Source organism: Staurois parvus, unplaced genomic scaffold, assembly GCF_062004578.1.
Source record: "Staurois parvus isolate SC_StPar_1 unplaced genomic scaffold, SC_StPar_1.0 ptg000612l, whole genome shotgun sequence".
NCBI classification, from domain to species: Eukaryota; Metazoa; Chordata; class Amphibia; order Anura; family Ranidae; genus Staurois; species Staurois parvus.
This window is the reverse complement of record NW_028318408.1, coordinates 193,077-337,255: the sequence shown is the minus strand read 5'-3', so window position 1 is coordinate 337,255 and position 144,179 is coordinate 193,077. Positions and strand designations below refer to the sequence as shown.

General features: G+C 46.8%; 1 protein-coding gene and 2 pseudogenes across 1 annotated transcript; 2 read left to right on the top strand and 1 right to left on the bottom strand.

Annotated features, from left to right (window-relative positions):
- Positions 1-11,134: 11,134 nt before the first annotated feature.
- On the bottom strand, positions 11,135-11,665 carry LOC149449559 (epidermal differentiation-specific protein-like). The gene has a single exon (XM_089693061.1). The coding sequence runs from the start codon at positions 11,663-11,665 to the stop codon at positions 11,135-11,137; it is 531 nt and encodes a 176-aa protein (XP_089549187.1).
- A 15,835-nt stretch (positions 11,666-27,500) lies between these two features.
- On the top strand, positions 27,501-126,004 carry LOC149449557 (cytosolic phospholipase A2 gamma-like; annotated as a pseudogene).
- On the top strand, positions 76,145-76,261 carry LOC149449558 (U2 spliceosomal RNA; annotated as a pseudogene).
- Positions 126,005-144,179: the final 18,175 nt, after the last annotated feature.

The following is a 144,179-nucleotide window of genomic DNA, read 5'->3' as shown; positions in this document are numbered from 1 at the left end:
GTAATCTGCCATGGGCCCCTGTACCGCCTCCTCATGCTGCTGCCAGGTCCACAGTGTGTCATGGGTCCCTGTACGGCCTCCCATTGCTGCTGTCTCCATCGCCACACTCTGCCATGTGCCACTTTCAGGTCTCCTCACACTGCTGGTGGGTTCCATTTTCTCATAGGGTGCTGGCAGATTACGGGCCTCCCATTGCTGCTGCCAGGCCCGTAATCTGCCATGGGCCCCTGTACCGCCTCCTCATGCTGCTGCCAGGTCCACAGTGTGTCATGGGTCCCTGCACGGCCTCCCATTACTGCTGTCTCCATCGCCACACTCTGCCATGTGCCACTTTCAGGTCTCCTCACACTGCTGGTGGGTTCCATTTTGTCATAGGGTGCTGGCAGATTACGGGCCTCCCATTGCTGCTGCCAGGCCCGTAATCTGCCATGGGCCCCTGTACCGCCTCCTCATGCTGCTGCCAGGTCCACAGTATGTCATGGGTCCCTGTACGGCCTCCCATTGCTGCTGTCTCCATTGCCACACTCTGCCATGTGCCACTTTCAGGTCTCCTCACACTGCTGGTGGGTTCCATTTTGTCATAGGGTGCTGTATGGCCTCCCATTGCTGCTGCCAGGCCCGTAATCTGCCATGGGCCCCTGTACCGTCTCCTCATGCTGCTGCCAGGTCCACAGTGTGTCATGGGTACCTGTACGGTCTCCCATTGCTGCTGTCTCCATCGCCACACTCTGCCATGTGCCACTTTCAGGTCTCCTCACACTGCTGGTGGGTTCCATTTTGTCATAGGGTGCTGTATGGCCTCCCATTGCTGCTGCCAGGCCCGTAATCTGCCATGGGCCCCCGTACCGACTCCTCATGCTGCTGCCAGGCCCGTAATCTGTCATGGGCCCCTGTACCGCCTCCTCATGCTGCTGCCAGGTCCACAGTGTGTCATGGGTACCTGTACGGCCTCCCATTGCTGCTGTCTCCATCGCCACACTCTGCCATGTGCCACTTTCAGGTCTCCTCACACTGCTGGTGGGTTCCATTTTGTCATAGGTTGCTGTATGGCCTCCCATTGCTGCTGCCAGGCCCGTAATCTGCCATGGGCTCCCGTACCGACTCCTCATGCTGCTTCCAGGCCCGTAATCTGTCATGGGCCCCTGTACTGCCTCCTCATGCTGCTGCCAGGTCCACAGTGTGTCATGGGTCCCTGTACGGCCTCCCATTGCTACTGTCTCCATCGCCACACTCTGCCATGTGCCACTTTCAGGTCTCCTCACACTGCTGGTGGGTTCCATTTTGTCATAGGGTGCTGTATGGCCTCCCATTGCTGCTGCCAGGCCCGTAATCTGCCATGGGCCCCCGTACCGACTCCTCATGCTGCTGCCAGGCCCGTAATCTGTCATGGGCCCCTGTACCGCCTCCTCATGCCGCTGCCAGGTCCACAGTGTGTCATGGGTCCCTGTACGGCCTCCCATTGCTACTGTCTCCATCGCCACACTCTGCCATGTGCCACTTTCAGGTCTCCTCACACTGCTGGTGGGTTCCATTTTGTCATAGGGTGCTGTATGGCCTCCCATTGCTGCTGACAGGCCCGTAATCTGCCATGGGCCCCCGTACCGACTCCTCATGCTGCTGCCAGGCCCGTAATCTGTCATGGGCCCCTGTACCGCCTCCTCAAGCTGCTGCCAGGTCCACAGTGTGTCATGGGTCCCTGTACGGCCTCCCATTGCTGCTGTCTCCATCGCCACACTCTGCCATGTGCCACTTTCAGGTCTCCTCACACTGCTGGTGGGTTCCATTTTCTCATAGGGTGCTGTATGGCCTCCCATTGCTGCTGCCAGGCCCGTAATCTGCCATGGGCCCCTGTACCGCCTCCTCATGCTGCTGCCAGGTCCACAGTGTGTCATGGGTCCCTGTACGGCCTCCCATTGCTGCTGTCTCCATCGCCACACTCTGCCATGTGCCACTTTCAGGTCTCCTCACACTGCTGGTGGGTTCCATTTTGTCATAGGGTGCTGGCAGATTACGGGCTTCCCATTGCTGCTGCCAGGACCGTAATCTGCCATGGGCCCCTGTACCGCCTCCTCATGCTGCTGCCAGGTCCACAGTGTGTCATGGGTCCCTGTACGGCCTCCCATTGCTGCTGTCTCCATCGCCACACTCTGCCATGTGCCACTTTCAGGTCTCCTCACACTGCTGGTGGGTTCCATTTTTTCATAGGGTGCTGGCAGATTACGGGCCTCCCATTGCTGCTGCCAGGCCCCTAATCTGCCATGGGCCCCTGTACCGCCTCCTCATGCTGCTGCCAGGTCCACAGTGTGTCATGGGTCTCTGTACGGCCTCCCATTGCTGCTGTCTCCATCGCCAAACTCTGCCATGTGCCACTTTCAGGTCTCCTCACACTGCTGGTGGGTTCCATTTTCTCATAGGGTGCTGTATGGCCTCCCATTGCTGCTGCCAGGCCCGTAATCTGCCATGGGCCCCTGTACCGCCTCCTCATGCTGCTGCCAGGTCCACAGTGTGTCATGGGTACCTGTACGGCCTCCCATTGCTGCTGTCTCCATCGCCACACTCTGCCATGTGCCACTTTCAGGTCTCCTCACACTGCTGGTGGGTTCCATTTTGTCATAGGGTGCTGTATGGCCTCCCATTGCTGCTGCCAGGCCCGTAATCTGCCATGGGCCCCCGTACCGACTCCTCATGCTGCTGCCAGGCCCGTAATCTGTCATGGGCCCCTGTACCGCCTCCTCATTCTGCTGCCAGGTCCAGAGTGTCTCATGGGTCCCTGTACGGCCTCCCATTGCTGCTGTCTCCATCGCCACACTCTGCCATGTGCCACTTTCAGGTCTCCTCACACTGCTGGTGGGTTCCATTTTGTCATAGGGTGCTGTATGGCCTCCCATTGCTGCTGCTAGGCCCGTAATCTGCCATGGGCCCCCGTACCGACTCCTCATGCTGCTGCCAGGCCCGTAATCTGTCATGGGCCCCTGTACCGCCTCCTCATTCTGCTGCCAGGTCCAGAGTGTCTCATGGGTCCCTGTACGGCCTCCCATTGCTGCTGTCTCCATCGCCACACTCTGCCATGTGCCACTTTCAGGTCTCCTCACACTGCTGGTGGGTTCCATTTTGTCATAGGGTGCTGTATGGCCTCCCATTGCTGCTGCCAGGCCCGTAATCTGCCATGGGCCCCTGTACCGCCTCCTCATGCTGCTGCCAGGTCCACAGTATGTCATGGGTCCCTGTACGGCCTCCCATTGCTGCTGTCTCCATCGCCACACTCTGCCATGTGCCACTTTGAGGTCTCCTCACACTGCTGGTGGGTTCCATTTTGTCATAGGTGCTGTATGGCCTCCCATTGCTGCTGCCAGGCCCGTAATCTGCCATGGGCCCCCGTACCGACTCCTCATGCTGCTTCCAGGCCCGTAATCTGTCATGGGCCCCTGTACTGCCTCCTCATGCTGCTGCCAGGTCCACAGTGTGTCATGGGTCCCTGTACGGCCTCCCATTGCTACTGTCTCCATAGCCACACTCTGCCATGTGCCACTTTCAAGTCTCCTCACACTGCTGGTGGGTTCCATTTTGTCATAGGGTGCTGTATGGCCTCCCATTGCTGCTGCCAGGCCCGTAATCTGCCAAGGGCCCCCGTACCGACTCCTCATGCTGCTGCCAGGCCCGTAATCTGTCATGGGCCCCTGTACCGCCTCCTCATGCTGCTGCCAGGTCCAGAGTGTCTCATGGGTCCCTGTACGGCCTCCCATTGCTGCTGTCTCCATCGCCACACTCTGCCATGTGCCACTTTCAGGTCTCCTCACAATGCTGGTGGGTTCCATTTTGTCATAGGGTGCTGTATGGCCTCCCATTGCTGCTGCCTCCACCGCCACACTGTGGCTCCACACTCTGGTTTTGGCCCCGTGACTGCCCAAATGAGTGAAGTGTGCGGTGATTCTAAGATCGACGGCACTCATCTGCATGTCATACTGACTGACAGTATTATTTCTCTTCCCCAGCAGACTCCAAGGGCATTTAAATTAAAGGTACAGTGTTCTGCACTAATATAAAGGCTCTCTGAAGCCTAGAAACACCCTTTTATAAGTTAAATTCGCAGCGAATATATTCGACTCGAATCGATTTTTTCCACGAATTCGCCGAATCAGCCAAATCGAATTTTTGAATAATTTGCTCATCTCTAGTGACTAACGTCTCCATGCGGTCCTCAAGATGAGTGCAGCGAGTATGAAACATCTGGACTGCTTGGGTTAGAGTTGCCAGATGCTGGCAGATATCCTCCAGGGAGGCCGGGCCTCTTCCTGACTATGTCATGGCCGCAAGGTACTGTTACGGATCCGCCAGGTGGTGCCTCTGCCTCTGGCAATCCAACCAGTGGCAGAGGGAACCTCTGGGGATGAGTGTACACCAGCAGAGAGCCAGATGTGAGGAGGCCGGCAGGACCAGGCAGGATAAACCGGCGGTTGTCACCGTGGGGAATGGCGAGGTACAGAAACGGCAGGCAGAGAGTGGTGAGGTCACACGCAGGGTCAGTATCGAAGTCAGTCCGCAGAATGGTCAAACTAGCCGGGGGTTGGGATAGGAGAAGGCAGCGTAGTCAGGGGCAATCCGGGTCAGAGCTGGAGCAGGCAGAAGGTCAAACAATCCGGGTCTGTAATCACAGGGCACAGGAAACTTCAGGTAAAAGGTCAGACCTTGCGGCAATTTGTGACAGTGCAGGGCATCTTTAAATATCGCGCCCTGCACTGTCATTGGCCGCCCAGGACGCGCCCATGGCTCCAACTGCGCATGCGCGGCATCCTGTCAGCCGTGGCCCGCCTGGTGCTTGTGTCCCGGCGTGAGCCGCCACTAGTGCGCGTGCGCCGGGGACGGAGCCGCGGCGGTCCCTGACACCCATGGACCAGGGGTGGACTGACAACTCATGGTGCCCCCGGGCAATAGGGGATCATGGGGCCCCTGTGTCCTTGCCCAAACTCACAAAAGCCTATGAAAAAGGTACCAGGGGCATCTCATGGGGCCCCCTACTGACCCCGGGCCCTCGGGCAGTGCCCGAGTTTCCAAATGGTCAGTCCGCCCCTGCCATGGACCATGGAAGATTAAGCAGAAAGAAAGATCTCCATAGCGCAATATGTTATTTTATTAAATATAAAGGCCAGATAAATAGCTCACATGCTCCTAGTAGTCTACAAGCGGTTCCCCCATATCCTATGGGTGTAATAGGAAATCACGATGGCGAAATAGATAAGTTGTGTGCACATGTATTATCATTTTTAGCCACTTGGGGGCAGACTGGTTTTATCTGATTTGGTTTACACATATAATATTATTAAGCACAAGTCACTTTGTTTTTTTGTTATATATATTTGTATAAAATGATTTGTTTTTTTGTGTAGTACCCTTATAGCAGAGCGCTTCATCCAGTATTGAATATTATTTTTCTGCGTCCTACGGTATAGGGTATAGATGATAGCAGCGAGCTAGATTTAGGCATTCTGTGGAGCGCAGGAGGATATTTATACTGTACATTGTTAGTTGCACTAGATACAGGTTTGAAACTTAAATATTGACATTTGCATTTCCACTTTGTGGTGTTTTTTGGAAAAATGTGGCTCTGTCAGCAAATTTCACATTTGTCATTTTAAAAAATATGGTGCTGCTTGTAAATTTTAGGCATTCTGTCAGTATTTTTTACTTCAGCAGGTTGGCAACACTGGTTGTGGTGAAGAAACGTGGCATGGTTTTGCACATGTGAATACCGCCTCAGTGTTCCAGATATGCATTAGCTTTTCTGACACTACATGAAGGAATATTTGGGTGTCCGCTTGGTTTCTGTACAATCAGGACTGTTTGGGTAAGCCCCCCCCCCCCGGTTGTGGCACCAATTGTATCATTTGAGTGCTCTCCGCCTCCTAACTTAGACATATACAGTTGCAAGAAAAAGTATGTGAACCCCTTGGGATTACGTGGAGTTTTGCATGAATTGGGCATAAAATGTGCTCTGAACGTCATCTAAGTCACAACAATAGAAGAACACAGTCTGCTGAACATAATACTACACAAACATTAGATGTTGCCATGGTTTAATTGCACATAACATGTAAACATTCACAGTGCAGGGAGGAAAAAGTATGTGAGACCCTAGCTTAATGACTTCTCCCAGAGCTAATTGGAGCCAGGAGTGAGTCAACTTTGACTCCAATCAGTGTGATGATATTGGAAGTGTTGCTGACAGCTGTCCTGCCCTTAAAAAACACACACCTGTTTTGGGTTTACTGGTTTCAAGAAGCACTGTCTGATGTGAATAATGCCTCGCAGAAAAGAGCTCTCAGAAGACCTACGATCAAGAATTGTTGACTTGCATGAAGCTGAAAAGGGTTACAAAAGTATCTCCAAAAGCCTTGATGTTCATGTGTCCACGGTAAGACAGACTGTCTACAAATGGAGAAAGTTTAGCACTGTTGCTACTCTCCCTAGGCGTGGTTGTCCTGTAAAAATGACTGCAAGAGCACAGCACAGAATGCTGCATGAGGTAAAGAAGAATCCCAGAGTGTCAGCTAAAGACCTACAGAAATCTCTGGCACATGCTAACATTTTTGTTGACACATCTACAATAAGGAAAACATTAAACAAGAATGGAGTACATGGGAGGACACCACAGAGGAAGCCATTGCTGTACAAAAAGAATATTGCAGCACGTTTGAAGTTTGCAAAAGAGCACCTGGATGTTCCACAGCACTACTGGCAGAATATACTGTGGACAGATGAAACCAAGATTGAGTTGTTTGGGAAGAACACACAACACTATGTGTGGAGAAAAAAAGGCCCAGCACACCAACATCAAAACCTCATCCCCACTGTGAAACATGGCGGAGGGAGCATCATGGTTTGGGGCTGCTTTGCTGCCTCAGGGCTGGACGGATTGTTGTCATTGATGGGAAAATGAATTCCAGAGTTTATCAAGACATTTTGCAGGAAAACGTACGACCATCTGTCCGCCAACTGAAGCTCCGCAGAGGATGGGTGATGCAACAGGACAATGACCCAAAGCATACAAGTAATTCAACAAAACAATGTCTGCAACAGCACAGAATACGCCTTCTGGAGTGGCCCAGTCAGAGTCCTGACCTCAACCCGATTGAAATGCTGTGGCATGACCTTAAGAGAGCGATTCACACCAGACATCCCAAGAATATTGCTACACTGAAACAGTTTTGTGAAGAGGAGTGGTCCAAAATGACTCCAGATCGTTGTGCAGGTCTGATCTGCAACTACAGGAAATGTTTGGTTGAGGTTATTGCTGCCAAAGGAGGGTCAACCAGTTATTAAGTCCAAAGGTTCACATACTTTTTCCTCCCTGCACTGTGAATGTTTACATGTTATGTGCAATTAAACCATGGCAACATCTAATGTTTGTGTAGTATTATGTTCAGCAGACTGTGTTCTTCTATTGTTGTGACTTAGATGACGTTCAGAGCACATTTTATGCCCAGTTCATGCAAAACTCCACGGAATCCCAAGGGGTTCACATACTTTTTCTTGCAACTGTATTTATTGATGTGTGTGTGCGGACTGTGCAACAATGTAACCTGATTGGCACTCATACATCAGGAATACAGATAAAAATGAAGGGTATTATACCTGTCACACCAATGATGTGATATTCTTCCTTAAATGCCCGTGTGGATTGGATACAATGCAACAGAGAGAACCACATGAAAAGTAAAATATCATTTTGAAAGACACAAATACTCTACTAGGGAGAGGTTTGTGTAATTACCCATTGATGACATTTTGTGAAGCATGCACATTCCTTTTTGCAATTAAAATGTATGGAAAATGACCGTGTACCTAAAAATAGCACAGGAGACCATAGAGAACTGACAATAAAGAATTACAGGGGGTTTTTTTGTTTTAATTGAGCACTTGAACACTTTACGACCTCCTAGTTTAAATTCTGATTTTGATTTACATTTGATTCTCTGTTTAGAGTATATGAGGGACCTATTATTGATACCATTTGGTTGAAACATCTACTTTTTTTTTATTTTTTCTTTGGCATAAATAGTATTTGGCTGGCCTGAACGATCGGTTATTTAGATCGAGGATACATTCTTCCTCCACTGTCCAGAGAAGAGGTTTTCTAAGATTTGTGTGTTTTGTATAATTATGTATTTGCTAATTGATACAAAGTCTTCACTTCCTGTGTACATATATATCATTTAACCAGTTGCCCTCCACCCTATAGCAGAAGTACTGCTATAGGGCGGCAGGGCTGAGCACATTCATGTATATATACGTGATTTTGTATTTGTGGGTAGGGTGCGTGCACACGCATGCACACTATCCACACCGCTATTGGCTGATGGGGATGTCAATCAACAGGTCTGGGCTTGGACTCGGTGATCATCGGTAGGGCTGTGAGGGGAGAGACCTGTGTGTAAACTACACAGGTGTCTCTACTGTCAGCAAGGACATGCTGCTTTGTATTTCTCTGCACAGCATTTCTCCCGAGTAACACGGCACACAGGTAACCCTTTGATCGCTCTAGATGTTAACCCCTTCAAGCCCGTTGTCATTAATACAGTGTCAGGGCTTTTCATTAGCACCGATCACTGTATTGGTGTCACTGGGGATGTCAGTGACACCAAGTCAGTCCCCCCCCCCCAGTGTCAGAATGTTCGCCGCAGTCCCGCTATAAGTCGCTGATCACCGCCATTACTAGTATAAAAAAAATACAAATCCCAGTATCTATACCGCCATTTGTTGACGCTATAACTTTCACGTAAATTAATATAAAGTAATATAAAAATGAATACATAATTACTGGGGATTTTTTTTAGCAAAGACATGGAGCAGAATACATTTTGGCCTAAATTTATGAAAAAATCAGATTTAAATTTTTTTTTTTATCGGACATGTTTTATAGCAAAAACTCAAAAAGTGTTTTTTTTTTTTTCAAAATTGTCGGTCTTGTTGTTTATAGCACAAAAAATAAAAAAATGCACAGGCGATCAAATACCATCCAAAGAAAGCTCTATTTGTGGGGGAAAAAAGGGCATACATTTCAACGGGTGCAGTGTTGCACGACCACGCAATTGTCAGTTAAAGTAACGCAGCGCTGTATCACAAAAAAATGGGCTGGTCAGGAAAGGGGGGAAATCTTCTGGAGGGCGAGTGGTTAACATGTTACTTTTTTCATGCAGTGCTTCTTACCTGAAGAACAGAAGACTTTCCGGGAAAGCTTCTATTTACTGAAATAATGTCACCTGATCTTCTGACATAAATTCACAGAGTGCTGCAATCATGGACTTTGCTTTAATGAATATATATATCATGAAATGAATAGAATGACTGACTTTGCAAAAAATGAAAAGCCATGTGCACTACAGAAATGAATGAGTGTATGTGAGTGTGCATTTGTCCTTCTGTGTGTGTCCACCCCCCCCCCCCCGCCCCGGGGGTTCTTCTTAGCCCAGTATATCTCATACACAGACACACAGATCACTGCTATACAAAGCCATTTATTTCTAGAGAGAGAAAAGCAGAACAAAGATTTTCATGTTACAGGAGAGGATCTGACATCTGATCTGATCAATAGGAAGATTATTGATGAACCTCCAACTAATCAATGTCACTTTCCTGGGATCAGATGAATGGAATTCCAGAATGTGGACAATGGATCCATTCCAGAGATCCAATGACTGAAATCCATTCATCCTACAGAACAGATTTACTGACCAACCTTCCAGGAATTCTGTGTGTGGAATGTCCATATCACGGATTGTTCCCGGGAAAGAAGTCATTATTGATGGGACAGAAGAAGATCCACATCCTCTATACCAGTCATCCTCCATTTCTAATAAACATCACCTATTCCCCAATGGAAACATTTGTATCTGTACAGAGATCTGATCTCTGTGTGTATGGAGTGAGCGCAGTGTCTGGATGAGGACACAGAGAAGGAAACATTGTGAGATCATCAGAAACACTGCGACACCCACCTAGACTCCTCATTTACTTGGTTATATAAAAGTAACATTGCAACAACAGAATTGTTAAGGAAAGACAATTTCTTTACCTTCAAACATGTTATTTGTTACATCAATTCAATAAAAAGAAATGTGAGCTGTATAAAAAGTCTTACGAATTTAGAAGCTTTAGAAAGGTAACCTTGTCTTAGTCTATATTTGATCCTGGGTTGGGTTCTCATCAGGTCCGGTTGGCAGAATTACAACACATGATGAAGTGAAATGTATAGCAAATTTAGTTCAACAGAGATCTTTCCAGGCTGATCTCTTCTTCCTGACAGTTTATTAAGAAAATGTATTTCATGGAACTTAGATGGAATCATTTTGGGTTCTCTCACCCATAGAGGACAATGATTTAGTCACTGGAAGTCTGCATCAGATCAGAGTTAGTGTTATGGGTGGAGTTCTTCATCAGATCGGAATTATTGTTATGGGTGATCTTCATCAGATCAGAATTGGTGTTACAGGTGGAGATCTTCATCAGATCAGAATTGGTGTTTTATTGGGTGGAGGTCTTCATCACATCAGGATTGCTGTTCCCTGGAAGTCTCCATCAGATCAGAGTTGGTGTTACGGGTGGAGATCTTCATCAAATCAAAATTGGTGTTTTATGGGTGGAGGCCTTCATCACATCAGGATTGCTGTTCTCTGGAAGTCTCCATCAGATCAGAGTTGGTGCTACGGGTGGAGGTCTTCATCAAATTAGAATTGGTGTTTTATGGGTAGAGGTCTTCATCAAATTAGAATTGGTGTTTTATGGGTGGAGATCTTCATCACATCAGGATTGCTGTTCTCTGGAAGTCTCCATCAGATCAGAGTTGGTGTTCTCTGGAGATCTTCATCAGATCAGAATTGGTGTTTTATAAGTGGAGGTCTTCATCACATCAGGATTGGTGTTCTCTGGGGGTCTCCATCAGATCAGAGTTGGTGTTCTCTGGAGATCTTCATCAGATCAGGATTGGTGTTACAGGAATTAGGGCTCTCTGTAACAGGCAGGCCATCAGAAATCAGCAGAATAGAAGGCGATGCAGAGAGAAGCACACTGCTCAGCATTTCATGGTAAGGTGGTGGAGAGAGGGACAGTCCACCACATTTCACTTGGGAGCCTCTTGAGCCTAATATGTCTCATAAGGCTGCACAGGCTTTAGGGAGTTTACTCTATTATTCCAGCCAAAATCACAATAATTTTCCATTTCATCTCCTGCCAGAGCGACCATCTGTTCACCTGTGTAATAATCCCCAGTATACAGGATCCAGGCCCCACTGACCTCTTTGTGTGAGGAAGCCATGTTATCAAATCCATAGGGCTTTAGAGAATCTGTAGGCCTCTCCAGGGTTACGGATCTCCCATCATATTTGACGTGCTCAAACAGCGTAATCTTGGGATTATACAGACCGCCCTTCACACATCTCACAGAGCTGATTTTATTCTCAAATGCTGGGATGGAGACGTAGTGGCCTGCTTTGAAGCATTTAAAGTCCCCTTTATAACCGGTTTCGCTGAAAACAAACCATGGGTCTCCATGGACTTTGAGAGATTGGGCTCTCTTCAGGAATCCAACAGATCTCAGATCATCATTGTCTTGCTGTATACACACAGAGGCTCCCTTGAGATCTGGGAACTGGAACAGCTCAATAGTGTTCATCTTCCAATTCTTTGTGAAGGTCCAGTGATAGGTATAGAAATCTCTCTGCAAGTTGGTTTGAGTTTTCTTCTTGGCTGATGGGGCATTTATACAGAATCCTCAGTGTTGAAAGCAGGTGGAAATGTTTTATGGAGAGTTTCCAGTTTCTTCAGAATGTCTGTTGGCTCAGTGTCATAAATCTTTATATCTGTGTTGTTCAAATAGTTGTTTCAAAGTCAGCGATTCGGATTATATTCCTTGCTTCCTGCTTCCATCTTACTGAGTGTCAATAGGTTGTAAGATGTTTGTCTTTCTGCACAATACACAATGTAATCTTTCCTAAGAAAATGGAATTTGTGTTGTTTTCTTTGTCACATTTCTTCGTAAGTAAAGTCTGATCTCCGGTTTAGCTGGAATCCACCTCACCTCAGTGTGCTATAAATTATTAATATTGATCAATCACTTCATAAATGGTCACACACTGGATGAGGCCACTTTTGGGATCAAAAATGAGTTTGGTATTTAGGATGAAAAATCTACATTTTTGGTGCTACCAAGCTTTGATGGCCTACTTTGGGGATAGCACGGCCAAGGCTGTTGATAGAAATCACGGGGCTCCATACAGCCAACCTGACAGGCCCCCCCCCCCGACAAAAAAAACACAGTTTACTATGCTTCAGATATGAATGAGCACAATGAGTGATTTGTACCGATCACTCCTTGTGTTAATTCAGGAAGGGAATGGTAAATGTGACATATTTGCCAGAGCTTTCCCCTACTCTCCATCCTGAATGATTCTATTATGTGATTGGAGCTGCCAGTGGGAAGGAGAGGAGGGAAGCGGACAGCACTGGGGAACACAGGGGGAAACATATGGTTCAAAGGGAGGGTGATGGGCGCGGCAGGGGGCAATTACTGGAACTGATCCTCTATATGGTTCTCTCTGCAGCAGCTGAAAGTCAGCTGGAGGGAGAGGAGAAGAAGACAGCTTTCAGCTGCTGGACAGAGAGCCATATAGGGGATCAGTTCTAGTAATTTCCCCCTGCTGTGTCAATCACCCTCCCTGCCCACATCAAATTCACCCAGCTGCCTGGGCCCCTCCTTCTGGCCTGGGCCCTGTACAGGAGGCCTGGTGGTACCCCCTTATACATGGCCCTGAACACGGCCCTCCCTGCTATGCTTGTATTTCCAAATGCCTGCCAATGGCTACTCTCTGCTGTCTGCTGCAGAGTACCCCTATTCTTGGACAACCTTCTCCCTCTTCCACCACATCAATACTAAACAAAATTTGCCTCCAGCACATAACTATCCTGCTTTACCTTGTTGTCTAATCAATGGGGATGTTTATCTCAATGTGTAATATTTGTTTTTATTGTTCATGTGGGGACTGCCCCTATTTATGAAGTGTATAAAAACCTGTATTTCTGTTTAATAAACAGATCCAGTTTACACTTAAGCTAGTGTCACCTAATTCTTGGGTGCAATGCCCAGCTATCACACCTTGGTCTTGTGTCCCAGCGGTGAGGAATCAGTTCTCTGACGGAAGCACTCAGGTGGGGTGCCAGGAGGTCCGTCACAACCCCCCCTCTTAAAGATGGCACATCCCCGTGCCCATGGGTGCCCATAACAGGGAAGATGGCTTGCATAAACCTCACATACTGTAGATTAAACCGCAGAGAAAACAATTCTTCTCTAAGCAGTAAACATAAACACTCGCTAGCTGCTTGGGTTCTCGGCAGGAGTTTGCTTTCACGCAAAAATCAGCATTAAGGCATAACTCCAGACCTAGAAAGGAGCCACCATGAGCACAGTTAACCCTCTATAATCCATGGCTAACTGACTGACGGCTACACTAAGTGCTACAAACATTTACTACAGTTGGAGAACACCAACCCCCAGGCGTCCAGCATTTAGGGACCGTAGTGCCTGCACCGGCACCCCCCAAACCAGCAATGCTTGTTACCTTCAGTGGCGTCGCTATGTGGGTGCGGGACTCACCTGGATGACACCCACCAGAGGGGTGACACCCAGGGCCCACGCCAGCATATGGCAGCAGGACACCAGGCTGGGGGGGGGGAAATCCCTGCCTGTTCCCTGACGCTGTGCCCTCTTCCCTACCGGGCCCAGCGTGACACATGGACGGAGGGGTCTCAATCTTCCTGTCCAGCATGTGGAGAGGACACAGGTGGATTCCTTCTGATGGGATGTGTGCTGAGGTGGGGGAGCCATGTAACTCCTGGACACATTGGTGAGGGCTGTGTGTGGGGGAGGGGGTCTGGCACGTAGGTTGAGCAGTCGGCTTCTCTGGATCAGATGGGGAGGCAGAAAAGTTTGCGGTGATGGAGGGAAGATGGCACAGGGCAGGAACTGAACTCCTCAGGACTCTACAGGGGTAGATGGCAGTGGGGACACTGCTCCTTATTGTGCCACGTGGACTGTGCAAGGGGCCAGGAGAGGACTCCTAGAGGAAGGATTGTCTGCAAGACTCCGGGGTAAGAGCCACTGCTCTACTTAAATTTACCCCCTTATAACCACCAAGGCTGGGGGGAGGTGGGTAAGTTTCACTGTACGACCACAAATGCAGATGGGGGTTGGTGGGTTAAAATTTCACTGCCTCGACTCGTAATGCGAGATGGGGGATGAGGGTATACTTTCACTGCCACTCCCAACCCCATCATTGGTGGTCAGTGGGAGTGGAATGTAACCCCCATCACTCACCCAGTAGGCATTGGTGGTCATACCAGTGAAATATACCATTATTCCTCCTACGGCATTTGTGGTCATAACGCAAAAGTTAACCCACCTCCCCCTGCATTGGTGGTCATGGGGAGATACATTTCACTTCCGCTGACCACCAAAGTGGGGCTTGGGGTTAATAGTACTGACACCTATGTTGAGGGTTTTTACATTTTTACATCCACTGACACCAATTCAGGGTTTTAATATTGCGTCAATTGACACCAATGCAGGGGTTTATTATTGTGTCCAGTGACACCAGTGCAGTTCTTTCCCCTTAACTGGCCCAGGGTGTGTAGGACTCACTCAGTCCTTTTCCTATGAGCTGTTGGGTTGGCAGCTGCTTCTGCTGGGCCTGCTCCTTTCCTGTTGCACAGGTAGCCCTTGCTCTGCTGGCCAATAAGGTCTGAACGTTCCTCCTCTCCAGCACCACTGCCTGGAGGTGAGCCCTTTCATAATTGGGCCCCCTCCCAGGCTCCTGCATCTCAGTCTTCTCTGTCACTCACCCACCTGAACTCTCCTGCTGCTAAGCAGGCTCTAGGACATTTAAAGTCTGCCCTAGCCCCATGCCAAGTTTCCTGCTTAGGGATTGGCCAAGGCCCCCCAAGTGTACAGGCCTGCTCCTCCTCAACCCTGCCCACTCCAAGATTCTCAAGCAGGGTGAGGTGTCAAGGAGCTGACATACAGAGCCTCTCAGCCCTGACATAGCTCTCTGACTCAGCCCAGGCTGCTACTCAGCCTTTCTGTCTGAAAAACCTGAGCTAGCTCCCCCTAGCTACCTAGGAGGGTGCTACATGTATGTATGCACAGGCCCCTCCTACATAGCATTTAGTGATTGGTCATTCCAGCTGGAAGAAAAGACTACGTGGATAAGTGGTAAAGCCACCCAAAATGAGCAGGGCCTATGATGTACTGAACAAAGATACTACCTCTCTACAAACTTACACTAAATTGCCCATTGGGCCTCCGGCCCTGACATGAACTTTAATGGCCTCCTAGTCTTAGTTCATAGGATTCAATATTGAGTTGGCCCCGCCCTTTGCAGCTATAACAGCTTCAACTCTTCTGGGAAGGCCGTCCACAAGGTTTAGGAGGGTGTCTATGGGAAGGTTGGACCATTCTTTCAGAAGCACATTTGTAAGGTCAGGCATTGATGTCGAACGAGAAGGTCTGGCTCGCAGTCTCCGCTCTAATTCATCCTGAAGGTGTTCTTTTGGGTTGATGTGCAGGACAGTCAAGTTCCTCCACCCCAAAACTGGCTCCTCCATGACTTTATGGACCTTGCTTTGTGCACTGGTGCACAATCATGTTGGAACAGGAAGGGGCCATCTCCAAACTCTTCCCACACAAAATGTGTTGGTATGCTGACGCCTTAAGAGATCCCTTCACTGGAACTAGGGGGCCAAGCCCAACCCCTGAAAAACAGCCCCACACCATAATTCCCCCACCACCAAACTTTACACTTGGTACAATGCAGTTAGGCAAGTACCATTCTCCTGGCAACCTCCAAACCCAGACACATCCTTCAGATTGCCAGATAGAGAAGCATAATTGGTCACTCCACAGAACACGTCTCCACTGCTCTAGAGTCCAGTGGCGGCATGCTTTACACCACAGCATCCCATGCTTTGCATTGCACTTGATGATGTAAGGCTTGGATGCAGCTGCTCGGCCATGGAAACCCATTCCATGAAGCTCTCTACGCACTGTTGTTGGGCTCATCTGAAGGCCACACCAAGTTTGGAGGTCTTTAGCTATTGACTGTGCAGACAGTTGGCGACTTCTGCACACTGTTCGTTCTGTCATTTTATGTGGCCTGCCACTTGGTGGCTGAGTGGCTGTTGTTCCCAGTGGCTTCCACTTTGTTATAATCCCACTAACAGTTGAGCGTGGAATATTTAGTAGCCAGGAAATGTCACAGATGGACTTATTGCCCAGGTGGCCACCTATCCCGGGACCACGCTTGGAGTCACTGAGCTCCTGAGAGCGACCCATTCTTTCACCAATGTTTGTAGAAGCAGATGGCATGCCTAGGGGCTTGATTGTATACACCTGTGGCCATGGAGGGGATTGGAACACCTGAATCCAATTATTTGGAGGGCGGGGACAATACTTTTGGCAAGATAGTGTGTATATATGGCTCAAAAAAATGAAAGGAAGAATTTGAAAACCCATCAGATCCCATTGGGGAGAAATCTCCTGCTGGATATCTATACTGACATGGACTGGGTAATGTGTTAGAAACGTAAGGACAGGGGCATCACTAGGGTTGGTGTCACCCGGTGCGGTAACACTTGGTGACACCCCCTCCAACCATCCATGCAGAATGTATCAGATCTGCGGATTGAGCATAATGGATCAGAGTCTGATCCATTATGCTCCCCAATCCGCAGATCCAATTCATCCTGTGGGGATCGTTGGCATGCAACCTTTACGGGGTGACACCGGACCCACTCCACGAAAAGGTAAGTTGTAAAGAAAGCCGACAATCCCCGCAGGATGGATCGTTGGCTTGCTTTACAACTTACCTGTTCATGGAACGGGTCCGGAGTCACCCCGTCAGGTCGGTGTCACCCGATGCGGACTGCACCCCCGCACCTGCCTTGGGATGCCACTGCATAACGATGCCTCATTGTTTGAAGGAAATGAAAATGATCAACCTACAGAGGACTGACTTCAAAGAAACCCCAAAAATCAAAGTGAAGAAATGATGCAGCAGACGAGTCCATCTAGCTGAAATGTCATTGCAGCAACTCAGAATGGTCCTCTGTAGTTTTCATGGCCCCCACGTGCGTGTATGCATGCCTGACAATGTCGGGGGAGGCTCCTAATGAGACCACGGATGGTGTCATGGGGGATTTCCTCCCAGATCAGGACCAGGGCATCACTGAGCTCCTGGACAGTCTGAGGTGCAACCTTGCAGCATTGGATGGACCACAACATGACATCCCAGAGGTGTTCTATTGGATTTAGGTCAGGTGAGCATGGGGGCCATTCAATGGTATCAATTCCTTCATCCTCCAGGAACTGCCTGCATACTCTCCCCACATGAGGTCGGGTATTGTCGTGCACCAGGAGGAAACCAGGTCCCACTGCACCAGCGTAGGTTCTGACAAGGGGTCCAAGGATTTCATCCCCATACCTAATGGTAGTCAGGGTGCCATTGTCTAGCCTGTAGAGGTCTTTGTGTCCCTCCATGCATATGCCTCCCCAGACCATCACTGACCCACCACCAAATCGGTCATGCTGAACCATGTTACAGGCAGGAGAATGTTCTCCACGGCTTCTCCAGACCCTTTCACTTCTGTCACACGTGCTCAGGGTGATCCTCCTCTCATCTGTGAAAAGCACAGGGCGCCAGTGGTGGACCTGCCAATTCTGGTGTTCAATGGAAAATGCCAATCCAGCTCTATGGTGCCGGGCAGTGAGCACAGGGCCCACTAGAGGACGTCAGGCTCTCAGGCCACCCTCATGAAGTCTGTTTCTGATTGTTTGGTCAGATACTTTCACACCAGTGGCCTGCTGGAGGTCATTTTTTAGGGCTCTGGCAGTGCTCATCTTGTTCCTCCTTGCACAAAGGAGCAGATTCCGGTCCTGCTGATGGGTTAAGGACATTCTATGGCCCTGTCCAGCCCTCCTAGAGGAACTGCCTGTCTCCTGGAATCTCCTCCATGCTCTTGAGACTGTGCTGGGAGACACAGTGAACCTTCTGGCAATGACACGTATTGAAGTGCCATCCTGGAGGAGTTGGACTGCCTGTGCAACCTCTGTAGGGTCCAGGTATGGCCTCATGCTACCAGTAGTGACACTGACCCTAGCCAAATTCAGTGAAAAACTGTCAGAAAATATGAGTAGGGGAAAAAATATCAGTGGCCTCCACCTGTAAAACCATTCCTTTTTTGGGGGTCGTCTCATTGTTGCCCATCTAGTGCACCTGTTGTTCATTTAATTAACACCAAAGCAGCTTAAACTGATGAACAACCCCCTCTGCTACTTACCTGACCAGATCAATATCCTAGGAGTGTAACTGACATGATGCTAGACTCTGATTAAAACATGTTCCGTTCATTTTTTTTAGTGGTGTACAGTCTGCAGTTCCATGGAAGAGATTTTTTTACTGATCAGCCCCAGGGCTTTACCAACGGGACCTGGCATGTTCCTATAAAGTACATTGAGACAAAACCAGATCGGTAAAAAACAAACGTATATACATGCTTAACCCCGGTGATGTTTGTTGTTCCCAGGGCTGGGCTTTCATGGTTTTATATGTTACTGTATAATCTTACTTATATTACGGTCTGCAGTTCCATGGAAGGTCTCTTCTACTGACCAGACCGGTAAAAACAAAACACCCTTGGAGGTGTCTGGGAAGCCACCCAATGATATTGTGCAAGGTCAGGTTTATACGAGGCTAAAAACTGGCACGTGTTCCAATAAACCTTCCTAACCACACGTCTACCATCAGCTGATTCCTGATACAACCATCTCCACCTTGTATATGTGAGCTACACCTCTTCAGAAGTCTTACTGCTGCATTTTGTGTTTGCAGATATACACGTTGGGAATTAGACGATGACCTATCTTCGTTTCCAATGGCGGGCAATGAGGTGAATGACTTTCTATTCATTTTCAATAGTGTGATACCAAATCATTCAATACAAATGATGCAGAAAAACAAAAATGGTGTTACCAGCGCCACGGGTGGACACATAGATGTTCCCAGCACCATGCTTAGTATGTGCTCCCCACTAAGCGCACGCCGAGAATTGGTGACGAAAATGTGATAGCGGTGTTAGGGAGAAGCAATAGGCCTCTACACTAACAAATGTTAAAACATAACACAACATTAGTGCCAACAATACACTAACTAAAACCCGCAAATAAAATATCATCTTAAAACTGTCCCAACATGGTACTGTGCTCCAACAATGTCCATAAATTATACATGGTGCTCAACTGAGGCCCTGTGCTCCAACAATGTCCATAAATCATACATGGTGCTCAACTGAGGCCCTGTGCTCCAACAATGTCCATAAATCATACATGGTGCTCAACTGAGGCCCTGTGCTCCAGCAATGTCCATAAATCATACATGGTGCTCTGCTGAGGCTCTGTGCTCCAACAATGTCCATAAATCATACATGGTGCTCAACTGAGGCTCTGTGCTCCAACAATGTCCATACATCATACGTGGTGCTCTGCTGAGGCTCTGTGCTCCAACAATGTCCATAAATCATACATGGTGCTCAACTGAGGCCCTGTGCTCCAACAATGTCCATACATCATACGTGGTGCTCTGCTGAGGCTCTGTGCTCCAACAATGTCCATAAATCATACATGGTGCTCAACTGAGGCCCTGTGCTCCAACAATGTCCATACATCATACGTGGTGCTCTATTGAGGCTCTGTGCTCCAACAATGTCCATAAATCATACATGGTGCTCAACTGAGGCCCTGTGCTCCAACAATGTCCATAAATCATACATGGTGCTCTACTGAGGCTCTATGCTCCAACAATGTCCATTAATCTTATGTGGTGCTCTACTGAGGCTCTGTGCTCCAACAATGTCCATACATCATACGTGGTGCTCTATTAAGGCTCTGTGCTCCAACAATGTCCATAAATCATACATGGTGCTCAACTGAGGCCCTGTGCTCCAACAATGTCCATAAATCATACGTGGTGCTCTACTGAGGCTCTGTGCTCCAACAATGTCCATAAATCATACATGGTGCTCAACTGAGGCTCTGTGCTCCAACAATGTCCATATATCATACGTGGTGCTCTATTGAGGCTCTGTGCTCCAACAATGTCCATGAATCATACGTGGTGCTCTACTGAGGCTCTGTGCTCCAACAATGTCCATGAATCATACGTGGTTCTCTACTGAGGCTCTGTGCTCCAACAATGTCCATGAATCATACGTGGTGCTCTACTGAGGCTCTGTGCTCCAACAATGTCCATAAATCATACGTGGTGCTCAACTGAGGCTCTGTGCTCCAACAATGTCCATAAATCATACGTGGTGCTCTACTGAGGCTCTGTGCTCCAACAATGTCCATAAATCTTATGTGTTGCTCTATTGAGGCTCTGTGCTCCAACAATGTCCATAAATCATACGTGGTGCTCTACTGAGGCTCTGTGCTCCAACAATGTCCATAAATCATACCTGGTGCTCTACTGAGGCTCTGTGCTCCAATAATGTCCATAAATCATACGTGGTGCTCTACTGAGGCTCTGTGCTCCAACAATGTCCATAAATCATATGTGGTGCTCTACTGAGGCTCTGTGCTCCAACAATGTCCATAAATCGTATGTGGTGCTCCAAGCCCACTCAGTGCTCTACTGAGGCTTTGTGCTCCAGTGAAAAGACACTGCAAGCAAGGTGGTAGTGCCACGTACCCCCTGTAGGTGAAGATTCAACAGAGGCTAATGACCCTGAAAAAGTCATAAGTCAAAAAGCTCTTTATAAACTTTGGAATTCCGACATTCTTATGCCAAACCAGGACCAGGACTCTCCACATCAGAGTTGTCAACATCAGTGCATCTCAGATAGAGAAACCCCAGAACACATCTTATTGTGCTCCCCATTTATTAAAAGTAGCCAACAGACAAAACACAGATAAAAACTCCCCTCTTTGTTCCCACTCCCGGAACCCAGTGTCTCCAGCGATATAATGTATAGAGCAGGGGTGTCAAACTCAATATCATGGAGGGCCGCATCAGCATTATGGTTGCCGTCAAAGGGCCGGTTGTATCTGTAAGGCACCCCACCCCTCCTTACATCACAGTGCACCCCCTTACCTTGTGCTGCTGCAGGGAAGAAGCTGGAGGTGGAGCTGCGAAGCACAAAGTGCAGGGTCTGGAGGAGGACCAAAGGAGGGTTGGAGTCAGCTGCTGGAGTCTACAGGGGTGGTGGAGACAAGGGGGTGCTGCGGCTGCACAGAGATGTGCAGGTTCTGTAGGAAGAGTTCCGTCCTCCTCTCTGCTGCAAATTGCTGAGACCAGGGGTGGGGAGGATGCAGAGATGAGCCTGTGGGTGCATGGAGAAGTGCAGGATCTGGTGGAGGAGGTCTGTCCTCCTCTCTGCTGCAAATTGCTGAGACTGGGGGGTGTTGCAGGGATGAGCCTGTGGCTGTATGGAGAAGTGCAGGATCTGGTGGAGGAGTTCTGTCCTCCTCTCTTCTACCAATTGCTGAGACCAGGGGTGGGGGGTTGCAGAGATGAGCTTGTGGCTGTATGGAGAAGTGCAGGATCTGGTGGAGGAGGTCTGTCCTCCTCTCTGCTGCCAATTGCTGAGACTGGGGGATGTTGCAGGGATGAGCCTGTGGCTGCATGGAGAAGTGCAGGATCTGGCAGTGGAGTTCTGTCCTACTCTCTTCTGCCAATTGCTGAGACCAGGGGTAGGGGGTGGGGGGTTGCATATATGAGCCTGTGGCTGCATTGAGAAGTGCAGGATCTGTATGTGGAGTTCTGTCCTCCTTTCTGCTGCCAATTGCTGAGACCAGGGGTAGGGGGTGGGGGGTTGCATATATGAGCCTGTGGCTGCATTGAGAAGTGCAGGATCTGTATGTGGAGTTCTGTCCTCCTTTCTGCTGCCAGTTGCTGAGACCAGTGGTGGGGGGGGGGTTGCAGAGATGAGCCTGTGGCTGAATGAAGAAGTGCAGGATCTGGCGAAGGAGTTATGTCCTCTTCTCTTTTGCTGACTGCTGAGACAAGGGGGTGCAACAGCTGCAGGAGAGATCTGAGTGCCACATGAAATGGCCTGGAGGGCCAGATTTGGCCCTAGGGCCCTGTGTTTGACACCTGTAGTATAGAGCCTCCCCTGTTCAGGTACCTGGAACCAGCGTGCACTCCACTGCCAGGAACTGATGTCACTGGAAGTCTGGAAGTGCTGTTGATCTCCTTAGACCTGCCTCAACGCGTTTCACCCTAGGAAGGGTGTCTTCAGGAAGCTGGGAGGATGCCATGCTGACTTCAGTATATACACCTAGACCCAATTAACCCCAATGTTACCCAGTCTCTAGCTGTCAAGATGTACACTATGGTATAGACATGAAGGCAGAATTTCATGCAAAAAAATAGCTCCCCCCCCCCTAAACATTCATACCAGCCCCTAATCCAAGCATGCAGCCTGGCTGTCCAGGAGTCCATACAGGTCACATGGCCTCAACATGGGCCCCCTGGTAAAGTACCTTGTCCCCATGTTGAAGAGGAGAAAGGCCCGCTGGGCCAGGGTTGTGGGGGGACCTGTAGGCAGAATGCTTACTGGAACCTGGAAATCCCCTTACAAATGAAGGGGGCCCCAGATACCAGCCCCCTTCAGTGTGTGGTTGAGTGAGGGGTGCATAGTACCTCTATTCATACACAAAACCAAAGTAACCTAGAAAATAAGACCCCCAAGTGTTTGACTATTCCTTCATGAAAAAAATAAAAATTCCCCCAAATATCTATTGTAAATAATGATGTCCATTACCTTACCACCTGACCAAAAGGAAAACATGGCAACCTGGCACACATTGTACCAATCCCAACAGTACTCCGAGTGGAATGATGGCTCCCTGAGCTGTCATTAGCTATGTAAGGGAAGGGCGGTGAGAGCGGTGAGAGAGGTGAGAGGAGTGAGAGCGGTGAGAGGGGTGAGAGCGGTGAGAGAGGTGAGAGCGGTGAGAGCGGTGAGAGCGGTGAGAGTGATGAGAGCGGTGAGAGCGGTGAGAGGGGTGAGAGGGGTGAGAGCGGTGAGAGAGGTGAGAGCGGTGAGAGCGGTGAGAGAGGTGAGAGCGGTGAGAGCGGTGAGAGAGGTGAGAGCGGTGAGAGAGGTGAGAGCGGTGAGAGGGGTGAGAGGGGTGAGAGCGGTGAGAGAGGTGAGAGCGGTGAGAGCGATGAGAGCGGTGAGAGAGGTGAGAGCGATGAGAGAGGTGAGAGCGATGAGAGCGGTGAGAGCGGTGAGAGCGATGAGAGCGGTGAGAGCGGTGAGAGAGGTGAGAGCGATGAGAGCAGTGAGAGCGGTGAGAGCGATGAGAGCGGTGAGAGCGGTGAGAGCGGTGAGAGAGGTGAGAGCGGTGAGAGAGGTGAGAGCGATGAGAGCGGTGAGAGCGGTGAGAGAGGTGAGAGCGGTGAGAGCGGTGAGAGAGGTGAGAGCGATGAGAGAGGTGAGAGCGGTGACATCATCGACCAAATATGGTAGTACCATGATACCAGGTAAAAAAAAAAAAAATCCCTGATTCCCCCTCCCCCCCTTCCCAGTATAGTACAGTGTCACTATGGTGAAGAAAGAATGCAAAAAATAGTCAGTATCCTTGACCATCGCCACACCGGTCATGTGATGACTCTGCACTGCTCTGGTGACAGGATGTAAAAAAAGAAAAATGTGAAAAAAACAGTTTTTATATAATTTCTTAATTTTCAAAAAAAAATTGTAAAAAAAAATTACAACTTCAAATAACCCAACACTAAATACATAGGGGTATCAAGAAGGGGTCATCTGGGGGGATTTGTCCTGTCCTGACATTTGGGGGGGATTTGTCCTGTCCTGACATTTGGGGGGATTTGTCCTGTCCTGACATTTGGGGGGGATTTGTCCTGTCCTGACATTTGGGGGGATTTGTCCTGTCCTGACATTTGGGGGATTTGTACCATCCTGACATTTGGGGGGATTTGTACCATCCTGACATTTGGGGGGATTTGTACCATCCTGACATTTGGGGGGATTTGTACCGTCCTGACATTTGGGGGGATTTGTACTGTCCTGACATTTGGGGGGATTTGTACCATCCTGACATTTGGGGGGGATTTGTACCGTCCTGACATTTGGGGGGATTTGTACCATCCTGACATTTGGGGGGATTTGTACCATCCTGACATTTGGGGGGATTTGTACCATCCTGACATTTGGGGGGATTTGTACCGTCCTGACATTTGGGGGGATTTGTACTGTCCTGACATTTGGGGGGATTTGTACCATCCTGACATTTGGGGGGGATTTGTACCGTCCTGACATTTGGGGGATTTGTACTGTCCTGACATTTGGGGGATTTGTACTGTCCTGACATTTGGGGGGATTTATACCGTCCTGACATTTGGGGGGATTTGTCCTGTCCTGACATTTGGGGGGATTTGTACCATCCTGACATTTGGGGGGATTTATACCATCCTGACATTTGGGGGGATTTGTACCATCCTGACATTTGGGGGGATTTGTACCGTCCTGACATTTGGGGGGATTTGTACTGTCCTGACATTTGGGGGGATTTGTACCATCCTGACATTTGGGGGGATTTGTACTGTCCTGACATTTGGGGGGATTTGTACCATCCTGACATTTGGGGGGGATTTGTACCATCCTGACATTTGGGGGGATTTGTACCATCCTGACATTTGGGGGATTTGTACTGTCCTGACATTTGGGGGATTTGTACCGTCCTGACATTTGGGGGGATTTGTACCGTCCTGACATTTGGGGGATTTGTACTCTCCTGACATTTGGGGGGATTGTACTGTCCTGACAAAGCCCTTTTGATAACGCCCTGTGGGTGGGGCGAAACGCGTTGACGCACTTCCGGTTGCCTGTTCCGTCGTCTGACGTCATTTCCGGTGAGTGGAGCGCACGCCGAGCGGTGCGTTCCAAGGGGCCATCTTAGCTTAGCAGATGAGTCTGTAGCTGAGGTCTGCCATCCTGCTGCACACGAGGCTGTGGGGTCTCTTAAAAAGTCGGTGTACTTGAAAAGTGGATCTTTTTGGAAGAAAATTATTGTTGTTTTGAATAAAAGGCGGGTTATATCCCGCAAAAGAATGTGAGTGGTCTGGAGAGATTACTTTGAGGAGAAATTACTACGGTATCACGCTATGGTCTTTTCTTCTTCCTGATTTTCCTTGGGGGATTCGGTGAGAGGAGTAAGCAGAAGAGGTACCCAGACATAAGAAGAAACAGCATTTGGAGGTCTCACAAAAAGTAAAGGGGGTCCAGGAGCCCTTAATATTCCTGAAAGGCGTGTGACTCACTACTATCTGGTGAGTGCGGTTAATGTTGATTTCTGCACTGGTGGATGGTGAAGGGATCATAAACACGGAAGAATCCAATGAAAATTATAATTTATTTGATTTTTTTTGTCACGGGACTGTTAAATATATAATTTTTGGGATCTTTTGGTTTTTTTTGGGATTTTTTGGTTTTTTTGTCACTTGATTTTTAGTCACTGGACTTATGAATTTAATATTTTTATATTAACTTATTTATATATAATTTATTTTTATATTTTTATTAACACAAAAGTGGTTTTCTAAGTTGAGTAATGCAATTGATTATGTGGGTTTGCGCTGGTTTTTATTGATAAAGTAGCGCAGTGCTGAATATAAAACCAAAAAAATGGCCTGTTCATGAAGGGGGTAAAACCTTCCAGAGGTCAAGTGGTTATACAGCTTTACAGCTCATCATTAGGGAGCTTCATCCAGTCCTAGATGATGGCCAACAAATGATTCCTCTACCTGGGAGGGGTGTGCTGGATACCGGGACTTTACTGACATTGAGGGACGGATGGGACCAGCAGAATATCCAGCAGCACAGGTCTATTAACCCCTTCCATACCGGGCACTTTTACCCCCTTCCTGCCCAGGCCAATTTTCAGGTTTCAGCGCTCTCACACTTTGAATGACAATTGCGCGGTCATGCAACACTGTAACTAAACTAACATTTTATCATTTTCTTCACACAACTAGAGCTTTCTTTTGGTGGCATTTAATCACCACTATTTAGTTCACAAACTATGGAAGATATCTGAAAATTGATCAATCCTGAAGAACCGACGACCAATCTAATTTCTTGAAGCCCAAAAATGTCAGGACAGTACAGATATCCCCCAAATATCAGGACAGTACAGATATCCCCCAAATGTCAGGACAGTACAGATATCCCCCAAATGTCAGGACGGTACAGATATCCCCCCAATGTCTGGACGGTACAGATATCCCCCAAATGTCAGGACGGTACAGACATCCCCCAAATGTCAGGACGGTACAGATATCCCCCAAATGTCAGGACGGTACAGATATCCCCCAAATGTCAGGACAGTACAGATATCCCCCAAATGTCAGGACGGTACAGATATCCCCCAAATGTCAGGACGGTACAGATATCCCCCCAATGTCAGGACGGTACAGATATCCCCCAAATGTCAGGACGGTACAGACATCCCCCAAATGTCAGGACGGTACAGATATCCCCCAAATGTCAGGACGGTACAGATATCCCCCAAATGTCAGGACAGTACAGATATCCCCCAAATGTCAGGACAGTACAGATATCCCCCAAATGTCAGGACGGTACAGATATCCCCCAAATGTCAGGACGGTACAGATATCCCCCAAGTGTCAGGACGGTACAGATATCCCCCAAATGTCAGGACAGTACAGATATCCCCCAAATGTCAGGACAGTACAAATCCCCCAAATGTCAGGACGGTACAGATATCCCCCAAATGTCAGGACGGTACAGATATCCCCCAAATGTCAGGACAGTACAGACATCCCCCAAATGTCAGGACAGTACAAATCCCCCAAATGTCAGGACAGTACAAATCCCCCCCAGATGTAAACGGATGAAAAATGGACAAAAAAACAATGCAGACGGATGAAAAACAGATGTAAACTCATTCTTTTTTTTTCTTTGAAAAAATGTGACTGAACTGAAGAAAAAAAACGGAACGCCCGTTTGGAAGGAACCTTTACAGCTATAAAAGTCCTCTATAGCTCCGGGTTTTTATTTCCAGCCAGAAAACGCTGATTCCAGTCTCTGTGTGTATGGACACCGAGGAGAACATGCTGGGGGGTTTACTGGCTGGAGAAAAAAATCATCAAAAGCCAAAAACAGCCGCTGTAACAACATCCCGTGTGCATGAGGACTCAGACATGTGTAGTAGCGGTGTAGTAGAGGTGTAGTAGCGGTGTAGTATTGGTCTCTTCTAGGGGGATCCCATGGGTATCCATACCTGGAATTCTTCATTAAAAACATTTCCAGGAAGTATATAAAATACAGTCCAGTTTTCACTTCCCGTGAGCTCCAATGGAAGCACCAAGAACTTCTTCCTTTTTGTAGAACCTACAAGTCCCATCAATCACCATGTCATGGAGGTGAACAATGGTGAACATATCGGTGGTCCAGCCGGGGTGACAACCACAGATACATTGGAGAAGTGAGTGTAGCCACCCAGAGGCAGAAATGTCATTGATGATGAGGTGCTCCCAAAGGGTTAATCAGGTGGGAAGGGATCCTGACTTAGAAATGCTCCTCATTAGGACCAGCAAGTCCATCAGCTGCTTGATAAGGAAAGTCCCTCCCGGTCACATTTAGTTTCCATCCTGACGGTTCTGAACTCGAGCAACAGAGGTAGGAGTCTGCAACAGAGTGTGTTCTGATTGTTGCTGTGTGTAGAGATTCCCCCCCCCGTCTTAGTATGGGGGTCTAGGAGATGGGGCACCACCTCAGTACTGGGGTCTAGGAGAGAGGGGTGGGGGCACCACCTCGGTACCGGGGTTGAGGAGAGGGGGCACCACCTCAGTACGGGGGTTGAGGAGAGGGGGCACCACCTCAGTACGGGGGTTGAGGAGAGGGGGCTCCACCTCAGTATGGGGGTCTAGGAGAGAGGGGTGGGGGCACCACCTCAGTGTGGGGGATTTAGGAGAGGGGGCACCACCTCCGTACTGGGGTCTAGGAGAGAGTGGTGGGGGCACCACCTCAGTACTGGGGGTGAAGGAAGGGTAGGGGCACCACCTCAGTACTGGGGTCTAGGAGACATCTTAGGGGGTCTGTACAGCAGGAGCCCCACCATTCCATCATAGAAATGAGGAGGTGGAATGAATCCTGCATGGAGGGCTGAGGGTTTGGTGGTGGGATGTGTGTAGATCCTTCATCCCGGGTGAGGATTGGTGTTCCCAGGGTTGGGATTTTCAGGTTTTATTGGTTCCTGTAGGATCTCAGGCCCAGCTCACACCTATGTGTCTTGTAGAACCACCCTACAGTCCATTCTACATGGCTTCCTATGGATCTGGTTCATATCAGTGTGTTTTGAGCCGCTGCATTTTTGGGAAGGGTCATGGAATTTCTTCCCCCAGCAGATCGTGTTTTGTATGTAATAGACTTCAATGGCACCGCACCAAAAACACAAGTGTGGCATCTGATGCATTTTGCTTTTTTTTTGGGGGGGCGCTAATAGAAAAGTACGAGAGTTCTGTTCATACTGTGCTACTTTGATATGACTTTACACTCTCTGGCACTCAAGTCGCATCAAAGTAGCTCAGGAACTTTTGTGTCCAAAGTCATTTTCTTGGCTGATTAGAATGCGTGCCTGTTCTGTTCCTGTGGGCTGCACTCACATTTGAGCGCTTCGTAGCCTTATGCTCCACAAAACAAAACAAAAGAAAAAAACAAATCAATGGTCGCATGAGCAGGCACCATAGAGAACAATTTACTTTTTAATTTTTTCCCTTTTTTTTTTTTTTTTTTTTTTTTTAATGGGGCTTCGAGCTTCACGCTGCACGACACTCCAGTGTGAATGCAGCATTAGTGTTACTTTGATGCTATTTGAGTGCCAGAGAGTCGCATCGAAGTCGCACTACATGAACAGAACGCTCATACTGTCTAATTAGCCTAACAATTTGGACTTTGGCCACAAAAAGGTTCCTGCACTTCGATGCGACGTTCATGCTACTTGAGTGTCGGAGTGTAAAGTTGCACTACATGAACAGAACGCTCATACTTTCCTATTGGCCAAAAACTCCCATCATGCAAAGGAAAAACGCATCGACTGAGACCTGCATAGATGTGACCCTAGCCTTCATTCTGTTGTGGTCTGCAGTTCCATGGGAGGTCTTTCACTGATGAGGCCCTACCAATGGGACCTGACATGTTCCAATCAGGTGCATCGAAGTAGAACCAGGAACCCCACTGGATGTGAGGATGTAGAAGCCACCCAATGGTATGATGTGAGGTCCGGAGGCTGGAGGCTTCCACACCTCCCAGTGGACCTTCCCACCCACACTTCTACCATCGGCTGATTTCTGCTCCATCTCCATCTTGTGTATCTGAGATGAACTCCTCACACGTCTTACTGCTGCATTTTGTTTGATCAGATTTGCACATTGGGAGATCAGCGGCGACCGATCTTCGTCTCCAATGGCGGGCAACGAGGTGAGCGACTTTATCATTTCATCCAAACGGCCCAACAAGCTGAGCGAAGAGCTCATAGCAGCCAATCAGATTGCATCCAGCACTGGTCTGGGGTCTTCAAAAAAAGAACCTCGTGCTGGTTTGGCTGAGTTGAGTTAATGTGAAATCCTCTATCAGAATCCTGAGAGCCAGAAAATCCAGAATTGTCCATGGAGCCCACGTGGAAGGAAATACAGATTTTAAAAATATTCTTCCCAAATATATTGACGTATATTTGAAATATTACAATTTTGGCCATATTCAATATATTAAAAAATAAATATATAATGCATGTTGAAATTTTTTTTTTTTTTTTAAATATATTACAAAATATATGAATTTTTTTTTTTTTAACATTTTTACATATATTTGTAAATGCATTCCAAAAATGCAGATTAAATGTATTTTTAAAAATATTTTGTAATCTATAAAAAACGCATTTATACATAGTGTGTACATAAAAAAAAAAAATATATATATATATATATATATATATATATATATATATATATATATTTAAAATTGTTATCCTTTTCTTATATCCTAGATTGTAAGCTCGAAAGAGTAGGGCCCTCTTACCCCTTGTGTGCTGTTTGATGTTACTGTACTGTTTCATGTATTGTCCCCCCTCTATTGTACAGCGCTGAGCAAACCCTTTGGCGCTATATAAACTCGATAAATAAATAAATAAATAAATAAATATATTACAGAATATGAGAAATATTTTTAAAATACATTTAATCTACTTTTTTTTTTTTTCTTTTTTTTTTTTTTGGAATGCATTTACAAATATGTTTAATTGACTTTTTTATGTTAAAAATCTGAAGAATGTATTAAATATAATAATTTTAAAAATATATTTTGTAATGTATAAAAAAAAAAATTCCACATAGTGTGTGATTTTATATAAAATTTGTATTTTTTTTTTTAAATAATACGGCCAAAACTGTAGTAGTTCCAATGTCATTATATTTGGGAATAATATTTTTAAAATCTGTATCTTCTATGTGGGAAGCTTCATTACAAACCTTTTAAAAAACAAAAAAAACAGAATGGGGCTTCCCCCCAAAACCCATATCAGGTCCTTTTTTTTTTTTTTTTTTTTTTTACACAATCCCTGCTCCTTTGTTTCTAATCACCTGTCATTGGGGAATCTCCAGGCAATGAGCAGGGGCGAGTTGTTAGAATGCAGCAGCTGCTGGCTCCCCAGCAACCTCCACCAAACCCTGCCGTGTGCATTTATGGGGCCAAAATCCTGCTGTAGCAACACAAATACCTCTCCCAAAAAGTGCAATCATGAAGGTTTATTTATAGAATAGAGGATTGCTGTCCACTTTTATAACCAACTGAGCCACGTTCTGATTGGCTGAGGTTTGCGTTCACCACCGCGCTATAGCCAAAGGATGACTACAGTGATGCTCATCCAGTTCTGGGACAACATCCATGGACATCCTCATCCTCCCAGAAGTGCAACTCCTGCCCCCCCCCGGGCATGCATTGGGCGCGCTGTGACTGTTGTGTGATTACAGATCAGAAAAAAGGGCCAATTACAGCAGCCCTTTACCATGTGATCAGCTGTGTCCAATCACAGCTGATCACATGTAAACAGACTTGTTGGCTATTGGCTGTCCTTTGTTCACACGCTGTGTCTGTGGGAGGAAAGTCCGCCAAGCCAGGCAAGGCTGTCAGTACATAGTTTACACTGATAATTGGGGTGCTGATCATTGGTACACCGATCAATACCGCCTCATCAGTGCAGTCCCAATAGTGCCACCTCATCAGTGCTCATCAATAGATGATGGGATTTTTTTATTTTCACTAGTAATGGTGGTGATCAGCGACTTATAGCAGGACTGCGGAGGACATTCTGACACTGGGGGGGGGGGGGAACTGACTTGGTGTCACTGACATCCCCAGTGACACCAATACAGTGATCAGTGCTAATAAAAAGCACCGACACCGTACTGGCACTGGGGAGGAAGGGGTTAACATTGGGGCCATCAAAGGGTCAAACATAACCTAGAAATGGAGATGCCCAAACATTTGATAAGTCCTTTACTGAAAAAAAATCCTTTAGGAACCGGTGATGAGGGGAAGCTGTCTGTATAGAAGTGGTTGAAATACGGCATCGGTATAGGATACTTGGCTCCTGCAGGACAGGGGCCCCAAAACACAAGGATTCAGGGGTTTGTCTGAATGTCCAAACAGCCAAAGTTCGGTCCAAGCACGGTGCGGTCCATGTGTTTCTGTGCACATTAGAGGGATTGTAGATCCTATAGAGATGTCCACAATCCTCATCAACCCATCCCTGCCAACGTGGGGCGGTCTTTCCCGTTCCTCCTCCCCCTGATACCCTGTGAGGTGTGTTGTATTGCTGCTGCTTTGTTAGTTTTTGTCTACTTTTATAGTACCTTTTGTATTGCCGCCTTTGTATGTATCTCTACAGTATTCTGCTTCTGATTCATTGCTTGTCCCTGCGTGGGCTGGACCATCGCCTGTTTATTACTTGTCACATCAAATACACATGATTGAAATAGAGAGATACAATGGTACTTTGTATCTCTCCGTCTCCCGTCTGATCGATGTTTATAAACAATGTTACTTTGTATCTCTCCATCTCCCATCTGTTCAATGTTTATAAACAATGTTACTTTGTATCCCTATCTCCCGTATGATCAATGTTTATAAACAATGTTACTATGTATCCCTCTCTCTCCCGTCTAATCCATGTTTTATAAACAATGTTACTTTGTATCTCTCCGTCTCCCGTCTGATCCATGTTTTATAAATGTTACTTTGTATCTCTCCATCTCCCGTCTGATCGATGTTTATAAACAATGTTACTTTGTATCTCTCTACCTCCCGTCTGATCCATGTTTTATAAATAATGTTACTTTGTATCTCTCTACCTCCCGTCTGATCGATGTTTATAAACAATGTTACTTTGTATCTCTCTACCTCCCGTCTGATCGATGTTTATAAACAATGTTACTTTGTATCTCTCTACCTCCCGTCTGATCGATGTTTTATAAACAATGTTACTTTGTATCTCTCTACCTCCCGTCTGATCCATGTTTTATAAACAATGTTACTTTGTATCTCTCTACCTCCCGTCTGATCCATGTTTATAAACAATGTTACTTTGTATCTCTCTACCTCCCGTCTGATCCATGTTTTATAAACAATGTTACTTTGTATCTCTCTACCTCCCGTCTGATCGATGTTTATAAACAATGTTACTTTGTAGCTCCCCCACCCCCCCCCCCCCCCCCCAAGGATCAGAAGAAAGGAAGAAGCCCTCCAGAGTACAGAATCACGGCCTATTTATTAAGTGTTAAATACTCAAAGCTGTAGTTAAAAGGCTTTGAAAATGATTGTATGCCACTTTGCTAATTTCAGCGGACATGATGACGTCAACTAACTTTAGCTCTTTCCAAAACATTTTGTAACATTTGACACTGTCAGGGGCCGGGGGAAGTTTTGTTTGCCTTCATGATTATTCTGGGTTCCTTTCCGTGAACGTACTGCTGGCTATTTTGTCATTTCCAATAATTTGTGGAGATAAAAGGAGTGGAACAAAAGCTGCCATACATGAGCCTTAAACTGTGAAATGTCCTTCAGGGTCACAAGAACTCTAGATTTATTTCTGAAAACGTGTGTTTGTTTGTTGAGGTTTGCATCACCAGATTGCTTCTGAACCTCACAATGTGCCTTTTTTTTTTTTTTTGTGTGTTCTCACAGGAAAATATCGACCTTGTAGACGGGTAAGTACAGTCATGGTGACTGATTTGTGTCTTCATACACAGTGTGTGGCTTGTATTTGCTGTCCCTTTTGTAGACCTATATAGTTAGAACCTCCACAGTCGGGGGGGTGTTGGCCACACAGGTCTGTCATCCCGCAACTCAAAAAAAAAATCTCCGATTATTTGCAGAATGTAATCAGATCCAGAAATCATTATTTATCCCTCCAACCCGGAGATGATCTTCTTTATATATAGTATTTTGGGTGATTGAAAAGCTATTTGCAAAAAAAATCACAACCCACCAAAATCCATAAATCACAATTGGCGGAAAAAAGTTTAAATCCCAAAAAGATTGGGATGTGTTTTTAGAAAGGGCTTGTAGAAATGAAGGATCTGATGGAGAGCAGCTTCACAACTTATGGAGAAGACAAACGGGAATGTATATGATCAGTGTAACCCCTGTACTAGTGGCACTGGGCAGGAAGGGGTTAACATGAGGGGGAAATCAAAGGGCTAACTGTGTGCTGGGAGGTTTTTTTTTTTTTTTTTTAACTATGGGGTGGGGGTCTGTGTGCTTCACTGTACTCACACTGTGCACAGCCATCCAGAGCAGTGTGCCCAAGCTGACAGGGAGGACTGTTAGTAGACAATACTGTCCTCCCTGTTGGAGATCCTCTGAAACCACCAGGCAATGTTGCGTAATTACCAGCCGGGACCCGGTGACTGACAGCCGCGGCCACGAGCACCCCCTACCCGGAAATGTAAAATCGTGTGTGTACAGGATTTATGTAGCGCCAACAGTTTGCTCAGCACTTTACAATATAAAGGGAGACAATACAGCAACAATACAAGAGATTTAGGAGGGCCTGATCCTGGGAGCTTACAATCTAAGATGGGTAATGATTTTGCACACCTGTGCCTCCCTGTAGTAATATTTCTGCTATACGGCGGTCGGGAAGTGGTTAACAAACATGACTTGTAATGGTTTTGCACAGAGCAGGTCCCCCACCAGTGTTCCTGGTCCCCCTCTTTGAGTATCCCAAGAGCAACCAGCTTGCTATGGAAGCACCCAAGGAGGCTCGCTCCCGAGCCACTGCTCTGTCCATTCACACACAGTTGTGGCTCAGTCATGCCCCCTCTCTCCCCATTGGCTCACTGACTGTGACTGACAGGAGCGGGAACCAAAGGCTCCTGTGCACCTCACTGGATCATGATGGGGCTCAGGTAAGGATTTTGGGGGGGCTGCTGAAGGGTTTTACGCTCATAAACAGAATAAAAGAGTAGAAACCCCTGGAGCCTTTACAGGGACTATAATTGTAATGTGATTACCAATATACCCTTTATATAGCTAAATAGCCGGGTGCTGCACCAGGGCATTGTGCGTTATCGCATATTTGGGTGGGGATATCCATATGCCCGCCCCATGCCTAAGAGGTGGGGGTTCCCTGTGACATCATTGGTTCCGGGGATGCTGCGGGTACAATCACTGATGGCAGGAAGCTGTCATATAGAAGCAGATGAAATGCCTCTTCTATAAAATGTTGTCACAAGATGCGGGACTTTTTAGGCGTGTATACAGACAACTCCAGATGTGTAAAATGGATTTTTATTAACTCCGCCGTTGCGCCTGTGCACCCCCGCCTGATGCTCCGCCGTTGCGCCTGTGCGCCCCCCGCCTGATGCTCCGCCGTTGCGCCTGTGCGCCCCCCGCCTGATGCTCCACCGTTGCGCCTGTGCGCCCCCCCGCCTGATGCTCCACCGTTGCGCCTGTGCGCCCCCCCGCCTGATGCTCCACCGTTGCGCCTGTGCGCCCCCCCGCCTGATGCTCCACCGTTGCGCCTGTGCGCCCCCCGCCTGATGCTCCACCGTTGCGCCTGTGCGCCCCCCGCCTGATGCTCCACCGTTGCGCCTGTGCGCCCCCCGCCTGATGCTCCACCGTTGCGCCTGTGCGCCCCCCGCCTGATGCTCCACCGTTGCACCTCTGCGCCACAGACTCTATAGAACATTTACCTTTGCCTAGACTGTTGCCATTGTAAAAGTTGTACCATATAATCCAAATACTCCTGTATAAATGAGAAAGTAGCGTCTATATTCCATGAACCAATCAGATGTAGACAAGCAAAATGTTTTATAGTCCAAAGAACATTGTTAAAACGAGAGACCGACCACCCACTTCCTTCCTTGTGTAGAATAATGTACAGTGTGTGTATGTGTATACACACGCACGCACACAAAAAAGTATTTAGTCCCCACCAATGGTACAAGTTCTCCCACTTACAAAGATGAGAGAGGCCTGTAATTGGCATCATAGGGAGACCTCAACTATGAGAGACAAAATGAGAAAACAAATCCAGACAATCTCATTGGCTGATCTGGAAAGAATTTATTTGCAAATTATGGTGGAAAATAAGTATTTGGTCACCTACAAACAAGCAAGATTTCTGGCTCTCACAGACCTGGACCTTCTTCTTTAAGAGGCTTCTCTGTCCTGCACTCATTACCTGTATCAATGGCACCTGTTTGAACTTGTTATCAGTATAAAAGACACCTGTCCACAACCTCAAACAGTCACACTCCAAACTCCACTATGGTGAAGACTAAAGAGCTGTCGAAGGACACCAGAAACAAAATTGTAGACCTGCACCAGGCTGGGAAGACTGAATCTGCGATAGGCAAGCAGCTTGGTGTGAACAAATCAACTGTGGGACCAATAACTAGAAAATGGAAGACATACAAGACCACTGATAATCTCCCTCCATCTGGGGCTCCACGCAAGATCTCACCCCGTGGGGTCAAAATGATCACAAGACCGGTGAGCAAAAATCCCAGGACCACACGGGGGACCTAGTGAATGACCTGCAGAGAGCTGGGACCAACGTAACAAAGGCTACCATCAGTAACACACTACGCCGCCAGGGACTCAGATCCTGCAGTGCCAGACGTGTCCCCCTGCTTAAGCCAGTACATGTCCGGGCCCGTCTGAAGTTTGCTAGAGAGCATTTGGATGATCCAGAAGAGGATTGGGAGAATGTCATATGGTCAGATGAAACCAAAATAGAACTGTTTGGTAGAAACACAACTCATGTTTGGAGGAGAGAGAATGCTGAGTTGCATCCAAAGAACACCATACCTACTGTGAAGCATGGGGGTGGCAACATCATGCTTTGGGGCTGTTTCTCCACAAAGGGACCAGGACGACTGATCCATGTACAGGACAGAATGAATGGGGCCATGTATCGTGAGATTTTGAGTGCAAACCTCCTTCCATCAGCAAGGGCACTGAAGATGAAACGTGGCTGGGTCTTCCAACATGACAATGATCCCAAACATACCGCCCGGGCAACGAAGGAGTGGCTTCGTAAGAAGCATTTCAAGGTCCTGGAGTGGCCTAGCCAGTCTCCAGATCTCAACCCCATAGAAAACCTTTGGAGGGAGTTGAAAGTCCGTGTTGCCCAAAACATCACTGCTCTAGAGGAGATCTGCATGGAGGATGGGCCAACATACCAGCAACAGTGTGTGCCAACCTTGTGAAGACTTCCAGGAAACGTCTGTTACATATCCTTTGTTGGCAATGACAGAGGTCAAAGTATTGAGAGGAACATTTCATATTCACCAAATACTTATTTTCCACCATAATTTGCAAATCAATTCTTTCCAGATCAGCCAATGTGATTGTCTGGATTTGTTTTCTCATTTTGTCTCTCATAGTTGAGGTCTCCCTATGATGCCAATTACAGGCCTCTCTCATCTTTGTAAGTGGGAGAACTTGCACAATTGGTGGCTGACTAAATACTTTTTTGCCCCACTGTATGTGGTCCACTGTTAATAGTCATGCTTGACCCTGTGAGAATCTTCTCAATGTTCAATCTTCACACCACACGAATGTTGGCCTGGATGTTCGTGCATCAAATTCTCACATTTCTTCCATATCTCTTCCTGTCCTGCCCAATTTTTCCGGTTCATCTCTGACTTCTCTCTACTTGACTCTGATTAAATTAGTCTGTAATATGAAATCTTCCACCGGCATACCTGACCCTATTCCCACCCATTTATATAAGTCCTGTTTGTTCTCTATGCCCCTTTTATTCTCAGTATTGTAAATGACTCCCCTTAGCACCAGTTTTGTACCAACAATCCTCAAAACTGCCAATATCACCCCAGTAGCAGAATTCTCACATGGCTCTGGACAAGTTAAACAACTTTTACTCCATATCTAACTTGCCTTTTCTTGCCAAGATCCCCAATCGAGTTGTGAAATCTGTTACATAAAACATGGCTTCAACCCCTTCTTGCCGAGCATATGCAAATATGCGGCCTATCGGCGGCTGGGCCTTGACGCCGAGTGGCCGCATACTTGTGTACAGTTTATAAACAAATGTGTTCAGAGCATGGCCCTGTGCGCTCCCTGCATGTGTCGGTGTCCCCATATCTCTCCGCTAGCCTTTGAAGGCATGAGATGGGGGGGGGGGATCTCATTCCAGGAAAAACATGGCTCTGTTCACATTTTGCCCTAACCGGAAGTGACAAAATGTCTCTTCCAGTCTCCTAGACCATGAAGATGATTGGAGATGTTCCAGTCTCTGCTCAACTCTATCGCTAAGGGATGCAACCACTGGATAAGATGCCAGGATCTCCAATGGGTTAAAAGAGCCTTGAAAAAAACACTAGAGAGATGGGAAGCCCCCCCCCCCTCTTTCTCTCCTAACTACCTGCTAGAATCTATTTTATGGTTTAGAGCATTGCCGACGTTACAAGACCAGGGGAGCACAATGGGGGGGGGGGGGGACTGAGGGTGCACATTGGGAGGACCGGGCAGCAGAGAAGGAATAGTAACCTGGACAGGAGGGGTGGCATATACAGGGATTGGTTATGGGAAATGCCGCTGCCAATCCTGTCCAGGTTCTGGGGGTCTGCATGGAAGGGACTTGATCTACCTGGCACCCACCTGTGATCAACAAGTTGCCGACACCACTTTAATGTATAGACTATGCCTCAGTGTATTTTAGGTATGACTTTTAGGGACCAAAATACCTTCACATAAATTCAAGGGAGAAAGGGAAACCTAGCCTAATGGTTAAAAAAAAATTAAAAAAAAAATAGTTCTAGCATTGTGGACCCGAGAGGTGCCCGGACAGGTGCAGGGTGACAAAATGCTCTCAAGGACCCTGGAAAGCATGACATGCTTACAATGGCACAGAAATTGCCATGTTATACGGGTGCTCTGGGGTCCTGGCCAACCACAACATTGCCACCAGGAACAGCAGCCTTCTGTATATGATCTACAGCTCCCACCAAATGGATGGTAATTGATGTTCATCTGAAGTCCAAAACAACCAAAGCTCTGTCCAATCCTAGGACTGGACTGAACCATAGGCTCTTCTCTAATATAATGCAGCTGGCTCTGCTAGGTGGCCTTGGCTATAATGGGAGTTCAATTGGCCACAACTCAAGGAACCTCTAGCAACTTCTGGAGGAACCCTAGGACTGCACAACACCCAGGTTGGGAATGGCTGCTTTAATTGGAACACTTTTTCAAGAGAATTTTTCCCACTTTGGAGAGGTGTGTGGGTCTTTTTGTTTTTTTTTTTTGTTTTTTTTATTTTATTTTTTCACTTAACAGATCAGAAGGGGAAACCGTATCCCTCAAGGCAAGGAAGAAAAAAGTAAAGGAGACCCTTTCTTCCCTAGGCATGACTATTAGAGAGGTAAGTCTTTAGTATTTGTAGACTTGGCTTTGTACAAACAGCATTGTAAATTGACAAAGTGATCTCAAACCAGCATCATCTCTCCAGATCTGCTCCTCTCACCTGTCCATGGACAACCTGGGTGCTGACTCAAAGAAGTCCATCCTGTTCACCATTTGTAAGGAATAGATGAATGAAAACCACACTCCGATCTCCGCTTTTCAAAACTTTCATTCTATTCAACAATCAACACTGTATGTAGGGTAAACTGGATGCTCGGGAGCAATAAAACAGTACGGGTTTATGCTCATGCATGTGCGCACATTGCACTGCTGCTCATACTCCTAGGTGAAAGGGCAATACCAGATGTGCTGTGATGGCTTGGCATGCACACTTGGCGCGCAACAGCCTATTTAAATAGATATGCTGCTTGGGGAAGTTGCTGAATGGTGGTTCTGTGTGTCCTGAGAACTGATCCGTTGTATTTGTCTTCCTGTACATGACTTGACTTCTCCCTGAGCTTTGTCTCAACCTTGCTCCTCTGGTTATACTGACCTTGGTCTGTTCATTGGACTTGCCTCTGCTTGCTTCTTCTGTACTGCTTGCCCGGCTGTTACTGACCTTGGATTGCTTCCTGGACTTGCTCTGCCTGCCGATTTGGTCACTTGCTGACTGGCCTGCTACCATCTCTTGCTATTGTGCCAAGCTGCTTCAGCATCCTGTCCTGAGGATTGAAACTTCCAGCTCTACCCACCTAAGGAGTGGACATAGTCAGCCACTCTGGCATTCATGCCACTCCATGCCCTCGTACTCCCTCTGCCTTCAGGAGTGTAAGGCAAGAGAGGCCTCGGCAATGTTCCTGTCTTCACCAGATACCTGATGGTATAGCTGCAACCAGGATGTCTCCATCCAGAAACCAAATAGTATGGGATCCTCCTGCGCTCATGGGAATAACTGACACAATACAGCTGCTGTCACTTTAACTAATACCAATAAGTGCAAGAAATAAACATAAAATTAGTGAAGCGCTTGTATCTCATGAATACAATCATGTGTCTCCATAAAGTATAATAGTAAATCAAAGTGACCACTATATATATTAAAAATATGTGAACTCCCTCTAGTGGATAGAAAAAATAATGTCAACCGAAATGACTATAATGGCTAAATATCACACATTAAGAACCTAAATATGTAGTGCATAAATCAGATATACTAAACAAAGTATATATACATGAAAACAGAATAATTGGCCACATACAATGGTGTCTAAATCAAACATAACTAATATATGCCATAAGTGAAAAAGACAATATCAAAGGTGAAAAAATATTCCATGCATGTGACTGTGCTTTAAGCTGGAACACACACGTGATCTCCACTTCTAAGTGCAAGTACTCTCCTTCAAATGGCAGCAATGCCTGCTCACCTCCCTTCCTCGACCCACACAGGGCCTCAAAGCAGTTACCACCTCAGTGGTGTATTCCTCTGGCAGACTCCTTAATCCTCCTCCTCTCTTATGCAACTCATAAAAAGACAAGAAAGCCTTCCATAGTGTAGTAAGTTTTAATAGGCAAAGTAAAAAGTGACAAAGTAAACCACTCACATGCTCCTTTCCATAAACAAGCGTTTTTCCCAGCCTGTGGGTAGATATGCATGCACCTGGGGGAATCCAATATGGCCACTGTGTCCGGACATACGTCACCAGGAAGTAGACAAACCGACGCGTTGCGTCACGTGCGTCGTGACTTCATCAGGGTACCGCCCCCTGGTGACTCAATGGTATTTATAGAGAAAAAAAAAAAAAAAAAAACCTAATTGGATTCTATTGCGAGGGCGGGCATACGGCGGACATCTTATTGAAGTCCTGCACTCACATATCACATACATGAATCTATCCCATATATGAATTCTAGTGCTGGGTACGAATCTCCCTATATCATATTCAAGATATATCTATGTGGGAAAAGAACGGATGATAAATATAAACCTATATAAACCACATGTTAGGAATGGACTGGCCAGCAATGGTGGGACTCACCTGCCTTTTGATCTGCAGTACCAGGGCTGGCCAGCGGGTGCTCCCAGCAATCAGAGACTCAACCTTTCAGCCAGCTAACACCTGGAACTGATGATACTGATGTATTTAAGGGATGGCCAGACTTGCAGACTCTGCCTTGGTGTTGTGTTTGTCCTGGGCCCTGTATCTGTCCTGCATCCTGTTTCTGTTCCTTTGCTGACTTCTCCTGCTCTGATCCTGGCTTGTGACCCTGACCATTCCTCTGTCTGACCCTCTGTACTATGCTGCTTGCTACCTGCTGAACCTGGCCTGTGACCCCGACTATTCTCCGCTTGCTCCCCCTGTACCTACCTGCCCAATTGATATTGACCCGGCCTGCCTGACGACGCTTGCTTGTATATACTGTTATCTGTGGGTGGTTTGGTTTGGTTTGTTTGCACTGTATTATGTTTTAGTGTTGCACTGCGTTTATGTTTGTACTGTTAGTGTTAATAAATTATATTGTTTATAACATATCTGAGGTCTGCGTTTCCCTGCTTCAGTCACACACCTCTGGTCATACCTGGGAGCCCTGACATTACACCAAGGCCAATCCTGACCAGAAGTGGCTGCACAGGGAAGCCATCTTGGCTTGTTGATGGGAAGGATGGATCTAGATGAGGTTGAGTATTTATCTCTGCTAGTGCTTGATGACAGAGAGTATGCTTATCAGACTCTGAAGGAGTATCCCCGGGATGAACTGCTAGAATGTATACGGCTCGCTCATGTTCTAGTAGATCAGGGCACAGTTTTCTCTATGGTGCAGCCAGTGATTCAGGTTTGTGTTGAGTTGGTTTCATCTGGTTTCCCCGAATGCAGGGATGAATTTTTGCCACCATTTAGTGCAGACCAGGTAGAGTCCCTGGTGTGGTTATTAGAGGATGATGTGGGTTACTTTCTGGAGCGTTATTCCACATGTTCACCACAGACACTGAGAGATTGTATAAACGCAGTGCAGTCATTGACCAGACAGGCTTTGTGTAAGCTCAGCTTTGTTCAACCCCTACTGCAGACATGGACAGACTTGTTGCACCCAGCCTCAGTCAGCTTACAAAGACCCAGTCCTGCTTCTAACTCTACTCCTGTATTCCCACCAGCTCCTCCAGTTACAGCCCAGTATACTTGGCTATCTACCGCATGTCAGTCCCCTGTTCCCACTCGCTGCACCTATCCTGCCTTTAACCCTGTAAAAAAGCCCTCTGTAGCAACTGCTCCCTCTCCTGTTCCATCCTCCAGTTCTTCTCTGTCTCCAGCTGCTCCATTCGTTTGCAGACCTGCGTTTACTTGCAGTGCTCCAGTAGTTAAAACCAGAAAAAAGCGAAAATTCTTTCCAACCAATACCATCCTGCCAGTATCCAAACCGGTGAGCCTGCCTTCCGTGGTTCAGACTGATGCCTGTACGCAGCCTGAAGCCTCTACTCGGCCTGAAGCCTCTCCTCGGCCTGAAGCCTCTCCTCGGCCTGAAGCCTCTACTCGGCCTGAAGCCTCTACTCGGCCTGAAGCCTCTACTCGGCCTGAAGCCTCTACTCGGCCTGAAGCCTCTACTCGGCCTGAAGCCTCTCCTCGGCCTGAAGCCTCTACGCGGCCTGATGCCTGTACTCGGCCTGATGCCTGTACTCGGCCTGATGCCTGTACTCGGCCTGATGCCTCTACTCGGCCTGATGCCTGTACTCGGCCTGATGCCTCTACTCGGCCTGATGCCTGTACTCGGCCTGATGCCTCTACTCGGCCTGATGCCTCTACTCGGCCTGATGCCTCTACTCGGCCTGATGCCTCTACTCGGCCTGATGCCTCTACTCGGCCTGATGCCTCTACTCGGCCTGATGCCTCTACTCGGCCTGATGCCTCTACTCGGCCTGATGCCTCTACTCGGCCTGATGCCTCTACTCGGCCTGATGCCGCTACTCGGCCTGATGCCGCTACTCGGCCTGATGCCGCTACTCGGCCTGATGCCGCTACTCGGCCTGATGCCTGCATTCAGCCTGATGCCTGCATTCAGCCTGATGCCGCTACTCGGCCTGATGCCTGCATTCAGCCTGATGCCGCTACTCGGCCTGATGCCTGCATTCAGCCTGATGCCGCTACTCGGCCTGATGCCTGCATTCAGCCTGATGCCGCTACTCGGCCTGATGCCTGCATTCAGCCTGATGCCGCTACTCGGCCTGATGCCTGCATTCAGCCTGATGCCGCTACTCGGCCTGATGCCTGCATTCAGCCTGATGCCGCTACTCGGCCTGATGCCTGCATTCAGCCTGATGCCGCTACTCGGCCTGATGCCTGCATTCAGCCTGATGCCGCTACTCGGCCTGATGCCTGCATTCAGCCTGATGCCGCTACTCGGCCTGATGCCTGCATTCAGCCTGATGCCGCTACTCGGCCTGATGCCTGCATTCAGCCTGATGCCGCTACTCGGCCTGATGCCTGCATTCAGCCTGATGCCGCTACTCGGCCTGATGCCTGCATTCAGCCTGATGCCGCTACTCGGCCTGATGCCTGCATTCAGCCTGATGCCGCTACTCGGCCTGATGCCTGCATTCAGCCTGATGCCGCTACTCGGCCTGATGCCTGCATTCAGCCTGATGCCGCTACTCGGCCTGATGCCTGCATTCAGCCTGATGCCGCTACTCGGCCTGATGCCTGCATTCAGCCTGATGCCGCTACTCAGCAGGATGAACTGATCCAGCCCGACGATCCTATTAGGCCAGTTGACTCGATGCCCGCTGTTGATCCGGTACCTGATCCAGTGCCCGCTGTCGTGCCAATTGACTCAGAGCCCGCTGTCATACCTGGTGACCCGGTGCTCACTGCCTTGCCAGATGACGCGGTGCCCGCTGGCAAGCCAAATGACCTGATGCCTGGTGACCCAGTGCCCGCTGTCATACCTGGTGACCCGATGCCCGCTGTCGAGCCAGACAATCCGGTACCTGATGCCCCGGTGCTCACTGTCGTGCCTGTTGACTCGGAGCCCACTGCCTTGCCAGATGACGCGGTGCCCGCTGTCGAGCCAAATGACCTGATGCCTGGTGACCCAGTGCCCGCTGTCCAGTCAGACGATCCAATGTCTGACCCAGTGCCCGCGGTCATACCAGTTGACTCGGAGCCCACTGCCTTGCCAGATGACGCGGTGCCCGCTGACAAGCCAAATGACCTGATGCCTGGTGACCCAGTGCCCGCTGTCATACCTGGTGACCCGGTGCCCACTGCCTTGCCAGATGACGCGGTGCCCGCTGGCAAGCCAAATGACCTGATGCCTGGTGACCCAGTGCCCGCTGTCATACCTGGTGACCCGATGCCCGCTGTCGAGCCAGACAATCCGGTACCTGATGCCCCGGTGCTCACTGTCGTGCCTGTTGACTCGGAGCCCACTGCCTTGCCAGATGACGCGGTGCCCGCTGTCGAGCCAAATGACCTGATGCCTGGTGACCCAGTGCCCGCTGTCCAGTCAGACGATCCAATGTCTGACCCAGTGCCCGCGGTCATACCAGTTGACTCGGAGCCCACTGCCTTGCCAGATGACGCGGTGCCCGCTGACAAGCCAAATGACCTGATGCCTGGTGACCCAGTGCCCGCTGTCATACCTGGTGACCCGATGCCCGCTGTCGAGCCAGACAATCCGGTACCTGATGCCCCGGTGCTCACTGTCGTGCCTGTTGACTCGGAGCCCACTGCCTTGCCAGATGACGCGGTGCCCGCTGTCGAGCCAAATGACCTGATGCCTGGTGACCCAGTGCCCGCTGTCCAGTCAGACGATCCAATGTCTGACCCAGTGCCCGCGGTCATACCAGTTGACTCGGAGCCCACTGCCTTGCCAGATGACGCGGTGCCCGCTGACAAGCCAAATGACCTGATGCCTGGTGACCCAGTGCCCGCTGTCATACCTGGTGACCCGATGCCCGCTGTCGAGCCAGACAATCCGGTACCTGATGCCCCGGTGCTCACTGTCGTGCCTGTTGACTCGGAGCCCACTGCCTTGCCAGATGACGCGGTGCCCGCTGTCGAGCCAAATGACCTGATGCCTGGTGACCCAGTGCCCGCTGTCCAGTCAGACGATCCAATGTCTGACCCAGTGCCCGCGGTCATACCAGTTGACTCGGAGCCCACCGCCTTGCCAGATGACGCGGTGCCCGCTGTCGAGCCAAATGACCTGATGCCTGGTGACCCGATGCCCGCTGTCCAGCCAGACGATCCAATGTCTGACCCAGTGCCAGCGGTCATCCCAGTTGACTCGGAGCCCACTGTTGTGCCTGGTGACTCGGTGCCCGCCGCCCCGCCTGGGGGCCCGAGACCTGTCGTTCCGCCTAAGGGCCCGAGACCTGTCGCTCCGCCTGGGGGTCCGGCACCTGCCACTCCGCTTGAGGGCCCGAGACCTGTCGCTCCATCTGGGGGTCCGGCGCCCGCCGCTCCGCCTGAGGGCCCGAGACCTGTCGCTCCACCTGGGGGTCCGGCGCCCGCCGCTCCGCCTGAGGGCCCGAGACCTGTCGCTCCTCCTGGGGGTCCGGCGCCTGCCGCTCCGCCTGAGGGCCCGAGACCTGTCGCTCCACCTGGGGGTCCGGCGCCTGCCGCTCCGCCTGAGGGCCCGAGACCTGTCGCTCCAGCTGGGGGTCCGGCGCCTGCCGCTCCGCCTGAGGGCCCGAGACCTGTCGCTCCGCCTGGGGGTCCGGCGCCCGCCGCTCCGCCTGAGGGCCCGAGACCTGTCGCTCCGCCTGGGGGTCCGGCGCCCGCCGCTCCGCCTGGGGGTCCGGCGCCCGCCGCTCCGCCTGGGGGTCCGGCGCCCGCCGCTCCGCCTGGGGGCCCGATGCCTGTCGCCCCGCCTGGGGGCCCGATGCCTGTCGCCCCGCCTGGGGGCCCGGTGCCTGTCGCCCCGCCTGGGGGCCCGGTGCCTGTCGCCCCGCCTGGGGGCCCGGTGCCTGTCGCCCCGCCTGGGGGCCCGGTGCCTGTCGCCCCGCCTGGGGGCCCGGTGCCTGTCGCCCCGCCTGGGGGCCCGGTGCCTGCCGCCCCGCCCGGGGGCCCGGTGCCTGCCGCCCCGCCCGGGGGCCCGGTGCCTGCCGCCCCGCCCGGGGGCCCGGTGCCTGTCGCCCCGCCTGGTAATCCGATGTGCCTCTGCCCGGAGTCCTGCCCGATGTACCTCTGCCCGGAATCCTGCCCGATGTGCCTCTGCCCGGAGTCCTGCCCGATGTGCCTCTGCCCGATGTGCCTCTGCCCGGAGTCCTGCCCGATGTGCCTCTGCTCGATGTGCCTCTGCCCGGAGTCCAGCCCGGTGTGCCGCTGCCCGGAGTCCTGCCCGGTGTGCCAGTCTTTGATATCCCGCCAGTTGCCAGACCCGGGCGGTGGAACATTTTGCCCAGCTAGGACTGTTTGGAGCGTCCTGAGGCCGCTCCTTGAGGGGGGGGTACTGTTAGGAATGGACTGGCCAGCAATGGTGGGACTCACCTGCCTTTTGATCTGCAGTACCAGGGCTGGCCAGCGGGTGCTCCCAGCAATCAGAGACTCAACCTTTCAGCCAGCTAACACCTGGAACTGATGATACTGGGGTATTTAAGGGATGGCCAGACTTGCAGACTCTGCCTTGGTGTTGTGTTTGTCCTGGGCCCTGTATCTGTCCTGCATCCTGTTTCTGTTCCTTTGCTGACTTCTCCTGCTCTGATCCTGGCTTGTGACCCTGACCATCCCTCTGTCTGACCCTCTGTACTATGCTGCTTGCTACCTGCTGAACCTGGCCTGTGACCCCGACTATTCTCCGCTTGCTCCCCCTGTACCTACCTGCCCAATTGATATTGACCCGGCCTGCCTGACGACGCTTGCTTGTATATACTGTTATCTGTGGGTGGTTTGGTTTGGTTTGTTTGCACTGTATTATGTTTTAGTATTGCACTGCGTTTATGTTTGTACTGTTAGTGTTAATAAATTATATTGTTTATAACATATCTGAGGTCTGCGTTTCCCTGCTTCAGTCACACACCTCTGGTCATACCTGGGAGCCCTGACACCACATCTACAACTAAATAAATGCACTGTTATCGAATCATGAACTTTATTAATCATAAAAATGTTAAAACCATTACTCATAATGGGCTTCCTTATTAAATAGATATATATATCTCCTAAATGAACTGAAAAAAAAAAAAAAATAAATAATAAATAAATAAATAAAAAAAAAATAAAAAAAAAATAATAATAAAAATAATAATAAAAATAATAATAAATATGAAAAAAAAAAAAAAAACGGTCATTCGGATAAATGCTCAAAGAGCTCGTTAAATGTCAATTTTAAAAGGAGAATTAAAATTAAAATTAAATAAAGTGGCATGCACAAATACCAATAGCTTGGGTTTACAAAAAATACATTCGTCATATTAACAAAATTAAAAAATACAATAAATAAGTTAATATTACCAGAGATAATTTATATACAGTTGTGGCCAAAATTATTCAACCCCCACTGAAATTGAGTGTTTTGGCCAGTTTGACATTGCTTTTGATCATTCAGTCATCTTGCTTACATTTACATTAAAGAGGCACTTGTAGGTCAGACAAATATAACATAACAGTTATAATGAAATAACCACAAATGTCTTTTCTGTGCTCACAGCATTATCAGTTTTATTCAACCCCCAAGTGACATTCAATCTTAGTACTTAGTACAGCATCCTTTTACAGTTATAACAGCTTTTAAACGTGAAGCATAGCTTGACACAAGTGTCTTGCAGCGATCTACGGGTATCTTCGCCCATTCTTCATGGGCAAAGGCCTCCAGTTCAGTCACATTCTTAGGCTTGCGCACTGCAACTGCTTTCTTTAAGTCCCACCAGAGGTTCTCAATCGGATTTAAGTCTGGTGACTGCGATGGCCACTCCAAAATGTTCCAGCCTTTCCTCTGCAACCATGCTCTAGTGGACTTGGAGGTATGCTTGGGATCATTGTCCTGTTGAAAGGTCCAACGTCTCCCAAGCCTCAGGTGTGTGACGGACTGCATCACGTTTCCATCCAATATCTCCTGGTACTGAAGAGAATTCATGGTACCTTGCACACGCTGAAGCTTCCCTGTACCTGCAGAAGCAAAACAGCCCCAAAGCATGATTGACCCTCCACCATGCTTCACAGTAGGCAAGGTGTTCTTTTCATCATAGGCCTTGTTCTTCCTCCTCCAAACATAGCGTTGATCCATGGGCCCAAACAGTTCTAATTTTGTTTCATCAGTCCACAGAACACTATCCCACAACTTTTGTGGTTTGTCCACATGGCTTTTGGCATACTGCAGTCGACTCTTCTTATTCTTTGGAGACAGCAAGGGGGTACGCCTGGGAGTTCTGGCACGGAGGCCTTCATTACGCAGTGTGCGTCTTATTGTCTGGGCTGAAACTTCTGTACCCACATCTGACAAATCTTTTCTCAGTTCCTCAGCAGTCACACGGGGACTTCTCTCCACTCTACGCTTCAGGTAGCGCACAGCAGTCGAAGTCAGCATCTTCTTTCTGCCACGACCAGGTAGCGTTTCAACAGTGCCCTTTGCCTTGAATTTGCGAATGATGCTTCCTAAGGTGTCTCTTGGTATGTTTAACATCTTTGCAATCTTCTTATAGCCATTGCCCTTCCTGTGAAGAGAAATCACCTCTTCTCTTGTCTTCCTGGACCATTCTCTTGCCTTCACCATGTTTGTAACCACACCAGTAAATGTCTAGAAGGAGCTGAGTATCACAGTCATTTTAAAGCTGCCTAATTGGTGCTTATTATGCTTGATTGCTGCTCGGTGACATCCACAGGTGTTTTCAATACCTGATGGAAAGCACCTGTATGAACCTCTGTTCTTCAGAGTGGTAGTCTTTAAGGGGTTGAATAATTGTGGCAATGAAGAAACCACATAAGAACCATTTACTACTGTATTACATAAACAATTGATGTCATTTTAGTTGCATTTGGGTAGTTACAACGTCCTTGTAGGATTTGATTCTGAATACAATTCCAAATGTACACTATAGTCCCTAAACCCCTTTACAGCATTGGGGGTTGAATAATTTTGGCCACAACTGTATAAATTATTATTACCAGATCAATCTTTTAACATTTAAAATACACATTTTTAAAAATCGCTAATAAAACAGTTGAGATCAAACTCAATATTAAGGCCATGCGGTGCCTGTGTATGCATGGTATACATCCATCTCGACTCTGCCTGACTAAGGGATTTAATCTTATTACTCCCCCTCCAATGACTCACATACTTCTGTATACCCCAAAACTTGAGTCCTGACGGGTCTTTATTATGCTGTTTTAAGAAATGCCGGGAAACGCTATGTTTAGGGAACCCCTTTTTTATGTTTTGTACATGTTCCCTCATGCGTTTCCACATAGGCCTTTTGGTTCTTCCTATATACTGATAACCACATGCACATTCAAGGCCATAAACTACTCCCTCTGTGTGGCATGAAATGAAATCTTTAATCTTATATGTTGTACCATCATAATTGGCCTTGAAAGTGTTACATTTGCCATTTTTACCCTTGGTTGCTCTACATGCGTAACATTTTCGGCACGGAAAAAAACCTACTTGGTCAAGAAATGTAATACTCTTCTTTTTGACTGGTGGCTCAAGTACATTTTTAACTAGTTTCGTCCTCAGAGAAGGGGCCTTCCTATATATAAATTTTGGATTATCTCCCAAAATCTTATTTAGATCAGGGTCCGTCTTAAGAATAGACCAATGTTTTAGAAAATATTTTCTCGATTTTTTTATAATTGACATTGTAGTCCAGAATAATTTTTTTTTTTTTTTTCAGTTCATTTAGGAGATATATATATCTATTTAATAAGGAAGCCCATTATGAGTAATGGTTTTAACATTTTTATGATTAATAAAGTTCATGATTCGATAACAGTGCATTTATTTAGTTGTAGATGTGGTTTATATAGGTTTATATTTATCATCCGTTCTTTTCCCACATAGATATATCTTGAATATGATATAGGGAGATTCGTACCCAGCACTAGAATTCATATATGGGATAGATTCATGTATGTGATATGTGAGTGCAGGACTTCAATAAGATGTCCGCCGTATGCCCGCCCTCACAATAGAATCCAATTAGGTTTTTTTTTTTTTCCTCTATAAATACCATTGAGTCACCAGGGGGGCGGTACCCTGATGAAGTCACGACGCGCGTGACGCAACGCGTCGGTTTGTCTACTTCCTGGTGACGTATGTCCGGACACAGTGGCCATATTGGATTCCCCCAGGTGCATGCATATCTACCCACAGGCTGGGAAAAACGCTTGTTTATGGAAAGGAGCATGTGAGTGGTTTACTTTGTCACTTTTTACTTTGCCTATTAAAACTTACTACACTATGGAAGGCTTTCTTGTCTTTTATGAGTTGCATAAGAGAGGAGGAGGAATAAGGAGTCTGCCAGAGGAATACACCACTGAGGTGGTAACTGCTTTGAGGCCCTGTGTGGGTCGAGGAAGGGAGGTGAGCAGGCATTGCTGCCATTTGAAGGAGAGTACTTGCACTTAGAAGTGGAGATCACGTGTGTGTTCCAGCTTAAAGCACAGTCACATGCATGGAATATTTTTTCACCTTTGATATTGTCTTTTTCACTTATGGCATATATTAGTTATGTTTGATTTAGACACCATTGTATATATCCATCCAGAAACCACCACTTAATGTGCCTCACCACGAATGGCTTGGTCAGGAAGATAACCAGAAGCCTTACCCCAGCTCTAACCTAACCCTTTTGACCAATCCATCCATGGTGAAACGTTTTTATACTGTTGATGATCACATAAATGTATTTGGAAGAGCTTTCCTTCAACCTCACACAATGAGAGCTCCACACAGACTTTGCTTTATCCTCCACATGTATCTAGTTTTTGTTAGGTTTCCTTTCACTGTCCAATACATACTCCATCTGTGACATGACTTATACTAGCGGTAAGCATTTTCTTTTTTCTTTCTGAAGAATTGCGACCCTCCTATAATCGCGGTCTTGGGATCTGGGGGAGGACTCCGTGCCATGGTTGGTTTTTTGGGAACGATTTCGAAACTGACTGAACTCAAGCTTTTAGGCACCGTGACATACATCGGTGGGATATCTGGATCAACATGGTATATACATTACAGCAATTTATTGAATACATAACCTAACAGCTATTGTTGCTTTTTAGCCACTTCATGCTTGGGGCAATTTTTTTTTTTTTTTTTTTTCTTCTTGCTAGATAATTGGAGTGCATTCATAAAAGATGGATAACTTGCCTATCAAACATCCAACATCCTGTTTTACCATTCCAGGTGTATGTCATCTCTCTATTCCAAAAGTGACTGGTCAGACTTTATACACGTGGAAAATCTGGAGAATCAGATCTGTCAGCAAATGGAATCCAACAATGAGCGGGGAATGGACAGGGCCATTGGAGAAGATAAGGGAGACATTTCTTGGAGATTTCTTTTCTCTTACAGATCTTTGGGCCTATACGGCTGTGTTCCTAGTCGTAAATGCAGTAAGTACAAGCTGGGTCTTCTCCTCTTTGGTTCAGCAGGGGTTCGGTGAACTTCAAAGAAGTGCACCTCCCCCCCCCCCCCCCCAAACTGTAACAGGCCACATTACCTCAACTTGGGGGGGGGGGGTGTAACTTGGGACTCATGTTAATGAGCACAAGGGCCTCTTCCCCACCACCCTGGACAGTGGTTGTGGGGGTCTGCCGATGGTTCATAAAAAAAGTGACTTAAAAACAGACACCCAAATGCTTGAAGTCCGTGTGGGTTTTTCCTTTTTTTTTTTCCCCTTTAAACCCCCCCCCCCCCCCCCCAGAAAAACTTGCAAAAAAGTCACTGTAAATCAATCTTCAATCATGATGCCTGCTGACTTGCTGAAGAGAATTTCTGAGGGACTAGCCTGTCTTGAAGGTAACATCAAGCTGAATGATACCTCCCCAAGTTTTCATTTTATATAAATGAAAGAGCAGGGATGATGGTGACCACAATGCCCAAATGTGGTCACATGACAGTGTCACTGCTATCCCTGCCCCTTTGCTTATGTGGCCGGACAAACCCAGCCATGTAAGGCAATGTGTCGGTAACATCAGCAGTTGCTATGGATGCAACTAGTGAAAGCGGGGCAATTACCTTGCGATATGACACTGAACCTTGGTGTGCACCACTATAGACACTGATCCTTGGGGTGCACCAAAACAACTTTTTTTAATACTCCTTTTTTTTTTTTTTTTTTCCCCCCCAGATTAATGACGGAAAGCTGTCCAGTCACCAGAAGATGTGTGAGGACGGTGAAGTCCCGTATCCCATCTACTCTGCTGTGGCAAAGGATAAAATACACGACAATGATTCAGGTGGTTTTACTAAAATGGCAATTTTTGATTCCTCACCATATGGGAGTTATGATTCTTGTAAAGAAAAAATAATCAAAACTAAAATTGGGGCTTGGGCTGGCCATGATCTCTCCGCTTCCACATACTGCTTTGCCCATTTCACTACAGGCTCCTTCCCTGGTAACTAATACCATCCACCTTGTGTTCTTCTGATCAGACCCTTTTGTAGCTGTCAATAAAACTGCCTATCAAGCTAGTGGAGTTCTAAAGTTGGCCATACGCTAGTAGATTTTCATATGGGGGGGAAAAAAAAAACAAACTCAACAGTATGTTCAATAAGTTGGAATGTCTTATGAAAGTACTTCAGAATTTTGTTTCCCAGAACTATGCTCACCTCCACTCCAGTTGTGGTGTCCACAAGGTCATTCACCCACCGTGTACCTCTTCGGCAGGTCATCCAACTTGAGCTCTTTTACCTTTTTGGCTGGCAGGGTCGGGATGACATCACTCCCACAAACGTGGCGGTTTAATCTCAACAGATGCCCAAATTGTTCCCAGCTGAGTGTGCGTGTAGCTCAGTATACAGAGAGGACACGCGGGTAAGACTACTTTAATGCAGAAAAGACATAGTAGATCCTCCAAAGCATAGCAGGGAGAGATGGAAGCACACACCGAGAGCCGTTCAATTGCAAATGTGACAGGAAGGCTTCAGCTCCATCCCCTCCCGAACCACACCCTCTACCACATTCTTCCATTTCCCCCCCATGGGTTCTACCATTCGGCCCATGATGAGAGAAATGCATTAGGGAGTGTGGTTCAGGAGGGGATGGAGCTGAAGCCTTCCTGTCACATTTTCATATGAATGGGTCTCTGTGTGGGCTTCCATCTTTCCCTGCTATGCTTTTGAGTATGGGACAAAGCAAACCCTGTGAGAGCTGCACCCAACAGAAGTTCCATCACTGGGTGATTCCCCTTTGTTAGGATCTGTATGCCTGGGGGTGTGAAGGGTTGGACTGTTACTTGACTACTTTAGCTGGCTGTCAAAGTGGTCTAATGATCAGAAAGCCGGTCCTGTCAACTTCTGATCATTGGTATGGTGTGAGCTGTCTTTTGACAGCTCAGTTATGTTGCTGGGAGTGGACAGTGAGCATGTTCTCAGCAAAGAAAGCTCTGCTGCCCATGGACACATAATATGAGGCATGTGGGCATTTAAACCAACTCCCTTTCCCGCCACACATTTATTTGGGTGGCAAGTAAAGGTCCACTTTAACATTCAGTTTTGAAATGAATGAAAACCATATTTGATAGAAATTTTCCATCCTGCTCCTTTTTACATCTTCTCATCCCTGCAGCCAAATCTGAACATTTTGATCCCCACCAACCATTCAAAATTAAGATGACTATTCCAAAAACAATCACTCAATTTTGCCTTGTCCTTGATGCCTGGAGGCTCATGGTTTTGCAGTGAATCGGGAATAGAGGTGACTCCATGGTGTGTAGAGGACACGTCTCTGGATGGACAATCACTAACTGGAGGAAAATCTTCTCATTTCAGAAGCTTGGTTTGAGTTCACTCCACACAAGTCAGGATTTCCTTCTCACAAATGCTACGTAAAGACTGAGCACCTGGGGTGTAGGTTCAAAGGAGGATGTTTATTGGAGGAGCTGCCTGAACATGACCTGATGTATCTTCAAGGTGAGCCAGATCAGAAATGGTCCTTCATTAATGAGGCAAAAAATCTTACCTGTGCAAATGATCATCGTACCAAATCAGATAATTTCCATTGGGTGTTATTTTAGTGGGAAAAAAAAGTAATTTCCTGCTCTGTAATGGTTATGCAGAAAAGTCCTGATCCTCTTCTCAGGTCCCCCACTGATGTTCTGGGCTCCACCCTCAAGCCAAATGCCCCACAGTAAGCCGCTTGCTATGGGGTCACTAATGCATGCTCTCTCCTGAGCCCTGCACTGTCCATAAGATGCACACAGCTGGGCTCAGCCCTGCCTCCTGTTCCTTTGTCACTGGCTGTGGCAGCCAATGGCCATTAACTACCTCCCAGGGGGACAGAGGCCCCAGGGAAGGGGGAGCTCTGATCAGACCCTCTCAGGCATTCATCTTCTTCCCAGCCACACCTTCTGGGTCTCCCTCCCTGGAATTGGATGAGGTCATAACTTAGTGACTGACCCCAGGAGCATATTTAACACAAGGCACTTGCCTAGGGTGGCATATTTCAGGGGGGCAGCACCACTCCCTAGAAGTAGGGATGAAAGAAGGGACAGTTACACCATGAGAACCAGGTGGGATCCAAGAGCGGCTGCTTGATGGTGTATGTAGAGCCTGGCTTTTGTTCCTGGGGATGTCTGGAGCTGTGAAGATACATGGCTCTGTATTGCCTGGGGGGGGGGGGTGTAGTGGATGGCTCTCCTGGGAGGGGGGCAGGGGTGTTGGTCAATGTCAGGCTCTCTCCGTGTGAAGGGGGGGTTGTTTGCCGGTGTCTGTAAGGGAAGACTATTTTTGTGTTGCCTAGGGCAGTGGTCGGCAAGCCACGGCTCGTGAGCCACATGCGGCTCTTTACACACTTTTAAGGCGGCTCTTCTGTGTGCCGGGCGCCTGCTCCCCCCTCCCTCCTCTCGGGTGGCTGCCCCAAAAGTCAGGACTCTGCAGCTAGCCCAGCAATGGGCAAACTACGGCCCGGCGGACCTTTTAATCCGGCCCGCGGAGCGTGGCAAACATTGGCTGTCAGGATGTAGGCGGGGCAGCGTGATGAACTCCTCTCCTCTCAGTCCGCCCTGAAGACCGGAACAGCGCGGGAACACGGTGAGAGGAACGCGCGGAGTACAGGTAAGTGAATTGACACAATATGGGGGATGAATTACTATATGGGGGATGAATTACTATAGGGGGGATGAATTACTATAGGGGGGATGAATTACTATATGGGGGGATGAATTACTATATGGGGGGATGAATTACTATATGGGGGGATGAATTACTATATGGGGGGATGAATTACTATATGGGGGGATGAATTACTATATGGGGGGATGAGTTACTATGGGGGGGATGAGTTACTATGGGGGGGATGAATTACTATGGGGGGGATGAATTACTATGGGGGGGATGTATTTTCAGTTTTAAAAATGTGGCTCTCAAAATAAATTTCAATCGTGGTTTTGGTGAGATTTGGCTGTTTGGGAAAAAAAGGTTGCCCACCACTGGCCTAGGGCAACACAAAAGCTAAATACACCACTGACCCTCCCCCACACTGTTTCTGGAACATTGTTCCTGCCTACCTCTGGAAAAATCCACCACCAGGCTTAGGGATAGACCTGACCGACCTGAAAAATACAATTCTGCTCAAATAAGTCCATCAGAGCCAAATACGAAGTTCATCCAGCCTTGGACATGGCGGTACAGCTACATACATATATCTTGGCTCTTTCCGATGGCCATCATCTGATGTCTACATCCCTGACAGTTGGAGAGAAAACCCCAAAAGTAAATATGAAAGTGTATATGCTTATGGAACTATTAGGGCTATACGTTCATTTATAATTCCTACCTGGGATCTTCATTGTATTCAGCACTAATCTATTTTTTTTTTTTTTTTTTTCTCCTCTGCAGGATTGTGGGGCAGTGCGCTTGGCGCTGATTGGGTCAAGTTGTTCTTTCATGGTAGGTGTTTGAAATGTATTGAAGTTCTTCTTCTACAAGGCTTCCCAGCCTAACAACTCTCCAACCCCTATCGAGCTAATTGATGTAACCGTTATCAAAAGCACATGTAGTGCAGACCCCATACCGGTCCCACTGTCCCAGGTTCTAGTTCCTATTTAGTGCACAGCAGCCAGGCACAAGGTATTTTCTCAGCATTTCAAGATTGTTCAAGACTAGGGATTAGGGTGAGCCTTGAAACCTAGAACTAGGATGCTATCTTGCAAACATTTAACTGCAGAAAAGGTGATCAAGGTAGAATGAACTGGAGAATCCCACTCCGGAAACAGTCCTGGACAGCAGAATCTGGCCCAATCTCAACAAATGGCCACTACAGCAACAGTCTCCCTCCCAGGATTTATTTTGGGTCTCTACTTGCTGTGCCCCTGTATACATGGATGCCTCTTTCTAGTATCAGCCCGTCCTTGTACGATGAGCTTCCCGGCCAAATCCTCCACACTTTGCTCCAACGCTTCCTGCAGCTTTGGTAGTGGTTTCCCCAGCTGTCCTTGAGAGAACCTCATGCAGACTTCAGGCTGGGTCACTCTCCAGCAGGCAAAGGACCCTGCTGTTCGGGCCCCAGGCCATTTATACCTTCCATCCCTCTGCTGGTCACTTTCCCGACCAGGGAATGGCTGAGGCTTTATGAATTATCAGCTCAGGATCAGTTCCTTCTAGCCCAGCAATGGGCAAACTACGGCCCGCGGGCCGTATATGGCCCGGCGGACCTTTTAATCCAGCCCGCGGAGCGTGATACTGTCAGGATGGCTGTCAGGATGTGTGTAGGCGGGGCAGCATGACGAACGTGAGGGGAGCTAGGCTCCTCACAGTCCGCCCTGAAGACCGGAACGGCGCGGGAACACGAGAGGACCGCGCGGAGCAAAGCTAAGTAAATTGACACAGGGGGGACATGGGGAATGGATTACTATATGGGGGATGAATTACTATATGGGGGATGAATTGCTATATGGGGGATGAATTGCTATATGGGGGATGAATTGCTATATGGGGGATGAATTGCTATATGGGGGATGAATTGCTATATGGGGGATGAATTGCTATATGGGGGATGAATTGCTATATGGGGGATGAATTGCTATATGGGGGATGAATTGCTATATGGGGGATGAATTGCTATATGGGGGATGAATTGCTATATGGGGGATGAATTGCTATATGGGGGATGAATTACTATGGGGGATGAATTACTATATGGGGGATGGATTACTATATGGGGGATGGATTGCTATATGGGGGATGGATTGCTATATGGGGGATGGATTACTATATGGGGGATGGATTACTATATGGGGGATGGATTGCTATATGGGGGATGGATTGCTATATGGGGGATGGATTGCTATATGGGGGATGGATTGCTATATGGGGGATGGATTGCTATATGGGGGATGGATTGCTATATGGGGGATGGATTGCTATATGGGGGATGGATTGCTATATGGGGGATGGATTGCTATATGGGGGATGGATTGCTATATGGGGGATGAATTGCTATATGGGGGATGAATTGCTATATGGGGGATGAATTGCTATATGGGGGATGAATTGCTATATGGGGGATTAATTACTATGCTTACTATAGGGGAATATTACTATACTTACTATGGATGACACATACACATCATTCATCTACTCTTGGTCCGGCCCCCGGGTCCAATATATGAACCCATTGCGGCCCTCAAGTCAAAAAGTTTGCCCACCCCTGTTCTAGCCCACTATGTTCCAACACTTTCTGGAATACAAGGAAAAGTGAGGATGCAGAAGGGCCCATTTTACTTGTCTAAATCTGTAGTTACTCAGCATGCTGGTTCCAAGTCCTCCATCTTCCTCACTGCAAAGTGGAAGGTTCCTTTTGGGTACAAAACTACAGTCCAGCTAAGGGAGCCCTCTAGACATTCCAGTCCTAATGAGGCTCAGAGTAGACAACTCTTCAGTCTTTCAGCAAGATCAACTGGAAGTTTGTTCTCTTCGCCCTTCTTCCTCTTTTTCTTTCCCTTCCTTCCTATTGGCTGCACCGCACATGGGTTCCTTAAGCCTCCTGGGGTATGTTATGGGCATCTCCCAGGGGGTAGTGGGAGCAGACGTGTCATGCCACGGATGGGCCTCCAGGAAAAATAAAACACAGAAATGGCCCTCCAGAATAAATACTGCCTAATATCACATGAGGGGCTTCAAAAGTATCCGCACTCATATTTGAGTAAAAATAAAAGTGTGTAAACTTCTTTTTTTTTTTTTTTTTTTTTTTTGAAGAACCCTCATGTTACTTGTATGTTCTTAAAGATAATATAATTGTTGTTTGATTTACAGAAACGTACAAAAAAATGATTGAATGCACGACTAGAGGTAAGAAGTCAACCACTTGGTAAATTCACTTCCTATGATCCCATTTCTGTATATTATGTATGGATGATCTTCAATAATATGACATTTTAGACACTTGCACTTCCAGACTTTTTTTTTTTTTTTTCTCTTTAAATACAAAGATTTGGAGGTATGCCATCACAGGGAACTTGGAGGCCTAATTATTTTCGTGTGGTGGGGGGGAGGGGCTTTTTTTTTTTTTTTTTTTTTTTTTTTCTCTGAAGGGCATAAGTGCTTGGTTGTAACTTAGTTTTTTTGCAGGGGAAAAAATAATTTTAATCACATAAGGGGCATAAAGTCCTCTTTGAACCCCTGATGTCTCATCTGGCCTCCATTAACCACTTCCATACCGGGCACTTTTATCCTCTTCCTGCCCAATTTTCAGCTTTCAGCGCTCAGTTTGACAACTGTGCGGTCATGCAACACTGTACCTAAATTACATTTTTATCATTTTGTTCACACAACTAGAGCTTTCTTTTGGTGGTATTTAATCCCCACTGGTGTTGTGTGGGGATTAAATACCACCAGGCATCAATGCCTATAGCCAAGCATTTAAATAAAATGGATTTTTTTTTTTTTTTTTTTTTTTGTGATTTGGCCACAGCTAATCGCATGACAGATGGGCTGTGATTGGCCCAATATGTACCACGTGACCAATCACAGCTAGTAACACAAATGTATACGATGAATGGAAGCTATCCTTGCTTTACAATTGCCGTGTGACCTGTAATTGGCCACAGCGGTCACATGGTACCGGCAACAGGCCAGTACGCAGATCGGTCATCGGCTATGTCAGGATACAGCTGGTGACAGATCTTGAAGCAGCGCGGTGGTGATCAGGAAATCTCCACCCAGACCGCTGAAAAGCCCGCCCTGCCATCATTTTACTATTGGCCCGGAGGGAATTGGTTACAGCTGAGAGTGCATATTGTGCTCCATTAACGTCTCTACCTGCCACAAGGGCCACAAACGTGAGAGCCGGACCTGGAAGTGACATTGATCCACGGTTCTTACTGGGTAAGGGAGATCAGAGGATGGCAACAAACCATTTACCCCTGATAGGGGTGCTTACCATGATCATTTGTATCTATGCATGTAAAACAGGATGATTATTTATGAATGCTAAAAATGATGACTTATAATTCAGGAATTGTGGTTATGTCATGATTAATAATCATTCCTTATAAATGCTGAATATTTTTATAATTGTTTCCTAACAAATCCCGGGGTGTTTATATCAGAATAACAAATATGGGTTTGTTGGGGTTGTTGATTATTCCAGAATTTGTAAATTTCATAACCAATCCTGAGTGTTTGTAGTAATAAAAATGAGGATTTGTTATGAAACTGACAAATATTCAGGAATAATAACAAATACTCAGGATTTGTTATTAAACTGACTAAAATGATAAATATTCAGAATTATTCCTGGTTATCATTTTTGTTGGTTTCATAATAACCAATCCTGAGATTATAATTTTATTGCCGGCGTCCTTAACCAGTGAACAGCAGGTTGTCAAGGAGCAGGTTGGCAAGTAGGCCGCTGCGTCCTTAACAATGGATGAGTCGTTCGCTCTCAGGGGGTATAAGGGGCCCCAGATGCAAACACTCCTAAAAACTTAAACACCAGCAAAAAAAAAGCTAATTTGCTTTTTTTCTTTTCCAGAGTTTGAGTTGCTATTGTGCATGGAGCCTAAAAGGAGACAGTACTAGTTCAATACAAGAGATTTAGGAGGGCCCTGATCCGGAGAGCTTACACTCTAATGGGCATTAAGACGTGTTTTCGCTTCAGGCATTAAGATAATGAATTCCACCCTCCCACTGGTTCAGTCATGGATATCGATCCTCTATGGTGACTGGGCAGATAGCTGGTGTGCAGCTCCTTCTCTTCTAGCACACCAGCAATCATCCCAGTCACCATGTATACAGAATCTGCTTGTCTCCTGCTAAAGCTACATCTCCAACGTGTTTCATCATAGAGGTCCAATCCTCTATGCATGACTGGGAAGATTGCTGGTGTTGCAGCTCCTTCTCTTCTAGCACACCAGCAATCATCCCAGTCACCATGTATACAGAATCTGCTTGTCTCCTGCTAAAGCTACATCTCCAACGTGTTTCATCATAGAGGTCCAATCCTCTATGCATGACTGGGAAGACTGCTGGTGTTGCAGCTCCTTCTCTTCTAGCACACCAGCAATCATCCCAGTCACCATGTATAGAGAATCTGCTTGTCTCCTGCTAAAGCAACATCTCCAACGCGTTTCATCATAGAGGTCCAATCCTCTATGCATGACTGGGAAGATTGCTGGTGTTGCAGCTCCTTCTCTTCTAGCATACTAGCAATTTTATACAGATATAAAAAAAAATTCTCTCATCCTTGTCTCCTTCCAAATCAGCTTCTGATGCATTTCACCCTCTCATGGGCTTTGTCCTAGAGGTCTAATTCTCCATGTATGACTGGGCTGGTGTTGCAGAGCCTTCTCTTCCAGCACACTACTAATCAGCCCAGTCAACGTGTCTAGAGGATTGGTGTCGGCTGGTCTCCTCTCAAAGCCACACCTCCAATGTGTTTTCACCCTTCAATGGGTTTAGTCATAGAGGTCCCATCCTCTATGCATGAGTGGGCAGATTGCTGGTGTTGCAGCTCTTTCTCCTCTAGCGCACTAGCAATCATCCCAGGAGATATATATATATATTTCAGCTGGTCTCCTTCCAAAGTAGTGCTCTGATGCATTTTACCCCCTCATGGGTTTTGTCCTAGAGGTCCAATCCTCCATGCATGACGACTGGGCTGGTTGTTGATGTTGCAGATCCTTCTCTTCTAGCACACTACTAATTCGCCCAGTCGACATGTCTTAGAGGATTGGCTTCAGCTGGTCTCCTGCCAAAGCCACACCTTCAACGCGTTTCACCCTCCCATGGGTTTAGTCATAGAGGTCCCATCCTCTATACATGGTGACTGGGCTTATTGCTGGTGTGTGGCTCCGGTCTTCCACAGTCATTTATTGGGTTGGGTAAGTCCTACTGGCACAGTATTGGAGTCACCATGTTGTTGCAAGTCAGTGCTGGGAGCGGCGCTCTTCATTTTTACTCGCCATGCTTCTCCATCGCTGATTTAATCATCTGTGATGTGTGGAGCACATCGGACCGGGACACTGCAAACCCGAAAGTTGGATGTCTATAGCTGCGGATTTTTGAACGAATGTTCTTGTATGAACATTTACATGCAGGGGCGGACTGACCTTTTGGAAACTCGGGCACTGCCTGAGGGCCCGGGGTCAGTAGGGGGCCCCATGAGATGCCCCTAGTATTCCCCCCTTTTTTTTTTTTTTTGTTTGGGTGAGGACACGGGGGCCCCATGATTCTCTATTGCCCGGGGGGCCCCATAAGTTGTCAGTCCGCCCCTGTTTACATGAACATTCATACAATAATTCTTTGTACATTCCATGACTGAGGGAAAGTCTTTCAGAACTTGTTTGCTTCTAACATTTGCATTCGGAATAAAATGTCATCTGCTGAGGGAGAACCACATACACAGATGTATTGTATGTAAGATCGAAACGTGCAAATCCCCAATCCACTGAAGTCAGAGCTGCAAGTATAGAAGAGGATATCATCTCTTGAAAGGCAAATTCAAATGGATGCTGTGCTAGGTGACCATTTGAGATAAATTCATTGCAGAAAATGTTTCCATTCAATTCCTTCACAGCAGTAAAAAATCATCAGAAATGGAAGGAACGTTCTTAGAATGAAACGCTTTGAACACCATCTCACTAGTGTACAGTCCAACTCCTGCAGATTGCTTCCCTCATCGTCTCCTCTGGATCTCCTCCTCCCAGGTCTTCCTCCATTCACCTCCAGATAGAAGTTTTTGTGTTTTTTAGCTCTGGATTTGTTGTACTTATGCCGTTCACTGACTGACCTCTCATCTCTTATTTCCTCAAATAGTGAAAGATGGAAGTGTGGGATACTGCAAAAGTAAGATATTTTTTTTTTTTTTCCCTTTTAATCGTGTCCTTGTTTATTTTCTAATTTCCATTATAGCGCGGCAAAAGAAACCCACATCAGTTTATAGAGCACATTACTAGTCTGATTGTTGGAGAATTCCAGATATGGATTGTGATACATTGTTACTTTGTTCTACATCACTAGATTCCAGCAATACAGGTCTGTGCTTGCAGCCAACAAGGCACCGTGGGGTTTAAATGTGCTCAAAAGTTTGCATCCCCTGGCAGAAATGGTGACATTTTGCATTGATCTTGAAAACAGGACTGATCATGCCAAAGTGTGTGTGTGTGTGTGTTTACATTTTTATAGGGAAAGTTAATCCAGGGAATATCCGATTGCCTCTCGGGGGATCAGGAAGGAACTTTTTCCCTGCAGGAGAAAACTGGATCGTGCTTTGCTGGTTTTTTTGCCTTCCTCTGGATCAACTGTGGGTGTAGGATTATTATATATCTAATTTCGGTATCCACAATAATTATCTGCTTCAAACTGTATAAAACTAGCAAAGTAGCCCAAAAAAGTCACTTTCACCCCTGAAAGTGAACAATTAACCTTTTTTTATGCCAATCTCTATTTAAATCAGACCAAAAAATAGTCTACAAAAAAATTTATATATATATATATAATTTATTACTTTTCCGTGTCCAACTTGCCCCTCCACACAAATCCAGATAAAGTGTGTACCTCAAATACATGGAAAACTAAATAGTGCATTACCTTAACCTCCTCGGCGGTCTGATTATTTCCGATTTTTGGTGCTCAAAGCGGTACCATGGAAATATGTATTTTTTTTTTTATTGTAGGCTGTAATTTTTAGGAATAACTCCCTGAAATCTGTCCAGACAAGAGTCTAGTAAACATCCCGGGGAGGATAAAATTTGAAACACGAAATCATAAATTATAATTTAATAAAAAAATCATAAAAAATAATATAATAAATGTAACTCAATAATATAATCAAACCAAAAACACTGAAATGTGAAATATAGTGCCAAGTTCGCCCATCGCTGAGCTCAGTCGCAGAATCGTTTTCAGTGTCTGATGAGGAATTTCCCCCACCAATCATTATCACTCAATTCTGCAAGTGGTTCTGATTTACTATCGCTGTTCTCTAGCCGGTCTAAAACCGCGTCTGACCTAAAGGGACGCTTTTTGGACGCCATGGACTTTTCTAAGTTTCCAGGCAGAAAGAACAGACAAAATGCAGGCAGGGCGCCGGACAAAGCACTCGGGACAAAATGTAAGTGAAATGGGTTGAAACAGCAATATTTTACTATGAAAAATCGTTTTGAAAAAAATGACTTTTTTTTTAAATTTTCAAATTTCCCGGCGGCGCCCGTACGTCCCGACGTCACAGGGACTGGAACGCAGGAGCCGGATGCCGGCATCTGCCGGAGGAGATGGCCGGGGACGCTGCAGGGGACACATCGCAAGAGCGAAGGACAAGGTAAGTGCTGCAGGGGCTCCCTATGCAGCGCTGCATGGTAAGACCGAGTGTAGCTGGGGGGGGTTACCGCTTTTGGTACTGAAACTCTACCCCGAGCTACACTCGGGAATACCACCAGGGGGGTTAAATAACTGGTATATACTTCACACAAAAAGGTGCCAAAATAAAGCTTCAAATCATGAGCAACACGTGAATCATGAAATCACTCCGTGTACACCATAAATGTGAAAAATCAGTGTACACGCTAAAATAAATAAAAATATTAAGTATATAAATAGTGCACTCTCCGTGAACACTTCTATAGCTGAGAAGCCTACAATTGCCCTCTCAGAGTAATAACGAGCCTTGGTGGAGTACACCCTGGACTCGCTCCAGTGTTGCGGTTGCTTCCTGGACTCGCTCCAGTGTTGCGGTTGCTTCCTGGACTCGCTCCAGTGTTGCGGTTGCTTCCTGGACTCGCTCTAGTGTTGCGGTTGCTTCCCGGACTCGCTCCAGTGTTGCGGTTGCTTCCCGGACTCGCTCCAGTGTTGCGGTTGCTTCCCGGACTCGCTCCAGTGTTGCGGTTGCTTCCCGGACTCGCTCCAGTGTTGCGGTTGCTTCCCGGACTCGCTCCAGTGTTGCGGTTGCTTCCCGGACTCGCTCCAGTGTTGCGGTTGCTTCCCGGACTCGCTCCAGTGTTGCGGTTGCTTCCCGGACTCGCTCCAGTGTTGCGGTTGCTTCCCGGACTCGCTCCAGTGTTGCGGTTGCTTCCCGGACTCGCTCCAGTGTATACAGGTGGAGTTCCACTTTTAGGCAAGCATCTAATGTCTCCTCATAAATAGAAAAGGGAAACCATGTAGTGTGGTATCGAGTATAAACATTTATTTAAATCTTACATGGGGATCTGATCTGTCAGCCGCATATTCCCATGACCTAGCCTGAGAAGCTTCCTGGAACTTTTTTTTTTTTTTTAATGCGATTTCCAATGGTCAAGATGGCTGCTCTGCCACTTCTGGTTTGCTCCGTTACATCAGACGTCACGTCTCCAACGCGTTTCATCACTTCCGGACTTCTTTTGAAGGGATGTGGGATTATTTTATTTTTTTTATGGTTGAACTGGATGGACGTGTGTGTGTTTTTTGTTTGTTTTGTTTTTTTTTCCCCCAGACTATGTTTTTACAATAAATTTTTGGAATTTACATGAAATATAAACACCACCAGCCAATACACAGGTTAGGATTTTTATAACAAAGGGCAAGGGAGCACCCAAAAAGCAAAAATAGAAATGGTGGCAATGGATCACTAGAGGCACTTGAAGGATGGTAGTACAAGCAAGGCTTGGAGTACACTAAATATCACTTGTTGATCCAAGTAGACCAAGGTGTCCACATGTTGATCCAAGTAGACCAAGGTGTCCACATGTTGATCCAAGTAGACCAAGGTGTCCACATGTTGATCCAAGTAGACCAAGGTGTCCACATGTTGATCCAAGTAGACCAAGGTGTCCACATGTTGATCCAAGTAGACCAAGGTGTCCACATGTTGATCCAAGTAGACCAAGGTGTCCACATGTTGATCCAAGTAGACCAAGGTGTCCACATGTTGATCCAAGTAGACCAAGGTGTCCACATGTTGATCCAAGTAGACCAAGGTGTCCACATGTTGATCCAAGTAGACCAAGGTGTCCACATGTTGATCCAAGTAGACCAAGGTGTCCACATGTTGATCCAAGTAGACCAAGGTGTCCACGTTGTCAAAGGCCGAGGCAGAACTGTTCCACGCTGCAATCGTTCTCCCATAGGGAAAATGGGGATTTAACCAGTGTGATAGGTTGGGAGCTAATTGTTGCTTCCAGTCGGGTGTTTGCTGCGAGGCAAACAAGGTGTTTGCCTGGGGTGGCACTTTTCAGGGAGGCAGCGCTAACACCCCCCCCCCCCAATGAAGGGGCACTGGTTGTCCTGCATCATGCAGAGGAGGCTCCAATGGGCACTGGGGCTGGGCAAGGGAGCTGGGGGGGGGGGGGGAGGCAGAATTTGTGTAGCCTGGGGCTGAACAAAACCTAAATACACAATTTTGCCAAGACAAATGGGCAGCTCTACCACCTGCAAGAATTTTGGGGGGCCTCGTAGGCCACGATTACAGAAAACGGCATGCTGTCATTGATGCTATGGGGGGGGGCATGATACACAGGATTACTTGTTGCCATGTTTTGTTCTATGATTGGGCCATTCTGTTATCACCTCCAGTTACAGAATAGTCGGCAAAACACATTTCTTGTGTTTCTTATGGGATTCCTAACTCATGTTTTCTTTACAAATGGTCCATCCTTTATGACCGATTCTTCAAGGGAAGCAAACTTTTCTGCACAACTGTAAAGTGAAGATGTAAGATCCGATCTTCATCGTCACATTGACCTCCAACTATTTCCAGCCTCCTCCTCCTATGACTCTGGACCATCTAAGTTTTGTGACTATCCCAGTCATTTCATTTTTCCTGAAATTCGGGGACACGGAGTCACTACGCCCTGTGAGTAGGTACTGCGGTCACACATTTCAGAGCCCGCCTTCTGAGAGGAGTTTCAGGAGGTGGAGTCAGTACAGGAATCGGCAAGGTACCATGGGATAGATGTTTTTTTTAGAAATTAGAAGCCACAAAGCATGCTGGGAATGCAGGTAGTTGTGGATAGACAGGCAGCACTCACCAGACGAAAGGAGGTGTTCTACGACGTCTTTTTATTGGGTTGTCAGAACTTTTTGTATTTTTATTCCAATGTTAGAAAATGAAAGCGTATGTATGGTATGTGCATACCTGGGGTTACATTGTTCCAGCTTGGGCCAACTATGGACTGTATATATCGTACCTGGGGTTACATTGTTCCAGCTTGGGCCAACTATGGACTGTATATATCGTACCTGGGGTTACATTGTTCCAGCTTGGGCCAACTATGGACTGTATATATCGTACCTGGGGTTACATTGTTCCAGCTTGGGCCAACTATGGACTGTATATATCGTACCTGGGGTTACATTGTTCCAGCTTGGGCCAACTATGGACTGTATATATCGTACCTGGGGTTACATTGTTCCAGCTTGGGCCAACTATGGACTGTATATATCGTACCTGGGGTTACATTGTTCCAGCTTGGGCCAATTATGGACTGTATATATCTCATACCTGTGGAATCCCTCTAGAAGCTGGAAATCCCTGTCCGGGCACCTTTACTCCAGTTATCTCCATCAGTTTCCAGGTCCTGTGCCAAAAGGCTGTCCTGCATTCTGAAGACAGGCGTTCGCTGCCCGGCATGGGCCCTTTTCAGAGATCGCTTTGCATTTTCTTAACGAATGCACAGCATTCTTTGGTTGGATGAGATGGTGAACATAATGTCACCACCCCATCCAATCAGAACACTTTGGATTATTGAGAAAATTCAAAGTAATCTCTGAATGGCAAGCAGCTAACTTCATGTGTCCGACAGCCAGCCACTTGGCCCGAGACCTGGGAGCAAGTGGAGATCACTGTAGTGGCGGTGTCTAATACAAGGATTTCCAGCTTCTAGAGGGATCCCACGGGTATGAGATGTATACATAGTCGTTCCAATCTGGAACAATGTAACCACAGGTATGATATACACTACTTTTTTTTTTTTTTTTTTTTTTTACGCATTGTGCCCTGCAGTAATATCTTTTCCCCACTAGATGCCCCCAGAGAATACCCAGCATCATTTAATCTGACACTGAGGGCATACTGTGAGTACAAAGGTGTCATGTACCCGCCCCCTGAGGAGTTTCCATGACATGCTCCAGTCAGTGTATTGGTGTGATCATTTTATATGTATATTGTGTATTATCATTTATAGGTGACACCGAATACAACACGTTTCATTGGCTGTTTATACATATCTCTCAATGAGACGTACAGCAGTAACACATCATCCTTTCAATACTAGTTTGATTTTTTTTTTATTTCATGACCTTTAAAAATCAGACTTTGATACAATCCTCATACCATGCAATGTTGCACACAGGCAGATCTCATCCTTGTGTCGGTGGTATGTACACAGCTCACACTGTTTCCATTCATTTTATGCAGGAACCTGGAGAAGATTCTGTCTATGGATTTCTGGTAAAAAGGAGGATGGTAAGAAGATGTCACCTTCTTCCATACACTGATCAACAGATAACATGACCACCCACCATAACCCGTCCAGCCATGGACTCCACTAGACCTCTGATGGTATGCTCCGGCACCAAGCTCTCAGGAGCAGATCCCTCAAGTCCTGCAGTTTGGTTCCTCCAATCCTTACACTTGGTATTCTTATTCTGCTTTCAACACGTCAACTTCAGGGACAACATGTTCGCTTACTGCCTAATATATCCCACCCACTTTCAAGTGTCATTGTAATGAGATAATAAATGTTACCTCACCTGTTAGAATGTTACGGCTGATTGGTGTACAAGGGAGGGAGATGAGTTGGACAAAGAAGAATGGAAGAGTGAGAGACAGATGCCTTGCACTGGAGAAAAGCCAAAGCAACAGCATTTTTATTGGTACCATTTTGAGAGCTCAGTCTCGAGGTGGAGGAGAAAACTTTAACTATAAAAATGTTTCTTTGACTATCTTCTGATTTTGCTTTCTGTTTTGGATTTGTATGGATATCTCTTCATGGGTGAGTACCTGGGCACTTGCCTTACAAATACAGGGTGCAGTGGTATCCCTTGGGACTGTATGTCATAATTGTATCATCTGATGGCCTTTGCAGACATTGGTATAGCTTGCATTGCCTATGTATGGGTTTTTAGGAGGTAGTATCCTCAGGTTTTAAAATGGTTTCACCCCCATCCGGCACCTTCATTTTTGCTTTGTGTAGCGGATTGTTAATCCAGGAGCGTATTGCTGCTAATCCTTCAGAGTTTTATACTTAGACCCGTTTACAGTTCAAAAAACTCAGGCCTTTTCCCCTTCCTGATTTTGTTAGCTCATAATGCCTCTGTATGCTCTTAAAGCTTCTGTTCAGTCAGTTGCCTACCTTCATCACAGGGACTTGGTATCCATTGACATAATGGATGCATATTTACACATTCATATCTTCAGAGGTCACCAGGTCTTCAGTGGTTACGTCACTTTTTGCCATGGGTGACAAATACTACAGCCTAGCCTATGCTCTGAGAGCCTTCACAAAAGTCCTTGCACTGGTTCTAGGCCTTCATCTCAGAGATAATTTGGTCTTTGGAAATCTAGCTCTACTGCTACCAGAGTAGACATCTCTGACCTTTTTGGACCTGTGGTAATCACACTGAGAACCTTGGAGAACTTCAGATGGTTCCTGTACACCAAGAATCTCATTCTGTCATCACAATTACATTTAAAGCATTGAATTGATCTTGGACTTTTCATAATCGGACCTCTCTCTCAGATCTGGAAGGCTGAGATCCTTCTTTTTTTTTTTTTTTTTTCCCCCTATCATTCTGTTCAAGGGAAGTATGTTTTTGATGGCTTTCACGCTATGGGGTCAAAGATATGTGGTTCCTTCGACATAACCCCCACACACACACACACACACACACACACACACACACACACACACACACTTTTCTTCCACAATGCTATATACACTTCTGGAGTAGATTACCCCCCCCCCCTCACACTGTCCCGCTTAATTGCTACTTATGGGGCACATCAATGCCATCTTGGCTCCCGACCTGGACAGACCTACCCAACCAAATTTTTTTTCCACTGATCTGGTTTATTGGGCATGGGCAGCAGGATTGGAAGAAGTTTGGAGATAACAACATCCTACCACTCTCTTATTCCTGTTTCTCCACCTCCTATAAACTTCCTCTCATTGACCTGGCTTTGGCTAACGCCACATTGTTGGCAGATGTTCTCACTGCTTCCTACCTATCCAGCTGATTATCAGACCATTGTCCATTGGCCCTGACACTCTGCTCTCTCTCTTCTCATAATGCCTCCATCTGGCAATTGGGACCCCACTTGATCTCCCACCCAACTGTTGAAAATGCTATTCCACCATTGCTAAGTGAGTTTTGGGACAATAATGCTGGGTCATCCTCCAGATGTTACATGGGATGCCTTTTTAAGGCATATACAAGAAGAATACATTTCCTCTATTGCTGTGGTCTGCAAAGCACACACCACTACCACCCACACCCTACAGGAGTCAGTGGAGGCATGTAATACCAAATATACAGCAGATCCCTCTGAACCCAACTTTGACCTCCCCTCCATGGCCAAAAGAAAATTGCACCTTCACTTAGTTGAAATTACCAGATTGGATCTTCTTAATAGCCGGGCTCATGACCTGTCAGCTTTATTGGATCAGTTAGCACTGGGATGGCTCTCAGATGCAGAGTGCAAGACCATTACTCCAGAGGAGGTCTCTACTGCTATTCACTCCTTCCCTTCTGGGCAAGCCCCTGGTCCTGAAAGCCTCCCCATTGACTTCTACAAGACTCATGGTGATATACTCACCCTGTTTTTAGCTTCCCCGTACACACGGTTTCTTAGGGTAAGCTGCCTTCCTCTATTAATCATGCCCATGTGGTGCTAATCTATAAACCCCCTAAGGATCCCGCCTCCTGTAGGCCAATCGCTCTGCTCAACACTGATTTTTTTTTTTTTTTTTTTTTTTTTTTTCTTTTTCTTTTTAAATCCTAACCAAGCTTCTTACCCTGCAGCTGCAACCATTACTACCTACCATTATTGACCTGGACCAAACTGGGTTCATAGAGCCACAGACATAAATATACGCAGACTGTACACAAACATTCATGCTACCTATGCCAATGTGGGTTCTAGGGTGGTGGCCTCCCTAGATCTTGAAGGCCTTTGATACCATTGAATGGCCATTTCTCTGGGAGGTACTTCATAGAATGGGCTTTCCTCTGGTTTTCATTACATGGCTCAAGACTCTTGATGCCAATCCTACTGTTGTGGTCCAATTGGGTGGTGGCCTGTTGGCCACATTCTCTGTCCAGAGGCACTAGGCAAGGTTATCCCCTCTTCAGCTCTTTTCGCCATAGCTGAGGCTCTCTGTACCTCCCCTAACATCAGGGGCCTTTGCATCGGCTAGCTGGAGGAGAGGGTGGCCCTTTACACTGACTACCTCTTTGTTCCTAAATGATTCTGGACTGTCGCTCACCAGGGCCTCCAAATCCTGCACTCATTTGCTCCTGTTACAGGTCTCGGTCAACTGGACAAAATTCCTACTGTTCCCCATTGACCCCCGGACTCCAAACACAGCCCTCCCTTCTGCTTAGCTACAGTGGGTGGGGAGTGTTGGGTATCTGTGAGTTGTGATCTCTTGCCAGGCCTCTGATTTTTCTACCCTTAAATCTTACTCCCATGGTGCAAGATCTTGGGCTTAAACTGAAGGCATGGGAGTCCCTACCTTTTGATCGCTTCTTGGGCACATCAACCTTTTTAAAATCTTTCCAAAAACTCACCTATCTGTTCTGACACTCTCCGCAATGGATCCCCAAATCCTTTTTCGCCTAACTTGACCAACTATTCTCCTCCTTCATTTGAGGCTCCAACACCCCTAAGTACAAACTTTCTACCCTCGCGTGACCCCAGGCTCAATGCGGCTTAGCCTTTCCTGATTGTTCCAAATACTTCTTGGCCACCCAATTGGTTATGGCTGCCTGGTGGCTAAGCCTTAAGCCCCAACAACGCAAGTGTTCTGGAAGCTGCAGTGTTGCGTTCCATGGAGGCTCTGAGGTTCCTTTTTTATATAGAGGGCCCCCTACCCATTGATGCCCTTCATGCTCACCACCCTGCTGGCCTGGCGCGCAATTTTAATATGCAAATACTATCCCAAGCTAGCCGTGTCTGCGAATGCCCAATTATGGCTTAATACCACCCTGCCCCATATTTTCATGTTGCCTGGACAAAACTTTATATAAAAACAATCTCCCAAATTGTCACCGGTTCTAAATTATCCCCTTTTGGCTGCCCTTTCTTCTACTTAAAATGTTCCTGCATCCCTTCTATTTCGATACTTACAGCGCTCCCATGCCATCCATGCTCAATTCCCTCAGTCTACACTGTAGCAAACTTGCTCATCAGATTTGGATGCGGAGGTCCCCTTTTTTCTTTTCTTGTAGTGGAAGCATTCCTCACATTTCCTACCCCCCTGCAGTCCTGAGAGGCAAACGTTATCTCCTGACAGATGGTGTGGGTCAGCCAGGTTAAGCATCCTGAGTCCAGGTGCCAGGCCGTCTGCTGAAGTGTAACCTTTGTCACCCAAAACTGTGTAGGCCCACACATCATAAAATTGACCAGTAATTAATTGAACATTTCCTCAGGTCAACTGTGTGTTTCATATCATGGGGTATGAAGCTGTAGTTTAATTCAGAGTTTCCCACTGACCACTCCCAAAACGTGTAGTCGGAGCCCCCCCTCCCTTTTGAGAGGGACTTTTAAGAAAGACAAGCTAGTTTTGTCAGATCTCCTCAGCTGAACATCCTAACAAAAGGAGATAAAGAAACCGCCTGCTCTGCATCGTGGATCTGCTTGCAAACCAAGGCAAGGGCAAGTAACTTAACCCTGTAATTTCCTTCCTAATTATCTCTTTGCTGGGTGTCTGTCTGTCTGTCTGTCTGTCTGTCCTTTGTAAATATTTTATTGCACCTGTTTGACCCTTTTAGTAATAAATCTCTCTTTCTGAAAGTGTTAAACTGTTTTTAAGCGCTTACCTGCAATTCACAAATTCCTGCCTTTTGAAGAGATGCTACTGTGTTTGTTTACTCCCTGCCCAATTGACCATATTGGACAGGTGACTTTTTTTCAATCATTATAGTGTATATTTGATAATGGGAGTTTCCCAGTCTCCTTTAAAAGTGGTGGTGGCAGTTTTGAAAGGGTTAGTTGCGTAATTAACCCGACCCAGTAACAAGCGCATTCAGGCTGCAGGAACCGATTGTAGTCCATTAGCTGGGCAATCGCTGTGCTGGGTGTGGCCTTGTTACGCGCGTCGCACCGCGGTTTTAGATCGGCCGGTCCTTCGATCACTAGTTTGGTGAGAAGGTCTGGGGCCTGACGCCGTGGGCGTGACGTATTACTGCTAGTCGCGGTCGTTCGATTGTCGCATGTTGGTGGCGGTGACCGTGGATCCGTGACATACACTACGTGTCATCCACTCAGCTCTTGAAGTATTGAGGTCTCATTGCACTGTGAAGCCTACCTCCCATCTATATTCCCACTTATTGAAGGTTTCGCTACCTGTTCTGGAGGTCTTACGTGAGCGATGGTTGCGGGATGTACTGGAATTGGGTAGTGATGACTGGGATGATATTTAGGACCTTCCCTTCCATTCCCTGGTTTCTCTAAGACTGTCTAGTTCAGTTTTACAATGGCACATAGGGCCTATTTATACTCCTTTATAGACTCCATAAAATGAACCCAATGCACTCTCCTGAGTGCTGGCGCTGTGGGTGCACTCCAGGGCATTTTACCCATTTTGTTTTGGCATTACTCAGGTTTGTGGAGAGAGGTTATATCCCTTTTCTAAACTGACCTCTGTTCCCCTACAACCTACCATAGCAGTATGTTTACTGGGATTGATTAGTAATCTCCTACCTACTGCGGCTGGGCCCACCATGATTAGCCTGCTTTCTGTTCTATGCTAGAAAAGGCATTGTGTTGGAAGAAATCTGCTCCTCCATCTTACATTCTGGAAGCGGCTAATTGATGATTTGTCATTTTTTGGGGCAGCCTCTGTGGATAGCCATTTATAAAAAAAATGGCTGAGTATGGTCCAAATGGTTAGTTGAACCTTTCACAACCTGACATTCCGACAACCTGGTAGCTTATTGTACCTCTGAGGCATCACCATATATTCTCCTGGTTCCAAGGATGGTGTACATTATCCAACTGATATTATGACTGGACATTCTACATTCCCTCATATACCCCTCAGGTAATAGTGGTGACCATCCAGGCATCTTGGGTAGCTTTTCAGGTTTTTCTATGTAACCTTTTTCATTTAAGTTTTTTGCTGGATGTGAAGCTCTACATTACTCTGCCCCTGCGAGGGTATAATGTATGTGAACCACTGTTTGCCTTCCCTCCTCCCTTGTCCAAATCCACTTTGAATAACGGACTGTCCTCTACCCATTTCTGTAGTCCGGGTGGACAGCCTTTGTAACCACTTGCATGTATGTCTGCTACAGTATTCATCTATACCTTCATGGAATTTCCAATTAAAATCTTTTTTCTCAGTCCATTGATGGGCACATCTCCCTGATTCTATGCCATCTTCCTCTTTGGCTACTTGATGCACATGAGTTGGGTGTGAGGTGGGAGAAGTTATATCCTCTAGGTCAGTGGTGGGCAACCTTTTTTTTTTCAACTGAGCCAAATCTCGCCAAAACCACGATTGAAGTTTATTTTGAGAGCCACATTATTAAAACTGAAAATACATAGGATGGTACACTGTTTTTAGTTTCAATAAGTTTTTTATAGTAATTAATCGCCCATATAGTAATTCATCGCCCATATAGTAATTCATCCCCCATATAGTAATTCATCCCCCATATAGTAATTCATCCCCCATAGTAATTCATCCCCCATATAGTAATTCATCGCCCATATAGTAATTCATCCCCCATAGTAATTCATCCCCCATATAGTAGCAAGTAGTAAGCCAAGTCCCCCCTGTGTCAATTCACTTACCTTTGCTCCACGCGTTCTTCTCGCCGTGTTGCCGCGCCGTTCCGGTCTTCAGGGCGACTGTGAGAGGAGCCTAGCTCCTCTCATGTTTGTCACGCTGCCCCGCCTACACACATCCTGACAGCCAATCACTGGCTATCAGGATGTGAGTGGCAGCGAGACTGGCCAATCATTGCATTTGAGCGTGCTGCCCTGGCTTTTTTTTTTTTTTTTTTTTTTTTGGATCACGCTCCGCGGGCCGGATTAAAAGGTCCGCCGGGCCGTAGTTTGCCCATTGCTGGGCTAGCTGCAGAGTCCTGACTTTTGGGGCGGCCGCCCGAGAGGAGGGAGGGGAGCGGGCGCCCGGCACACAGAAGAGCCGCATTAAAGTGTGTAAAGAGCCGCATGTGGCTCGCGAGCTGCGGCTTGCCGACCACTGCTCTAGGAGAAGCTGGCCTTCAGTGTCTAGTCTGTTTCTCCTGTAGGCAGGGCCGGTGCTACCACTAGGCAAACTGGGCAGCTGCCAATGGAGCAACCAGGACCATCAATAGTGCAGCACAGCCCGCCATCCTGTAACATTAATTATATCTTCGAGGGGCCCATGAGGTGAGGAGCAGGGGGACTTTTTTAATTTTGGGGGCAGGTAGCTGAAGCAATGCTGATCCGTGGTGGAAGACCGCAGCTGCTCACAGCCTTGAACCTAGGAAACTATTATCCCTTCTTCCACTAAGGGCAGAAGGTGAGGCTGTAGCCCAGCAGCAGGAGGGAGTGCCCAGGTGGCAATGGGAACCCGGTGCCCAGGCGAGCTCACAATTTCTGAGGCACAGACATACATCACCTTCTGTACTGTGTGATGATGATCACATAAGCTCAGTGAGCTGCTTCCTGTTATGTTTGAGGGACATTAAAAATCAACAGCTGAGCCACACTTTTACTGTACCACTCCCCATTACACTGCAAAGTTACTGCACTAGGATGGCAATAGTGGTGGAGTGCTGTATAAAGCACCCCCCTCCCCCCCCTTGCTGCCGTACTATGGTGACAGTGCTTTTGCAGCACTAACCAGAAGCCTCTTGTTGAGTGTCATGTGCCCTGCCATGCTTCCCAGGCTCCACGCTCCCATCAGCGGACCTACATAGTGGGTACCACCGGTAGAAGGGAGGGATATCAGCGAACATGTGTTCACTGATCTCCCCTTCCTGTTAATGACCCGGAAGCAATGAGTTAAATGGGACTTCTGTGTCCTGGTGTCACTAGTTGGAGACTAAGCCGCCTCCTGCAAATTTCAACCAATCCATGAAGAGGTATCCAGCCAATTAAGTGCTGTACTGTGTGCAGCATCACTTCTTCCCTGCTCCCTAGTCAGTCTCCACACAAAGCCAACATAGGCAATGATTTATTTTTGCAAGGGGTGGGTGCAAGTAGCTGGTCTTGCCTAGGGTGCAAAATAGTCCACTGACCCTGCCTGTAGGAATCAATGTCACCCTAAGTTGCTTAATACCATCAAGCTGTGTCCAAATTTTTATTTTTTTCCAGTTCGTTTTTGTAGAAATCGGGGATAAGGTTTGGGCCGCTTCTCGGCCTTTTGGCTAAGATCAAGTGTAGTATCTGTTCTTATCAATGTCCAGCGGGGGTGCTCCATGGTCATTCTAGCTTTGCGGGATGACCGGTTGTATAGTACCCCTGCTGGTATGATGGGGGTCCTAATGGCTATTACAGGGGGAACAGAACCCGGGATGCCCACACGTAGCTGGGGCCTGGAAGTAATTCCCCTTTGGAACGTCAGAGGGACCCAGTTCCTCCTGATTTGAATGGTCTACCTTGGTCTGGCCAGGGGTCGGGAAGGCAGAAAGTCCGCAAACACAGTGCCCCCTGAGTAGTTGCCTCAGGGGTGCTCTGAGTAGCACTTGGGTGTGGGACCCCACGTTGCGAAAGAGCACAAGGTCACAGAGTTTAAACACTTTTTGCACTGCGCCTCTAGGACCGGGCCTTTTGGCTAAGTTCTGGGCAATTTTTGTTACAGGCCTCAGGGCCTGGTCAGTGCACAATTTGGCACGACCACTTTTTTATTTTCTATTTAATTTATTTTTCTCCCACTGTTTCACTTTCACTCTTATGTGTGTTTTCCTCACAGGATGGAGGGTGTGGGTCCGCGGGCCTGCCCTGAAGTCTAGGGGGAGGATGTGTGGCCTTTTGGTTCCTTCCTCCCCTGTCCCTGGGGGGTTTTCTCTTCGGGAGAGCCCCCTGACCAAGTACTGAGTGTCCGGCTTCGGCTGGGCACAAGGAACGGTGGTCCACCAGGCCTTTTGGCCAGGAGGACCAAATGGGAACCTTGTCCCTGTCAGGAGCTTCGTGCCTCGGGGGATCAGGGTAGTGGTCCATCCCCTTCGGGGGGGGGAAGGACAAAGCACACCCCTAAGTGCACTTTTTGTGTTGTGTTTTGCACTTGCACTTTTTTGTGAACACTTGCGGGTTTTTCGTTTTTCGCACATTTGCGAACTTAAAAAAGAAAAAAAAAAAGTAAGCTCAACCCAAGCTGTTTGCTGAACAGGAGAACTAAATGGTCAGATTTGGCCAGTTCATCTACCACAGTTCCCACCACCCACAGTCCTCACATTGTACTCAAGCAAGTGGGCCCCCAAGTGAAATCATTGACAGTCTATGGCTATGATCAGATCATCAGTGATGTCAGCCAGGTTTCTGGGCACCAAGGTTTACAATCCTGAAGGGTCAGGGAACTGTCAGTTGTAGTGAAATGAGTGGGAGAGGAGCAAGTACCCCCCCCCCCCCCCCCCTTCTTTTTTTTTTTTTTTTTTTTTTTTTTTTTTTTTCCCATGTGTGGTGGGGGGGGGGGGAGCTACAGATTCTGATTACCCTCACATCCAATGCAATTTTTTTTTTTTTTATAAACCGACCCCTATGTGGATGATTTACTAAATGGTATCTCTGGTGAAAACAAGAAGCTCCCCTTGCAGTGGGACGGCCACGACACTTCAAGGGTTAAATGCTCTATGCCTAGACTGTATTGGGGACTTGGTGACCTTGTACCTCGCTCCCCCACTGGTGGGCGCTTAAATCCTCACCCTGATTTTTCCAGCTTGTGGGTGGTCCCTCCACATTCTCACATACAACGCAGGGTTAATGGTCTTGTATTTGATGTCAAATGCCAGAGCGTGAGGGAGAAGAGACCGCCAGACCTGGACCTTTCAGAGTGGAGGATCAGGTAAGCAAAAGTTCCTGGTAAGTCACCCTCAGCTTAAATCGGCATTCACCTCCTGCAGTACCGGGGGCAGCCTCACAGCAAGGGGGGTGTCTCTGCAGAGTTCAGCTTTTAAGGGGATATTCGTGAATAAGGGAAACCTGGGATTGGACACCCAATCATGGCAAAGGAAATAAAAAAGGAGGGAAATTTGTCTTAATATTTAATTGATATGAACAACTTGTGTAATCTGCTTAGTTGATGAATGGATACAAGGAAGGAAGGAAGGATTAAGGGGTGAATGGATACAAAGATGGACAGATGAATGGAAGGATGCATACAAAGATGGATGGGGTGAATGGATGCAATGATGGAAGGATGAATGGATATAAAGATGGAAGGATGGATGGCGCGAATGGATGCAAAGATGGACAGATGAATGGATACAAAGTTGGACACTGCAGATTGGTAGATCACTAACTAAATGGTAATCTGCAATAACTGTCAATTATTTTGCTACATTTTGTGTACTCTTCAATATTGTCCTTCATCCTGTAAATGTTATCTGTGTTTCACTTTACAGAAGTGCCATTTGTACCGATATATCCGCCATTTCCACGCCGAGGTATGTACTGCTGGGGGGGGGGGGGGGGGATCGACGACTCAGTGAATGGAATAAAACATGCGACTATTTGTGTGAATGGAGTTGTGTGGATTTCCCACGGCTTAACTATCGACAGATAACAGAGCAATCCCAGCACAGCGCTACCTCAGGGCAGGTATATGGGGGATGGGGTGTAATTCTAGAGAACCAATAAAAAGCATCAGATCCTCCAACCCAAATCACAGAAAAATGATTTTCACTGGTATTTTGGTATTCCTGAGCACACGTGAAGCCTTTGGTTAATAGAAGTGTACCTTGATTACTTTTTTTTTTTTTTTTTTTTTTTAAGCCAACAAATGTGCAAAGATGCAATTTTAGTATAACTAGTGTTAGTTTAGGACATGGGACTGGCTTCACACATCCCCGAAAAATGTTGTCATAGTGCCCATTTGTAGCACGTTCAGTCCTTCTGTCCCCCTGCTGCATCCCCTCCTACCCCACAGCAATTCTGTTCTAATTATTCAAAGCCGGAATTGCTGTGTAAATGCAGAAGCTCTAGAGCAGTGGTTCTTAACCTTTTTGGAGGTACTGAACCCCACCAGTTTCATATGCGCATTCACCGAACCCTTCTTAATTGGAAAAATAAAATATGATTTTTAAAATTCAAAACATAGGTATATATTTATACATAGGTGCACAAAATGAACAAAACCATTAAAACATGATTTTCACACAAAAACAAAATAATGAATATTTACCGCAAATCAGTGCGACTTCTGCTGTTGTCTTTCAGAGGCCAGTTCAGAAATGCGCGGCATTACCTTGGCAAGTGCCACTCTCATGTCATTTTCGTAACAAAGTCTGTTCCTTTTCTTCGTCTTTATGTCCAGCATCCTCAAAGGATTGCTCGCAAAGATATGTTGTAACAAACGGTATGAAAATTCATCCCCCATGTAGTAATTCATCCCCCATGTAGTAATTCATCCCCCATATAGTAATTCATCCCCCCCATAGTAATTCATCCCCCCCATAGTAATTCATCCCCCCCATAGTAATTCATCCCCCCCATAGTAATTCATCCCCCCCATAGTAATTCATCCCCCATGTAGTAATTCATCCCCCATATAGTAATTCATCCCCCATGTAGTAATTCCTTCCCCCATGTAGTAATTCCATCCCCCCCATGTAGTAATTCCATCCCCCCCATGTAGTAATTCCATCCCCCCCATGTAGTAATTCCATCCCCCCCATGTAGTAATTCCATCCCCCCCATGTAGTAATTCCATCCCCCCCATGTAGTAATTCCATCCCCCCCATGTAGTAATTCCATCCCCCCCATGTAGTAATTCCATCCCCCCCATGTAGTAATTCCATCCCCCCCATGTAGTAATTCCATCCCCCCCATGTAGTAATTCCATCCCCCCCATGTAGTAATTCCATCCCCCCCATGTAGTAATTCCATCCCCCCCATGTAGTAATTCCATCCCCCCCATGTAGTAATTCCATCCCCCCCATGTAGTAATTCCATCCCCCCATGTAGTAATTCCATCCCCCCATGTAGTAATTCCATCCCCCCATGTAGTAATTCATCCCCCATATTAAGTCCCCAAGTCCCCCCTGTGTCAATTCACTTACCTTTGCTCCGCGTGTTCCTCTCGCTGTATTCCCGCGCCGTTCCGGTCTTCAGGGCGAACTGAGAGGAGCCTAGCTCCTCTCTCGTTCGTCACGCTGCCCCGCCTACACACATCCTGACAGCCAATCACTGGCTATCAGGATGTGAGTGGCAGCGAGACTGGCCAATCATTGCATTTGAGTCCCTGCCGCCCGAGAGGAGGGAGGGGAGCGGGCGCCCGGCACACAAGAGCCGCGGCTTGCCGACCACTGGGCATGTCATCACAAATCATATGAGTCGGGTGTGGGTCACCTCCGCCGAACCCCCGAGACTGACTCACCGAACCCCTGGGGTTCGATCGAACCCAGGTTAAGAACCACTGCTCTAGAGGTTGTTAGCTGCAGAAGATAAATACTAACAAATACTTTGTATCTCTGGGAGAGAAAGATGCAAAGTAACATTTGTATCTCTCTAGCTCCCATCTGATCAATATTTATAAAAGTAACGTTTATAAATTTTCACACATGGTAGAGAGGTAAAAAGTATGTTTTGGTTTTTGGTTTTGTTTGGTTTTGTTTGGTTTGTTTTTAATAAACATCGATCAGATGGGAGATTGATTAGACAGGAGATGGAGAGATACAAAGTATCTGTAAACCTCAATGTTTACAATGTTACTTTGTATCTCTCTAGCTCCCATCTGATCGATATTTATAACCAAAGTAACATTGTTTGTAAACATTAAGGTTTACAAATACTTTGTATCTCTCCATCTCCTGTCTAATCAATCTCCCAAGTATTTGTAAACCTCAAGATTAGAGATGAGCGAAGTATTCAAAAATTCAATTCGGCCGATTGCGGCGAATTCGTGGAAAAATTTTGATTCGAGTCGAATATATTCGCTGCGAATTTAACTTATAAAAAGGGTGTTTCTAGGCTTCAGAGAGCCTTTATATTAGTGCAGAACACTGTACCTTTAATTTAAATGCCCTTGGAGTCTGCTGGGGAAGAGAAATAATACTGTCAGTCAGTATGACATGCAGATGAGTGCCGTCGATCTTAGAATCACCGCACACTTCACTCATTTGGGCAGTCACGGGGCCAAAACCAGAGTGTGGAGCCACAGTGTGGCGGTGGAGGCAGCAGCAATGGGAGGCCGTACAGGGACCCATGACACACTCTGGACCTGGCAGCAGCATGAGGAGGCGGTACAGGGGCCCATGACAGATTACAGGCCTGGCAGCAGCATGAGGAGTCGGTACGGGGGCCCATGACACACTCTGGACCTGGCGGCAGCAGCATGAGGAGGCAGTACAGGGGCGCATGACAGATTACGAGCCTGGCAGCAGCAACTTGGACAGGAGGACATTCAGCTTCTGCACCGTCGGGTGCGTGCTCGCAAACTGTTGTCTCTTGGAAACGGATTCCAAGAAAGACTGCTGACGGAATCCGTGAAGAGGAGTAGCAGGAGAAGGAGCATCTGAACGAGTGGAATATGCCAACAAGCGACAACAGGGGCCCATGACAGATTACGGGTCTGGTAGCAGCATGAGGAGGCGGTATAGGGGCCCATGGCAGATTAGGGGCCTGGCAGCAGCTATGGGAGGCCCGTAATCTGCCAGCACCCTATGACAAAAAATGGAACCCACCAGCAGTGTGAGGAGACCTGAAAGTGGCACATGGCAGAGTGTGGCGATGGAGACAGCAGCAATGGGAGGCCGTACAGGGACCCATGAGAGACTCTGGACCTGGCAGCAGCAGGAGGAGGCGGTACAGGGGCCCATGGCAGATTAGGGGCCTGGCAGCAGCTATGGGAGGCCCGTAATCTGCCAGCACCCTATGACAAAAAATGGAACACACCAGCAGTGTGTGAGGAGACCTGAAAGTGGCACATGGCAGAGTGTGGCGATGGAGACAACCCACCGACTGTTTTGCTCGCTGCCAAGCTGCCACCCTCTTCTCCTGATGATGCGGAAGCAATAGCCTGATGACGACGAGGCTGCCAAGTGCGATCAGCCTCATCATCATCAATTAGGGTCTCCGCCTCACTACTAGCCCCCTCGGCTGCGTGTGGGTCAGGAGACAGACCTGTCTCTAGACCGGCTACCGAGCCACTCTCCTCGCCACTACTTCTTCGCCTGGCTGCTGAAGAGGCGGATGTCTCCCCCCGTTCCTGACCGCCCTCTGTTAGCTCTTCCTCACTGTACTGGATGACACCGGGAGCACTAGCCTCTGGCTGCGAATAGTGCTGCCTCGACCCCTTCCTCTGCTGCCACGTCTGCTCGCTCCTAAAACATTGCCTCCTCTGCCACTCCTCTGCATGTTGTCTGACATACTCTTTAATTAAACGATTCTGTGTCCCTGAGTAACGTTTCTGTGTCCCTGAGTAACGTTTCTGTGTCCCTGAGTAACGTTTCTGTGGCCCTAACTAACGTTTCTGTGGCCCTAACTCTTTCCCTGAATACAGCCAGGTCTGCCTCTGTTGAATGACTGGAGGCAAATGGAGAATTCTAAAATGGCCGCCATTTATAGCTCGACCATTACACAGTGCTGGCTGGCTGGCTGCTGATTGGCTAATGCGATCACATGTCATGAATGAATGCATTATGGGTCTGCGCGCCTTCCCAGACATCCCCGCTCCGTCGCCGCACATGTCGCCGCTACTTTAGGAAAAATTTCGATTCGCGCATCCGAAGTCTGCTTATTTTCGGATTCGAAATTTTCCTAATATTCGAAACGAATTCCACTTCGCCAACTTCGATTCGCTCATCTCTACTCAAGATAATAATAAAAATGTGATAAATATACAAATCACAAAGAGCGCAAACCAAATCACACAACTAAATATAACCACCACCAAATAAGTGCATATTAACCCCTCCCCCTCCTGAGGATTTACCCCCCTTAATGACCACGCCTCTTTTTGCTACTCGGCGCTGCACTAATTCAACTGATAATTGCGCGGTCATGCAACGCTGCACCCAAATGGAATTTACGTCCTTTTTTTCACACAAATAGAGCTTTCTTTCGGTGTAATTTGATCAGCTGTGCGCTTTTTATTTTTCACACTATAAACAAAAAAAGGCCAAAAACTTTGAAGAAAAACAATATTTTTTTTACTTTCAGCTATAAAAAAATATATAGTAAACTCAAAGTTGGTTATAAATTTAGGCCAAAATGTATTCTGCTCCATGTTTTTGGTTAAAAAAAATCCCAATAAGTGTATATTGATTGCTTTGTGTGAAGTTATAGCGTCTACAAACTATGGTATAAATACTGCAATTTACGCCATTTTTTTGCTATACAGAGCTGCGCTAATTTAACGGACAATTGCGCGGTCATGCAATACGGTATATAAATGAAATTTACATCCTTTTTTTTTTTTTTTTTTTTCCCACAAATTGAGCTTTCTTTCGGTGGTATTTGATCGCCTGTGCGGTTTTTGTTTTGCGCTATTAAAAAAAAAAAAGGCTGACAATTTTGACAAAAAAAAACAATATTTTGGACTTTTTGCTATAAATCATGTCCAGTAAAAAAAAAGCAATCAAATTTAGTCATAAATTTCTGCCAAAATGCATTCTGTGACATGTCTTTGCTAAAAAAACCAAATACGTGTAAATTAATTGGTTTACGTGAAAGTTATAGCGTTTACAAATGGCGGCAAAGATACTGGGATTTTTAATTTTTATTTATACTAATAATGGCGCCGATCAGCGACATATGGCGGCGACCAGCGACTTATGGCAGGACTGCGGGACAGCGGCGGACATTTTGACACGGGGGGGAACTGACTTGGGGTCACTGACATCCCCAGTGACACCAATACAGTGATCAGTGGAAAAAAAACCACTGAAACTGTACTAATGTCACTGGGGAGGAAGGGGTTAACATTTTTAGAATTTGCAGTGCAAGGGGAGTGCTTTACTAGGGGGTGGGGGTGTGTACTGGATGGGGGGGGGGAGCTGATCGAGGGAGAGAAACTCTGCAGCTTCTCACAAGCTGTCAGAGAACTGACACAGAACAGGGCTGTGTGTAAACAATGCAGCCCTGCTCTGTGTCAGCGATCACCGGCAATCGCGGGGAAAAGGCCCGTAAAAACCGGCCGTGACCCGTCTGCTGACACCCGCGGGCCAGGTAGGGCGGGCGCACGCCTTGCGCGTGCCCCCTACCTGTTTTGAAGGCAGCCGTTTTAAAACGTGCTTTTGCCTACGAGCGCCGCCCTGCCACCGTTTATATGCGGTGGCTGGGCGGCAAGTGGTTAATAGTTCAAACAAAAAATAAATAGGGAATCTCAATATAGTCCATTCAGAAAAGTCCATATAAACATGATCCTCAGTAAATGAAGTAATGAGATCCTCCTTCACAAACGGAGGATCATATTTATATGGACTTTTCTGAATGGACTATATTGAGATTCCCTATTTTTTGTTTGAACTATTAATATGCACTTATTTGGTGGTTATATTTAGTTGTGCGATTTGGTTTGCGCTATTATTTGTGATTTGTATATTTATCACATTTTTATTATCTTGAGGTTTACAAATACTTGGGAGATTGATTAGCCAGGAGATGGAGAGATACAAAGTATTTGTAAACCTCAATGTTTACCAACAATGTTACTTTGTATCTCTCTAGCTCCCATCTGATCGATCTTTATAACCAAAGTAACATTGTTTGTAAACATTGAGGTTTACAGATGCTTTGTATCTCTCCATCTCCTGTCTAATCAATCTCCCATTTGATTGATGTTTATAAATTTTCACACTTCGTAGAGAGGTACAAAGTAATTTTTTTTTTTTTTTTTTTATAAACGTTACTTTGTATCTCTCATGTGTGAACAAGGTTTATACACTGTCAAAAAAGGTAGGTGTGTTTTTTTTTTTTTTTTTTTTTTTTCCCCCTTAACTCCCCCCTTAACTCCAGATGTTTTGACAGTCAGGAATTGTGGGAAGGTGTGAAGAGGGGGTGGGGGAAAGCCAATAGGAGGAGTTTTATTAGAGGGGTGTGGCATTCCCAGTGTCCACAGCCAGTTCTTGTACAGAACCGAGAAGTCCTCTTAGATCGGCATATAGTCGAAGCAACTTCACAAGTTATAATGAAACTTTTTAAATGACAATTGATCGTAGTAACCTCCTTATTAACTGGTAATTTATTATAATTGGCCATAATTAACATATTCCTTCCCTTAGGTCATATTTCATAGCCAAGTTTGTTTTTTTTTTTTTTTCAGTTTCTTTTTGTAAGTAAACATTTTGTTTGTCTTGTTTGTAATGTTGGTCTACAGTTCGGATATAAGCTCATGTTAGAGATTTGTTCCAGACTTCTGTTTCAGGCCATTTGGCCATCACCCGTGCCGTGTATGGAGATCTCGGCTTCTCTGGCTTCTGGACACAATGGTACAACCATGCAGGTCATGGAGGGATAAAAGGAACCCAAGTCCCCCACCGATGACCAACTGGAAGCTTTGTGACTTTGTATGAGGACCATTTCAAGCTGGATATTGATCTGCTTAGATTTTGCCTTCCCTGGTTCCTCCCACCCTGTCTGATGTAGAAGAGGCTGAAAATATCATTTGTCAGAAGCCATGGCACGGAGGATTACTCCGCCTCCTTGCGAAAATTTGTAAACGGTCTGCTCTCTGTCCCCAGACCCTTCTGTTTAATAGTCTGGGCCCAGGGAACTTTTATTTAATCACTGGAAGCCATGGCTCCTGGGAGTACTGTGCATGTGCTCACAGGTACATGACCCCTCCCCCCACCTTGAGGCTCCTTGCTGTACTATTGGGGCCCAGTATAGGATGGCCATCTCTACTTCCCTATTAGCAGCCCTGCTGTTGACCACTGAAAAGCCAAGGCAGAGGGTCCCCTCCAGATAAAACTCTGGAATTACAGGAACCTGACTGATAAATATATTGGGAGAGATGAAAAAAGTGTTTCCAAATGACGTAAAATGAGTATCTCCAGAGACTAATATCAGACATATGTACTATTACTTGTGTAAATACCATTTTACAACAGTTATAAAGAAAATGACCAAGAAATGTGAAGAACAGAAAAATTGCCTCCATTCAGATACCTTTTCAGTCCTCTAGGATGGAAATGGCCAAGAAATGTGAACAGTAAAGAAATTGCCTCCATTCAGATACCTTTTCGGTCCTACTAGGATGGAAATGAGCAATACTTGTTTAGGGACCCTTCTTGGGAGGGGTGGTCTCAACATACACTATACAAGGTTTTTTTTTTTTTTTTTAGACCAAGCCTTCCAAACAGACCAAAATGTCTCCCGATTTTTGGAATTTTTGATAAACTCCTTCAAATTGGATTTGTGAGTTTAAGTTGTGCAGAAGTTTAAGCTCAGGAGGGGTTTTCTTTCTTTCCAATTGTCTTTCTGGCAGCAATTATGCGTTGTATGATGGGGGAATCACTGTGGGGCTCGAGCTCAGTATTTGTTAATATTAGGGAGAGATCTGGATCTGGCTGGATTGTAAAGTTCGTCACCTGAGAATATGAAAGAGAACATCAACCCAGAAAAGAGAGAGTTTGGGGAAAGTCCACCAAATCTGGAAAAGCTTTCCAGTGGGTGCCACCAACATGCTGAGAAGGAAGTAGGGAAGACTTTTGAATGGCAGAAGGTGGTGTGATATTACTGGTGTGCTAGTTTTGAAAGGATTCCCAATGTGGCAATGTGTTACGCAAGTTTGAATTTGTTACGGTAATTTGTGTAGCTTTGCTCTGTCGAAGGATGAAAAGTTTGCAAAAGATTCTGTTCCCACGTCTGCATAGAAAACTTTATTTATTTATTTTTTTTGTTCATCAGTATAGAGTAGCTTAAAATTCAGTAGCGGGAGACCGCTTTGGCATGTTTCTGTGTCTTGTAGTATAAAATGCCGTGGGATGAGGCAGGGGTGGCATGTGGACTGACTGCCCTCCATTTTGCAGCCACTGAATGTCTCTCTGTGGGAAGGAAAGGTGCAGAAGCAGGCATGCAGGTGGGATGGGTTCCACTACAAGCCCCCCCACTGCCCCTTCTATCTGTGTACAGGCAGGCTGCACAGGCTCCCTGGGGCCAGGTCACAATCGTGACCCCTGTATGTAGGCTCCTGCCTGGAGTAGAAGGTAGTAGAATCTCCAATATTGGAACAGTGTAGGGCCCTGGTGCCCAACGTGTGCTTTCGGGGCCACATGAAGTCCTCCAAATTTTTTTTTTTTTTTTTGTGTGGCCCTTGGGGAATGTGCAGGTACTAATCTGTGTTTCCCTGTTAAAGCAATGATTTCATAGTCTTTGAACATCTCTTGTATCATGTCTGCAGTCTGACTTTTTACTGTTATGTCATTGATGTTTCACTTTTCGGTGTCTGCTGTCTGACATTGAATAGGCACAGAATGTTTTGTGCACCCTTTGGTGGTGATGAGGGTTGCACGTGAGGCCTGTCATATCAAAAAAGCTGACCACCATTGGTCTGGGATATGTCTGGCATAGGTATTTATAGAGATTTTAGAGGGAGGGTCAATTATTTATTTATTTTTTTTTGTTGAACATGGTACTTGGTCTTTGCCTTTCAACAGATGACCTATAGGGGACAGTCCCGAGGATAGCCAGTTACTAATCCATTGGTTTTCTGTAAATGGTTCCAGAGATCATATAAGTAGGGAGAAGAGGTTTGTTTGAAGTGGCAGGTTTGGTACTTTTAAAAGCAGCCATTACAGTATGGACATCTGTTCAAAAGTAAGGTGTTGAATGGCTGGGGAAGGGGGGTGTAAGGGACCACCTGACGGCACCTCTAGCGACCCACTGGTCGGGCTTCCCCAGAGTGCGGAGTCTAAGTCCCAAATAACTTGTTCACCAGAGCCCCTGATGGTGGGGATGGACTTGGAGCACTCCGAGACCAGGTCGTGACTACTGGATATACCCACCAGTGGTAGAGGAGTCCGCCAGGGGCTCCTGCAGGGTGAGAGTCTGATGTGAGGGGACCAGGGGGTCCCAGAGGGATGGATGGAGGAGCGAAAGCTAAGTCAAACAAGCCGAGTCGGTAGCTGGGGGGTCGGTGCAGTACAAAACAGTAGGCAAAGAATGGTCGGGTCACACGCCAGGTCAATAACAGGAGATCCGACATAAAGGGGAACATCCAGGAGCGAAGTCAGGCAAGCCAAGGGGGTCAGGATAGGAAAAGGCAGCAAGGTCAGACAATCCGGATCAATGGTACTCACAACACAGGTATCAGATAACAGGAATCGCAGAAAGACCATTCGGCAACAAGTGACAGCACAGGGCGATTTAAATACCGTGCCCTGCACTGTCATTGGTGCCAGGCGCGCACTTGCGCATGCCAGTGCGCCTGCGTGAACCTCGGCGCCGCGGGGGACTGACCCCTATCGCCCGAATCCCCACATGAGAAGGTCTATTGCGCATGCGGCCGGGACCAGCGCCGCGGCGATCCCTGACGGGGAGACCCAGAATAAATCCCATCATGCTTTACTTCTGGTGGTGGACTCTGGACACTCTGCAGAGTTGGCCTAGAACCACTGCATAGTAATAGTTTGATATTGGGAACTCCCATACCAGCCATATTGTTTGATCTGAGGAGGATGGCATTTTTAAATCTAGGCCTCTCCCTGCTCTTATGAGAGGTGAGAATTGACAGCAGATGTCTGAGGCAAGAAATGGCAAACCTCTGGGTGCTGATTTCATAGGTAAGGTTCGAGCGGTTGTGGAACTGGTCCTTGTTTTGATATAGGATGACAACCATCAGGAGTAGTGTGTAAATAGATGGTAATACAAATGTACAGCCCCTATGGTGTGGGGCCACTTAAACTGACATTTCGATCCAAGAAGAAAAGTTTAATCAATGACATGAAAAACAATCTATCAGAACAGCTCCAAACATTGCTTGTGGTGATTTTAAGATTGGTTTACTGATGGGCGTCCCAGCTGTGAAGGGTTCTCTGTAATGAACTCAAGGTGGGGAGATCCATAGAACCTGTAAAGTGTGGCCGTGTATAGGTCCACTTGGTGGTAGGTGGTGGAGTGTCTCCCAAATCGCAGAGAGAACATTCACGGTGTCACTGGGGATCGCGCACTGCCTCTGCATGTCCTGTTTGCCAGATTATTGTGCTTTATCCAGCCAATATCTTGCTCTTTTGTGTATCTGCTGCTGTCCTTCTCTTTGCTACCACTCATGATCAACGCTTGGTTTGCTCATTTGACTACGCTTTCATCTTATCCCATCCAGTTTCTACTTAAAACCAACCTTTTGGCTTGTTTACGGACTACACTTCCGCTTGATCTTTACCTGCTACTGGACCCCAGCTTGATCACCTCCTGGTGGGACAATCCTGTTGACCGCGACCTGGTACTAACTTGCAGCAAAACCCATCCTCCCCATCAGGAGCTCTGGTGAATTCCAGTTGATACTTAACCACTTGCCATTAGAATGTCATATGACATGACTTTCAGTGGTTGTACCAGGATGGTGCCTGCATCAGGCATCATCCCAGTATCTTTTTCAGCCAGCGATTCCCTGTAATGTAAAAGCCATCCTAGTGGCTAATTAGCTGCTGCATTACTCTTACAAGCAGCAATTGGGGATGTTTCCCCCCGCCCAATCAGCATCTCTCCAGGATCTCTAGTTCGATCACGAAACCCAGTAACTGATATGATGGTGCTGCTGGGTTATCATAGAGCTGGCCATGGACCGGATGGTCCCCAGTCATCTCTACAGTCCTGGGAAGCTGGAAGCAATGTCATGATTTCCTTTCTGGTTCTGGCAAATGTCAAAACTACCTTTTTTTTTTTTTTTTTTTTTTTTTTTTCTGGAAAGCAGAGATAAATACACGGCTCAAACAAATGAAAGGAAGACTTTGAAACCCATCAGATCTGAATAGGGAGAAATCTCCTGCTGGATCTCTATACTGACATGGACGGGGTAATGTGTGAGGAACGTAAGGACGCCCCAATGTATGATGGAAGTGAAAATGATCGACCTACAGAGGACTGAATTTATTTTTATTTTTTTCCAGGTAGTTTTTGGAGAAATTGGGGATAAGGTTTGGGTTGGCTGTAAGTTCAACCCAAGCTGTTAGCAGTTTGCTGAACGGGAGAACTAAATGGTCATATTTGGCCAGTTCATCTACCCAGCCCATTCCTATGGAGGTATTCCAGATAACTTCCCACCACCCACAGTCCTCACATTGTACTCAAGCAAGTGGGCCCCCCAAGTGAAATCATTGACAGTCTATGGCTATGACCAGATTTCATCAGTGATGTCAGCCAGGTTTCTGGGCACTACGGTTTACAATCCCAAAGGGTCGGTGAACTGTCAGTTGCAGTGAAATGAGTGGGAGAGGAGCATTGTGTTGATGGGCCATTGGAGCGTTGTTCATCCTGATTGGCTATGGATTTATTCATGGTACATTGTGGATGAAATGGCATTTACTTGTTCATAATACTTTTTTTTTCTGTGGTGTTTTAATTTTTTTTCATGAATGAGTAAGAAGTAGTACAAAGTACCCCTTTTTTCATGTGGGGTGCCTACAGATTCTGATTACCCCCACACCCAATGCAAATTTTTTTTATAAACTGACCCCCTATGTGGATGATTTACTAAATGGTATCTCTGGTGAAAACAAGAAGCTCCCCTTGCAGTGGGACGGCCACGACACTTCAAGGGTTAAATGCCACTTGGTAAGCTTAAACCTCCCCCACTGGTGGGCGCTTAAATCCTCACCCTGATTTTTCCAGCTTGTGGGCGGTCCCTCCACATTCTCGCATACAACGCAGGGTTAATGGTCTTGTATTTGATGTCAAATGCCAGAGCGTGAGGGAGAAGAGACCGCCAGACCTGGACCTTTCAGAGTGGAGGATCAAGTAAGCAAAAGTTCCTGGTAAGTCACTGTGATGGGAGTGACTTTTGGGGGTGGGGGGACCTATGTATCATCTCCCCAAATTCTTATGTTTAAGGCACCGTGTGCCTGTTAGGGTACAGGGTGTGTAAATGTGAATGTCCCAGTCTTGTGTGTAGTGTATGTTCCTTTGTTCTCGGCCACATGGCTGTCCATTGTTTGTTTGCCATGTGCTCCCCCCCATTGTGCTGTGTCTTCCTGTCCAGCCAACTATTATGGGATGCATGTGTCCCTGTATTCTCCCTGCCATGTGGTTGCCTATTCTATGCCATGTGCTTCATCCCATTGTTCTGTGCCTTGGTTGGAAGGGGAGGGGTGATGAGGTGTTTCCTGCAGCCTCCCACTGATGGGGCGGGCTGATGTATTTCCTGTTCCTGGTTGTGTTTCCCCGCCCTCTGTATATATTCTGTGTTTTGTGTTAAAATAAAGAGTTGGCTTCCTGTATTAAGAAGAGCTGGGTGCTGTCTATTTCCTGAGGGATTTTATGGTGTGGTCCGGGGATGGTGTTCGGACAGGGGAAGCTGCGGTATAACGGAATATACCCAAGTGCGGTCGGGTACCAGTTCCATTACAGTCACCCTCAGCATAAATCGGCATTCACCTCCTGCAGTACCGGGGCAGCCTCACAGCAAGGGGGGTGTCCTCTGCAGAGTTCATCCTTTTTAAGGGAATATTCGTGAATAAGGGAAACCTGGGATTAGAAACCCAATCATGGCAAAGGAAATAAAGGAGGGATATTTGTCTTAATGTATGTTAATCGATCTGAACAACTTGTGTAATCTGCTTAGTTGATGGATGAATGGACACAAGGAAGGATGAATGGACACAAGGAAGGATGAATGGGGTGAATGGATACAAAGATGGACAGATGTATGGATGCAAAGATGGACAGATGTATACAAAGATGGAAGGATGGATGGGGTGAATGGATGCAAAGATGGGCAGATGAATGGAAGGATGCATACAAAGATGGATGAGGTAAATGGATGCAAAGATGGGCAGATGGATCAGGCGAACAGATGCAAAGATGGAAGGATGAATGGATGCAAAGATGGACAGATGATTGGATACAAAGATGGACAGATGAATGGGGTGAATGGATACAAAGTTGGACACTGCAGATTGGTAGATCACTAACTAAATGGTAATTTTTCTGCAATAACTGTCAATTATTTTGTGTACTCTTCAATATTGTCCTTCATCCTGTAAATGTTGTCTGTGTTTCACTTTACAGAAGTGCCATTTGCACCGATATTTCCACCCCCAGGTATGTACTGCTGGGGGAAGGGGGGGGGGGGACACAGTGAATGGAATAAAATAATGTGACTATTTATTTGTGTGAATGGAGTTGTGTGGATTTCCCACGGCTTATCAACACCGACAGAACAGAGCAATCCCAGCACAGCGCTACCTCAGGGCAGGTATATGGGGGATGGGGTGTAATTCTAGAGAACCAATAAAAAGCATCAGATCCTCCAACCCAAATCACAGAAATTATTTTCACTGGTATTTTGGTATTCCTGAGCACACGTGAAGCCTTTGGTTAATAGAAGTGTACCTTGATTACCCTTTTTTTATATTAAACTAAAATTGCATCTTTTCACATTTGTTGGCTTAACTAGTTTTAGTTTAGGACACGGGACTGGCTTCCCACATCCCCGAAAAATGTCATTTTAGTGCACAGGACATTTGTAGCACGTTCAGTCCTTATGTCCCCTGATGCATCCCCTCCTACCCCACAGCAATTCTGTTCTAATTAATCAAAGCCGGAATTGTTGTGTAAATGCAGAAGCTCTAGATCAGGGGTAGGCAAACTTTTTGAGTTGAGGGCCGCAATGGGTTCATATATTGGACCCGGGGGCCGGACCAAGAGTAGATGAATGATGTGTATGTGTCATCCATAGTAATTATAGTAATTCATCCCCCATATAGTAATTCATCCCCCATATAGTAATTCATCCCCCATATAGTAATTCATCCCCCCATATAGTAATTCATCCCCCCATATAGTAATTCAATCCCCCATATAGTAATTCAATCCCCCATATAGTAATTCAATCCCCCATATAGTAATTCAATCCCCCATAGTACTATTCCCCCCCCAAGTAGTAAGCCAAGTCCCCCCTGTGTCAATTTACTTACCTTTGCTCCGCGCGTTCTTCTCGCCGTGTTCCCGTGCCGTTCCGGTCTTCAGGGCGGACTGTGAGAGGAGCCTAGCTCCCCTGCTGCCCCGCCTACACACATCCTGACAGGCAATGTATCGCGCTCCGCGGGCCGGATTAAAAGGTCCACCAGGCCGTAGTTTGCCCATTGCTGCTCTAGAGGTTATTTTGCTGTAGAAGAAAAAAATACAAATACTTTGCATCTCTCCATCTCCCATCAGAGAGATGCAAAGTATTTGTAAACCTTGATCAGACAGGAGAGAGATACAAAGTAACATTGTTTATAAACATCGATCAGACAGGAGAGAGATACAAAGTAACATTGTTTATAAACATTGATTAGACGGGAGATACAAAGTATTTGTAAACCTCAATCAATCTCCCATCTGATCAATGTTTATAAACAATGTTACTTTGTATCTCTCGTGTGAACAACGTTTATACACTGTTAGAAGGTGTTTGGTTTTTTTGTTTTTTTTTTTCCCCCCCAGTAACTCCAGATGTTTTGACAGGATTGTGGGAAGGTGTGAAGAGGGGGTGGGGGAAAGGCAATGGCAGGGGTTTTTATTAGAGGGGTGTGGCATTCCCAGTGTCCACAGCCGGTTCTTGTACAGAACTGAGAAGTCCTCTTAGATCAGCACATAGTCAGTTGAAGCAACTTCACAAGTTATAATGAAACTTTTATTTTTTTAAATGACAATTGATCGTAGTAACCTCCTTATTAACTGGCAATTTATTATTTACCCATAATTAACTTCCTTCCCTTAGGTCAGATTTCATAGCCAAGTTTTTTTTTTTTGTTTTGTTTTGTTTTCAAAGTTTCTTTTTGTAAGTAAACATTTTTGTTTTGTTTGTAATGCTGGTCTACAGACATAAGCTCATGTTGGAGATTTGTTCCAGACTTCTTTTCTTTTTTTTCTTTTTTTTTTTTTTTTTTTTTTTTTTTTAGTCTGCAAACGTGCTGTAAATGTAAAAACCCGTAAGTGAATCACAAACATGCAAGTGCAAAACACCACACTAAAAAGTGCACTTAGGGGTGTACTTAGTCCTTCCCCCAAAGGGGATGGACCTCTACCCTGATCCCCCGGGGCACGAAGCTCCTGACAGGGACAAGGTTCCCATTTGGTCCTCCTGGCCAAAAGGCCTGGTGGACCACCGTTCCGGAGAGAACCCCCTAGGGACAGGGGAGGAAGGAACCAAAAGGCCACACATCCTCCCCCTAGACTTTTTGTTCCAGACTTCTGTTTCAGGCCATTTGGCCATCACCCGTGCCGTGTATGGAGATCTCGGCTTCTCTGGAGTCGGGCTTCTGGACACAATAGTACAACCATGCAGGTCATGGAGGGATAAAAGGAACCCAAGTCCCCCACAGATGACCAACTGGAAGCTTTGTGACTAACTTTGTGACTAACTTTGTATGAGGACAATTTCAAGCTGGATATTGATCTTCTTATATTTTGCCTTCCCTGGTTCCTCCCACCCTGTCTGATGTAGAAGAGGCTGACAATATCATTTGTCAGAAGCCATGGCACAGAGGATTACTCCGCCTCCTTGCAAAAATTAGTAAACTGTCTGCTCTCTGTCCCCAGACCCTTCTGTCTAATAGTCGGGGCCCAGGGAACTTTTTATTTAATCACTGGGAGCCATGGCCCTTGGGAGTACTGTGCATGTGCTCACAGGTACATGACCCCTCCCCCCACCTTGAGGCTCCTTGCTGTACTATTGGGGCCCAGTATAGGATGGCCATCTCTACTTCCCTATTAGCAGCCCTGCTGTTGACCATTGAAAAACCAAGGCAGAGGGTCCCCTCCAGATAAAACTCTGGTATTACAGGAACCTGACAGATAAATATATTGGGAGAGATGAAAAAAGTGTTTCCAAACGACGTAAAATGAGTATCTCCAGAGACTAATATCAGACATATGTACTATTACTTGTGTAAATACCATTTTACAAGAGTTTTATAAAGAAAATGATCGAGAAATGTGAAGAACAGAAAAATTGCCTCCATGCAGATACCTTTTCAGTCCTCTAGGATGGAAATGGCCAAGAAATGTGAACAGTAAAGAAATTGCCTCCATTCAGATACATTTCGGTCCTACTAGGATGGAAATGAGCAATACTTGTTTAGGGATACTGCTTGGGAGGGGTGGTCTCAACATACACTATACAAGGTGTTTTTTTTTTTTTGTTTTTTTTTAGATTAAGCAGGCCAAAATGTCTCCTGATTTTTGGAATTTTTGATAAACTCACAAATACAATTTGAAGGAGTTTAAGTTGTGAAGAAGTTTAAGCTCAGGAGGGGTTTTCTTTCTTTCCAATTGTCTTTCTGGCAGCAATTATGCGTTGTATGATGGGGGAATCACTGTGGGGCCCGAGCTCAGTATTTGGTAATATTAGGGAGAGATCTGGATCTGGCTGGATTGTAAAGTTCATCACCTGAGAATATGAAAGAGAACATCAACCCAGAAAGGAGAAAGTTTGGGGAAAGTCCACCAAATCTGGAAAAGCTTTCCAGTGGGTGCCACCAACATGCTGAGAAGGAAGTAGGGAAGACTTTTGAATGGCAGAAGGTGGTGTGATATTACTGGTGTGCTAGTTTTGAAAGGATTCCCAATGTGGCAATGTGTTACACAAGTTTGACAGAGCAAAGCTACACAAATTACCGTAACAAATTCAAAGGATGAAAAGTTTGCAAAAGATTCTGTTCCCACGTCTGCATAGAAAACTTCATAATTTTTTTTTTTTATTTGTTCATTAGTATAGAGTAGCATAAAATTCAGTAGCGGGAGACCACTTTGGCATGTTTGTGTTTTTGTAGTGTATAAAATGTTGTGAGGCATAACAAGAACCTTCAGGGCCCCAGTGCAAAAAACCATGAAGTGGTCCGCCCCGGCCCTTCCAATTGATTCTAGGGCCCTTTACTCCAGTTGTGGGACCCTTTTTTATTATATGGTTTTGCCACTGGTATCAGTAGTTTTTGTATTTAATTTTATTTTTTTACTTTTATTTATATATATATATATATATATATATATATATATATATATATATATATATATATATATATATATATATATATATATATATATATAATATAATTTTTTTTTTTTTTTTTTTCTTTTTAGGATCCCCATTGAGGGGCCCTGGTGAAATATTAGGGATCTGGTCAGACCTCTGATTCATCTTTAAGACCGAGAAAGGAGATTGAGGACGCAGCCCTCAATTCCATCTCTGCAGAATGAGCAGCACAGAATGAATGGATAGGAATAGCTCTATACAGAGACTTCCCCTCCATTCACAAACTAAATAATAAACACATGCCAAAAAGTAATGTAGCCAGGTACCCAGTAGTGGGTACCGATATTAGGACAAGGAAGGGGTCGCCAAATGGAACATTTACCAGCCCCTTCCCCAGTCTCCATTCTGTCAGTATCCCCCACAGCAGTCAGTGGGAGAAAGGTGGGGCCCCAGGGCAGCAGAACAGAGATGGGGATGAGGCAGGGGTGGCATGTGGAGTGACAAATGCCCTCCATTTTGCATTCACTGAATGTCTGGGAGGTAAAGGAGATGCAGGTGGGATGGGTTCCACTACAAGCCACCACCCCCACTGCCCCTTCTATGTGTACAGGCAGGCTGCACAGGCTCCCTGGGGCCAGGTCACAATCATGACCCCTGTATGTAGGCTCCTGCCTGGAGCAGAAGGGAGTAGAATATCTCAAATATTGGAACAGTCTAGGGCCCTGGTACCCAACGTGTGCTTCCGGGGCCACATGAAGCCCTCCCTTTTTTGTTTTTTGTGTGTGTGGCCCTTGGGGCATGTTCAGGTACTAATCTGTGTTTCCCTATTTCCCTGTTTAAAGCAATGACTTCATAGTCTTTGAACATCTCTTGTATCATGTCTGCAGTCTGACTTTTTACTGTCATGTCATTGATGTTTAGTGGAGGGGTTGGAAGAGAGGGGTAGAGGACACTGAATGGAGGGGTTTGAAGAGGTGTGGAGGACACTGAGTGGAGGGATTGGCAGATAGGGGTGGAGAACACTGAATGGAGGCCAGTGGAGGGATTGGCAGAGAGGGGTGGAGGACACTGAATGGAGGCCAGTGGAGGGATTGACAGAGAGGGGTGGAGGACACTGAATGGAGGCCAGTGGAGGGATTGGCAGAGAGGGGTGGCAGATACAGACCGGTTAGTAAGGTGGATGAGTCTGGCAGCAGCATTCATGATAGACTGAAGAGGGGATAGCCTGTGATGAGGTCGGCCAATGAGGAGGGAGTTACAATAGTCAAGACATGATATAACAAGGGAGTGAATAAGTAGCTTAGTGGTTTCCGGGGTTAGGAATGGCCGTATCTTGGAGATGTTGTGGAGGTGAAGTCTAAATGAGTTTGTCAGCGATTGGATCTGGGGCTGAAAGGACAGGATTACACCTAGTACCCTGGCATGAGGGGAGGGACTGAGGATGGTGTTAGCGATGTTTATGGTGAAGTCAGTGGGGAGGGGGCACAGGTAGGGGGGGGGATACTAAGAGCTCAGTTTTGGAAAGATTGAGTTTGGAGACATGGAGTGACATCCATGCCAATATGTCGCTTAGTAGGCTAGCGATGTGGGTGGAAACTGAAGGGGTGAGGTGAGGGGCAGACAGATTTGTGTCTCATCAGGATAGAGATGGTAATTGAAGGCGTGGGAGTTTATCAAGTGACCAATGGAGGAGGTGTAGATGGAGAAGAGAAGGGGCCCGAGGACAGAACCTTGAGGGACCCCTACGGAGAGAGGGAGTGAAGAGGAGGTGGCAGCGTTATAGGTAACACTGAAGGAGCGCTGCAATAGGGAGGAGAACCAGGAGAGGGCGGAGTCTGAGGCCGAAAGAGGTGTGTGTTTTTACATTTTAATTAGAGATGAGCGAAGAAATGAAAAATTCGATTCGGCTGATTCGGCGAATTCCAGTGTGAAATTCGATTCGATGCGAATTTCTCCGCTACGAAGATGACTTATTTAAAGGGTTTCTAGGCTTCAGAGAGCCTTTAAATTAGTGCAGAACACTGTACCTTTAATTTAAATGCCCTTGGAGATGAGGAAGGAGAAGGAGAAGGATGAGAAGAAGGAGAAGGAGAAGGATGAGAAGAAGGAGAAGGAGAAGGATGAGAAGAAGGAGAAGGAGAAGGATGAGAAGAAGGAGAAGGAGAAGGATGAGAAGAAGAAGGAGAAGGATGAGAAGAAGGAGAAGGATGAGAAGAAGGAGAAGGAGAAGGATGAGAAGAAGGAGAAGGAGAAGGATGAGAAGCAGGAGAAGGATGAGAAGCAGGAGAAGGATGAGAAGAAGGAGAAGGATGAGAAGAAGGAGAAGGATGAGAAGAAGGAGAAGGATGAGAAGAAGGAGAAGGATGAGAAGAAGGAGAAGGATGAGAAGAAGGAGAAGGATGAGAAGAAGGAGAAGGATGAGAAGGAGAAGGATGAGAAGAAGGAGAAGGATGAGAAGAAGGAGAAGGATGAGAAGAAGGAGAAGGATGAGAAGAAGGAGAAGGATGAGAAGAAGGAGAAGGATGAGAAGAAGGAGAAGGATGAGAAGGAGAAGGATGAGAAGGAGGAGAAGGATGAGAAGAAGGAGAAGGATGAGAAGAAGGAGAAGGATGAGAAGAAGGAGAAGGATGAGAAGAAGGAGAAGGATGAGAAGAAGGAGAAGGATGAGAAGAAGGAGAAGGATGAGAAGAAGGAGAAGGATGAGAAGAAGGAGAAGGATGAGAAGAAGAAGGATGAGAAGGATGAGAAGAAGGAGAAGGATGAGAAGAAGGAAAAGGATGAGAAGAAGGAAAAGGATGAGAAGAAGGAAAAGGATGAGAAGAAGGAAAAGGATGAGAAGAAGGAAAAGGATGAGAAGAAGGAAAAGGATGAGAAGAAGGAAAAGGATGAGAAGAAGGAAAAGGATGAGAAGGAGGAAAAGGATGAGAAGGAGAAGGATGAGAAGGAGAAGGATGAGAAGGAGAAGGATGAGAAGAAGGAAAAGGATGAGAAGGAGAAGGATGAGAAGAAGGAAAAGGATGAGAAGAAGGAGAAGGATGAGAAGAAGGAGAAGGATGAGAAGAAGGAGAAGGATGAGAAGAAGGAGAAGGATGAGAAGAAGGAGAAGGATGAGAAGAAGGAGAAGGATGAGAAGAAGGAGAAGGATGAGAAGAAGGAGAAGGATGAGAAGAAGGAGAAGGATGAGAAGAAGGAGAAGGATGAGAAGAAGGAGAAGGAGAAGGATGAGAAGAAGGAGAAGGAGAAGGATGAGAAGAAGGAGAAGGAGAAGGATGAGAAGAAGGAGAAGGATGAGAAGAAGGATGAGAAGAAGAAGGATGAGAAGAAGGAGAAGAAGGATGAGAAGAAGGAGAAGGATGAGAAGGAGAAGGAGAAGGATGAGAAGGAGAAGGAGAAGGATGAGAAGGAGAAGGAGAAGGATGAGAAGAAGAAGGAGAAGGATGAGAAGAAGAAGGATGAGAAGAAGGATGAGAAGAAGGAGAAGAAGGATGAGAAGGATGAGAAGGAGAAGGAGAAGGATGAGAAGGAGAAGGAGAAGGATGAGAAGGAGAAGGATGAGAAGAAGGAGAAGAAGGATGAGAAGAAGGAGAAGGATGAGAAGAAGGAGAAGGAGAAGGATGAGAAGAAGGAGAAGGATGAGAAGAAGGATGAGCAGAAGGAGAAGGATGAGCAGAAGGAGAAGGATGAGCAGAAGGAGAAGGATGAGAAGAAGGAGAAGGATGAGAAGAAGGATGAGAAGAAGGATGAGAAGAAGGAGAAGGATGAGAAGAAGGAGAAGGATGAGAAGAAGGAGAAGGATGAGAAGAAGGACAGTTCTGTGACAGTTTCTGTCTATTTCTGACAGTTCTGGGACATTCACTCCATACAGCGGTTTCAACCGCTGTATGGAGGGAATGTCATAGAACTGTCAGAAATAGACTATTAATGACAGTTCTGGGACTGTCCTTCCATGCAGCGGTTGAAACATTGTATGTATTTGTTTCCATAAATGGATCCATTTATGGAAACAAATACATACAATGTTTCAACCGCTGCATGGAAGGACAGTCCCAGAACTGTCATTAATAGTCTATTTCTGACAGTTCCATGACATTCCCTCCATACAGCGGTTAAAACAGCTGTATGCAGTGAATGTCCCAGAACTGTCATAAATAGTCTATTTCTGATAGATCTGGGACATTCACTCCATACAGCTGTTTTAACCGCTGTATGGAGGGAATGTCATGGAACTGTCAGAAATAGACTATTAATGACAGTTCTGGGACTGTCCTTCCATGCAGCGGTTGAAACATTGTATGTATTTGTTTCCATAAATGGATCCATTTATGGAAACAAATACATACAATGTTTCAACCGCTGCATTGAAGGACAGTCCCAGAACTGTCATTAATAGTCTATTTCTGACAGTTCTGGGACATTCACTCCATACAGCGGTTTCCGGCAAAAAGTGTATGTGCAGAGTTCCTCTATTCTGCAGATACACTTAGAGGAGCTCTGCAGATACACTTAGAGGAGCTCTGCACATACACTTTTTTCCGGTTTGGAATTATTCTTATTTTCATCCTACTTCTTCTTCTTCTTCTTCATCCTCATCCTCATCCTCTTCTTCTTCTGAGGATGAGGATGAAGAAGAAGAAGAAGAAGAAGTAGGATGAAAATAAGATTAATTCCAAGCCGGCAAAAAGTGTATGTGCAGAGCTCCTCTAAGTGTATCTGCAGAGCTCCTCTAAGTGTATCTGCAGAATAGAGGAACTCTGCACATACACTTTTTGCCGGCTTGGAATTATTCTTCTTTTCATCCTACTTCTTCTTCTTCTTCTTCTTCATCCTCATCCTCAGAAGAAGAGGATGAGGATGAGGATGAGGATGAGGATGAGGAAGAAGAAGAAGAATGAAAAGAAGAATAATTCCAAGCCGGCAAAAAGTGTATGTGCAGAGTTCCTCTATTTCTGACAGTTCTCTCACAACTTCTTCACATGTACAGTGGTTGAAACATCTGTATCCTAAATGTAAACTAATAGATACAATGTTTCAACCGCTAAACATGTGTTCCTTCTGTCAGAGAACTGTCAGAAATAGCGGAGCTCACTGCAGGGACACTTTTGCCGGCTGATCGGGAAATGTTCGATTCGCGCACCCGAAGTAGGCAAAATTTCGGTTTCGACACGAATCGAATATTTCCTGAAATTCGACTCGAATTCCGGTTCGCCTAGTTCGATTCGCTCATCTCTAATTTTAATACAAAAAAACACAATTCTTAAGCCAACTTTTGGTACAATATAAAAGATAAGCTGAATAGATACCAACTCTAAAACTGCACGCACCTGTGACAAATGACATACATTTTACTATCCATAGGCGACGCTTTAAAAGCCTTTTACAGGTGACCACTTTAGATTTACAGAGGATTAGGTGCCTGAAGTACTGCCTATGACCTGACGTTCGCAGTGATACCGCACACGTGGGACGTTCTCGGTTTGCGTACGTGTAAGATGAGCAAGCTAGTAACAAATAAAGCCGGTAAGGATCAAACCGAAGCGTAGCCCATAAACAAGCTGAAGGTCAGAGACAAGTGGTTGTGGGTTGGGATCGGGCAGAAGCGTAGGCGAGGAACGAGTCTGAGGTCGGTAATGAGCGGTAGCAAAAGTATGGATAGCAGCAGGAGAGAGCAGAGCGAGATATTGGCTGGAGAAGGCACAATAATTGGGCAAATGGGAAGTACAGAGACATGACTTGGATCAGGAAGTTCTTGGGGAAGAGTTCAAGGTTCAGCAAAAGGCAAGATTGTCCAATGGATCAGGCAGTGTGCTGTTCAGCATCTCGGGTGGCTCAGTGACGAGCAGGGGCGGACTGACAACTCATGGGGCCCCTGTGTCCTTGGCCAAACTCAAAAAAGCCTATGAAAAAGGTACCAGGGGCATCTCGTGGGGCCCCCTACTGACCTTGGGCAGTGCCCGAGTTTCCAAATGATCAGTCCGCCCCTGGTGATGAGACTTACTGCCAGACAAAGCAGATGTCCCGGGTTCAAATCTAGATCCTGACAGTAGTTGTGTGCCTGAAAGCCCATCATATCGTTCTATGCAACATTTTATGTTCAGCTATATCAGTCCTTCCCTCCACGTGTTTAATCTTGGGGTAGAGACATCTTTGCACAGGTCGGCCTGTAGATCCTGAACCACTTCCAGCCCGGGACAATTCTGACATTTCTCCCATACATTTAAAAATCTGCATTAATTTGCTAAATTATTTTTTTACACTGTTTAAATTAATTTTAATGTATTAGCACATGCTATCACAGGGGATGTTCTCTTGTAATGGCTATCAGAGGTCCTCCTTTATGGAGCCACCTGGGGTCTATTAGACCCAAGTTCTCACTTCTGCCTTCCAAAGCAGCCAATAAAGCAGAGATCAATTTGGCTACTTTACAAACTAAAACAGGAAGTGTAACAGACCGCCTGACAGCACCTCTATCAGTCCCCCGGTAGAGCCTCCCTAGAGTGCGGAGTCTAAGCACCGGAGCACTTGTTCACCAGGGCCCCTGATGGTGGGGATGGACTTGGAGCACTCCGGTACCAGGTCGCAACTACCAGGTATCTCCAACAGGGGTAGAGGAGTCTGACAGGGGCTCCAGAGAGCTAGGAGTCTGATGTAAGGGAGCCTAGTGATCCCTGTGGGGTGGATGGATGAGCTAAATCAGAGTCATGCAGGCCGGGTCGGTAACTAGCGGATCAGTAAGGTACAAAACGGTAGGCAAAGGATAGTCGGGTCACACGCAGGGTCAATACCAGGAGGTCAGATCTAAGCGGGAATATCCAGGAGCAGAGTCAGGCAAGCCAAGGGGTCAGGACTGGAGAAGGCAACAAGGTCAAAACAATCCAGATCAGAAATACTCACACACGGGTAACAGGATACAAAGACCATTCGGCAACAAGTGTCTGTGCAGAGCTAGTTTAAATAGCCTGCCCTGCACCTGACAGGTGTAGCCTGGGTCCCAGTGCCTGCCTAGTACTGTCCAGACGACGGGTGCGCCTGGGTCCTAGTGCCCTGCCACCTATACATCTCGGCAGACACCTACGCATGTGTAGACCCATGCGTCGCGATGCTTCCTGACAGGAAGTGACTAAATCCTAATTGCTTCCAGTTTCTAATGTCACACAGAGGGAGGAACAATGGAAGTTCCTCGGTCTAGTGCATCCAATGTGACAAGTCACCTCAGTACCAGGCTCCCCGATGGGACAGGAGCGCCTGGTAAAAGCAGCGGGCGGTGGGCCCCCTTTTGTCAATTGCAAAAGTGATTGGGTGGCTGTATAGCCACTTAATCACTTTAAATTGACTTCTTTTTTTTTTTTTTCTTCTAACAATCGTGTAATCAGGATCATGGCTGCAGCCATGGCCCTGATATCAACGCTCCTGTCAGTTTACTGGAACTTAACCACTTCCTGTCCTTAGAACAGTGAGAATGTACAGGTATGTGCTAAAAGCAGTGAGTGCATCTGCTCCTTCCAGGGAGACGGGTGTGGTGTGGTGTTTTTTTTTTTTTGGTGGTTATTTTGAGGTGGATGTTGGTTGTTTGTTTTGATCTCCCAGAGCCCTTGGAAAGAGATGCTGTAGGAGAGGTTGCAGGTCTCTTCTGTATAGTCTTGGGCTCCATTTTTAGGTCTGAAGTGGAGCTCCCAGGTGCAGAAGGAGGATGGATGTCATAAGCGCAGAGTGCACCTTCTCTCCTCTCTGCAATCTTATGCTTCTTGCCTGCCGGAGGCGGGGGAGAAATCTGTTGGCCTCTTGGGTTGTACAAGGCCAGGTTGGTGGTGAGCAGTTGTGCCCTTTCTCCTCACTGCTGCCAGGAGCACCGCTGTGAGAGGGCCATTATCGCGTACCTGGTGAAGACCGGAATATTGTGGAGGTTTCCTCTTCCACCTCCTGTCCAACATTCCTGAAGGTGGACATGGAGGGTGTGAGGGCACGGAATGGCATGAGTGCCATAGTAGCTGGCTGGTAATGTCCACTCCATAGGTGGGTGGAGCTGGTCATCGCAGTTCTTGGAACAGGATGTAGGAGCAGCTTGCCACCAGAGCAGGAGACGGGCAAACATGCAACAGGGCAACGAGGGACTAAATCGGCTGGCAGAGAAGGGTAAAGAAGTAGGCCAAGGTCAGTAATAACCAGTAAAGAATCAGCAGGCGAAGACAAGTCCAATAAACAGGCCGAGGTCAGAGTAGTCAGGTAAACAGAGTTGGAACAGAAGTGAAGTTCAAAGGCAAGCCGGGTCATGCACAGGTAAGCAGGTGCAGCAGATCACTGAGCAGTTGCTGAATGGTCTTCAGCTTGTCCCTTAGTGACAGACCAGTTTTAAAAGGGCGAATGGGCGCCAAATGCGCACGGTAATTGATAGATGTATTGTGCCGGTCTGTCACTTGCACATAATATTGCCCCTTTGCTCATGGATGACCACAAGTACAAGTCCGCACTGGTTTACTGGTACTAGGAAATCTGGAATCCGGCTTGCCTTACTGCCATAATGACTTGGAGGTTGCTGGAAAGTGCTGATCCTGGACGGAGCTCCAAGATTAGGTGGCCATTCACGTTTTGTGGCCAGACCACACCCCCAACATTACATCATTCTTCATGTGACATTTGATAAATGTTCCATCTATTCAGAAACATTTATGCAGAAAATGTTCTGATTATTCTTCCATACATGTTATATCTGGGGTGACACTGACATCTTGTTTTAATTTCTAGCGCCCCCAGCAAAATCCTGGTCTGAATATATACAAGGTATGTAATGCGGGGGATCCGACTGTATAACATGAGGTGGTTCTGATGTTTCCGTGTTCTATCCAAAAATAATACAGCAATTCCTAAATGACCTGGCTTAACCTTTATTACATCTAATCCAATGCCATGGATGAGATCTACAGCCAGGATCTCCAATCACTCTCCAGGACAGCCATGTAATCCCTACATACAGTAGTGTGTGTGCTTGTACCACGGACAGTTTTTTTTTTTTTGCTGACGGACCAATCGGTCTCAAACAGGTAACATGCTTTTGGCGTGAATTTATTAAAACCCCTCAAAACTAATCCTGTTATACAGGATGCATATAGCACCAACGACTCGCAGAAGGCTTTACAATATCCAGCAAATGGAGACCGTGACCATACAATTCAATACCAGAGGGGCAGGAGGGCCCTGATCCCAAGAGCTTACCATTTTAAAAAGCGTACAAGCTAAAGGGCAGAGCTTTGTCAAGGTACAGAATGTAGAATGAAAAGGCGCACAAAATCTACAAATATATTTTTCAAGTCTACATATTTAGTGGTTACACACACACTATATAGTTACATAGGCTGAAAAAAGATGCACAAGTCCAGCTATTTAATCCATAGAAAAAAAATTCATGCAAAACATTCATATGCACATATCTTTAGCTGCAATTAATGCAAATGATTAAAAGAAAAAAACAGTATAAAGCACGGGGTCCAACTGACTCCCAGTGGGGAGAAAATTAATTCCTCCATAATCCTCCCAGGAGACAATCGAATATATTCCCTGGATCAATGACTCCTGGTGTTTATTACCTCCTAAATGTTATGTTCTGTGCATCTAGGAAAGAATCCAGGACTTTCCTACAGCAATCCACTGAGCTGACCACAACCGACTCTTGAGGGAGTCTATTCCACATTCTCACCGCTCTCACTGTGAAGAAACCTTCCCGTGTTTGGAGATTACATTTATTTTGTTCCAGACGTAAAGAGGCCCCCTTATCATCTGACCTTTTTAAAGTGAAGAACTCTACACCGCATTCATTATGTGGGCCACCAATGTGTTTATACATGGAGATCATATCCCCCTTATATATTATACATGGAGATCATATCCCCCCTTATGTATTATACATGGAGATCATATCCCCCCTTATGTATTATACATGGAGATCATATCCCCCTTATATATTATACATGGAGATCATATCCCCCCTTATGTATTATACATGGAGATCATATCCCCCCTTATGTATTATACATGGAGATCATATCCCCCTTATGTATTATACATGGAGATCATATCCCCCCCTTATGTATTATACATGGAGATCATATCCCTCCCTTATGTATTATACATGGAGATCATATCCCCCCTTATGTATTATACATAGAGATCATATCCCCCCCTTATGTATTATACATGGAGATCATGTCCCCCCTTATGTATTATACATGGAGATCATATCCCCCCTTATGTATTATACATGGAGATCATATCCCCCCTTATGTATTATACATGGAGATCATATCCCCCCCTTATGTATTATACATGGAGATCATATCCCCCCCTTATGTATTATACATGGAGATCATATCCCCCCCTTATGTATTATACATGGAGATCATATCCCCCCCTTATGTATTATACATGGAGATCATATCCCCCCCTTATGTATTATACATGGAGATCATATCCCCCCCTTATGTATTATACATGGAGATCATATCCCCCCCTTATGTATTATACATGGAGATCATGTCCCCCCTTATGTATTATACATGGAGATCATATCCCCCCTTATGTATTATACATGGAGATCATATCCCCCCTTATGTATTATACATGGAGATCATGTCCCCCCTTATGTATTATACATGGAGATCATATCCCCCCTTATGTACTATACATACTTTAGGATGGCAATACCAATAAGTTGACCTTTTATGGGTTCGGTGTCCTTTCCAACTTCTTCAAACATTGGACATGATCTCCATTGTACAAGTGTGGGAAAAGATGGCGCATCCCAGTAAATTATTTTGGGGGGGACATATACATGTAGATCACTTGTTGATACCGCCGACCTTTTCTCTTGCCTGACAACAGTCACATGTCACTTCAACATATTTCTCTTCTTTAGATGGCTGTGATATTGCAAAAGTGTTGAAGAACATCGCATCTTGTTGTTTGGAGTGGAAATGGGGAACGACCAACAATTTCCTCTACAAATGCAAACGTGAGCATCTGTGACATTGTAACAAACCTTCTCTAAATCAAACTCTCTTTAGGACAAGATTGTTATCTCTGTAAGCCTCTCTCCTGACAGCCTAATCAAGAACTTCATAATCCACGGCAGTGGGGGGAAATCGTATCCCAGGTAACAAGCCCAAGGGTGAGTGAGAGCGTCCACTCCCTATGCTAGTGGGTGAGGATACCAAGAGGAACCTTGCGAGTTTTGTGGTTGGATTTGGGTGCAAACAGTACCTTCCACAATTGAACCTAAGTCCAGGTGATCTTGACAGAATCCTTGCTTAAGGAATCATTCACTGGGATCTGGGAAGCACCCAGAAAGGTTTGGGCACCCGGAAGATATGCTGCCCATAAGTCCTGCAAATGTTGTTTGGCCATAGCTAGGTTCTACTTCCCTGAGTGAGGCTCCACTGTGGGTCCCACTTTGCCTCTGAATGTATGACACTGCTGTTGTGTTGTCCATGCTTAGGGTCACTGGACAACCCTGAATGTGAGGCGACAACACAGCTAGTGCCATAAATGACGCTTAGACTTCTAGAACATTGGACACCCACCATCCTTGCCTTGCACTTTGAGATGGTTGTAGGTGACTTCCCAACCTGTGGCGCTGGCTTCGGTAGTAACTGTGGTCAAGGGTAATAAACCTAGTGGATGGGACTGAATGAGGGTCTACTGTTGTACTCCCCACCAGAGACTTTTGTGCATCTGTGAGTAGATTCTGATGAGACCAGGGTAGCATCATACACAATGACATCATCCCCTGGAGACTCATTACCAATTACGAAATTGCCCATATGGAAACTCCTTAATTACTGGTAACTTCTGTTGAAAGTTGTAATGGTAGCCACCTGGGTTTCAAACTGAGCCCCTAGATAGATACTCTGTGGGATTGGCTTCAACTGGCTCTTCTTGATGTTCACTGTCCAGCCAAAGCTCCTCTATTTTAACTGAGTTAACCGTCCACAGATGTCCTAACTAGAGATGAGCGAATCGAAGTAGGCGAAGTGGAATTCGAGTCGAATATTGGAAAATTTTTCTGAATCCGAAAAATAGCCTACTTCGGACGCGCGAATCAAAATTTTTCCTAAAATGGCGGCGGACATGTGCGACGACGGAGCGGGGATGTCTGGGAAGGCGCGCAGACAAGGCGCGCTGACCCATAATGCATTCCTTAATGACGTGATCGCATTAGCCAATCAGCAGCCAGCCAGCCAGCACTGTGTAATGGTCGAGCTATAAATAGCGGCCATTTTAGAATTCTTCATTTGCCTCCAGTCATTCAAGAGAGGCAGACCGCTCTGTATTAGGGACAGAGTTAGGGACACAGAAACGTTACTTGGGGACAGAGAAACGTTACCTAGGGACAGAGAATTGTTACTCAGGGACAGACAGAATTGTTACTGAGTGCCAGAGAATTGTTACTTAGGGCCACAGAAACATTAGTTAGGGCCGCAGAATTGTTACTCAGGGACAGACACAGAATTGTTGCTGAGGGCCACAGAATTGTTGCTGAGGGCCACAGAATTGTTGCTGAGGGCCACAGAATTGTTGCTGAGGGCCACAGAATTGTTGCTGAGGGCCACAGAATTGTTGCTGAGGGCCACAGAATTGTTGCTGAGGGCCACAGAACCGTTGAATTAAAGAGTATGTCAGACAACATGCAGAGGAGTAGCAGAGGAGGCAATGTTTTAGGAGCGAGCAGACGTGGCAGCAGAGGAAGGGGTCGAGGCAGCACTATTCGCAGCCAGAGGCCAGTGCTCCCGGTGTCATCCAGCGGTCGTGTCTCCACCGACAACCCTGCCGTCATCGATTGGTTGGCTCAGTCGTCTTCCTCTTCCCAGGTCACCTCTGACACCTACAGCCAACGGTCGGTGGGTACGTCAGACACAACCGTTAGTTGGCATGGCCCGGGAGCAAGCCCACTGAAATCACATGTCCTCTACCTGCCCCTGTCCTTTGGTGTTCCCTCACCAAGCGAAGTATTGCATGCTGTGGGCTCAGCCCCACTGTACAGTGAGGAAGAGCTAACAGAGGGCGGTCAGGAACGGGGGGAGACATCCGCCTTTTCAGCAGCCAGGCGAAGAAGTAGTGGCGAGGAGAGTGGCTCGGTAGCCGGTCTAGAGACAGGTCTGTCTCCTGACCCAGACGCAGCTGAGGGGGCTAGTAGTGAGGCGGAGACCCTAATTGATGATGATGATGAGGCTGATCGCACTTGGCAGCCTCGTCGTCAGCAGGCAATTTCTTCCGCATCATCAGGAGAAGAGGGTGGCAGCTTGGCAGCGAGCGAAACAGTCGGTGGGTTGCCCAGGAGGCAGCAGGGTTGCAGCAGTGTCAGTGGAGGCAAACGGCCACGGAGTAGAGCACCAGCTCCACTGCAGCCTACCACCACGGCCAGTAGTGGTGCCGGTGTGCACGGAGGAAGCAGCAGTCAGCCAGTGAGGAGTAGCGGGGGCAAAGTTTCCTACTCGGCGGTGTGGCAATTTTTCGTCAAGCCGCCCGAGGAAGTAAACGTAGCCGTATGTCGACTATGTGGCCAGAAAGTCAAGCGTGGCCAGGGGGCCCATGTTGGGACTACAGCGTTGCGGCAGCATATGCAGCGTCGCCATTTGGTGGCCTGGGAAAACCGTGATAAAGATACGGCGGTTCTGCCCGCCCCAGCCCCCGCTCCATCACCCGCTCCGTTACTTGCTCCGTCACCCGACGTCAATCGCCCTCCATCAGCCAGTCAAGGCTCCAACACCTCTGCTGAGGGGAGTTGTCGCTCGTTGGCATCTTCCGCTCGTTCAGATGCTCCTTCTCCTGCTACTCCTCTTCACGGATTCCGTCTGTTGTCTCTTGGAAACGGATTCCAAGAAAGACTGCTGTTTGCGAGCACGCACCCGACGGTGCAGAAGCTGAACGTCCTCCTGTCCAAGTTGCTGGTGCTGCAGTCCCTCCCTTTCCAAGTGGTGGACTCAGCACCTTTCCGAGAAATGATGGCTTGTGCCGCGCCGCGGTGGAGAGTGCCAAGCCGTCATTTCTTCGCCCAAAAGGCAGTGCCAGCCCTGCATTCACATGTAGAAGAGATGGTGGGCCAGTCTTTGAGCATGTCGGTCTCTGTCAAAGTGCACGGCAGCGCCGACGTGTGGAGCTGTAACTACGGTCAGGGACAGTACATGTCATTTACGGCCCACTGGGTGAACGTGGTGCCGGCAAAGCCGCACCAGCAACTTGGACAGGTCACGACGCTCTTGCCTCCACGTTTGCACGTCCTTGGTCCACAAAAGATGTCCGCCTCTACCACCTATTCTTCCGCCGTGTCCTCAGCCGCCACCCCCGTGCCAAGTCCCATTACCCGACCGGCATATCACATGTGCAGGGCGCAACGGTGTCACGCTGTTCTGCACCTGGTATGCCTTGGCGAACGTAGTCACACAGGGGAGGAACTTCTCAGTGTAATGAACAGAGAAATCGACAGATGGGTGTCTCCGCGCAAACTGAAAATCGGAACCATGTTGACCGACAACGGAAAGAACATGGTGTCTGCTCTGCGTCAAGGAAGGTTGTGCCATGCGCCATGCATGGCTCACGTGTTCAATCTGGTTGTCAAGCGGTTCCTAAAATCCACCATCCCACTGCAAGACATCCTTAAAATGTCACGTAAACTTTGCATGCATTTCAGCCATTCCTACACCGCAAAGCACACCCTCCTTGAGCTGCAGCGGCAGAACGGAATTCCACATCATCGCCTGATCTGCGACGTTGCAACAAGGTGGAATTCAACCCTACACATGTTAGACCGCCTTTACGAGCAGCGAAAGGCCATCACCGATTTCCTGATGTTACAAGCGGATAAAGGTACTCCCCTGTGTAACTTCGATGTCAGCCATTGGCAGCTCATGCGTGACACCTGCCGCTTGCTCAGGCCCTTTGAGGAGGCCACGCTATTCGTGAGTCGGCAGGACTATGGGATGAACGACGTCATTCCTCTGTTGCACGTCCTGGAACAAATGCTGTTAACAATGGCTGGTCAGGGTGCGGTAGACGTGGCGCACAGATCTCAATGCCACATGACCCCTGTGGGGACAGGAAGAAGAGGAGGAGGTAGAGGAGGACATTTGTGCTCAGGAATTATTGAGTGAAATGGGTGGTTTTTCCACTCAGCGGACAGGAGTGGAGGAGCAGGAGCATCTGGTAGAGGAGGAGGAGGAGACAGAGGACCCAGACGCACCGTGGCAGTATGCTGTGGAGATGGAGGCAGGGAGTCCCTCGCATTCCTTGGCACAAATGGCCCATAGCATGCTCGGTTGCTTGCGTAGCGACAGCCAAATAATAACCATCAGACAGAGGGATGACTTTTGGCTGTCCACCTTGTTGGACCCTCGCTACCGTTCCAAAATGGTGGCCTTTTTCACACCTGCTGAGAGGGAGGCCAAAATAACGTACTATAAAAACCACCTATGTAGTCAGTTGGTCTCTGCCTTTGTGCGCCAACGTCCATCCTCAGACACTGTGGGCCCTGTGCGCTCGCGTTCCGCTGCCATGGCAGCAGGGGAGGGGTGGGGTGGTAGGAGCAGTGGCAGCTCCACCAGCAGCGGCTGCCTCAGTCTGCAGTCGATGATGAGTAGCTTTCTTCACCAGCGCAGTGAGGAAACTACTAACCAGCCGCAGCAGCAGCAGCATCAGGTGGACCTGGAGCAGGACCTCAAACAGGCTTGGGCCTACTTGGACAGCACCCTGCCAACCGAGGTAGACAATCCCTTTGACTACTGGGCAACGAAACTTGACCTTTGGCCCCAACTAGCTGAATTTGCCCTTGAAAGGCTGTCATGCCCGGCCAGGAGCGTGGCATCGGAGCGCGTGTTTAGTGCGGCAGGAGGTATTGTAACTCCGTGGAGGACACGACTGTCCACCCAAAGTGTGGAGAGACTCACGTTTGTGAAAATGAATCAGGCGTGGATTAGTCTGGATTTCAAACCACCAGTTCCTGACACAACTGACTAAATCCGCCATGAATCATGCCCCAAACATGTGCCACTTTCAGGTCTCCTCACACTGCTGGTGTGTTCCATTTTTTGACATAGGGTGCTGGCAGATTACGGGCCTCCTATAGCTGCTGCCAGGCCCCTAATCTGCCATGGGCCCCTATATACCGCCTCCTCATGCTGCTGCCAGGTCCAGAGTCTCTCATGGGTCCCTGTACGGCCTCCCATTGCTGCTGTCTCCATCGCCACACTCTGCCATGTGCCACTTTCAGGTCTCCTCACACACTGCTGGTGTGTTGAATTTTTTGACATAGGGTGCTGGCAGATTACGGGCCTCCCATAGCTGCTGCCAGGCCCCTAATCTGCCATGGGCCCCTATATACCGCCTCCTCATGCTGCTGCCAAGTCCAGTGTCTCTCATGGGTCCCTGTACGGCCTCCCATTGCTGCTGTCTCCATCGCCACACTCTGCCATGTGCCACTTTCAGGTCTCCTCACACACTGCTGGTGTGTTGAATTTTTTGACATAGGGTGCTGGCAGATTACGGGCCTCCCATTGCTGCTGCCAGGCCCGTAATCTGCCATGGGCCCCTATACCGCCTCCTCATGCTGTGACGTTGCAACAAGGTGGAATTCAACCCTACACATGTTAGACCGCCTTTACGAACAGCAAAAGGCCGTCACAGATTTCCTGATGTTAAAAGCGGATAAAGGTACTCCCTGTGTAACTTAGATGTCAGCCATTGGCAGCTCATGCGTGACACCTGCGCTTGCTCAGGCCCTTTGAGGAGGCCACGCTATTCGTGAGTCGGCAGGACTATGGGATGAACGACGTCATTCCTCTGTTGCACGTCCTGGAACAAATGCTGTTAACAATGGCTGGTCAGGGTGCGGTAGACGTGGCGCACAGATCTCAACGCCACATGACCCCTGTGGGGGCAGGACAGGAAGAAGAGGAGGAGGTAGAGGAGGACATTTGTGCTCAGGAATTATTGAGTGAAATGGGTGGTTTTTCCACTCAGCGGACAGGAGTGGAGGAGCAGGAGCATCTGGTAGAGGAGGAGGAAGAGGAGACAGAGGACCCAGACGCACCGTGGCAGTATGCTGTGGAGATGGAGGCAGGGAGTCCCTCGCATTCCTTGGCACAAATGGCCCATAGCATGCTCGCTTGCTTGCGTACCGACAGCTGAATAATAACCATCAGACAGAGGGATGACTTTTGGCTGTCCACCTTGTTGGACCCTCGCTACCGTTCCAAAATGGTGGCCTTTTTCACACCTGCTGAGAGGGAGGCCAAAATAACGTACTATAAAAACCACCTATGTAGTCAGCTGGTCTCTGCCTTTGTGCGCCAACGTCCATCCTCAGACACTGTGGGCCCTGTGCGCTCGCGTTACGCTGCCATGGCAGCAGGGGAGGGGTGGGGTGGTAGGAGCAGTGGCAGCTCCACCAGCAGCAGCTGCCTCAGTCTGCAGTCGATGATGAGTAGCTTTCTTCACCAGCGCAGTGAGGAAACTACTAACCAGCCGCAGCAGCAGCAGCATCAGGTGGACGTGGAGCAGGACCTCAAACAACAGGCTTGGGCCTACTTGGACAGCACCCTGCCAACCGAGGTAGACAATCCCCTTGACTACTGGGCAACGAAACTTGACCTTTGGCCCCAACTAGCTGAATTTGCCCTTGAAAGGCTGTCATGCCCGGCCAGTAGCGTGGCATCGGAGCGCGTGTTTAGTGCGGCAGGAGGTATTGCAACTCCGCGGAGGACACGACTGTCCACCCAAAGTGTGGAGAGACTCACGTTTGTGAAAATGAATCAGGCGTGGATTAGTCTGGATTTCAAACCACCAGTTCCTGACACAACTGACTAAATCCGCCATGAATCATGCCCCAAACATGTGCCACTTTCAGGTCTCCTCACACTGCTGGTGTGTTCCATTTTTTGACATAGGGTGCTGGCAGATTACGGGCCTCCCATAGCTGCTGCCAGGCCTGTAATCTGCCATGGGCCCCCGTACCGCCTGGTCACGCTGCTGCTGGGTCCACAGTGTGACCTGGGTCCCTGTACCGCCTCCCATTGCTCCCACTCTGCCATGTGCCACTTTGAGGTCTCCTCACACTGCTGGTGGGTTCCATTTTGTCATAGGTTGCTGTATGGCCTCCCATTGCTGCTGCCTCCACCGCCACACTGTGGCTCCAAACACTGGTTTTGGCCCCGTGACTGGCCAAATGAGTGAAGTGTGCGGTGATTCTAAGATCGACGGCACTCATCTGCATGTCATACTGACTGACAGTATTATTTCTCTTCCCCAGCAGACTCCAAGGGCATTTAAATTAAAGGTACAGTGTTCTGCACTAATATTAGGTCTCTCTGAAGCAGCGGTTCTCAACCTGGGGGTCGAACGACCATTTCCCAGGGGTCGCCTAAGACCATCGGAAAACATATTTCCGATGGTCTTAGGAACCGAGACACCGCTGCTGTCTCCGGCGATGTGTGGGCGGGATGATATGCTGCCCCTGTCACCGCCTCCTCGCCGCTGATTGGCCACCGGAACTGTAGCTCAGGAGAGGCACACAGGCGGCCAATCACCGGCGAGAAGGTGGAGCTTGGAGAGGAGGAGCCGAGCGGCAGCGCGCGGAGATCGAAGAAGATTGAGGGAGCTGCAGGAACGAGTGAAGAGAGAGGCCAGAGAAGGAAGACAGCTGACAGGTAAGTGCAAATTTTGCTGCTGCAGCCAGGTATGCAGGCTGTAGATGGGAGAGGGAGAGAGCGAGCCCAGGCTGGAGCAGGAGTCAGCAAGGTAAGTATCATTGGTGTCAGTGGAAGGGATAGTGCCCCATCATTTGTGTCACTAATACCAACGATGAGGCACTATTCCTCCCCCCACTGACACCAACGATGGGGCACTATTCCTCCCCCCACTTACACCAACGATGGTGCACTATTCCTCCCCCCACTGACACCAACGATGGTGCACTATTCCTCCCCCCACTGACGCCAACGATGGGGCACTATTCCTCCCCCCACTGACGCCAACGATGGGGCACTATTCCTCCCCCCACTGACACCAACGATGGGTCACTATTCCTCCCCCCACTGACGCCAACGATGGGTCACTATTCCTCCCCCCACTGACGCCAACGATGGGTCACTATTCCTCCCCCCACTGACGCCAACGATGGGTCACTATTCCTCCCCCCACTGACGCCAACGATGGGTCACTATTCCTCCCCCCACTGACGCCAACGATGGTGCACTATTCCTCCCCCCACTGACGCCAACGATGGTGCACTATTCCTCCCCCCACTGACATCAACGATGGGGCACTATTCCTCCCCCCACTGACGCCAACGATGGGGCACTATTCCTCCCCCCACTGACGCCAACGATGGGGCACTATTCCTCCCCCCACTGACGCCAACGATGGGGCACTATTCCTCCCCCCACTGACGCCAACGATGGGGCACTATTCCTCCCCCCACTGACGCCAACGATGGGGCACTATTCCTCCCCCCACTGACGCCAACGATGGGGCACTATTCCTCCCCCCACTGACGCCAACGATGGGGCACTATTCCTCCCCCCACTGACGCCAGCGATGGGGCACTATTCCTCCCCCCACTGACGCCAGCGATGGGGCACTATTCCTCCCCCCACTGACGCCAGCGATGGGGCACTATTCCTCCCCCCACTGACGCCAGCGATGGGGCACTATTCCTCCCCCCACTGACGCCAGCGATGGGGCACTATTCCTCCCCCCACTGACGCCAGCGATGGGGCACTATTCCTCCCCCTGCAAAATTACAGTTATGAAGTAGCAACGAAAATAATTTTATGGTTGGGGGTCACCACAACATGAGGAACTGTATTAAGGGGTCGCGGCATTAGAAAGGTTGAGAACCACTGCTCTGAAGCCTAGAAACACCCTTTTTTAAGTTAAATTCACAGCGAATATATTCGACTCGAATCGAATATTGTCCACGAATTCGCCGAATCAGTCGAATCGAATTTTTGAATACTTCGCTCATCTCTAGTCCTAACAACAAGATTATACAATACCAGAAGAATTCAAGAACAGATAAACCATTAGAGGAACTCTTGATATAAGAATATGATGATCTGACTCCATATTGTTCAGATCTTTACACCAACCAGATGTCATCCAAGTAGTGATGGACCTAAAGGTCCTGTTCCCTGAGCTGAGCCAGAACTGAGATCAACACTTTTTGTAAAGGCTGAAGGGTGAACATACTGAAAATGTTCTTTTCCTTCAGCGAACCGTAGAAATCTCCGGAATGAGATATGAAGTGGAAGTGATGGTTTTGTAGATTCACCAAAACCATTCAATCCCCTAGCTGGATTGCTTGGATGATTGTATTTAAAGATCTGAGTGTGAACATTTCTACTCAAATGAAACTTTTTTGAATTTCTTTAGGTCTTTCACAGGCCATTAGTCTCTTGTCTTCTGTATGAGAAACAAAGCAGAGTAAAATCCTGTTGACCTGTGCAAACAGAGCGCCGGCACTATTGCAGCCACAGAGCACTGATGTACCATTTGAAGGATATCCCTCTTTTGACTGGATTGAGCTATCTTGGTAGGGGTTAATGAATGCTCTGGAGGGACAACCGGAATGGGTGGCAGGTCCCCAAAGATCCTGACAATGGGTTGTTCAGATATGTGCAAATTTGGCCAGCCTAGCTCCTACTGCCTACTTGGTGAGATGGCCAGCCATTAAAAAGACTTCTGAGTCTGATGGAACTGTGGTTAACGTTGCCTCTGTCTTTACAAATCTAGCCTGCCTGTCTGTGGGTTTTTTTTTTATCATTTTGTGGTCTCTCAGAATTGATACTGGGAGCTCGTGCTAGGCAAACCCACTGGTGCCTTGACATTTTGTCCTGTGGAAGTAGGCCCGACTTCCCCTCTACCACACTGTAAATTGCTACATCCAACTTCTGGCTTAAGAGAAACTTGCCAACAAAAGGCAATTCACAGCAACTTTGCTTTTTAGGATGGGTCTACCAACCAAGGCCTAAGCCGCAATGCCCTCTTCACCATCACCAATTGTAGCATCACTCTGGAGGCTGACTTAATATCTACCACTGCCTCTCCCTTTAAATCCACCAAAAGATTGAGCTCCTCTAAGTCACCATGGACTTGATCCTTCAGAAGATCCTGGAAGATGGCAGCTTCCAAATTCTGTGTCCACGCCCTCATAGCACCTGCTACAGAATTCAACACAATAGCTAGTTTACAGGCATTTTCTGCCATCTGGTGTGGCACTTTCATAGATCCACATCAATCCTCCTATCCAGAATGGCCTGAAAGGATGGTTCATCCTCTATTGGGAGCGTAACATTTCTGATCCGTCTGACCAGGGCATCCACCACCAGGGATTTATCCAGAGGAAACCGCCTCTTCTGTTACAGTATACAGCAAACAATTACTCATAGCTGACCTCTTATCCCTTCTGCCATTCTTCATGAGTGAAATAATTTTCCATCATTAAAGAAAACTGTGGGTTGGGGCACTGGGTCCTTCCACTATACACCATCAAATTCAAAGCCTGAAAAGTCCCCTTCTGACTGTGGAGCAAGGGTGGATATTTTGGACAAATGGACCCTCTGTACCAAAGTTAATGTCTTCTGAGAAATGCCTAGAACTTCCATAGTTAAGAGAGAGGGGATTGACTGAGATGCCCTGAACTAGGTGCTGGACCTACTGTATGTCTTGAACATTTTGGAATGGCTCTGTTAACTGACTTGATTCAAGAGGGATGTGACGTGTTCATTGTCTGTTTCTAAATAGGTCCTAGAAACAGTCCCAGGTCTATCTACCAAAGGATCTGCATCAGAGTCCCGGTATTTCTTACCTCTTGATTGCTGAGAGTGCTCTGGGGTGGAGGACTATCTCTGCCAATGTGTTCTTTCTGTATCTGGAACAGGATCTGCTATGGCTGGACAAGATACTGTCCTCTTTACCATGATGTGCAGATGCTCTTCAAGACTTTCTAGAGAGAACTAGAGCAGGCCAGGCTGTAGCAAATTTTAAATAGGCCATGTTCATGAAAACTATAATAATTTGCTATCCTCTTCTTGCTTGCCATTATGTCAGTCCCTACCTGAGCATGTGGAGGTTCATGTGGTGGAAAGATCATTTTGCCATGTCAGAGTCTACAAAAGCATCAAAACGTATAGCTAAGAGCAAAAAAATAACAAAACTGGAGAACAGAGTGCAACTTCCAATAAAAAAAAAAAAAAAAAAAGTTCCCCCTACTTGAAAGTCACACAGGCAAGGATTCAGGAAATAGGTGTAATCTGGAGCAAGCTGCGCCTCTGATTACAAGACTTCTTTTAAATGGGGAGCCAAGGAAAACCTATTCCCCTCTCTGTTCAGAGCACTGCTGCGCCTGCAGAGCATCTTTTCCTCCACACATGCATGGCTTCCCTACGGTGGCCTTCTTGGGTAAACCATTAGCAGCTACTTCCAATTTGGCTGCCAGATAATCTCTGGGCACTGCACATCTGCAAAGCCCTCTTCAATGCTACAGTACACCACATTCAGCAAAATACCAATGGCAAGCCCATGCTAATCAATGCTGGAGATTGAAACCCATCTCAAACAAACCTCAGGAAAGGAAAGGTATGAAAAAAAGCACACCTAAACAGAAGTGGAAAATGTAGACACAGCTCTGACCACCAAACCATTACAGCACCATGAAAAGCACCACCTGAGGTATACCATTGATAGTTAGAGAAGTCCTCTGTCCAAAGGACCTCCAGAAGAAACCTCACCTTGTTGGTGCATTTAGCAACCTAAGAAGTGGGAATGCACATGAGAAGCTGAACCCAGGTGGACATGTCCTGTCCTGCCCACTCCTGATCATAACTATGAAATAGGGCTGAGCCAACGGTTCGGACCAAACTTTGGCTGTTCATACAAAACATCAAAATGTTTGTCCGTGGCCAAATTTTCATCAGGAGCATCATATGTAGAAGCAATATTTATATCGCTTCTATATATAACCGCTTCCAACTGTCAGCTGTTTCTGTGGATACTTCCTTAACCATTAATGTCACCATCAGGACCACTTACAGGCCAGGAATCTCCAACCATGTAAGTAAAGGGGCGGGGATAGCGGTGACATCACTGATATGACAGATGGCCATATTTTGGCCACTGGAATTGAGCAAATATTTGGTCCATTATGTGACCACTCTCCCTGACCCTTCCTCATGTAGCTGAGGGCTCGGGCTGCTGTCATTTGGCAAGCAGTACCATCAGGATTGGTTCCGTGCATCTGGTTAATTTTGGTAAGATGGCAGGTATTGTGATTGACGATAGATTTACAACTTGGGGGGGATTTTTTATTTGATAAGGGAATTTATTTGTAGGTTGTCAATTTTTTTTTTTTTTTTGTGAATAGGTAGGGGTTCTATGCACCCAATACTCAATCACATGAGGTGGTATTTGTGGGGCCCCTATAAAAGATAAATCCCCCCCCCCCACCCACAGATCCCTACAACTAGTGGACCAGGGTTGTGGGAAAGAGGCCCTTGTACTCAACATGGGGACAAGGTGCTTTGCCGGGCTGAGGGGGGGGTTCCCCTGACATGGTATGCTACATGTTTAGGGCTTGTGGCCAGATATGGTTTAGGAAGGGAACATGTTTGTCCCCCTGCTTCCCTTTATAAGCCTGGCTGCATGGTTTGGTTAAGGGTCTGGTATGTTGTGGTGTGTTTTTTTTTTTTTTTTTTTTTTTCCTAGGAAAAGTGACATTTACAAATCTAAAAGGATAGTTGATAGTTTTTAAATTTCTAGTCCAGTGGTGGGCAACCTTTTTTTTTTCAACTGAGCCAAATCTCGCCAAAACCACGATTTGAAATTTATTTTGAGAGCCACATTTTTAAAACTGAAAATACATAGGATGGTACACTGTTTTTAGTTTCAATAAGTTTTTATAGTAATTCATCCCCCCCTATAGTAATTCACCCCCCTATAGTAATTCACCCCCCATATTGAAGTAGTAAGCCAAGTCCCCCCTGTGTCAATTCACTTACCTTTGCTCCGTGCGTTCCTCTCGCCGTGTTCCCGCGCCGTTCCGGTCTTCAGGGCGGACTGTGAGAGGAGCCTAGCTCCCCTCAGGTTCGTCACGCTGCCCCGCCTACACACATCCTGACAGCCAATCACTAGCTATCAGGATGTGAGTGGCAGCGAGACTGGCCAATCATTGCTGGGCTAGCTGCAGAGTCCTCGGCCGCCTGAGAGGAGGGAGGGGAGCCGGCGCCCGGCACACAGAAGAGCCGCATTAAAATGTGTAAAGAGCCGCATGTGGCTCGCGAGCCGCGGCTTGCCGACCACTGTTCTAGTCTGACATTCATTGCCAGCTTCTTTATTTTATATTTTTTTTTCTTCCAAAAAACTGATAAACCAATAGCCTGCACCTGGAATGTTAGGACTTTATTTTGTGTGTTTTTTAATATTTTTCATTTATTTTGTAGATGAACTCACGGAAGGCTCCGACCTCTTTAATAAAAAGCAGATCTCTCTGGTGGATGCCGGGCTGGAAATTAATACTCCGTACCCGTTAGTGTTCCCTCCTAATCGCAAAGTAGATCTGATTTTGTCTTTTGACTTCAGTCAAGGAGATCCATTCGAGGTAATCAAATTTCATGGTCATTCCGATTCAACTCACCACCCACCTATATAAAACACAAAGGTGATGCAATAATTAGGGATGATCAGAACTTCCCTGGGTTTGGTTGAAGAGTTGTTTGGAGAACTTCAAAGATCTTTTGGATGCCGAACTCTAACCCAGGGGCGGACTGACCATTTGGAAACTCGGGCACCGCCTGGGGTCAGTAGGGGGCCCCATGAGATGCCCCTGGTACCTTTTTTTTCATAGGTTTTTTTTTGAGTTTAGGCAAGGGCACAGGGGCCCCATGATCCTCTATTGCCCGGGGGCCCCATGAGTTGTCAGTCCACCCCTGCTCTAACCCCACTGAAATCAATGGAAGCCATGCTAAAAATGCCAAGTTTTATGTGCTAATAGGCTAGGCGGTGTTAGGGGGAAAAAAAACTAGCATGGGAGGTGGGCACTGCCCTGGGGAACATGTACCAATGCAAAAAAAAGTTGTAAAAATTTCGTTCAGCCAGGAACAGACATTTAATTAGATGGTGTGTTTTTTGGGGGGTTTTTTGGGGTTTTTTTTTTTTTTTTTGGGTTTTTACTCCTCCTTTTTAAGTAACATGCCTGGGGGTGTCCTAATCCCGCCTGTGAAGGGACGTCTCTGTAAATGTCAGCACTGCAGCAGCACTTTTTGTACATCATAAAGGAAAAAAGTTCTAAAATTGCCAGTAAATTACATTTCATTGCCGGCTTATTTAAAAGAAAGTCAGACCCATCCGAAGGTCTGCTTTGTATTTTGGGAGACCTTTTTTGGGAGGGATTTGTGTTTTTTTTTTTTTTTTTTTTTTTTTTTTTTTTTTTAGCAGTTTCATATATTTCCATTTGTATTTTTTTTTTTTTTTCTTTGTAATTGTCATTTTCTGTAGCACATGCTAAAGCACTGATTAAAAAAAGTGTACAATCCCCTCATACATTCTAGATCCTGGAATGGATTTGAAAGCGGTACCCATGAGCAGACTGACAACTCATGGGGCCCCCGGGCAATAGGGGATCATGGGGCCCCTGTGCCCTTGCCCAAACTCAAAAAAGCCTATGAAAAAGGTACCAGGGGCATCTCAGGGGGCCCCCTACTGACCCCGGGCCTTCGGGCAGTGCCCGAATTTCCAAATGGTAAGTCCGCCCCTGGGGGTACTTCATGCAAAATCCATACCTGACCCTTACTGCAAGCATGCTGCCTGGTTGGGGGGCACAAACATGTACCCTCACACCTGAACCATACCAGTGCACATGACTTCAACATGGGGGGGATCTCATGTTGATGAGGACAAGGGCCTCTTCTCCACAACTGACTGGTGGTTGTGGTGGTCTATGGGCAGGTACTCTGGAAGCCACCTTTTTAATAATAGGAGGCCCCCAGGTACCCCCCGTTTTTTGTTAGGGTTTTGGGGTTGTATTTGATGTGTAAAGAGCTGACACATACTTATAAGTAATGACAGATACAAGAAAATATAACCATTATATCTAACTAATGATGCTGTTTCCACCGCGGGTCCCTCCATTATATGGCGTGCACAGTTATCAGTTTAGACAAGGGGTAGGCAACCTGAGAGCCGCAGGACTAAAAGTTCCATCATGCCTCTGCAAGTCATAGCCGTAATCTTTGCAATGCCCCATGGGAAATGTAGTTCCGCAACATCTAGGGAGCCGCAGGTTGCCTACCCCTGGTTTAGACGCATACTTAACCCATGCCCTCGGTTGAGACAAATATTTCCAGTCTAGCTGTTATATACTGTACTTGTGTGTATGGAACTAACGGGCAGGTAGGTACAGGGGGTCAGGCAGAGAATGGTCGGGGTCACAAGCCAGGGATCAAACAGGAGAAGTCAGCAGAGGTCCGGATCAGGCAGGGTCGGCAACAAGTCGGTCAGACAGGAACAGGAATGCAGGTAACAAGATACAGGGGCCCAGGAAGAACACACACCAAGGCCCAGACTGCAGGTCTGGCCATCCCTTAAATACACCTCCGTAATCAGCTTCAGGTGTTGGCTGGCTGCAGGGTTGAGTCTCTGATTGCTGGGAGCACCCGCTGGCCAGCCCTGGCACTGCAGCCCACAAGGCAGGTGAGTCCCACCATCACTGGCAAGTTCATTCCTGACAGTGGGATAGCAATAGCATCACTGCCCATATGTTTTTTTTTTTTTTTTTTCTTACATGGCTGGGATTCTCTGTGACATTGGCGGTTCCTAGTAATGTTGATCTTCCTTAGTTCTGTGATTGGTCACAATGTTGCCAGATATATTAGAACAGTACAGACCTCCCGGAGGAATTTGGCCGCCATGTATTCATGATCACTGTGCTGATCACAGCTACCGATGGAGATGTTTTCTTGCCTCATTTACGAGGGATGCATTGTGTATTTTCAGTATTCGGCTCAATTCCCAAAGCAAACACCAAGAACCAGATTTGTGTTTGAAAGAAATAACAACTTAATTTCAGATCTCATTGGACTGAAAAGAACAATCTACCTGGCTAAAACAAAGGCTCTTCTTGTGTTTGAATTCTTTACGACTAGAGCCCATTGAATTCTTTACGACTAGAGCCCATTGAATTCTTTACGACTAGAGCCCCAGACTCCATGCCTTGTGTTTGATCGCTTGCTTATTAGTCCTACAAATGGTTCGAGAATAACCCCCCAAAAGAGATCGGTGGGATTCACCTCCAAGTTGGGGGTTCCTTGAATTCTGAGTGCGATTAGTGAAGCTGTTCATGAACTGAGCCTAGGCTTGTTCCATCAGCACTGTTGTACAATAGACACCGTTTTTTAATATCATTTTTTGTTTTTCTTTAACTAGACGTTGAAAAGAACAGTTGAATACTGTAAGGACCACAATATTCCTTTTCCAACAATCCCTGAAGAAAGTTATGAGCGCCCTCCAACTAAAAGTGTCTACCTCTATGAAGGGGATGGAAATGAGACACCCGATGTCATGCACTTTCCTCTGTTCAACACCCAGACCTGTGGAGGTGAGTCTACTGAGGAGTCCTGTATTATGGCTCGTGTGTTCATTGGGTCTTCTCACTCTGTATTATGTGATTGGTGGACACTAAAGGCTGAATTCCAGGTATGGATATTGTTACATAGTTCCAACTTGGACCAATGTAACTCCATATATACCATACATGTGGGGTCCCTCTAGAAGCTGTAAATCACATAGCAGACACAACTATTATCACTGCCATTTCCTGGACCCCATGCTGAGAGGTGGCCCTGCTCCATTGTGGACACAAGATTGGCCAATCAGCACATGCACCATTCAGAAATAATTTTATATCCTCTCAATAAATGCAAAACATTCTGTGATTGGAGATGTCACTGCTCCACCTCATCCAATCAGGCTAGAAGAAAATGTAACCCCTTGAACACACAGCTGGGTCCCCCTGCAGGTCTGTTCTTCCTCCAATGGCTGCAGGTCCCATAGATGTCTGCATCTCAGCCAGCAAGAATCTTGTATTGGGCTACCAGCACCTATCAATGTCCAACCTGAACTGGACTTGCACATAGAGCAAGAACTGTGTCCTATTCAAGTCTATGATGGGTTACTGTGCAGGTGCTAGCAGTCCGGCACAAGATTTTCACCATCCAGACCTCAGAGGAGGTAGGTACGGGACTAGCGGGGAGGGGAATACTTTCCTTTGACATCTACATGACATCGGCCCCAGTGGTTTACTGATTAAAACATTTTATAAATTCTAGTAAGTAGACAGAAGGCAGCAGCACCCTACTGACAAGACACCCCCCCCACCCCACTTCAGTTCCATATCTGCAGCTGCATTTATCTTTTCAGATCCTGAGATTGTGACACCCAGGTTCTCTCCCTGATATTAGTCCCCAGGTCAACACAGGCTGCCCAGGGCTGAAATTGCTTATAATGGGGTTCCCACTGGGCCCTTGACATCCCACCCCTAAATCCAGGCTTTGCTGCCCTTCACACTGACACCCCTGCCCCAGATCCTTGTATGACAGCATCACCAAATTGGCGGCCCTCCAGCTGTTGCGAAACTATAAGTCCCATCATGCCTCTGACTTTTTGGGAGTCATGCCTTGTAACTATCTCACAATGCCTCGTGTGATTTGTAGTTTGACAACAGCTGGGCGGCTGCCAGTTTGACACACATGGTCTAGGGGCTTTGCCACCCCTTCCTGTAGATGAACCAATTTCAAACCTTTCTCTAGAGGCCTCCAGAGGTGGGACACATCTCCAATCATTAGTGGTGATTCCTTGTATCAGTGTTGCTGGGTATAGGGTCCAGAAAAGTTCTTATTTCAAAAGATGTTTTCATAACTGAGGTCAGGAGTTCCTTTTTGAATGTTCAGCATGGACTGAACTAGCAAAGGAGGGAGAATAGGAAGAGCAGACCTTACCGTGGTTGAGCCTTTTAATTGGAGAATAAAAAAGGTAGTAAAATTCATCACAGTCACACATTGTATAAGAGGTATCCAGGCATATCAGTAGTAGGTGGACACCATGAAGCAAGGAAGTCCTCTGTGTGTAGTTTGGTGTTCCATGTGCCAGTCATCAATGATCCAGGATAGCCGCCCATGCTCCCACGACTGTCAGGGCAGGATCTCCGCTGGGATAAGAGTGGTGACCATTCTGATGGAGCTTTATCCCGTCATACATCTCCTGCCTATGCAGAGTGCACGCTACTCTCGGGGTGGACTGGATGGATCCTGGTGGCTAAGGGAAAGCAAGTGGCTACTACAGGAACACAGAGCTGCCGACCGCCACAGAGCCCAGCTTGGTCTGTATCATTAACTGCAATGACAATGCATTTTGGGGGTGTATCCTCCTTTATCAAGCCTTGATGAAGGGGGATGTACCCCTGAAATGCGTTGTCATCATGGATACTAGTGCAACACTACAATTTTTGTTCTGTTTTTATGAAATATTTATAGTTTATTCAAAAGAGAGAAATTTCTGGACTTTAGTTCATGTTAAAAAGAGAAGTTTGGTATCTTTCATTCAGGTCTGCATGACGTTTCTGACAGAGAAGTTTTATAAATATAATCTCGTTGATTCTGTCGTCATGATCCTTTAATCTCTACAATCTGATGCACACGTTTCTTTCAGATGGTGAAATGATAAAGACTTTGAGCGGGAAGTATCGCACGTTTGTTCATTCCTATGACAGATCTATGATTAAAAGCCTGCTGGACATCGCTAAGAAGAATGTGGAGAGCAGCCTGGACCAGATCCAGGGCAAGATACAACAATGTGTCCAGAGGTGTAACGGGAGGGGGGAGGTCTCCGTCATACCAGGCCAGGATGAATGAAAATGGCGCCAACTTGGCTCAAATGTTTAGAGGACCATCCAGACAAATGAACAAAAGTCATTCTCAAGGACAGTCGGCAATGGAATCCTCCTTTTAACCATTTGAGAATATTGAACATAAGAGATCCGTCCTAAAAAAAAAACATTTATGCAACTTTACAAAATGTGATGTTTGGATGTGACCAACTACCGCTAGATAGACATTTTCTGTATGCAATTGCAAGATGGACATCTTGGGATCTGACACAGGTAGACACGCATGATATCCCCAACCACCAGTTTTCCTGCAAACGCCAAGGCAAGGTTCTTTGGTGGGGAGGGGGGGGGATCTAATCACATAATCATGCATTGGATCTGGTGGTAATATCACATAATCATGCATTGGATCTGGTGGTAATATCACATAATCATACATTGTATCTGGAGGCAATATCACACAATCATGCATTGTATCTGGTGGTAATATCACATAATCGTGCGTTGTATCTGGTGGTAATATCACACAATCGTGCATTGTATCTGGTGGTAATATCACATAATCATACATTGTATCTGGAGGTAATATCACACAATCATACATTGTATCTGGAGGCAATATCACACAATCATGCGTTGTATCTGGTGGTAATATCACCTTATGCATTGTATCTGGTGGTAATATCACCTAATCATGCATTGGATTTGGTGGTAATATCACATAATCATGCATTGTATCTGGTGGTAATATCACATAATCATGCATTGTATCTGGTGGTAATATCACACAATCGTATGTTGTATCTGGTGGTAATATCACACAATCGTGCGTTGGATCTGGTGGTAATATCACCTAATCATGCGTTGTATCTGGTGGTAATATCACCTTATGCATTGTATCTGGTGGTAATATCACCTAATCATGCATTGGATTTGGTGGTAATATCACATAATCATGCATTGTATCTGGTGGTAATATCACATAATCATGCGTTGTATCTGGTGGTAATATCACCTAATCATGCGTTGGATCTGGTGGTAATATCACCTAATCATGCGTTGGATCTGGTGGTAATATCACATAATCATGCATTGTATCTGGTGGTAATATCACCTAATCATGCGTTGGATCTGGTGGTAATATCACATAATCATGCATTGTATCTGGTGGTAATATCACACAATCATACATTGTATCTGGTGGTAATATCACACAATCGTGCGTTGTATCTGGTGGTAATATCACCTAATCGTGCGTTGTATCTGGTGGTAATATCACCTAATCGTGCGTTGGATCTGGTGGTAATATCACACAATCGTACATTGTATCTGGTGGTAATATCACACAATCGTGCGTTGTATCTGGTGGTAATATCACATAATCGTGCGTTGGATCTGGTGGTAATATCACCTAATCGTGCGTTGGATCTGGTGGTAATATCACCTAATCGTGCGTTGGATCTGGTGGTAATATCACATAATCATGCATTGTATCTGGTGGTAATATCACACAATCGTATGTTGTATCTGGTGGTAATATCACACAATCGTGCGTTGTATCTGGTGGTAATATCACACAATCGTATGTTGTATCTGGTGGTAATATCACACAATCGTGCGTTGTATCTGGTGGTAATATCACACAATCGTGCGTTGTATCTGGTGGTAATATCACACAATCGTGCGTTGTATCTGGTGGTAATATCACACAATCGTATGTTGTATCTGGTGGTAATATCACACAATCGTGCGTTGTATCTGGTGGTAATATCACACAATCGTGCGTTGGATCTGGTGGTAATATCACACAATCGTACGTTGTATCTGGTGGTAATATCACCCAATCATGCGTTGGATCTGGTAATAAAATTTTTACATTTTGACTAAATTCAGTGTTTGTCTTATTTTTGGACATTGGATAGGAATTTACACTCTATATTAGGTGCACCTGTTCAACTACTTGGTAACATACATTTCTAATCAACCAATTGTATGGCAGCAACTCAATGCATTTAGGCATCTAGATGTGGTGATTACGACTTGCTGAAGTCAAACCGAACAATAGAATGGGGAAGAGAGTATTTCAGTGACTTTGAACATGGCATGGTTGTTGGTAGCAGACGGGCTGGTCTGAGTATTTTTTCAAAAACTACTGGGATGTTTACGCACAACCATCTCTAGGGTTTGAATACAAAAGAAGTGATGTAACACTATCCCAGAGACCTCCATGTCCTCCACACATTTAATGTTTTAGCCACCCGGCCTATAGCCGTTTGGTGGCCGCAAGCAGGTCACATGCACATGTCATGTGATTAGCTGTGGCCAAATCACAGCTAAGCACAAAAAAAAGCCCTGAATTAAGTGTGAGAGCGCTGAAACCTGAAAACTGGCCTGGGCAGGAAGGTGTAAAATCACACGGTATTGAAACGGTTAAATTAAGTATTCCACTCACATTTAAAATGTCTTGTCTCCAGCTTTCTACCACATGCTATGGGTGTACTGCATGGGTATCTGAAAAGGGTGATCCAATATGGCCCCCACTCCGGAAAGGACGTCACCGTGTTACCGGACGTTCCTCCCCACGTACTGACGCGTTGTCACATTTTAACACGTGACTTCCTCAGGGTCCTGGAGGACGAAATGCTTATCTAATTAAACCGGTTACACTATGGAGGGCCTCTGCTTGTATTTCATTATGACCCTGGGAGGAGCTGGCTGCTAGTCTGGTGAAGGCTGGAGAGGCTTACCATCATTGAGGGGAAATCCTGAGAGGAATCTGTTCTTACAGAATCGGTTGATCCCTAAAGCGAGCTGGCCCTGTGGGGTCTAAGTAAGGAGGTGAGGGGGCATTTCGGATATTGAAGGATTGTCACGTGTGAATCACGCACACAGCATGATATAGGCATGAAGAGTGAAGGGGGAGGACCACTATAAGCATCGTGGTTTTTTGGAACTAATTATTTGTTCACAGTTGATGTGCATTATTGTTTTTTTCACAATATTCAATTAGGGTTTTATCTTTCACCCTGTGCACTGGATATTCCCTATGAGAGGAAATTCACGCATGACACTATCGATTGATTTATTCTTGTAAATCTTCCCCGATGTGTACATTAAGGGGACGGTTTTATATGTATTTAGTTTGTGTATTTTAATCACCTATTCACTTATTTTTAGTATTCTTAGCGCTACACTGTTTAACGTAATACCCAATAAGCAGATGAAACCATTAAAATAGTGTCAGCAGCTTTTGAGGGCAGGACTCTATTTAAGCGCAGGAGGTTTTTTCCATCTTATGTGATATGAATGGCACAATCTTTATTGGTCAAGGTGGGGTGACCATACATGTGGTCATTTTTCTCTGAACTCTTCCCAAACTTTTACACCTGTCTGTGTGATATTTACAGATTATATTGGTTGGATGGAGCTCCCTGTTATGTACAACTGGAGTGACACCAAATCCCTGCAAGATTTCACCCTGTATAAATCCGCCTTCCTAAATGTTCTTCTCTATGGACCCCGGCTGCGAACATAGGCTGAGGCGCAATAAATAAGGCTCATTTAAAAACTCAAGGAAGGCACATGATTTGTGACGCAATGTGTCGGAACGGCATACAGAGCGTGGTGACATCAGACGTGGACGCCATTTGGGTACACCCAACAAAACCATGAGGTTTTAAATGCTGAGAATTCCTTTTTGGACAGGTGAGTGGGCATTCTGGCTATACATTTATTAATAAATTGTTGAACTTATTGCAATATGGGGAGGATCTTTTTTTTTCCCTCTCTAAAAATTGGTTACAATGAGATTACAGATATCCCCCCAAATGTCAGGACGGTACAGATATCCCCCCAAATGTCAGGACGGTACAGATATCCCCCCAAATGTCAGGACGGTACAGATATCCCCCCAAATGTCAGGACGGTACAGATATCCCCCCAAATGTCAGGACGGTACAGATATCCCCCCAAATGTCAGGACGGTACAGATATCCCCCCAAATGTCAGGACGGTACAGATATCCCCCCAAATGTCAGGACGGTACAGATATCCCCCCAAATGTCAGGACGGTACAGATATCCCCCCAAATGTCAGGACGGTACAGATATCCCCCAAATGACCCCTTTTTGCAGAGTAGACAGTCCGATGTACTTCATAAGAGGAATGGCGAGTTTTTTGAAGTTGTATTTTTTTGTCATAATTTTTCGGAAACTGGCATGGCGGTGATCAGGGACACTGACTGGTGACAGTATGAAAAATATATATATATTTTTTTTTTATTTTTAATTTTACATTTTTTATTTTTAAGATTTTTTTTCATATTTTACTATGACCAAAGTAGTACAATGTTACCATAGTAACATTGTACTATTTTGGGGAAGTGATCAGTTTTTTTTTTTTTTTTTTTTTTTTTTTACACAATTTGCTTATAGCAAAGAATTACTTTGCTATAAGCAAGCATTTACCTGAATGACGTCAATTCATTCAGGGTTTTTTTTTTTTTTTTTGGTGCTTAGCTGTGATTTGGCCGTACCAAATCACATGACATGTGCATGTGACCTGCTGTGACCATTCACAGCTAGGCACTAGTATACAATGGATGGCATAAAAGAAGCCATCCATTGTATACAACTGTCATGTGACCTGCTGTGATTAGTCACAGCAGGTCACATGGTACCATCAACGGGGGCCGATACTCAGATCTGTCATCGGCCGTGTCCGAGGTACACGGCCAGTGACAGATCGCGCCGCTGCACGGCTCTGCCAGAGCGCAATCTGCTCACGTGCGGGAGGATGCCATATGTCATCCACCTAGAACGCTGATGACATTTGCCCCCTGCCATTCGGCCATAGTGTGGGCGGCAAATGGTTAAGGTGCTCTGAAGTGTATAGCCATCTCATTGTAACCGATTTTTAGAGAGGAAAAAAAAGATCTTCCCCATAGTGCAATAAGTTCAACAATTTATTAATAAATGTATAGCCAGAATGCCCACTCACCTGTCCAAAAAGGAATTCTCAGCATTTAAAACCTCATGGTTTTGTTGGGTGTACCCAAATGGCGTCCACGTCTGATGTCACCACGCTCTGTATGCCGTTCCGACACATTGCGTCACAAATCATGTGCCTTCCTTGAGTTTTTAAATGAGCCTTATTTATTGCGCCTCAGTCTATGTTCGCAGCCGGGGTCCATAGAGAAGAACATTTAGAAAGGCGGATTTATACAGGGTGAAATCTTGCAGGGATTTGGTGTCACTCCAGTTGTACATAACAGGGAGCTCCATCCAACCAATATAATCTGTAAATATCACACAGACAGGTGTAGGAGTTTGGGAAGAGTTCAGAGAAAATGACCGCATGTATGGTCACCCCACCTTGACCAATAAAGATTGTGCCATTCATATCACATAAGATGGAAAAAACCTCCTGCGCTTAAATGGAGTCCTGCCCTCAAAAGCTGCTGACACTAACGTAATACCCAATAAGCAGATGAAACCATTAAAATAAACAGTGTAGCGCTAAGAATACTAAAAATAAGTGAAGTGATTAAAATACACAAACTAAATACATATAAAACCGTCCCCTTAATGTACACATCGGGGAAGATTTACAAGAATAAATCAATCGATAGTGTCATGCGTGAATTTCCTCTCATAGGGAATATCCAGTGCACAGGGTGAAAGATAAAACCCTAATTGAATATTGTGAAAAAAACAATAATGCACATCAACTGTGAACAAATAATTAGTTCCAAAAAACACGATGCTTATAGTGGTCCTCCCCCTTCACTCTTCATGCCTATATCATGCTGTGTGCGTGATTCACACGTGACAATCCTTCAATATCCGAAATGCCCCCTCACCTCCTTACTTAGACCCCACAGGGCCAGCTCGCTTTAGGGATCAACCGATTCTGTAAGAACAGATTCCTCTCAGGATTTCCCCTCAATGATGGTAAGCCTCTCCAGCCTTCACCAGACTAGCAGCCAGCTCCTCCCAGGGTCATAATGAAATACAAGCAGAGGCCCTCCATAGTGTAACCGGTTTAATTAGATAAGCATTTCGTCCTCCAGGACCCTGAGGAAGTCACGTGTTAAATGTGACACAACGCGTCAGTACGTGGGGAGGAACGTCCGGTAACACGGTGACGTCCTTTCCGGAGTGGGGGCCATATTGGATCACCCTTTTCAGATACCCATGCAGTACACCCATAGCATGTGGTAGAAAGCTGGAGACAAGACATTTTAAATGTGAGTGGAATACTTAATTTAACCGTTTCAATACCGTGTGATTTTACACCTTCCTGCCCAGGCCAGTTTTCAGGTTTCAGCGCTCTCACACTTTGAATGACAATTGCGCGGTCATACAACATTGTACCCAATCTAAAATTTTATCATCTTCACACAACTAGAGCTTTCTTTTGGTTGTATTTAATCACCGCTGGGGTTTTTATTTTTTGCTAAATTAACAAAAAAACCAAAAATTTTGAAAAAAAAACACGTTTTTCTTTGTTTCTGTTATAAAAGTTTACAAATAAATAATTGTTCTTCATAAATTTAGGCCGAGATGTATTCTGCTACATGTCTTTGGTGAGAATAACCCAAATTAGGATGTATTATTTAGTTTGTAGGAAAGTTATAGAGTTCACAAACTATGGGATATATCTGAATATTGATCAGTCCTGAAGTACTGACAGCCAATCTAATTTCTTGAGGTCCAAGAATGTCAGGACAGGACAGATATCCCCCAAATGTCAGAACAGTACAGATATCCCCCAAATGTCAGGACGGGACAGATATCCCCCCAAATGTCAGGACGGGACAGATATCCCCCAAATGTCAGGACGGGACAGATATCCCCCAAATGTCAGGACGGGACAGATATCCCCCAAATGTCAGGACGGGACAGATATCCCCCAAATGTCAGGACGGGACAGATATCCCCCAAATGTCAGGACGGGACAGATATCCCCCAAATGTCAGGACGGGACAGATATCCCCCAAATGTCAGGACGGGACAGATATCCCCCAAATGTCAGGACGGGACAGATATCCCCCAAATGTCAGGACGGGACAGATATCCCCCAAATGACCCCTTTTTGCAAAGTAGACAGTCCGATGTACTTCATAAGAGGAATGGCGAGTTTTTTGAAGTTGTATTTTTTTGTCATAATTTTTCGGAAACTGGCATGGCGGTGATCAGGGACACTGACTGGTGACAGTATGAAAAATATATATTTTTTATTTTTAATTTTACATTTTTATTTTTAAGATTTTTTTCATATTTTACTATGACCAAAGTAGTACAATGTTACCATAGTAACATTGTACTACTTTGGGGAAGTGATCAGTATTTTTTTTTTTTTTGTGTGTGCTTAGCTGTGATTTGGTCACAGCTAATCACATGACATGTGCATGTGATTAGCTGTGACCATTTACAGCTAGGCACTAGTATACAATGGATGGCATCATGAATGAAGCCATCCATTGTATACAACTGTCATGTGACCTGCTGTGATTGGTCACAGCAGGTCACATGGTACCAGCTGCGGGAGCCGGTACTCGGATCTGTCATCGGCCGTGTCCGAGGTGCACGGCCGGTGACAGATCGTGCTGCTGCGCCGCTCTGCATTAGCGCAAACTGCGCATGTGCCCGCCAAATGGCGTGCACCCGGAATACAGGAGCGCATTTGAAGCCGCCAAACGGCCATTGGCTGGGCGGCTAATGGTTAAATGCTTATCTAATTAAACCGGTTACACTATGGAAGGCCTCTGCTTGTATGTCATTATGACCGAGGGAGGAGCTGGCTGCTAGTCTGGTGAAGGCTGGAGAGGCTTACCATCATTGAGGGGAAATCCTGAGAGGAATCTGTTCTTACAGAATCGGTTGATCCCTAAAGCGAGCTGGCCCTGTGGGGTCTAAGTAAGGAGGTGAGGGGGCATTTCGGATATTGAAGGATTGTCACGTGTGAATCACGCACACAGCACGATATAGGCATGAAGAGTGAAGGGGGAGGACTACTATAAGCATCGTGTTTTTTGGAACTAATTATTTGTTCACAGCTGATGTGCATTATTGTTTTTTTTCACAATATTCAATTAGGGTTTTATCTTTCACCCTGTGCACTGGATATTCCCTATGAGAGGAAATTCACGCAAGACACTATCGATTGATTTATTCTTGTAAATCTTCCCCGATGTGTACATTAAGGGGACGGTTTTATATGTATTTAGTTTGTGTATTTTAATCACCTATTCACTTATTTTTAGTATTGTTAGCGCTACACTGTTTATTTTAATTGTTCCGTTCATATCACGCCTCAGTCTATGCTCAGTTGGTGCCAAGAAAGAATAAAGATTTCTGCATCAGAAGTGCTGAAAGGTTTCCTAAGAAAATGGAAATTGCACTTTACCTTGATTTCCTGGTAAGTTGAAGTCTGATATGCGGTTGGCAGGAATCCATCTCACTGATATTCACAAGGTTAGGAGTTATTAATATCGCTCAATCACTTCATAAATGGGCACACCATCATCGCCTGGACGAGGCCACTTCTCTCACTGGAGGGCTTAGATTTTGGATTTGGGGTCAAACATGAATTTGGGTTGAATTTGTAGGATTTAAGTTTGTTGCAAATGTTTCAGTGTTGGTTGAGTAGGTGTTCTGGGAATTTTGCTCGCACCCATCATGCCCCGTGTAAGCAGGACCTACAGTGTTGTACCTGTCAAGGTCCTGTCCACAACAGAAGATCTGGCATTTCTGCCAGTACCATGCATGGCCGCAGAGGCACGCATCAGCCTCAGTTTGGTGCCATACGGCCTTTATAAGGAGGCTCATCACTTCCTCAAGTTGCTGAATGATCTCTAGCTCCCCGTACCTGTGACTTCCTGATACCGACTCGGCATTATCTTGGACCTGTCTACTCTGCTTAACCCCTGATCTGACCTCGGCTTGGCTAAAGGATACTCTCTCTCGCTCCTCTGTGTATGACCTCGGCTATCTCATCTGACTATGTCTGCTCTGATTCCCACCTGGTGCCTCACCTTGGCTTGAACCGCCTATCCACTAATCCTCTATTCCCAGAAGGGCTTGCATACCTCACCTCCGTGCATCAGCTGTGCTCCTGGGTGGACCACCAACAAGCACTCCTACAGGCGACCTGTGCAACTTTGGGCCTGACTCCCGCTGTCCCACTCTCAGGGGAGTCTGGAACTTAGCTGCAAGGGAAACCCTCTTTCCATTGGCCTCCATCACCAGGTACCCGATAGTACCCCATTTTTGGTTATTGTGGGGTCAACTCTGAGCTTTGCAGTGACAAAATTGGCTGTTTGCTAACAAATTTATATGCCACATCCGACACCCTGGAATTTCCTCCCAAATATGCTGAAGAGGCTACAGAAGCAGCAGCAATCTATCACCCAATACCTATTATACTTATGGGATGAGGAAAGGCTCTGGGAATTTGGAGATTTGTCACCCCAGCAGTGGCTGCTCATAAAAGATCTGTACACTGATTTGGCCCACTTTGAGGAGGTGGCTAAAATGTTGGGGAGCTATCGGGGTATGTTTCCTTGAACTTCAGCAGTTGTAAAGAGGGAAGGATCTCATGCTGTCTTGAGGCCACCATCAACCTCTATCCACTGACTCCATTCCTTGTAAGCAAAGTCTGTATTGGCTGAGGAGGAGTGAGAAGAGGAAGTGAGTTGAGAGGCTGGAAGGACGGAGGAGAAAGATGGTTGTTTGCATTGGACCTCTTACTCTTCCCAAACCTTAAGGTGGTTGTAAAGGCTCAAGGTTTTTTTTTTATCTTCATGCATTCTTTATACGAAGGTAAAAAAAGTTTGTGTACAGCAGTGCCCCCAGCCCCCTCAATACTTACCTGAGCCCCATCATGATCCAGCAATGTGCACGACAGCCTCTGCTGTCCCAGGTCTCTGCCTCCTTATTGACTGAAACTGCAAGCTGGAGTCTTTGGCTCCTGCTGCTGTCAATCACAGCCAGTCAGACAATGAGAAGGGGTGGGGCCAAGCCATGGCTCTGTGTGTGAATGGACACACAGAGCAGTGGCTTGGGAACATGCCTGCTTGGGTGCCCCCATAGTAAGCAGCTTGCTATGGGGGCATCCAATAGAATGGAGGAGCGAGGCTTAATAAGTGATTGAACAGTACTTACTGGCATATTCAAGGCTCTGAATATCCTTTTCCATCTTTATAAAGTTCCATGACCTTGTTACAACAGTCTTTTGATGGTTCTTTTCTGCTCCCCATGGCTCAGTATGTAGCCTGCTCAGTGCATCCACGTGAGAGGTAACAACCTCATTGCCTATTTATACACTGACACTAATTGCAATGGAAAAAGCCACAAAAGGGAAATGAACCTTTAATTGCCATTGTAACCCGTGTGTGTAACCTTGTGTGTCTGTACCAAGGCCAAACATTCCAGGGGGCGGAGACTTCTGATCCGGGTCATTTGGGGGATTTCTGTTATCATTAGGATTAAAAAAAAGGAGCCAAACAACTTTGTGGTAATCACTGGCTCAGGGGCGGACTGACCATTTGGAAACTGGGGCACTGCCCGGGGTCAGTAGGGGGCCCCATGAGATGCCCCTGGTACCTTTTTCATAGGCTTTTTTGAGTTTGGGCAAGGACACAGGGGCCCCATGATCCCCTATTGCCCGGGGGCCCCATGAGTTGTCAGTCCACCCCTGGGCTTTAATTAAAATACAGTTTTATTGGCATGATCAGTCATATTTTCAATATCAATGCCAAAATGTCACCATTTCTGCCAGGGGGGGGGGGGGACTCTTGAGCACAACTGTGCATATACAGAATATAGGACAGACGGGTATATAGGAGACATTGGGGTTGATTTACTAAAGGCAAATAGACTGCATTTTGCAAGTGCAGTTGCTCCAGAGCTTAGTAAAGGAAGAGAAGCTTGGCTGAGTTCTATCATCCAATCATATGAAAGCAAAAATGTTTTTTTTTTATTTCCTTGCATGGGATTGGGTATTCTCTACAAAGCAAAGCTTCGCCTCATTTTCTAAGCTCTAGAGTGCGGGTGTCAAACTGGCGGCCCTCCAGCTGTTGTCAAACTACAAGTCCCATGAGGCATTGCAAGATGGACAGTTACAAGCGTGACTCTGAAAGGTAGAGGCATGATGGGACTTGTAGTTTTACAACAGCTGGAGGGCCACCAGTTTGACACCCTTGCTCTAGAGCATTGGACCTGCTCAGGGTCATCCCACTTCCAGCAATAAAGATGGTTGTATTGATATTGGGCCTCAGTCAATGTTTGGAGTCGGTGCCAATAACAAGTAAAGATGTTTGTCTTTCTGCATCAGAAGTTATAAAAGTTGTAAGTTGTTTTGTGGTGCCGTTAGTCAGGGAGGGGCGGATTCTGGAAATGTTGTGGAAGGTAAAGATTTATCCAGTGATTGGATGTGAGGGCTGACAGAGGTCACCTGACAGCCTGGCATGTGGGGAGGGACCGATGGTTGTGCTGATGTCAATGGTAAAGTCACGAGTGGGGAATCGGGGAGGAGGAAACATTACCAGCTCAGTTTTGGATAGATTGAGATTTAGGAAGTGGTGTGACGTCCATACGGATATCAGTGAGGGAGAATGTCACTAGCAGACCGAGGATCACCAATATGGGGCCAAAAGTTTTACTGAATGATCACATAGTTACAGCAAGGCAAAAGTTTCGGAGTCTCGCAGGACCCCTTCATCAGGTATGTGACATCATATCGCCTGATGAATAGGTCCTGCAGGACTCTGAAATGTCACATGCCTGATGAAGGGGTCCTTCGGGACTCCAAAGCGTCACATGCCTGATGAAGAGGTCCTGCGAGACTCCAAAGTTTCACATGCCTGATGAAGGGGTCCTGCGAGACTCTGAAGCGTCACATGTCTGATGAAGGGGTCCTGCGAGACTCCGAAGCATCACATGACAGATGAAGGGGTCCTTAGAGACTCTGAAGTGTCACAAGCCAGATGAAGGGGTCCTGTGAGACTCTAAAGCATTACATGCTTGATGAAGGGGTCCTTCGAGACTCTGAAACATCACATGCCTGATGAAGGGGTCCTGCGAGACTCCGAAGCATCACATGCCTGATGAAGGGGTTCTGAAAGACTCCGAAGTGGCACATGCCTGATGAAGGGGTCCTGCGAGACTCCAAAACATCACATGCCTGATGAAGGGGTCCTGCAAGACTCCAAAACATCACATGCCTGATGAAGGGGTCCTGCGAGGCTCAGAAGCCTCACATGCCTGATGAAGGGGTCCTGCAAGACTCCAAAGTGTCAAATGCTTGATGAAGGGGTCCTGCGAGGCTCAGAAGCATCACATGTCTGATGAAGGGGTCCTGCAAGACTCCAAAGTGTCAAATGCTTGATGAAGGGGTCCTGCGAGGCTCAGAAGCATCACATGCCTAATGAAGGGGTCCTGCGAGACTCCAAAACATCACATGCCTGATGAAGGGGTCCTGCGAGGCTCAGAAGCCTCACATGCCTGATGAAGGGGTCCTGCAAGACTCCAAAGTGTCAAATGCTTGATGAAGGGGTCCTGTGAGGCTCAGAAGCCTCACATGCCTGATGAAGGGGTCCTGAAAGACTCCGAAGTGGCACATGCCTGATGAAGGGGTCCTGCGAGACTCCAAAACATCACATGCCTGATGAAGGGGTCCTGCGAGACTCCGAAACATCACATGCCTGATGAAAGGGTCCTGCGAGACTCCAAAACATCACATGCCTGATGAAGGGGTCCTGCGAGACTCTGAAGTGTCACATCTGATCACATAGTCACAGCAAGGCAACGTGTCGGAGTGACATGCGTCGCTATGAAACTCCAAAACATCACATGCCTGATGAAGGGGTCCTGCGAGACTCCAAAACATCACATGCCTGATGAAGGGGTCCTGCGAGACTCCGAAACATCACATGCCTGATGAAGGGGTTCTGCGAGACTCCGAAACATCACATGCCTGATGAAGGGGTCCTGCAAGACTTCAAAATGTCACATGCCTGATGAAGAGGTCCTGCGAGACTCCATAATGTCACCTGCCTAATGAAGGTGTCCTACGAGACTCCAAAGCATCCCATGCCTGATGATGGGGTCCTGCGAGACTCTGAAGAGTCACATGCCTGATGAAGGGGTCCTGCAAGACTCCAAAGCATCACATGCCTGATGAAAGGGTCCTGCGAGACTCCAAAATGTCACATGCCTGATGAAGGGGTCCTACAAGACTCCAAAGCGTCCCAAGCCTGATGAAGGGGTCCTGCGAGACTCTGAAGAGTCACGTGCCTGATGAAGGGGTCCTGCAGGACTCCAAAGCATCACATGCCTGATGAAGGGGTCATGCAAGACTCTGAAGCATCACATGCCAGAGGAAAGGGTCCTGCGAGACTCCGAAGTGTCCCATGCCAGATGAAGGGGTCCGGAGAGACTCCGAAGCATCACATGCCTGTCAAAGGGGTCTTGCGTGACTTCAAAATGTTGCCTTGCTGTAACTATTTGATCATTCAGTAAAACTTTTGGACCCGTATTGGTGATCCTCGGTGTGCTGGTGACATTCTCCCTTGCTGATTTTGTTTGGTTCCAGCCGACGGTCGCTGCAGCTCCCACTTATACACACCGCCATTTTTATTGCAGGAACGTGTGCGTTTGGATTGGCCACTTGCATCCATACGGATATATCGCTCAGTAGATTTGTGATATGTGAGGAGATTGAGGGGTGAGATGGGGAGTGGAGAGATAGTTCTGGGTGTCTTCAGCATAGAGGTGGTATGGAAAGCTGTGGAAGATTTTCAATTGGCCCAGGAGAAAGGTATAGAGAGATAAGAGGAGGGGCCCAAGGACGGAGCCTTGTGGTACCCCAACAGAAAGAGGGAGAGGATCAGAGTTGGTGTTGTATGTGACACTGAAAGTGCACTGGGAGAGAAAAGAGGAGAACCAGGGAAGAGCAGAGTCATGGAGGCCGATGGAGTGGAGTTTATTGAGGAGGCGCGGGTGGTCAACTGTGTCAAAGGCAACAGAAAGGTCTAAGAGTAGGAGTATGGAGTACTGGCCATTGGGTTTAGAAGTTAGTAGGTCGTAATTCTGATTCCGAATTCATGACCTACATAGACACAGTATGGACAGGCCCTAGAGATCCTGGTAATGTGGTGACAGACATATAGGAAGGAGTGTGACTCCCATATAGCTGCCATCCATCACACATGATCAGGTCTATCACAATTGGTGGATTACTAGAGCCAGAAGACATTGTTCCTCACACATGAGTTTTGACCAGGAACAGTTAGACTTAGACTATAAAGAGTGGACTATTTTTAAAGCTAAAAATCCTGTTTCGGATAGAGACCAGTCTGAGATAACTAGGAATAACCCCAATACAAAATCTAGGTGTCAACATTGATATGGGAACAGGGATCATTTGTCAGCACTTTTTCAGCAGAATTTTGTCACCCAACTAACATCATTAACTCCTTCTCGCCAAATGTGCGCATTATACGGCCTCACTGAACTGGGCTTTTTGTTCTGTGGGTCACATATATGCCTTTGTATATACCTGTCTTTGTTCCAGGAGTGCACCGCATAGTGTGCTCCCAGCACAGACATCGGGCTCGCACCAGGAGCACCAGGTCCCGTAACCCGGGACTCCCGGTTCCTGGTCACCAGTGATCACATACTATGCAGCTTGCCACTGTTTTTTCTTTCTTTGTGAATGGAGGGAGAGATACATTGTATTATTATTTTTTACACAAAAGTATGTAAAAAATAATAATAGAAAACAAATTAAAGAAAAAATAAACAAAAAATAGTTAGATCAAGGATAGATCTAGGTAAGTGGCAGGGTTAGTGTTGGGGTCAAAGGTCATGGTCAGTTCATGTCCTGAAAAAACCGCCAAAGTTACAAAAGCTACAGATAATAAGAAAAGAGCTTTTAATAAATATAAAAATGAAGGAACGCGATCATCGTTTACACATTACAAAGAATAGAACAGAATATGCAAAAAGGAAATAAAGGCACAAAAATTGAACATAAACAACAGATTGAAAAAGATATCAGGACGACCCCAAAACATTCTTCCAATGTATGAATAGTAGAAAGGTCCGGTCCCAGCATGTAGGCCCTTTACAGAACCATCTAGGGGGGGTGACCGGGGACAAAGAGAAGGACAATGTATGAAATCCCTTCTTCAGCTCTGTGTATACAAAGAGCATGGGGGGCTCTTGTCCATAATGGGGGGTGGTACTGACACAGCTCCAGATGATCCACATTGGCTCACAATTGATATGATCCAGAAATATTATAGAATGGAATAAAGGTGAATAAAGCCCCTGGACCGGATGGCATACACCCACGGGGCCTTAAAGAATTCAGCTCTGTCATCTCACAGCCATTGTTTCTCATTGTTAGGGACTCTTTAATGACTGGCATAGTACCACTGGATTGGTGTAAGGCCAATGTGGTTCCAATATTTAAAAAGGGGACAAAATCTTTCCCAAGTAATTATAGAGCTGTTAGTGTAACTTCTATAATTGGGAAGATACTGGAGAGTTTAATAAAAGACCACAGAGAGGAGTTCTTGCTGGAAACAAATATTGTAACCAACAGACAGCATGGATTCATGAAAGACAGAAGTTGTCACACAAATCTGATTTCTTTTTATAAGGAGGTGAGCAAAACCTTGGACAGAGGGGCGGCGGTGGACGTGGTATACTTGGACAGAGGGGTGGTGGTGGGCGCGGTATACTTGGACAGAGGGGTGGCGGTGGACGTGGTATACTTGGACAGAGGGGTGGTGGTGGGCGCGGTATACTTGGACAGAGGGGGTGGCGGTGGACGTGGTATACTTGGACAGAGGGATGGAGGTGGACGTGGTATACTTGGACAGAGGGATGGAGGTGGACGTGATATACTTGGACAGAGGGGTGACGGTGGACGTGGTATACTTGGACAGAGGGGTGGCTGTGGACGTGGTATACTTGGACAGAGGGGTGGCGGTGGACGTGGTATACTTGGACAGAGGGGTGGCTGTGGACGTGGTATACTTGGACAGAGGGGTGATGGTGGACGTGGTATACTTGGACAGAGAGGTGGCGGTGGACGTGGTATACTTGGACAGAGAGGTGGCTGTGGACGTGGTATACTTGGACAGAGGGGTGATGGTGGATGTGGTATACTTGGACAGAGGGGTGACGGTGGATGTGGTATACTTGGACAGAGGGGTGACGGTGGATGTGGTATACTTGGACAGAGGGGTGACGGTGGACGTGGTATACTTGGACAGAGGGGTGGCGGTGGACGTGGTATACTTGGACAGAGGGGTGGCGGTGGACGTGGTATACTTGGACAGAGGGGTGGCTGGTGGACGTGGTATACTTGGACAGAGGGGTGGGTGGTGGACGTGGTATACTTGGACAGAGGGGTGGTGGTGGACGTGGTATACTTGGACAGAGGGGTGGGTGGTGGACGTGATATACTTGGATTTTGCAAAAGCGTTTGACACAGCTCCCCACACGGCTAATGTGTAAGGTAAAGTCTACGGGCTGGAAAAATCTGAATGTAAATGGATAGAAAACTGACTAAAAGATGGTATTCAGAGAGTAGTGGTTAATGATTCATACTCTGAATGGTCTAGGGGTGTCAGTGGTGTATCCCAAGGTTCGATGTTATTAGTGGGGTACCCCAAGGTTCAGTGTCATTAGTGGGGGACCCCAAAGTTCAGTGTTATTAGTGGGGTACCCCAAGGTTCAGTGTTATTAGTGGGGTATCCCAAGGTTCAGTGTTGGGACCCTTACTTTTTAATACATATATAAACAATATGGGGTGTGAGATTATAAATCCCATTCCAGTCTTTGCAGATGACACCAAGCTGTGCCGGGGAATAACGTCCTTACAGGATGTCTCCAACTTACATCCGACCTCAATGCTCTGTGTAATTGGGGACTATGGGGCCAATGAGGGCTAATGGTGATAAATGTAAGGTTCTGCACTTGGGGGCTAAGAATATGCATACATCATACATACTAGGGGGGGTTCAACTGAGGGAATCAATGGTACAGAAGGATCTGGGGGAATCAATGGTGGAGAAGGATCGGGGGGGGTCAATGGTGGAGAGGGATCTTGGGGGGTCAATGGTGGAGAGGGATCTGGGGGGGTCAATGGTGGAGAAGGATCTGGGGGGGTCAATGGTGGAGAAGGATCTGGGGGGGTCAATGGTGGAGAAGGATCTGGGGGGGTGAATGGAGAAGAAGGATCTGGGGGGTCAATGGTAGAGAAGGATCTGGGGGGTCAATGGTGGGGAAGGATAAGGATCTGGGAGTTCTGGTAGATCACAAGCTTAGTAATGGCAGCAATGCCAAGCTGCGGGTTCTAAAGGGAGCAAAATCCTCTCTTGTATTAAAGAGGTATAGACTCCAGAGAGAGAGATATCACCCCCCCCCCCCCCCCCCGGTACAAATTATTAGTAAAACCTCATCTGGAATATGCAATTCAGTTTTGGGCTCCAATTCACAACAAGAACATTGGGGAACTGGAGGAAGTACAAAGAAGGGAAACCAAACTGATGTGAGACATGGAGGAGATCAGCTATCAGGAAAGATTAGAGGAACTGAATGTATTCTCTACTGAGAAGAGGAGATTAAGGGGGATATGATCTCCATGTATAATACATAAGGGGGGGATATGATCTCCATGTATAATACATAAGGGGGGATATGATCTCCATGTATAATACATAAGGGGGGATATGATCTCCATGTATAATACATAAGGGGGGATATGATCTCCATGTATAATACATAAGGGGGGGATATGATCTCCATGTATAATACATAAGGGGGGATATGATCTCCATGTATAATACATAAGGGAGGGGATATGATCTCCATGTATAATACATAAGGGGGGATATGATCACCGTGTATAATACATAAGGGGGATATGATCACCGTGTATAATACATAAGGGGGGATATGATCTCCGTGTATAATACATAAGGGGGGATATGATCTCCGTGTATAATACATAGGGGGGGATATGATCTCCGTGTATAATACATAGGGGGGGATATGATCTCCGTGTATAATACATAGGGGGGGATATGATCACCGTGTATAATACATAAGGGGGATATGATCTCCGTGTATAATACATTAGGGGGGGATATGATCTCCGTGTATAATACATAGGGGGGGATA

Bases quoted from the DNA above. Each gene is read 5' to 3' on its own strand.
- LOC149449559 (XM_089693061.1), bottom strand. From the start codon at position 11,665: ATGAACACTATTGAGCTGTTCCAGTTCCCAGATCTCAAGGGAGCCTCT.